The sequence below is a fragment of the Oncorhynchus mykiss genome, chromosome 6 (genome assembly GCF_057628025.1).
Source record: "Oncorhynchus mykiss isolate SJ-2025 chromosome 6, ASM5762802v1, whole genome shotgun sequence".
NCBI classification, from domain to species: Eukaryota; Metazoa; Chordata; class Actinopteri; order Salmoniformes; family Salmonidae; genus Oncorhynchus; species Oncorhynchus mykiss.
The window spans coordinates 7209081-7342500 of record NC_143027.1 but is presented as its reverse complement, the minus strand read 5'-3'; the positions used below and the strand labels follow the sequence as shown (position 1 = coordinate 7342500).

Sequence of the window (133420 nt, the reverse complement as noted above, 5' to 3'; positions counted from 1 at the left end):
ACAGAATAAGCCAAGGAAGAGTAGCTTTCTCCTCCTCAGAACTCTCCTTTACATCACCTGTCTCAGAGACATTCTCCCTTTGAGAAGGTCCGTTGGCCTGTGATTTCTGCTGGTTTCTCTGGCTACTTATTAAACAAACCAAGAAGGTTAATAGTCAGGGACTCAGTGGGGGAGGTTGGTTGGCAGACCAAAGAAGGAGCTTTTTTTTGCTGCGGCTGACCAGCTGCAGGATGAGCAGGCAAAGACCCAAAAAATGAGGTCTGTGGGGATGAGAAAAGCTGCCAGTAGATGTTGGTTTGCTTGGGACAGCAGAGGCACCAAACATGGACATGAAGCCACCAAATCCAGATGGCTCATGGGCCCTCTATTGTGGTCTTGGTCCACCCATTCTTGGGCCAGGACGTCTAGGACCTCCTTTACAGGGTCCTCACATTCTTGGACCTGCCATTCTTTGACCGGGTGGGCCAGGTGGTCTTGCCATGCCTGGTCTGGGCTGCTGTTGTTGATGCATCTGACCAGGAGGATACTGCTGTACCATTGGTGGTGGAGGACTAGGTCCTGTCACCTGAGGTTGCTCTGTTACTGAAGGATTCCAGAGTTACTTTCTCAGATTCTAGAGTTACTTTCTCAGATTCTATTACAGTCTTTTCTGATTCAACCTCTGCCAGAGCAGATTTTTCTGTGTGCATAGTTGTTTCCAAGGCATCGTTGTCTGACTCCACCGACTTCTCAGTTTCAACAGCAGAAATATCTGGTTCCAAAGAAATCCTTTCAGATTCCAAATACATTTTCTCTGTTCCCGCTGTTGTTTTTTTCCACTGAAACACATCAGATTCCAAGGAGTTCTGTGATTCTACTGGGTTATCGGCTTCTACTACTATTTCAGATTCGGGTCCTTTCTCAGATTCCACTTGATGTTCTGAATCATCCACTTTAAGTTCAGTTGATTCTATTGGCTGATCGGCTTCAAAGAGCCTACCAATGTCTATCAGTTACTCAGTGACAGTAGATTGAACTGCAAGTTGCTCCATTTCTGTAAGTTCATCTGCTTTTGGAAGATCTTTCACCTCTGGCTGAGAATATATTGATGGAGTTATGCCGTCTTGAGTTTCTCATCAGTTCTTGGCTCATCTGACACTGCCACGGCAGGTGTAGACTCAGGGGTTAGATCTTCCTGAACCTGTCTTCCATGAATAACATACAGAGGATTCCAAAACCACTAGTCTTAGGTTTGCTCTGGTCATCTCCTCCACCAAGTGAGAATATGGAGGAGACTTTAGATCTTACACACTCTGGCTCTGGTGGGTCAGAGGCTGCTGGTAGTGCATCTAATTTGATCTGATTGGGAGGTGTTTGTGGACTTGGTCCATCAAATGTAGATAACATTCATCCAGATGTCACTGCTGAGGCTAGAGGGCCACTGAACAGAGAGAACATTCCTCCAGATGCTGCTGCTTGGGGCTGGAGGGCCACCAAACATAGAGAACATTCCTCCAGATGCTCTGCTTGGGGCTGGAGGGCCACCAAACATAGAGAACATTCCTCCAGATGCTGCTACTTGGGGCTGGAGGGCCACCAAACATAGAGAACATTCCTCCAGATGCTGCTACTAGGGCTGGAGGGCCACCAAACATAGAGAACATTCCTCCAGATGCTGCTGCTGGGGCTAGAGGGCCACCAAAGTCCTAGTTGGGGGGCCTCTTTCGAGGAGCAGAACCGATAGTAGCACCCCTTGGACCCTTGGGACCTCTTGGGCCTGGATGGCCTTGACTTCTTGAACCTACAGAACCTTGACCTCTTAGACCCGAATAACCTTGACCTCTTAGACCCATAGAACCTTGACCTCTTGGACCCATAGAACCTTGACCTCTTAGACCCATAGGACCTTGACCTCTTAGACCCAAAAAACCTTGACCTCTTAGACCCATAGAACCTTGACCTCTTAGACCCATAGAACCTTGACCTCTTGGACGTATAGAACCTTGACCTCTTGGGCAAATAGGACATTGACCTCTTGGACCCATAGAACCTTGACCTCTTAGACCCATAGGACCTTGACGTCTTGGACCCATAGAAGACCTCTTAGACCCATAGGACCTTGACCTCTTAGACCCATAGAACCTTGACCTCTTAGACCCATAGAACCTTGACCTCTTGGGCAAATAGGACCTTGACCTCTTGGGCAAATAGGACCTTGACCTCTTGGACCCATAGAACCTTGACCTCTTAGACCCATAAGACCTTGGACCTTTTAGACTCATTGGAAACCTTGGACCAATTTGAGGACCTCTTGGCCTGGGACCAGGTGGACCTCTAGGCATGGGTGGTTGTTGAGGAGCAGATCCTCCCAAACATGGAAAATAGCCCTTTTTCTTGAGGTGGGGGACCCCTTGGGCCAGGTTGTGGCTGAGCAGTGGGTCACACCAAACATAGAAAACATTCTTCTAGATGGTGCTGGTGTTGGGCCTCTGATTCCAGCCGGAGGCATGACAGCATGACAACGACCCAAAACACACAGCCAGGGCAACGAGGAGTGGCTCCGTAAGAAGCATCTCAAGGTCCTGGAGTGGCCTAGCCAGTCTCCAGACCTGAACCCAATAGAAAATCTTTGGAGGGATCTGAAAGTCCGTATTGCCCAGCGACAGCCCCGAAACCTGAAGGATCTGGAGAAGGTCTGTATGGAGGAGTGGGCCTGGATTTGTGGCTGGCTTGCTGGCTTGTGGAGGGGACCTTGTGTGCGCTGCAGGATTTTAATCCATGACGGCGTAGTGTGTTACTAATGGTTTTCTTTGAGACTTTGGTCCCAGCTCTCTTCAGGTCATTGACCAGGTCCTGCCGTGTAGTTCTGGGCTGATCCCTCACCTTCCTCATGATCAGTGATGTGCCACGAGGTGAGATCTTGCATGGAGCCCCAGACCGAGGGTGATTGACCGTCATCTTGAACTTCTTCCATTTTCTAATAATTGCTTCAACAGTTGTTGCCTTCTCACCAAGCTGCTTGCCTATTGTCCTGTAGCCCATCCCAGCCTTGTGCAGGTCTATAATTATATCCCTGATGTCCTTACACCCTCTCTGGTCTTGGCCATTGTGGAGAGGTTGGAGTCTGTTTGATTGCATGTGTGGACAGGTGTCTTTTATACAGGTAACGAGTTCAAACAGGTGCAGTTAATGCAGGTAATGAGTGGAGAACAGGAGGGCTATTTAAAGAAAAACTAACAGGTCTGTGAGAGCCGGAATTCTTACTGGTTGGTAGGTGATCAAATACTTATGTCATGCAATAAAATGCAAATTAATTACTTAAAAATCATACAATGTGATTTTCTGGATGTTTGTTTTAGATTCCGTCTCTCACAGTTGAAGTGTACCTATGATAAAAATTACAGACCTCTACATGCTTTGTAAGTAGGAAACCCTGCAAAATCGTCAGTGCATCAAATACTTGTTCTCCCCACTGTATATATATATATATATATACTGTATATCACCACAGTTCAAAGGTTTTGGGTCACGTAGAAATGTCCTTGTTTTTGAAAGAAAAACCCATTTTATCTCCATCAAAATAACATCAAATTGATCATAAATGCAGTGTAGACATTATTAATGATGTAAATGTTTATTGTAGCTGGCAGATTTTTTATAGAATATCTACATAGGGATACAGAGACCCATTATCAGCAACCATCACTCCTGTGTTCCAATGGCACGTTGTGTTAGCTAATCCAAGTTTATCATTTTAATAGGCTAACTGATCATTAGAAAACCCTTTTGCAATTTTGTTAGCACAGCTGAAAACTGTTGTTCTGAATAAAGAAGCAATTAAACGGTCCTTCATTGGACTAGTTGAGTATCTGGAGCATCGGCATTTGTGGGTTCGATTACAGGCACAAAATGTCCAGAAACAAAGATCTTTCTGCTGAAACTCGTCAGTCTACTCTTGTTCTGAGAAATGAAGGCTATTCCATGCGAGAAATTGCTAAGACACTGAATATCTCGTACAACGCTGTGTACTACTCCCTTCACAGAAGAGAGTTAACTGTCTTTAACCAGAATAGAAAGTGTGAGGCCCTGGTGCACAAAAGAGCAAGAGGACAAGTACATTAGAGTGTCAGGTTTGAGAAACAGATGCCTCACAAATCCTCAGCTGGCAGCTTCATTAAATAGTACCCGCAAAACACCAGTCTCAACATCAACTGTGAAGAGATGACTCCGGGATGCTGGCCTTCTAGGCAGAGTTCCTCTGTCCAGTCTCAACGTCAACAGTGAAGAGGCGACTCCGGGATGCTGGCCTTCTAGGCAGAGTTCCTCTGTCCAGTCTCAACGTCAACAGTGAAGAGATGACTCCGGGATGCTGGCCTTCTAGGCAGAGTTCCTCTGTCCAGTCTCAACGTCAACAGTGAAGAGATGACTCCGGGATGCTGGCCTTCTAGGCAGAGTTCCTCTGTCCAGTCTCAACGTCAACAGTGAAGAGATGACTCCGGGATGCTGGCCTTCTAGGCAGAGTTCCTCTGTCCAGTCTCAACGTCAACAGTGAAGAGATGACTCCGGGATGCTGGCCTTCTAGGCAGAGTTTCTCTGTCCAGTGTCTGTGTTTTCTTGCCCATCTTAATCTTCTCTTTATTGGCCAGTCTGAGATATGGCTTTTTCCTTGCAACTCTGCATGCTACGTTGCACATATGGCTGTTCGGATATGGGGGGGGGGGGGGGGGGGTCTATAGAGAGCAATGGTTTCTGATCTAGAGAAACGGGGGCAGCTGGTCTGACCTCACTATGAGAGGCTGTAGGCGTAGACTGATTATCCAATGAGGAGATGGAAACCCTTAGAGAGGAAAGATATTTTACTCTCTGATCAATTCTGATTACAGGTCTGTCATCTTTAATCTCCACACTCAACAACCCCTCTCAAACAATTCTTTATTTACATTGGGCGAAATCCATAGGCTGCCCATCATCCAATACAGTGTAATGAGTGGTCACAGTTTTGGGGTAGATTATGATTGGCAGAGAAGTCAATAGGTGTATTACGGGGTTGGTAGTAATTGTTTGGTTTGCCTTGAAAGTGAGAGAACCCCATTTCTGTGGTGTCTATGGGGTGACATAGAGGTTATGTTGTGTGGACTCCATGCATGCCTGGTCTTTCCTTCTGCTGTGCTAGGTCTTGAGCTGTGGAGGTGGCAATATTTGCTGTTGGTGTTGTTGTTGCTGAGAAGGTGGTTCCATAATCAAATGAACACCAATAGATTATATCCTGGTGATGGTGGACCTGATTTTAACCAGTGGCATTAATCCAGTCCAAGAGGACTCATTGTTAACTTCTAACTTGTATCTGGATTGGCTTTGGGGACATATCCAAAGAGCCTTAGTGCTGTTTGCTGGTGCAGAGACCGTTTCATAGGCTGTAATATGAGCCAGCATATTACTCAGTAGACTGAGTAGACTGAGTAGACTGAGTAGACTGATGTAGATTTTATTGCGTTTGCTGGAGCTGAGGCCGTCTGGTAAGGCTGAGGAGAAGCTGAGGCTGTCTGGTAAGGCTGAGGTGTTGAGGATATCTGGTAAGGCTGAGGAGAGGAGCTGAGACTGTCTGGTAAGGCTGAGGAGGAGCTGAGGCTGTCTGGTAAGGCTGAGGAGTTGAGGATGTCTGGTAAGGCTGAGGAGGAGTTGAGGATATCTGGTAAGGCTGAGGAGGAGTTGAGGATATCTGGTAAGGCGAAGGAGGAGTTGAGGCTGTCTGGTAAGGCTGAGGAGTTGAGGATGTCTGGTAAGGCTGAGGAAGAGCTGAGGCTGTCTGTTAAGGCTGAGGAGGAGCTGAGGCTGTCTGGTAAGGCTGAGGAGGAGCTGAGGCAGTCTGGTAAGGCTGAGGAGTTGAGGATGTCTGGTAAGGTTGAGGAGCTGAGGGCTGCAATACTCTCATGGATTAATTTGGCAGGGAAGGTTCTCTGGACAAGCACTGAAGCAGAGACAGCAGGTGCCTGCCGTAAAACCGAACTGGAGGGTACCTGCTGTGTTTGCGCCTGTATTGTGGCTTGAGGCTGGTCCACTAACTGGAACACCAACAGAGTCTTTCCTGACAATATCTTGGTCTTCACCAGTGACATCACTCCAGTCTTGTTGATCTCAGTCTCTTCAGATTGCCCCTTCAATGACATTGATGGCCTGGGAGACATATCCAATGTTGCTTTTACAGAGTTTGTTGGTGCTGATGTGGCCTGATATGCTTGAACAGTGAGTGGTTGATTTGACAGCTGTTTCCTGTCAAGGACACCAGCCGCATTCTGTAGAGGGTTTTGTTGCTCTACACCCTGCTGTGGTTGAGCCTGAGTTACAGCTTGCCGTAACTGTGGTGGTTGTTGTCTCAGAATTTCTGATGACTCAACTTTAACGGTCAGGTTAACAGATTCATGTTGATGAGACATTTACTTCAAAAGATGAACAGTTGACGGTCTTCTGTCCAAGACATTGCCTCAGTTCTGTTAAAAAATACATTGCTCAGTTCTATTCAATAAACACATTGCTTCAGTTCAGTTCAATAAAGACATTGCCTCAGTACCTAGATTCTCGGATGGCACATCAGCTTTTATTGGGGGGATGGTTTTGGGTTCATATCCCGTGTGTCTTTCATTGCGTTGGCTGGTGCTGTGGCCTGATAACTTTGGCCAGTTGTTTATGTATATTCAATGGACTGGTTTGAAGGAGATGGTTCCTGAGCAAAGAATGCCCTTCTGTTTTCAACCAGCTGCCTTGGATCAGTACTCAGGTCAGGAGTTACAGTTGGACTTTCTAGGGACACAACTTTTAAAGACAGGTCAACAGATCCATGACGATTAGACATTTCCGGTAAAGGAGCTACAGCTGAGGATCTTCTCTTCAATAAGGACATTGCCTCATTATCAATATTCTCTGGTAGCACCTCAGCTCAATTACCATTTGGCTGAGGACATGGTTTTGGGGATATGTCCAATGTGGATTTGACAGGTGCTGTGTCCTGATTAGCTTGGGCAGTTCTGTACATGGATTTGATGGACTGGGTTGAATGCGATGGTACGTGGGCAAAGCTCACTCTCCTGTTGTCAATCGGCTGCCTCATAACAGAATGAGAATTGAGTACCAGTTGGACTTTGCTGAAGATGCTGCTCAACAAGGGTTGGAGAACATAACTGAGATGGTTGCTGTCCCTGAATTTCCGGGGACACAAATTTCAAGGACAGATCAACAGATCCATGGCAATTAGGCGTTTCTGGTAACAACTGAGGGTGTTCTCTTCGATAAGGACATTGCCTCATTCTCGGGTGGCATCTCCCTTAACCTCTCACATGGTTTTGAGGAGATGACAATTGTACCTTTGATAGAGTTTTCTAGTGCTGAGTCAAAGTGGTAAGTCTGAACTGATAGAGAGGCTCGTCTTTTAAGCTGAGCCTCCTGAGTTTGGCCTTTAGTGCCTTGTGCCTCTTGGGGAGTTGATGGACTCAGTGGACTAACCCTTCCTAGCATTGAGCCAAACATTGATGAAGGCTGGTTAGTGCTGGCCTCCTTAGTTTGGCCTTCACTGCCTTTTCAAGCCTCGAGGGGCTAAGACATCCTAGCATTGAGTCAACAAAAGAGGTAGACGGCGGCACCTGAGATGAAGGTGGAACGACTGCACTTTGGGGAGTAGAACCAGTAGGCTTGGGGATGAAGGATAGTTTGGCGATGCCAGACTCAGCATTTGGAGGAACTGGGGAGGTGGATGGAGCTGCAATATTAAATGCTTCAGTTGATTCGGCAGTTGCCTTGGAACCTGTGATGGAGCTTAACAATGAAGTCATTGAACTCATTGCATTCTTCACCCCAGTAATACTGTGCTCAACTGCTGTGTGCTCTTTAACTTTGGCTGGTTTGTCATCTTTGCTCTTAGCCTCTTTTGTCTTTGCTTCCTCAGTCTTAGCCTCCTCGGTCTGTGGTGGTTTCGCTCCGGGTTGGTAATACTGGGAGCTTCCTCCTGCTAGTCGATTTAGGCAGCGATCCATATTTGCTGATCTCCTCCGCCTTGTCAGCTACATTGAAGATACTCAGACACAGAGTGGACCAGGTTCTAAAGTTCCTCCACTGGAGACAACTTGGGATCTGGTCCATGTCCTGGATAGTAGCCTTGTCCTTGTCCTCCGTACGGGGACGTGTACCCCTCTGGGTAGTAGTAGTTTTCATAGTCGTAAGTGACATCACTATCCAGAAACGTCAGGGCATCCAGGTCTCCCTCAAACCCCAGGGAGAACAACACCTCATCAAGCCCCACCATGTCGCACTCACTCCTGCCTTCGAACCTGGTTGCCTCCGAACCTGGTTCCCTCCGAACCTGGTTGCCTCCGAACCTAGTTGCCTCCGAACCTGGTTGCCTCCGAACCTGGTTGCCTCCGAACCTGGTTGCCTCCTCTCTCTGCCTTCCTGGAAGGCTTCATAGTCCTCCAGTGTGTCCCCCAGAGAGGTCTTGGCCCACATCCTGGTCCTGTACAGGAGCCCCTCCTTGATGTTTAACTGCTGACAGAGCTGCTTGACGGTAGGGGTTGATATCAATCTCAGGAGAGGAGAGGTCCTCGTAGCTGTCGGCTTCTTTATAGACCAGACGCGCCTCTCTGCTGCCGAAGTCAAGCTTCCTCCAGTGGCATCTACCTCCTCAGAAGACATGGCATCACACTCCATCGTCCGGTAGAACCCGGAGCTTTTGGCCTCTCCTCCAGGCCCACTGCTGATATGGTAAATAATAGTCTTGTCCTCATCCTCTTACTCCTTCTGCACCGGCTCCAGGTAGTCATCCAGGACTACACTCTCTGACATCTTGTACTGGCTCTCCCAGTCCTCCACACCCATACCTGAGTCTACTGGGACTCTGTTCTTACTGTTGGACCGTCCATGAGAGATGAGAGATGATGAAGGGAGGAATGGAAAATCGTGAAAAAGAACAAAAAAGAAAACCAAGTTATTAAACACTGACAGTGATTATTGAAGCACTATATCTGACACCATTAACACTTGTAGCCAATGCATTTACCGAGTGTGCCAAACTGAATGCACAACTCTGCTTTACACTCAGTTTGCAATTTAATAACACACTTCTACCAAAACTGTAAACATTGGTCTTTACATTGCTACACTATTTTGCCAATTGCCTTTCCACATTGACACGTGAAAACACTTTCAGATAATGAGTTCACTTACAAATCAGAGCTTCAGCTAAATAGGTGACAGGTAAACATTCGGTTTGGACAACAATGGAGGCCAATATGGGACAGAGAGTAAAGAGGGGTGAGAACTAGAGGAGGACAAGGAGAAGGAAGAGGAAGAGGAGGAGGAGGAGGACGAAGAGGTGAAGTAGGACAGGAAAGAATGAGAGGATAAGGAAGAGGAAGGGGAGTCAGGAATACAATAACGGATGAAATCAGAATAACTGTGGTTAACCATGTTGTCATCCATGGGATGAGCATGAGGGAGGCTGGGCAATGGGTTCAACCAAACCTGAGCCGCTATACTGTTGCAGGTATCATCCAGACATTTCTAAATGAGAACCGGTAAGTAACTGTTAGTGCTGTAGTCTTAATGGCACAGTAATATGTACTGTACTTTCATAATGAGAAGGATCTATCACTAAAACCATTCAAATGTTTTTACAGAACTGCAAGAAAACCAGTATCTGGTGGAAGAGGTTGACTGTTCATCCCAGAGCAGGAGACCCACATTGTAAATATGGTCATTGCAATTAACTGCATCAGACTCAGAGAGCTGCAGGACCACATAATGGCAGATAGCACCCAGACTCAGAGAGCTGCAGGACCACATAATGGCAGATAGCACCCAGACTCAGAGAGCTGCAGGACCACATAATGGCAGATAGCACCCAGACTCAGAGAGCTGCAGGACCACATAATGGCAGATAGCACCCAGACTCAGAGAGCTGCAGGACCACATAATGACAGACAGCACCCAGACTCAGAGAACTGCAGGACCACATAATGACAGATAGCACCCAGACTCAGAGAGCTGCAGGACCACATAATGACAGATAACACCACAGACTCAGAGAGCTGCAGGACCACATAATGACAAATAGCACCCAGACTCAGAGAACTGCAGGACCACATAATGACAGATAGCACCAAGACTCAGAGAGCTGCAGGACCACATGATGACAGATAACACCCAGACTCAGAGAGCTGCAGGACCACATAATGACAGATAACACCCAGACTCAGAGAGCTGCAGGACCACATAATGACAGATAGCACCCAGACTCAGAGAGCTGCAGGACCACATAATGACAGATAACACCCAGACTCAGAGAGCTGCAGGACCACATAATGACAGATAGCACCCAGACTCAGAGAGCTGCAGGACCACATAATGACAGATAGCACCCAGACTCAGAGAGCTGCAGGACCACATAATGACAGATAGCACCCAGACTCAGAGAGCTGCAGGACCACATAATGACAGATAGCACCCAGACTCAGAGAGCTGCAGGACCACATAATGGCAGATAGCACCCAGACTCAGAGAGCTGCAGGACCACATAATGGCAGATAGCACCCAGACTCAGAGAGCTGCAGGACCACATAATGACAGATAGCTCCCAGACTCAGAGAGCTGCAGGACCACATAATGACAGATAGCACCAAGACTCAGAGAGCTGCAGGACCACATAATGACAGATAGCACCCAGACTCAGAGAGCTGCAGGACCACATAATGACAGATAACACCCAGACTCAGAGAACTGCAGGACCACATAATGACAGATAGCACCCAGACTCAGAGGAGTCAGATAGACATAATGGCAGATAGCACCATATTCCAAAACGTCTGCAGAGAGAGTCTCTCTGCACTGTCTCATCTACTGAAACAGAGTGAGTCTCTCTGCACTGTCTCATCTACTGAAACAGAGTGAGTCTCTCTGCACTGTCTCGTCTACTGAAACAGAGTGAGTCTCTCTGCACTGTCTCGTCTACTGAAACAGAGTGAGTCTCTCTGCACTGTCTCGTCTACTGAAACAGAGTGAGTCTCTCTGCACTGTCTCGTCTACTGAAACAGAGTGAGTCTCTCTGCACTGTCTCATCTACTGAAACAGAGTGAGTCTCTCTGCGGTGTCTCGTCTACTGAAACAGAGTGAGTCTCTCTGCGGTGTCTCGTCTACTGAAACAGAGTGAGTCTCTCTGCACTGTCTCGTCTACTGAAACAGAGTGAGTCTCTCTGCGGTGTCTCGTCTACTGAAACAGAGTGAGTCTCTCTGCACTGTCTCGTCTACTGAAACACAATAGAATTAGGATGAAGCAGCTGTACAGAGTCCCTTTCGAAAAGAAACTCAGACCGTCGTAAAACAACTGAGATATGAATATGTGCAGGTAAGCTATACTATCCTATCATTGGTACTGGATCTGGAGGTGTATGGTGCTACATCGTAGTGACTGATCCCTGTCTTTTCCTACTGCGTTACATTTGTTTGGTCTTGTCTCTTTCAGAGAGTCATGGAGCTAGAAGCAGCTGCAGTGCATCGTGAGCTAATATATGTGGACGAGGCAGGTTTCAACCTTGCAAAAAAACAAGGGGCAGCGGCAGAAATATCATCAGACACCGTGCCGTCATCAACGTACCGGGACAACGTAGTGGCAACATAAACAATGTGTGCGGCTATTAGTCAAAACGGTGTCCTTCACCATCATGCAATCCTAGGCCCGTACAACACTGCACACCTTATCACATTTCTGGACACCCCTCCACATACAGACTAAAGCCTAATGACCAGGGACCCAGAGCAGCCCAGGTACGTTATCATCTGGGACACTGTTAGTTTCCACCGGGCTGCTGTGTTCCGCAAATGGTTCACAGGTCATCCACTTTCCATCGCACTCAATCTCCCCCCCCCATACTCTCCGTTGTTGAATCCTATTCTCCTCTGCATGGCGTTGGATGGTGTATGATCGCCAGCCCCATCAAGACACACCCCTTACCCCATCTACAGGCAATGGAGGAGGCTTTTTAGTGATACCGTCCACGGTGCCTTCGTCGAGACACCACGTTTTATTTGTACTGATAGAGTGTTTTGTTCAGATTACACATTCATACTTCACACATGTGGATACCTGTGTGTGTGTGTGTGTGTGGGTGTGTGTGTGTGTGTGTGTGTGTGTGTGTGTGTGTGTGTGTGTGTGTGTGTGTGTGTGTGTGTGTGTGTGTGTGTGTGTGTGTGTGTGTGTATTACATGTCTGACAAAACCTGATTGCAAACTGCTATGCCCTGCACGCGGAACAAACAAAAGCCACAAGTGTTTTTCGTTTATACTATCAGTGAGTGGTTGGTGCTTCGTGGGTTTTACTCAAACAATGGTTTGTGTCTACTGTATTGACGTAACAAAACCAAAAAAAATTAAGAGTTTTGAAAGAATTGTTTGTTTTTGCAAGAGATGTATAACATTTTGCTGTTTTGGTGTAAGGTTTTGTGGTTAGAGTGTAGAGTTTTGCCAAAAGAGCCTATAGTTTCAAAGATGGTGCCTGAGCAATCAGAGAAAAACTGCAAATGTAAATAATGAAGGACACAGGCAGAAGAACGATGAAAAGTTTGAATGACAGTGAGTTGAACGCCTGGCAGGCAGAAGGTTGAAAAAGTGAGAGCCTAGAGCTCCATCTAGTGGCCAACTAACAGAGAACCAGTGCAGACGGTCTGTACTAAAACAACTCTTTAATTCTCTTCTATTTATTCGACCAGGCAAAAGAACAGCAGCACATGTATTATTGAAATGACACATTAGAGAGAGAGAGAGTGAGAGAGAGAGAGAGAGAGAGAGAGAGAGAGAGAGAGAAAAAAAAAAGAGGGAGACTAAGATAGACAAAGATGTCATGTCATGAAAGTGCATGAAAGTCCTCTTCCAGACCAGAACAAGTACTGGTAACAAGAGTAAAGAGAAGGACAGGCTGCCAAAGTAACAGATCAACTGAATGAAATAGGAGGAATACAAAACAGCAGATAAAGGCAGGTGAGGAACATACTCTGATGTTCAGTCTGATGTTCACTCTGATTGTCATGTTGTGTCTTGTCTCTGTCCTTTCCCTTCACCCTGTCTCCCTCTGCTGGTCGTTGTTAGGTTACCTTTTCTCCCCCGCTTTCTCCCAGCTGTTCCTTGTCTCCTCTAACTACCCATTCACCCCGTTTCCCACCTGTTCCCTTTTTCCCTCTGATTAGGTCCCTATATCTCTCTCTGTTTCTGTTCCTGTCCTTGTCGGATTCTTGTTTGTGTTTCATGCCTGAGCCAGACTATCGTCATGTTTGCTGTAACCTTGTCCTGTCCTGTCGGAATCTGCCGGTCTATCTGAGCCTACCTATGTTTGGTTATTAAAGAAGCTCTGTTTAAGTTAGTTCGCTTTTGGGTCCTCATTCACTCACCATAACAGAAGAATCCGACCAAGAATGGACCCAGCGACTTCGGATCCTCTCCACTCAGCCGTCGGGATCCAGGGAGCGATGCTAGGCAGACACGAGCAGGAAGTGTCTGCTGCTCGACATGCCGTTGAGACCCTGGCCACCCAAGTCTCCAACCTCACAGAACAGGTTCACCATCTCCGCCTCGATCCACCGGCCACTTCCAGGGCTTTCGAATCTCCGGAGCCCAGAATCAATAACCCGCCGTGTTACTCTGGGGAGCCCACTGAATGCCGCTCGTTCCTCACCCAGTGTGATATTGTGTTTTCTCTCCAGCCCAACACTTACTCCAGGAGCACTGCTCGTGTCGCCTACGTCATATCTCTCCTTATTGGACGGGCTCGTGAGTGGGGCACGGCAATCTGGGAGGCAAGGGCTGAGTGTACTAACCAGTATCAGGACTTTAAGGAGGAGATGATACGGGTTTTTGATCGATCTGTTTTTGGGGAGGAGGCTTCCAGGGCCCTGTCTTCCCTATGTCAAGGTAATCGATCCATAACAGACTACTCTATTGAGTTTCGCACTCTTGCTGCCTCCAGTGGCTGGAACGAGCCGGCTTTGCTCGCTCGTTTTCTGGAGGGTCTCCGCGCAGAGGTAAAGGATGAGATTCTCTCCCGGGAGGTTCCTTCCAGCGTGGATTCCCTGATTGAACTCGCTATTCGCATTGAGCGACGGGTTGATCTGCGTCACCGAGCTCATGGAAAGGAGCTCGCGTTCTCCGTTGCCCCCCTCTCCGCATCACTACCATCTTCCTCTGCCGGCTCGGGAGCTGAGCCTAGGCAGCTGGGAGGTATCCGCATCTCGACTAAGGAGAGGGAACGGAGAATCACCAACCGCCTCTGTCTCTATTGCGGTTCTGCTGGTCATTTTGTCACTTCATGTCCAGTAAAAGCCAGAGCTCATCAGTAAGCGGAGGGCTACTGGTGAGCGCTACTACTCCTGTCTCTCCTTCAAGATCCTGCACTACCTTGTCGGTCCATCTACGCTGGACCGGTTCGTCAGCTTCCTGCAGTGCCTTAATAGACTCTGGGGCGGAGGGCTGTTTTATGGACGAGACCTGGGCTCGGGAACATGACATTCCTCTCAGACAGTTAAGGGAGTCCACGGCCTTGTTCGCCCTGGATGGTAGTCCTCTCCCCAGGATTCAGCGTGAGACGCTACCTTTAACCCTCACTGTTTCTGGTAATCATAGCGAAACCATTTCTTTTTTGATTTTTCGTTCACCTTTTACACCTGTTGTTTTGGGCCATCCCTGGCTAGTTTGTCATAATCCTTCCATTAATTGGTCTAGTAATTCTATCCTCTCCTGGAACGTCTCTTGTCATGTGAAATGTTTAATGTCTGCTATCCCTCCTGTTTCCTCTGTCTCTTCTTCACAGGAGGAGCCTGGTGATTTGACAGGGGTGCCGGAGGAATATCACGATCTGCGCACGGTGTTCAGTCGGTCCAGGGCCACCTCTCTTCCTCCACACCGGTCGTATGATTGTAGTATTGATCTCCTTCCGGGAACCACTCCCCCCCGGGGTAGACTATACTCTCTGTCGGCTCCCGAACGTAAGGCTCTCGAGGATTATTTGTCTGTAGCTCTTGACGCCGGTACCATAGTCCCCTCCTCCTCTCCCGCCGGAGCGGGGTTTTTTTTTGTCAAGAAGAAGGACGGGTCTCTGCGCCCCTGCATAGATTATCGAGGGCTGAATGACATAACAGTTAAGAATCGTTATCCGCTTCCTCTTATGTCTTCAGCCTTCGAGATCCTGCAGGGAGCCAGGTTTTTCACTAAGTTGGACCTTCGTAACGCTTACCATCTCGTGCGCATCAGGGAGGGGGACGAGTGGAAGACGGCGTTTAACACTCCGTTAGGGCACTTTGAATACCGGGTTCTTCCTTTCGGCCTCGCTAACGCTCCAGCTGTCTTTCAGGCATTAGTCAATTATGTCCTGAGAGACATGCTGAACATCTTTGTTTTCGTTTACCTTGACGATATCCTGATTTTTTCACCGTCACTCCAGATTCATGTTCAGCACGTTCGACGTGTCCTCCAGCGCCTTTTAGAGAATTGTCTTTTTGTGAAGGCTGAGAAGTGCACTTTTCATGCCTCCTCCGTCACATTTCTCGGTTCTGTTATTTCCGCTGAAGGCATTAAGATGGATCCCGCTAAAGTCCAAGCTGTCATTGATTGGCCCGTCCCTAAGTCACGCGTCGAGCTGCAGCGCTTTCTCGGCTTCGCGAACTTCTATCGTCGTTTCATCCGTAATTTCGGTCAGGTGGCCGCTCCTCTCACAGCCCTTACTTCTGTCAAGACGTGCTTTAAGTGGTCCGTTTCCGCCCAGGGAGCTTTTGATCTCCTCAAGAATCGTTTTACATCCGCTCCTATCCTTGTTACACCTGACGTCTCTAGACAGTTCGTTGTCGAGGTTGACGCGTCAGAGGTGGGCGTGGGAGCCATTCTTTCTCAGCGCTCCCTCTCTGACGACAAGGTCCACCCATGCGCGTATTTTTCTCATCGCCTGTCGCCGTCGGAACGTAACTATGATGTGGGTAACCGCGAACTGCTCGCCATCCGGTTAGCCCTAGGCGAATGGCGACAGTGGTTGGAGGGGGCGACCGTTCCTTTTGTCGTTTGGACTGACCATAGGAACCTTGAGTACATCCGTTCTGCCAAACGACTTAATGCGCGTCAGGCGCGTTGGGCGCTGTTTTTCGCTCGTTTCGAGTTCGTGATTTCTTATCGTCCGGGCTCTAAGAACACCAAGCCTGATGCTTTGTCTCGTCTCTTCAGTTCTTCAGTAGCCTCCACTGACCCCGAGGGGATTCTCCCTGAGGGGCGTGTTGTCGGGTTGACTGTCTGGGGAATTGAGAGGCAGGTAAAACAAGCGCTCACTCACACTCCGTCGCCGCGCGCTTGTCCTAGGAACCTTCTTTTCGTTCCCGTTCCTACTCGTCTGGCCGTTCTTCAGTGGGCTCACTCTGCCAAGTTAGCCGGCCACCCTGGCGTTCGGGGTACGCTTGCTTCCATTCGCCAGCGTTTTTGGTGGCCCACCCGGGAGCATGACACGCGTCGTTTCGTGGCTGCTTGTTCGGTCTGCGCGCAGACTAAGTCCGGTAACTCTCCTCCTGCCGGCCGTCTCAGGCCGCTTCCTATTCCCTCTCGACCGTGGTCTCACATCGCCTTAGATTTTGTCACCGGACTGCCTTCGTCAGCGGGGAAGACTGTTATTCTTACGGTTGTCGATAGGTTCTCTAAGGCGGCTCATTTCATTCCCCTTGCTAAGCTTCCTTCTGCTAAAGAGACGGCACAAATCATCATCGAGAATGTTTTCAGAATTCATGGCCTTCCGTCAGACGTCGTTTCGGACAGAGGTCCGCAATTCACGTCTCAATTTTGGAGGGAGTTTTGCCGTTTGATTGGGGCTTCCGTCAGTCTCTCTTCCGGCTTTCACCCCCAGTCTAACGGTCAAGCAGAACGGGCCAATCAGACTATTGGTCGCATCTTACGCAGTCTTTCTTTTCGCAACCCTGCGTCTTGGTCAGAACAGCTCCCCTGGGCAGAATACGCCCACAACTCGCTTCCTTCATCTGCGACCGGGCTATCTCCTTTTCAGAGTAGCCTCGGGTACCAGCCTCCGCTGTTCTCATCTCAGTTCGCCGAGTCCAGCGTCCCCTCCGCTCAGGCTTTTGTCCAACGTTGCGAGCGCACCTGGAAGAGGGTCAGGTCTGCACTTTGCCGTTATAGGGCGCAGACTGTGAGGGCTGCTAATAAGCGTAGAACTAAGAGTCCTAGATATTGTCGCGGTCAGAGAGTTTGGCTCTCCACTCAGAACCTTCCCCTTAAGACGGCTTCTCGCAAGTTGACCCCGCGGTTCATTGGTCCGTTCCGTATTTCTCGGGTCATTAATCCTGTCGCAGTTCGACTTCTTCTTCCGCGATACCTTCGTCGCGTCCACCCGGTCTTCCATGTCTCCTGTATTAAGCCCGTTCTTCGCGCCCCCGCTCGTCTTCCCCCCCCCCCCCATCCTTGTCGAGGGCGCACCCATCTACAGGGTCCGCAGGATTTTGGACATGCGTCCTCGGGGCCGTGGTCACCAGTACCTTGTCGATTGGGAGGGGTACGGTCCTGAGGAGAGGAGTTGGGTTCCCTCTCGGGACGTGCTGGACCGTGCGCTGATCGAGGATTTCCTCCGTTGCCGCCAGGTTTCCTCCTCGAGTGCGCCAGGAGGCGCTCGGTGAGTGGGGGGGTACTGTCATGTTGTGTCTTGTCTCTGTCCTTTCCCTTCACCCTGTCTCCCTCTGCTGGTCGTTGTTAGGTTACCTTTTCTCCCCCGCTTTCTCCCAGCTGTTCCTTGTCTCCTCTAACTACCCATTCACCCCGTTTCCCACCTGTTCCCTTTTTCCCTCTGATTAGGTCCCTATATCTCTCTCTGTTTCTGTTCCTGTCCTTGTCGGATTCTTGTTTGTGTTTCATGCCTGAGCCAGACTATCGTCATGTTTGCTGTAACCTTGTCCTGTCCTGTCGGAATCTGCCGGTCTATCTGAGCCTACCTATGTTTGGTTATTAAAGAAGCTCTGTTTAAGTTAGTTCGCTTTTGGGTCCTCATTCACTCACCATAACACTGATGTTCACTCTGATGGTCACTCTGATGTTCACTCTGATGTTCACTCTGATGGTCACTCTGATGGTCACTCTGATGGTCACTCTGATGTTCACTCTGATGTTCACTCTGATGGTCACTCTGATGGTCACTCTGATGGTCACTCTGATGTTCACTCTGATGTTCACTCTGATGGTCACTCTGATGTTCAGTCTGATGTTCACTCTGATGTTCACTCTGATGGTCACTCTGATGGTCACTCTGATGGTCACTCTGATGTTCACTCTGATGTTCACTCTGATGGTCACTCTGATGTTCACTCTGATGTTCACTCTGATGGTCACTCTGATGTTCAGTCTGATGTTCACTCTGATGGTCACTCTGATGTTCAGTCTGATGTTCACTCTGATGTTCACTCTGATGGTCACTCTGATGGTCACTCTGATGGTCACTCTGATGGTCACTCTGATGTTCACTCTGATGTTCACTCTGATGGTCACTCTGATGGTCACTCTGATGTTCAGTCTGATGTTCACTCTGATGTTCACTCTGATGGTCACTCTGATGTTCACTCTGATGGTCACTCTGATGGTCACTCTGATGGTCACTCTGATGTTCAGTCTGATGTTCACTCTGATGTTCACTCTGATGGTCACTCTGATGTTCACTCTGATGGTCACTCTGATGGTCACTCTGATGGTCACTCTGCGGTTCACTCTGATGTTCAGTCTGCGGTTCACTGTGCGGTTCACTCTGCGGTTCACTCTGATGTTCAGTCTGCGGTTCACTGTGCGGTTCACTCTGATGGTCACTCAGCAGTTCACTCTGATGGTCACTCTGATGTTCACTCTGATGTTCAGTCTGATGTTCACTCTGCCGTTCAGCCTGCAGTTCACTCTGATGTTCACTCTGATGTTCACTCTGATGGTCACTCTGATGTTCACTCTGCCGTTCAGTCTGCAGTTCACTCAGATGTTCACTCTGATGTTCACTCTGCCGTTCAGCCTGCAGTTCACTCAGATGTTCACTCTGATGTTCACTCTGCCGTTCAGTCTGCAGTTCACTCAGATGTTCACTCTGATGTTCACTCTGCCGTTCAGCCTGCAGTTCACTCAGATGTTCACTCTGATGTTCACTCTGATTTTCACTGCGGTTCACTCTGCAGTTCACTCTGATGTTCACTCTGATGTTCACTCTGCGGTTCACTCTGATGGTCACTCTGCAGTTCACTCTGACGGTCACTCTGATGTTCACTCTGATGGTCACTCTGATGTTCACTCTGATGTTCACTCTGCGGTTCACTCTGATGGTCACTCTGAAGTTCACTCTGACGGTCACTCTGATGTTCACTCTGATGGTCACTCTGATGGTCACTCTGTGGTTCACTCTGATGGTCACTCTGATGTTCACTCTGATGGTCACTCTGATGTTCACTCTGATGTTCACTCTGATGGTCACTCTGATGTTCACTCTGATGTTCACTCTGATGGTCACTCTGATGTTCACTCTGATGGTCACTCTGATGTTCACTCTGATGGTCACTCTGATGTTCACTCTGATGGTCACTCTGATGTTCACTCTGATGGTCACTCTGATGTTCACTCTGATGGTCACTCTGATGTTCACTCTGCAGTTCACTCTGATGTTCACTCTGATTTTCACTCTGCGGTTCACTCTGCAGTTCACTCTGATGTTCACTCTGCGGTTCACTCTGATGGTCACTCTGATGTTCACTCTGCCATTCAGTCTGCAGTTCACTCTGATGTTCACTCTGATTTTCACTCTGCGGTTCACTCTGCAGTTCACTCTGATGTTCACTCTGCGGTTCACTGTGCGGTTCACTCTGATGGTCACTCTGCAGTTCACTCTGATGGTCACTCTGATGTTCACTCTGATGGTCACTCTGATGTTCACTCTGATGTTCAGTCTGCAGTTCACTCTGATGTTCACTCTGATTTTCACTCTGCGGTTCACTCTGCAGTTCACTCTGATGTTCATTCGCGGTTCACTGTGCGGTTCACTCTGATGGTCACTCTGATGTTCACTCTGCCGTTCAGTCTGCAGTTGACTCTGATGTTCACTCTGATGGCCACTCTGATGTTCACTCTGTGGTTCACTCCATCCAAAAAACAAGTCCAGTTGCCTGGTGGTGAGGGAGAAAGTGTTCCAGAAACCAAAACCAGAGTGGAGGAGGACATGAGGAAGGGTGAAGAATACTGCAGCTGTTTAAAAGAGCATTACATCTTCCAGTGACATGGCGTATTGTATTACAATCATTCTGTGGCATTACATTTCTCCAAAATATTGAAAGCAAAGCTGTGATCGAAAAATCCTAGATACGAAATGCCATGGTGTTTTTCACCAATCTGAAAAATAAACTTCTGCAAAGCACATGCTCTGAAACAGAGATGAAAAATGAGGACGAGAGATGAGAAACAGAGATGAAAAATGAGGACGAGAGATGAGAAACAGAGATGAAAAATGAGGACGAGAGATGAGAAACAGAGATGAAAAATGAGGACGAGAGATGAGAAACAGAGATGAAAAATGAGGACGAGAGATGAGAAACAGAGATGAAAAATGAGCACGAGAGATGAGAAACAGAGATGAAAAATGAGGACGAGAGATGAGAAACAGAGATGAAAAATGAGGACGAGAGATGAGAAACAGAGATGAAAAATGAGCACGAGAGATGAGAAACAGAGATGAAAAATGAGGACGAGAGATGAGAAACAGAGATGAAAAATGAGGACGAGAGATGAGAAACAGAGATGAAAAATGAGGACGAGAGATGAGAAACAGAGAAAGGGGAAAAGTAGAATACTTTCAAGTACTACTTAAGTACTTTTTTGTGGTATCTGTACTTTACTATTTATATTTCTGACAACTTTTACTTTTACTTCACTACATTCCTGAAGAAAATGATGTACTCATTACTCCATACATTTTCCCTAAACATCCAAAAAATACTTGTTATATTTTGAATGCTTAGTAGGACAGGAAAATATTCAAATTCACACACTTATCAAGAGAACATCCCTAATCAAGTAGGGTCATCCCTATTGCCTCTGATCTGGAGGACTCACTAAACAGAGAACATCCCTGGTCACCCCTACTGCCTCTGATCTTGGGGACTCACTAAACAGAGAACATCCCTGGTCATCCCTACTGCCTCTGATCTGGAGGACTCACTAAACAGAGAACATCCCTGGTCATCCCTACTGCCTCTGATCTGGAGGACTCACTAAACAGAGAACATCCCTGGTCATCCCTACTGCCTCTGAAATACTCGTTATATTTTGAATGCTTAGTAGGACAGTAAAATATTCAAATTCACACACTTATCAAGATAACATCCCTGGTCATCCCTACTGCCTCTGATCTGGTAGACTCACTAAACAGAGATGCTTCGTTAGTAAATGATGTCTGAGTGTGGCTATCTGTAAATGATGTCTGAGTGTGGCTATCTGTAAATGATGTCTGAGTGTGGCTATCTGTAAATGATGTCTGAGTGTGGCTATCTGTAAATGATGTCTGAGTGTGGCTATCTGTAAATGATGTCTGAGTGTGGCTATCTGTAAATGATGTCTGAGTGTGGCTATCTGTAAATACAATTTTAAAAAGTAGAAAATGTGTCCATCTGCTTTGCTTAATAAAAGGAATTTGAAATTATTTATACTTGTACATTTACGTTTGATACTTAAGTATATTTTAAACCAAACACTTTTAGACTTACTCAAGACTTACTCAAGTCATGCTCACTTACTGGCATTACTTTCACAGACAACAAAAACACTCTGCACTCCAAGACTATACTGGCATTACTTTCACAGACAACAAAAACACTCCGCACTCCAAGACTATACTGGCATTACTTTCACAGACAACAAAAACACTCAGCACTCCAAGACTATACTGGCATTACTTTCACAGACAACAAAAACACTCTGCACTCCAAGACTATACTGGCATTACTTTCACAGACAACAAAAACACTCCGCACTCCAATACTATACTGGCATTACTTTCACAGACAACAAAAACACTCCGCACTCCAAGACTATACTGGCATTACTTTCACAGACAACAAAAACACTCTGCACTCCAAGACTATACTGGCATTACTTTCACAGACAACAAAACAAAAGACAAAGTGATGTATTTAATCTTTTAAAAGTAAAAAAGTCAAAATAACACATTATTGGTCAGTGTTGGATTTCCCATTAAAGCTGCTGTGTAAAGAAAGGCAAGCAGTGATGTGGTACTCTACTCAGGTGTGGTGATGGCAGGTGTGGTGATGGTAGGTGTGGTAGGTGTGGTGTTGGCAGGTGTGGTGATGGTAGGGAGGGTACGTGTGGTGAAGTTAGGTATGGTAGGTGTGGGGATGGTAGGGATGGTAGGTGTGGTGATGGTAGGTTTGGTAGGTGTGGTGATGGTAGTTGTGGTAGGTTGGTGTAGTAGTTGTGGTAGGTAGGTATGGTAGTTTTGGTAGGTAGGTGGGGTAGTTGTGGTACATTGGGTGGTAGTTGTGGTAGGTAGGTGTGGTAGTTGGGGTAGGTAGGTGTGGTAGTTGTAGTAGGTAGGTGTGGTAGTTGTGGTTGGTAGGTGTGGTAGTTGTAGTAGGTAGGTTTGGTAGATGTGGTACATAGGCATGGTAGTTGTGGTAGGTAGGTTTGGTAGATGTGGTACGTAGGCGTGGAAGTTGTGGTAGGTAGATGTGGTAGTTGTGGTAGTTGTGCTAGGTAAGTGTGGTAGTTGTGCTAGGTAAGTGTGGTAGTTGTGGTAGGTAGTTGTGGTAGGTATATGTGGTAGTTGTGTTAGGTGGGTTTGTTGATGGTAGGTTTTTTAGTTGTGGTGATGGTCGATGTGGTAGGTTGGTGTAGTAGTTGTGGTAGGTAGGTGTGGTAGTAGTGGTAGGTAGGTGTGGTAGGTAGGTGTGGTAGTTGTGGTAGGCAATCGCAATCACACTGCACACTGCCCTAACCCATCTGGACAAGAGGAATACCTATGTAAGAATGCTGTTTATCGACTACAGCTCAGCATTTAACACCATAGTACATTTAACACAATAGTAGGTAGGTGTGGCAGTTGTGGTAGGTAGGCGTGATAGTTGTGGTAGGTAGGTTTGGTAGATGTGGTACGTAGGCGTGGTAGTTGTGGTAGGTAGATGTGGTAGTTGTGATAGATAGGTGTGGTAGTTGTAGTAGGTAGGTGTGGTAGTTGTGGTTGGTAGGTGTGGTAGTTGTAGTAGGTAGGCGTGGTAGGTAGATGTGGTAGTTGTGGTAGGTAGGTGTGTAGGTAGGAGTGGTAGTTATAGTAGTTGTGGTAGGTAGATGTGGTAGTTGTGATAGGTAGGTGTGGTAGTTGTGGTAGGTAGGTTTGGTAGATGAGGTATGTAGGCGTGGTAGTTGTGGTGATTAGGCTTGGGCGGTATCCAGATTTTCATATTGTCATACCATCCTTCTCTCATACCGGGATTTACAGTATTACCGGCATAGCCGGTATATATATCTATATATATCCCAATACCCCAGGGCAGTGATTGGGGACACTGCCCTGTGTAGGGTGTTGTCTTTTGGCTGGGATGTTAAACGGGTGTCCTGACTCTCTGAGGTCATTAAAGATCCCATGACACTGATCGTAAGAGTAAAGGTGTTAACCCCGGTGTCCTGGCTAAATTCCCAATCTGGCCCTCAAACCATTTCAGTCACTTAATAATCCCCAGTTTACAATTAGCTCATTCATCCCCTCCTCTCCCCTGTAACTATTCCCCAGGTCATTACTGCAAATGAGAACGTATTCTCAGTCAATTTACCTGGTAAAATAACGGATATGTTATTGACGTTTTAAGAAAGTATTTTTAACATAAAGTCAATTTAAGTTGGTAGAATATCACCAAAGTCAAAAAATACAAAAGTTATTGCTATTGATTGGAGGCATGAGGTCCCTGAACCAATAACAGTTGGTTGTATTCATGAAAGTTATATGGAGGGGAAGATATTGATGTTTTTATTGTAAAGTGATTTATTTTACATTTTGTAGATTTTAAGAAGTAAAAATAATGTAACTAATTGCATTCGAGAAAAGAGGTCTCTTTACAGTGTCAAATTTGTTTGAGATCTCTATGTCATGTCGTTGAGAAGGTATTGATATTTTTCATTTAGAGGCAATTGTATGCGATGCAGTTTTAAGACGGTCCCTTAACCCTCTGAACAGAGGATGGCACATTTTTAGCTACATTTCACCTCCAAAAAGTGATTATGACACCGAATGGTAAAAACAAGGGGTTTAACTTATTCACTATCATCAGCCAATTTAGAATATTACATTTATATATATTTTTTTTTTTATTTGAGGTATTATTGAAGAGCAAAGTCTGAATCTTTAATATAAAGCTAACTTCACCACTGTAAAACAATGTATGATTGAATCAACCAATTTTGATTTACCAATAAAAACGGTGAACTAATCTTTTAATAATAACACCACAACCCTGTTACCTATAGATAGACAGTCTAGACATGTTTAAACTATTTACATGTGTTTGGTAAGCTTGCATTCCATTCCCCCTGTCACATGGGGATCTATGGTTGATTCTAGATGAAATAGTCAACTCTGTTACAGTCAACCCTGTCACTTTATTTGGCACTTAATAGGCACTTACTATAGTATGTATTTGTTACTTTGAGATGGGAAAATATGTTTTATATTAAGTTGAACATGTGCTCTTTATGACAGAATGTTAGAATTAGGTGAAATATAAAGTTACACCCCCCAAAAGGTACTCAATTGGTGGAATGACCCGAGTACTGAACTGGAGGTGGGAGAGCTAACGATGCTTCTACTGTTGCTCTCTCCTCAGACTCTTAGAGAAGCTATTTCAATCTGATATTTCTCCTATGGTCTAAAATAGATGTGTATAGAGGACTCCTCTGTAATATAACATGTCACACATTGTATCAAACTGATGGAATGTTAGGTGTCTCATTGAAAGTCTAACATCTACCATGACTACTGGATGTTTCAATTCTAATAAATAACAAAACAATCCACACCGTAACAACAATATTGCTTTTTTAATAAATGCTTTTATTAAAGAATAAAACTTTGCAAACAAAAATGACATCATCAAACATCACTGGCCTGACTTGAGCAGCTCTGCCCGGGGATGGAGCCAGCAACTTAGCTGCTACCGGTCCGGTCCAGGCTACCTGCAGACCTCCTCCCAGACCTCCTTTTCAGCACCTCCCCTTAACAGGAGAGGACTTCTGTTGAAACCATTTCCATTTTTGGGATATTTTCTAGGACTGTAGAGGTGGTAAGCAGAGATGAATTTAACTAGGATACAGATGAGAGTCTCTGTTCTTGGGAGGAGGGTCACTGACCTTCGATGGTTTGTTGCCTGATAAAGAGGATACTTGCTGGCTTGAGGAGACTATAATGTTTTGAGGAAGAAATGTGGCTCGATGACTTAAAGAGGAGGAGGAATTATTGGGCGACACTTTTAATTACCAACGTAACCTCAGTGGAACTGTGGCTTCATCGAATTCCAGCTCTAGGCAGACAGCACGTCAGGAAGACTGTAAGACATCACAGAGACAGGTAAGTATCTATATATTTACATGTGTGATGCATGTACACTAAACCCTCACATTTGGATAATGTCACTTTTTAAAGTGATGACATGTATATTAACAGTGTAAAACATGAATAGATGTTTAAACATTCTTTACCTCATCCTAATTTTCTTCCAGATGCTTGGCTTTTTCTTTGTCTTGGAGATTGGCTCTGATGTTTCAGCCTCTTCTGGAGCTTCTAGCTGCTGGCTGTCTGGCCCCCCCTGATGGTTCTCTGGCCCCTCCTGCTGGTTCTCTGAACTCCCCTCCTGGTTCTCTGCCCATGCCTGTTGCCTCCTTGGCCTTTCCTGGTGGCCATCAGCAGATCCAGTGGGCTCTTGGCTTACTTGTTGGCCTGTGGCCCAGCAGGGCAACTCCTGACCGTGGTTGTAATCGTGGCTGTGTTGGGTGGTTAGACACCGGGTGTTGATTTGAGCATCAGCCTCCAGATTCATCTGCTCCAGGTAGTTTTCCTTCATCCTCTCCCTCTCCTCCTTCAGTTGTTGATGAGTCTGTTTTTTAAGCAGGGACCGCTCTCTCCACTGCTTATTGAAATCCTCCATCTTCTTCCTTCTCTCCTCAGCCTTCAGCAGCTCCTTCCTCTTCTCCCTCTCTCTCTCTGCCCGGGTCATGGTGGATGTTAGCCTTGTGTGTCCAGGGATGGCTGGGAGGGGAGAAGAAGTAGAGTTTACATTCAACTTAGTGGATCTGATATCAACTTAAATGTAATGGACACAGGGAATGAAGAATAGAAAACACAATTGGATCTCAATGATTCTTTACTCTTTTCAGTTGAGCAAGGCATGGAATTTGTCAATAAAGTGCAATAATTCCCATCCCGAATTGACCTGGCCCTAAGTTGAACATGAGTCCAGAATGGCACCTATTCTTTGTATAGTGCCAGGGCATATGTGATCGCTTAGCGCCCCATGGCCACTAGTAGCCCCCGGATCCCCCCAAAACACGTTTTTGTGTGTGTGTTTTTAGGAACTCTTTCTGGGTCTCTACTTAGTCTTGAGAGTTAGACTAGTAGATGACACAAGGTACCATTTAAAAACGTGGTTGTTATCAGCAGTATTTTTCTTGTTATGTCAGTCAGTCACTCAATGAGCCATGTCAGCTAACATATTCTTTGGACAGTAGTTTTATATTGAAACAATGATGCAACATGATGACTGGTGTGGAACGTATGTGTGTAGAGGAGACTAAAGAGGATAATGTCATAAGTAGAGGGAAAACAGGTCTTACCTATGTGGACGATCTTATGGCCCTCCTCAGCCTCTCTCTGATACGTTCTCTCTATCTTTCTGATGTTCCTCTTCTCCCACTTCTTGTTTACCCAGCCCACAGCTCTCCTTCGGATACTTTTATCAAGTGGGAGAATGTCCTCCTTGTCATCTTCCTTCTCCTCCTCCTCTAACTCACCCCTCTTGTACTCAAGGATCTCCCTTCTTTCCTCTTCCACCATCTCCTCTCTTTTTTTTGCCTGTATTATTTCTTCTCTCTCTCTGATTAAAGATAAAAGGCATTTGATGGCTTTCTTTCTCTCCTCCTCTCTCTCTTCCTCTCTCTGCCTCTCCTCCTCTCTTAGTCTCAACATTTCTTTCTGTCTAGCAATTTCAATCTCTCGTTTTTTATCCTGCTCCTCTTGTTGTCTTGCCCTCTCCTGTTTTCTTTCCATCTCCAGCCGTCTTTCCTCCTTCTCCCTCCTGATTTGTTGTCCTCTTTCTATGTGTTCTCGTTCCCCCTTCAACACTTCTAACCTCCTCTCTTTACGCCTATTGAAGACTTCCCGTGCTTTTGCTTTAACATTAACTACTACATGTTTCTTCATGCTTACTTCCTTTCCTCTCTCTTCTCTTTCCCTGTACTCTTCCTCTGCTTCCTTAATCACTTCCTGCTTTTCTTCCATCTCTCTCTCCTGTTCTATCTCCAGTTCATTCTGTCCCTCAATTTCCCCCAAAATATTTTTCTGCCCTTCCTTTCTTCTTCCTGCTTCCTCCCTTTCTCTCATAATCATCTTTTCTTTCTCCATCTCTTTCTGTTGCTGATCTTTTAATTCCATCTCTCTCTGATTGTCATTGTCTTTCTCCCTTTCTTTCTCCTTCTCCATTTGTTTCTGTCTCTCCTCTTGTTGTTGTCGTCTGTGTATCTCTTCTATCTCTCTCTGTCTCTTGTTCTCCCTCTCTCTTCCCTCCTTCTCCATGTCAATTTGCTTCTGTTTCCATATATTTTCTTATTCTTGATCTCTCTCAAACATTATCTTTCTCTCCACTTGTTGTTGTCGTCTTTCTTTCTCTCCAATCTCTCTCTGTCTCTCTTTCTCTTCGATCGCTCTCTGTCTCTCTTCTTCTCTTTCTTCCTCTTCCATCTCTATTTGCTTCTGTTGACATCTTTCTTCATCATTCTCTCTTTTGATCTCTCTCTGTCTCTCTTCTTCTCTTTCTTCCTCTTCCATCTCTATTTGCTTCTGTTTAAATAGTTGTTCTTCATTCTCTCTTTCAATCTCTTTCTGTCTCTCTTCTTCTCTTTCTTCCTCTTCCATCTCTATTTGCTTCTGTTTAAATAGTTCTTCTTCATTCTCTCTTTCAATCTCTCTCTGTCTCTCTTCTTCTCTTTCTTTCTCTTCCATCTCTATTTTCTTCTGTTTACATCTTTCTTCTTCGTTCTCTCTTTCAATCTCTTTCTGTCTCTCTTCTTCTCTTTCGATATGTTTTTGTCTCTTTTCCATTATCTTTCTTTTGATCTCTCTCTGTCTCTCTTTCTTCCTCTTCCATCTCTATTTTCTTCTGTTGACATCTTTCTTCATCATTCTCTCTTTTGATCGCTCTCTGTCTCTCTTCTTCTCTTTCTTCCTCTTCCATCTCTATTTGCTTCTGTTTAAATAGTTGTTCTTCATTCTCTCTTTCAATCTCTTTCTGTCTCACTTCTCTTTCCATGTTTTTCTGTCTCTTCTCCATTCTCTTTCTTTTGATCTCTCTCTGTCTCTCTTTCTCCCTCTCTCGTTCTTCCTCTTCCATCTCTATTTGCTTCTGTTTACATCTTTCTTCTTCGTGCTCTCTTTCAATCTCTTTCTGTCTCTCTTCTTCTCTTTCCATAATTTTCTGTCTCTTCTCCATTCTCTTCCTTTTGATCTCTCTCTGTCTCTCTTTCTCCCTTTCTCGTTCTTCCTCTTCCATCTCTATTTGCTTCTGTTTACATCTTTCTTCTTCAATCTCTCTTTCAATCTCTCTCTGTCTCTCTTCTTCTCTTTCCATAATTTTCTGTCTCTTCTCCATTCTCTTCCTTTTTATCTGTCTCTGTCTCTCTTTCTCCCTCTCTCTTTCTTCCTCTTCCATCTCTATGTGCTTCTGTTTGCGTCTCTCCTCTTCTTCTTCTCTCTCCATCTCCTTCTTCTTCTCATCTTCTTCTTGTCTCTGTTTTGGTATTTTCTCCATTCTCTTTCTTTCTACCTCTTTCTGTTTGTTGTGCTCACCCTCCATCTTCTCCTCCATGTCCATTTGGTTCTGTTTCCATTTATATTTGTCTGTTTCCATATTTTCTAATTCTATCTGCTGTTCCTTGATTTTCTTGAAGACTTCCTCCAATTCAGACGTCTTTTTGTCATTGATGAGGGCTGTCTCCATCTCCATCTCTCTCTCCACTCTATTTTTCAACTCCTCTTCACTTCGTCTCCAATCATTTTCTCTCTCTCTGTCTCTATCAAATGTTCTCTCTGGTTCAGTCTCGTCTTTCAATGTAATCTCTTCTTTCATTCTCACAACCTCTCTGTCTAACACTAGTACATTTTGGTTAACCTGTTTCACTCTCTCATTCTGTCTTCTAAACGCTTCTTTCGCTCTTTCAAATTTGATTTTGTAATGAATCTCTTTTGTTGTCATATCTTCTTTCAGTCTCTCAACCTCTCTCTCTAACTCTTTTACCTTTTCGTTGACCAGTTTGACTTTCTCATTCTCTGCAATACGCATGTCTCTTTCTCTTTCAAATATGATTTCCTTCTCAATCTCTTTCAATCTCTCAATCTCTCGTTCTAACGCTTTTATCGTTTCTTCTGCCTGTTCCACTTTCTTCTTCATTTCTTGTCTTTCCAATTCTGCTTTTCTCTCCCTTTCCATCTCCCTTTCTCTCTCTTTTTCCCTCTCTCTTTCCCTCTCTCTTCCTGTTTCAATAGGTTTGTTGTTCCAGGCCAGTCTTGGTCGCTGATCCTCCATGACTTTCTGCCATAGCCTCAATCTCTCAATCTCTTGCTTCATTTTAAAAGGTAAAATTAGTGATAATCTATTATCAAGACATACTTTCAAAGGATTTGCAGAGAACGATACACAGAAATACAACCTAGAGCTAGGTAATTGCATCAAACACTGGACAACATCAATAGCAGGGTCATGTTGATCAATTCATCTGGACAATTCATTGTCAATTAATGTATTGACATGGTTTGAAAAAATTATGAGACATTTTATGGAATCAATTATGTCCAAATGTGTACAAATACAAACACACAACCTTCTTACCCATTCAGTTAGGGGTTTGAGAAATTCCTGTTACAATTTGTGTGATGTTACAACAATGTTGCCTCTGATGTTTATGCTTGAAGAAATTACTCCTACAAATGATGTTTCACTAATGCAGTTATTTACAACCTGCACAGATACAGTTATCAACAACAACAACAGTAATGACGTTAATAAGGAAGTGGATATTCAACCGGCAGAAGAAAGGCATAGGGGTTGAGATAAATGAAGGTTAGGTTCAGGACCTAGGGTTGGGTTAAGGTAAAGGTTAGGTATAGTTTCAGTGAGGTTAAGGTAAGGGTTAAAGGAAAGGAATAAAAGTTAACATTAGGTTAGCGTACCGCTGTCTGCCACTATTAATTTTCAGCTGGGTAAATATACACTGCCTTTTAATAATAACAATGACATGTCTTACGTGGGCCAGTTGTAGGTCCACCATCAGTAAATCCAGCAGTTGTTTTAGTCTGTGGATCTCCTGCAGTTTTCTCTGGTGCTCCATTGCTTCTGTGGCTCTCTCTGCTTCCCTCTGTCTCTCTGCTTCCCTCTGTCTCTCTGCTTCTCTCTGTCTCTCTGCCTCCCTCTGTCTCTCTGCTTCCTTCTGTCTCTCTGCCTCCCTCTGTCTCTCTGCTTCTCTCTGTCTCTCTGCTTCTCTCTGTCTCTCTGCTTCTCTCTGTCTCTCTGCTTCTCTCTGTCTTTCTGAATCTCTCTGGCTCTCTGCCTCCCTCTGGCTCTCTGACTCCCTCTGACTCTCTGCCTCCCTCTGGCTCTCTGCCTCCCTCAGTCTCAGGATCTCAGCCTTCCACTCTTTCATGATACCCCTTTCTACTCTTCTTCTCCTCCTTTCATCTTTTAAAAGGGCTCGGAGATGGTCTGTCTCAGACTGTAATTGTTCAATGATCTTGTCCTTCTCCGTTTCACCATTCCTCTTCTTCTTTTCCTCCTCCCAGAGGCACACTTGGAGTCTGTCCATCTCCTTCTTCTGATTTCGGATTGTTCGATCCTTCCCCATCAACTCAAGCATGTGGGCTTCCTTCTCTGTACAGGTCTTCTTCTCTTCTCTCGGGAAGTAAACCTCCATCTCTGCCTGCTTGTAGCTGGGAGCAAAGGAATGTCAACACATTATTTAGGAAGTGAACTCAGACAATTTACTTCAATATTAAAATAATAATTCAACTTCTGCTCAATTTAACTGTCTTTAATAACACAAATCACACAACTGTGACTTACAGTACGTGAATGTGATGAGTTGACTGTCCATGATGGCCAGAGGTGGGTAATGTGTCACTCTGGTCCAGGGCGTTACGTACAGCTTGCAGACACTGAGCCTTCCTTCAGCAAGCCGCACATAATGCCCTGTACCAGAGCTAGGTTATGTGATGAATGACTTACAGACTGTTCCACATGATAGGAGGGGGTAAGAAGACAGTCCCAGTAGGAGACGGAGATCGTCCAGAAGAAGAAGAGGTGTCCATCTCCTCAGAGACTGCAGGAAAGGTCTACACGTTTTATTTCTGGAAAATAAAGAGATGCCTTCGTTCAGCAACAATGTGTGTTTCTATGTTTCTGTCACTAGATGGTGCCATTGTACACAACATTTACTCACCAGGTCAGTGAATTCAGAAACAGTCTTCAGAGTTGAGTCCTCAAGCTCTAGCCTACAACCCATCATGCATCAGCACAACTAATATAATAATACCTCATCACAGTACACCTGGATTGTGTTCACAAAGTGTTTCAGGGTAGGAGTGCTGATCTAGGATCAGGTCGCCTCCTGTCCATCAAAATGTATTCAGTTTAATTTAAAAGACCAAACTGATTATTGATCAGCACTCCTTCTATGAGACTTTGTGAATATGAGCCTATGTGAAAGAACCTTTCTGGCATATGGTGGCTAGACAGTACACAGACAATTCAGATAGTCCGACAGACAGACAGAAGAGTAGATACAGATGGAGTGATTGATAGCAACAGAAATAACGAAGCGGATGGTTAATGTATTGTAAACGTTTGTAAATATTTGACTCACCTCAAATCACACGTGTCAAACCTCAGTTTTAGTGTTGAACCGAATAATATCCTCGGCATTAACTTTCTCTGGTCTGGAGCTGTATTGTTGCGTCATTTGGAACGCTTGAGCGTCATAATCCGTTCACCGCGCCTGCTTGATTGACAGCTAGGGGTTCTCCTGCGCATCAGTGTCCAAAAGTCGATAATGTTTAGCTACTCATAATTGATAAAGTCATTTATAACTATTTTCACTTGACTTTTATTTCGTGTATTTTTGCCTAAGGTTATTTGGAATTATATGTTGTGTGATTTGTCTTTGTATGGGCCTAAAGTTCAATGAAATACAAACAGCAACCATAGCCTACAAACATTTCCCACACAAATACAAATGTGGGTGTTTAGTGAGAACACAAGATAATAACATTACAGCCATAACTGTACAAACAAACATACAATCACAACTCTCTCCCCACTATTTATTGCTTATTATACTGTACATATCGGTCACATTAATGACATTGCACTCAGGAAAGTTGTCTGTAGGCTATTGGGGAGATGCGCATAGCCCGTTGAGTTGTCACGTTCCAGTCCAAACATGACCTGGGATGTGAGAAGGGAGCTATTCTATAACACATGTAGATGACATGTTGTCTTTATATGTAGATTATATTTTGGTTTTATATTTCATATTTGATTGATGATTAGGCCTATAACTTTTGATTCCACTTTGGCTACCTTGCACCATATTGTCCTCTCTTGCTATATCTTAAACTTTATGCCCTTGTGCAGATCTTCTCTCTAAACAATAGTCATGATAGTTTGAATGAGTTGGGTAAACTACACTGTTGTTAGCTTCTCAGTCTGTACTGTACTGTCCCTGGAAGACTCTCCACATAGTTCACCTAGATCCAGTCCACTTTGTTCCACTGGTCAAATAATCATCCAAACCTCTGATTAGTGAATCAGGTGTGCTGGTTGTGGAATACCTCCCTGGTTAGGGGGAGGACAGGTTTGAGAAGGGAAAGACTAAATTGACTTTTCTGACCAACATACCATTGACAGCCCATCTGGCCAAAACTTAAAACGGACTCTAACCTTAACCCTAACATGAACCCTAACATGAACCCTAACATGAACCCTAACATTAACCCTAACATTAACCAAACCCTTAAGCCTTAAAGGTAGTCTCATCAGTCATCAGACTGTAGTTTCTCCCTGTGTGTCCAGTAAACCTCCTCTCATCATGGGTGTGATTCAGACTGTAGTTTCTCACTGTGTGTCCAGTAAACCTCCTCTCATCATGGGTGTGATTCAGACTGTAGTTTCTCCCTGTGTGTCCAGTAAACCTCCTCTCATCATGGGTGTGATTCAGCCTGTAGTTTCTCCCTGTGTGTCCAGTAAACCTCCTCTCATCATGGGTGTGATTCAGACTGTAGTTTCTCCCTGTGTGTCCAGGAAACCTCCTCTCATCATGGGTGGGATTCAGACTGTAGTTTCTCCCTGTGTGTCCAGTAAACCTCCTCTCATCATGGGTGTGATTCAGACTGTAGTTTCTCCCTGTGTGTCCAGGAAACCTCCTCTCATCATGGGTGTGATTCAGACTGTAGTTTCTCCCTGTGTGTCCAGTAAACCTCCTCTCATCATGGGTGTGATTCAGCCTGAAGCTGGAGAGGCCAGTAGCAACCAGCCCGACCACTTTATTACTAGTTGGGGATGGATAGTATCTCTAGAGGTACAGTACGGCATTTCCATGTAAAAGGATTGTCTATTAGGTATTTGTTGTGAAATTGTTAGATATTACTTGTTAGATATTACTGCACTGTCGGAACTAGAAGCACAAGCATTTCGCTAGACTCCCAATAACATCTACTAACCATGTGTTGTGACCAATACAATTTGATTTTGATTTGAGCACCAATTCTAATGTTCATAGGAGCATGTGTAATTGGGTGTGAAATGAAATCTAAGATGTAATTATAGATACATGTTTCAACCAGTGAAGGCTTTGATTTCTGGGTAAACAGATGGAAAAGGGATCTTAGAAAACATCACCAGAAAAAGTCTTAAAAGGTCCAATATCAGAACTACATAAAAACAGAATCATGTTGACATAAAGACCCCTGACTACTAATATCAACACTTACATTTGGGTTTGGAGAAATCGTTTTGGTAATATTGTCTTGTGCCTTGTAATTCCGTTACCAAAAACCCACATAACTTCAAGATATTTTCACATTTGTCTTTGTGAGGAGGGGGGATAATGAAAGTTATGTTGTAATGGTGGAGCTAACAATTAGTTCTAGTGATTTTTCTGATGTGTATTTTGTTTGTGAATTATTAAGTGATTACAACTCATAATTCCGTTGCCAAATTGGTCGCTGCATCAAAACCAATTATCCATTACAACTCTATTGTTGCATTACATCTCCACATTTCATATTCCAGTATCAACAAAATAAAAGGTCTGAGGTTAAAATACTATCACCACACATCTACACATTCACATTATATATAACTCACTGTACTATCAGTGTCAATTTGGAAAAAGCTATACATTACTGGAGGACTGTGCTAAACAGTGCTTCAACCATTATATTATAAACCACTAACATGTAAGCTATCAGACTGAGATAAACTAGCCTAGAGCTAGCTAGTGCTTAGCCAAGTTAAATTTGGTTAGCATCAAGCTAGCAAACTGTTAAATGCTATTTTTGTAGAAATATTAACACATTTTATCGAGACATCACATATTTACATATATTACCTGAACTAAACTGAGTCTTTGATAGAAAATAAAACAAATAGGACTTTTGCACATTACGTAACTTGATTAATAGGGTAAAATGATGAGACGGAGAAACGTTATTAGTTTTCAGTAGTAGGAATTCTCCAAGATTGAAGAAGAAACCTCTAAGACCTCACGATCTCACTAACGCTCCCCATTGACATCACAGCTCCCCCTAGCAGCAGTAATCATATACATTACTTTAAATGAAAATACCTGGGAGGCCTAGAAAATGATACAAGGGATGGATCCATCAGATAACAAATGAAGTAAAACATAAAGAATATGACCATACATATTTGTATGTTGCACATATACACATGGCATATGCTTGGGTGCCACCTTGACATCTCTGATCTGCTGCCTCAGTGGTGGAAAAAGTACTCAATAGTCATACTTGAGTAAAAGTAAAGATACCTTAATAGAAAATGACAAGTAAAAGTGAGAGTCACCCAGTAAAATACTACTTGAGTAAAAGTCTAAAAGTATTTGGTTTTAAATGTACTTAAGTATCAAAAGTAAAAGTACAAGTGTAAACCATTTCAAATTCCTTATATTAAGCAAACCAGATGGTACAATTTTATTTTATTTTAAAATATATTTGCGGATAGCCAGGGGAACACTCCAACACTCAGATATAATTTACAAACAAAGCATTTGTGTTTAGTGAGTCCTCAAGATCAGAGGCAGTAGGGATGACCAGGGATGTTCTCTGTTTAGTGAGTCCACCAGATCAGAGGCAGTAGGGGTGACCAGGGATGTTCTCTGTTTAGTGAGTCCGCCAGATCAGAGGCAGTAGGGATGACCAGGGATGTTCTCTGTTTAGTGAGTCCTCCAGATCAGAGGCAGTAGGGATGACCAGGGATGTTCTCTGTTTAGTGAGTCCTCCAGATCAGAGGCAGTAGGGATGACCAGGGATGTTCTCTGTTTAGTGAGTCCTCCAGATCAGAGGCAGTAGGGGTGACCAGGGATGTTCTCTGTTTAGTGAGTCCTCCAGATCAGAGGCAGTAGGGGTGACCAGGGATGTTCTCTGTTTAGTGAGTCCTCCAGATCAGAGGCAGTAGGGATGACCAGGAATGTTCTCTGTTTAGTGAGTCCACCAGATCAGAGGCAGTAGGGGTGACCAGGGATGTTCTCTGTTTAGTGAGTCCTCCAGATCAGAGGCAGTAGGGATGACCAGGGATGTTCTCTGTTTAGTGAGTCCTCCAGATCAGAGGCAGTAGGGATGACCAGGGATGTTCTCTGTTTAGTGAGTCCTCCAGATCAGAGGCAGTAGGGATGACCAGGGATGTTCTCTGTTTAGTGAGTCCTCCAGATCAGAGGCAGTAGGGATGACCAGGGATGTTCTCTGTTTAGTGAGTCCTCCAGATCAGAGGCAGTAGGGATGACCAGGGATGTTCTCTGTTTAGTGAGTCCTCCAGATCAGAGGCAGTAGGGGTGACCAGGGATGTTCTCTGTTTAGTGAGTCCTCCAGATCAGAGGCAGTAGGGATGACCAGGGATGTTCTCTGTTTAGTGAGTCCACCAGATCAGAGGCAGTAGGGGTGACCAGGGATGTTCTCTGTTTAGTGAGTCCTCCAGATCAGAGGCAGTAGGGATGACCAGGGATGTTCTCTGTTTAGTGAGTCCTCCAGATCAGAGGCAGTAGGGATGACCAGGGATGTTCTCTGTTTAGTGAGTCCTCCAGATCAGAGGCAGTAGGGATGACCAGGGATGTTCTCTGTTTAGTGAGTCCTCCAGATCAGAGGCAGTAGGGGTGACCAGGGATGTTCTCTGTTTAGTGAGTCCTCCAGATCAGAGGCAGTAGGGATGACCAGGGATGTTCTCTGTTTAGTGAGTCCTCCAGATCAGAGGCAGTAGGGATGACCAGGGATGTTCTCTGTTTAGTGAGTCCTCCAGATCAGAGGCAGTAGGGATGACCAGGGATGTTCTCTGTTTAGTGAGTCCTCCAGATCAGAGGCAGTAGGGGTGACCAGGGATGTTCTCTGTTTAGTGAGTCCTCCAGATCAGAGGCAGTAGGGGTGACCAGGGATGTTCTCTGTTTAGTGAGTCCTCCAGATCAGAGGCAGTAGGGGTGACCAGGGATGTTCTCTGTTTAGTGAGTCCTCCAGATCAGAGGCAGTAGGGGTGACCAGGGATGTTCTCTGTTTAGTGAGTCCTCCAGATCAGAGGCAGTAGGGGTGACCAGGGATGTTCTCTGTTTAGTGAGTCCGCCAGATCAGAGGCAGTAGGGGTGACCAGGGATGTTCTCTTGATAATTGTGTAAATTGGACCATTTTCCTGTCAAAATGTAACAAGTACTTTTTGATGTCAGGGAAAATGTATGGAGTAAAAAGTACATTATTTTCTTTAGGAATGTAGGGAAGTCAAAGTAAAAGATGGCAACAAGAGGGCCCCCACACTCATTTTAGATCCCAAGGGGTCTTTATTTTCATACTGGATGCTCTCACCCTCATCACTATCTCCTTTGTCATCTTCCATTCATGGCATTTCAACATTAAAACAGAGGGGCACATCACACTCATGTCTTTTTTTTGGAACTCAAACCACACACACACACACACACACACACACACACAATTATAGCATCTTGTTTACATTTCTCACATTGTAGGCGCCCAGCTGAGGCCCTGGATGGACCATATTGCAATGAGATGGGCACAGGGGTATGTACAGTTGATGACGGGAGTGTACATACACCTTAGCCAAATACATTTAAACAGAGTTTTTCACAATTCCTGACATTTAATCCAAGTAAAGATTCCCTGTCTTAGGTCAGTTAAGATCACCACTTTCTTTTAAGAATGTGAAATGTCAGAATAATAGGACAGAGAATGATTTATTTCAGCTTTTATTTCTTTCATCACATTCCTAGTGGGTCATAAGTTTACATACAGTCAATTAGTATTTGGTTGCATTCCCTTTAAATTGTTTAACTTGGGTCAAACGTTTCAGGTAGCCTTCCACAAGCTTCCCACAATAAATTTGGTGAATTTTAGAACAGTTCTCTTTATGTTTTATCAGACCAGAGGACATTTCTCCAAAAAGTACGATCTTTGTCTACATGTGCAGTTGCAAACCGTTGTCTGGCTTTTCTATGGTGGTTTTGGAGCAGTGGCTTCTTCCTTGCTGAGGGCCTTTCAGGTTATGTCGATATAGGACTCGTTTTACTGTGGATAAAGATATTGTTGTACCTGGTTCCTCCAGCTACTTCACAAGGTCCTTTGCTGTTGTTCTGGGATTGATTTGCACTTTTTGCACCAAAGTACGTTCATCTCTAGGAGACAGAGCACATCTCCTTCCTGAGCGGTATGACAGCTGCGTGGTCCCATGGTGTTTATACTTGCGTACTATTGTTTGTACAGATGAATGTGGTACCTTCAGGGGTTTGGAACTTGCTCCCAAGGATGAACCAGACTTGTGGAGGTCTACAATTTTTTTTCCTGAGGTCTTGGCTGATTTCTTTCGATTTTCCCATGACGTCAAGCAAAGAGGCACTGAGTTTTAAGGTAGGCCTTGAAATACATCCACAGGTACTGTTAGAGTTGCGTCAATTCGAATCTGGTATCAGGATAAATATGACATTGAGTCACCGATTGTATACTATGTATTTTTTATCAGCTAAGCAATAAGTGGTAAATGCAATTTTCGTATATACGGGCTCTCTGTCCCACCTCGCAGGGCAAACAGAGACCTGACTTGTTCCTGACAAAGATATTATAATATACTCTTGACAGAAGCTTCCGACCCGGCCTGTCAGAGTAGAGACTGGGCGTGGTTTAAACTCACCCAGCCTATTGTTGATTGTTGGTGCAAGAGCTGGTCCCAGCCTCCTTGGCGCTTCAGCGGTCAGTCGTTGTAGTTGTGTAGAATATCTATGCGCTCACACACTCAATACAGTTATCTAACACCTGGCTCCTGTTATCTAACAAAAGACTGTTTGTTCTCCCAATACTACGTTCTGAATGTGCCCCCACAACTCATTGCACAGTTCCTGTCTTCATGTTATCCTGTATTTTTGCATCACGAGAAAGGCCTTAACAATGTCTCAAGTCAGCTATGTTGCATAACACATATACCCAAACAAGCCAACAGCAAATAGTATTCCATCACATATGATATGGTAAGGGCTATAGTGTGTAACACAGAACCTCACAGTACACATCCAGTTGCCTCAAATGATGTCAATTAGCCTATCAGAAGCTTCTAAAGCCATGACATCATTTTCTGGAATTTTCCAAGCTGTTTAAATGCAATATTCAACTTAGTTTATGTAAACTTCTGACCCACTGAAATTGTGATACAGTTAATCATAAGTGAAATAATCTGTCGGTACATTTTTTGGGGAAAAATAACTTGTTTCATGCACAAAGTAGATGTCCTAAACAACTTACCAAAACTATAGTTTGTTAACAAGAAATGTATGGAGTGGTTGAAAAATGAGTTTTAATGACTCCAACCTAAGTGTATGTAAACTTCCGACTTCAACTGTATATACAGTCCTTTCTAGTGTGGCGGCAAATGAGTTGAACAGGAGAAGAGGATGAGGTTGGTGGTGGAGGAAGAGCAGTGGGGGTGGTGGGTAGAACAGCTGCAGTGACGTTGATTGGTTGCTCTGGCTCATCACTTGTTGACTAAAAGAAAGAAAGATTTAGACATTTGTTGGACATTGCCATAGTTCAACAGCTGAAAAGCCTTCATTAACATACTCCCAGAGATAGAAAGACATCCAGTATTCACTGAATGAAGGAGCCTATTTACAATTTCATTCATCAATTAAATAAATGATACTATAGTACATTCAATGACGTTATTATTGTAGACAATAGGCTACTCCTGTATCTACCTTCTACAATACCGTCATCATTGAATGAAGCAGAATATCCATCCACAATTACAATGGTAGGTGTGGTGATGGTAGGTGTAATGATGGTAGGTGTAATGATGGTAGGTGTGGTGATGGTAGGTGTGATAGGTGTGGTGATTGTAGGAATGGTAGGTGTAATGATGGTAGGTGTGGTGACGGTAGGTATGATGATGGTAGATACGGTGATGTTAGTTGTGGTAGGTAGGTGTGGTGGTTGTGGTGATTAGGCTTGGGCGGTATCCAGATTTTCATATTGTCATACCATCCTTCTCTCATACCGGGATTTACAGTATTACCGGCATAGCACATGAGGGGGTGCTAAAAACACAAGAAAAACCTATTGCCCTCTATTACCAGAATGCTAACAAATTAGCACAAACTGATAGCAAATTCACATAGACGCTGTTAGCTAAATGCTAACAACTGAAAACGAACAAACTAATTGCAAAGCAGTGGAGGCTGCTGAGGGGAAGACAGCTCATAATAATGTCTGGAATGAAGTCAATTGAGTGGTATCAAACACATGGAAACATCTTTGATGTGGTTGAACCCACTCCATTGACTCCATTCCAACTATTATTATGAGCCGTCGTCTCCTCAGCAGCTTCCACTGTTGCAAAGAAAGGCAAATCCAGCTCATAAAGTGATGTAAGGGATAATCAACGAGGGACTATGAGTTCTATGGTAAATAATGAACACTGTGGAACTGACCTTCCATGGACTTTATTTTCCAGAGAACCATAAAGCCCTGAGTTGATTATCCCTTTTATACCATGGCTATAATTTAACACATTTGCCGGTAGAAATGTCTTCAACATCCATTGAAGTAGCTAGCAAGTTTACTAGATAGCTACAGTAGTTGCCTTGGTAACAAACCAACATACTTGCTAGTTTAGATAACCAAACCATCAGTCCTAGCTTGCTATTATGAAAACCTAATTCAACAACACCAATAATGTTTTCAATTTGACTTGATTTGTAATGTCCAAAAGTCCAAACGTAATTACTGTGGATTGGAGGGAAGAGGTCTGTGAACCAATATCAGTTTGTTGTATTCATAAAAGTGGAAGCTACTGAAGTTTTAGAGAAGCATTTTTCAGGTAAAGTCCATTCAAATTCATTAAAAAAATATAAAGTTTAAAAAAATACAGAAAGTAATTGACGTTTATTAGTGGGATGAGGTTCCTGAACCAATGATAGTTGTTTGTATTCATTAAAGTAATATGGGGTGGAAGCTATTGACGTTTTAAGAAAGTATCTTTACTGTAAAGTCAATTTAAGTTGGTAGAATATCACCAAAGTCAAGAAATACAAAAGTAATAGCTATTGATTGGAGGGATGAGGTCCCTGAACCAATCACAGTTAGTTTAACTCATGAATGTCTCATGGGGTGGAATCTATTGACATTTTAAAGTAGTATTCATGTAAATGTAATGAATGTTTGTAAAAAAGTATCCAAAGCCAACAAATACAAACACAAATTGCTGTTGATTGGAGGCATGACGTCCCTGAACCAATGTGGTAGGTAAGTTTGGTTGGTTGTTTTCATGAAAGTCTAATGGGGTGGAAGATATTGATTTTTTAAAAGTATTTTTATGTAAAGTAACTTGTTTTACTTTTAGTAGATTTTATATAACTTTAAAATAATGTAACTAATTGCATTCGAGAAAAGAGGTCTCTTATCAGTGTCAAATTTGTTTGAGATCTCTGTCATGTCGTTGAGAAGGTATTGATATTTTTCATTTACAGGCAATTGTATGCGATGCAGTTTTAAGACGGTCCCTTAACCCTCTGAGCAGAGGATGGCACATTTTTAGCTACATTTCACCTCCAAAAAGTGAATATGACACCGAATTGGCAAAACAAGGGGTTTAACTTATTCACTATCATCAGCCAATTTAGAATATTACATTAATATATATATATTTTTCCGTTGAAGAGGTTTTGAAGAGCAAAGTCTGAATCTTTAATATAAAGCTAACTACACCACTGTAAAACAATGAATGATTGAATCATTCAATATTGATTGACCAATAAAAACGTTGAGCTCATCTTTTAATAATAATGTATTCATCATAGAATCATCTTTCATTATATTGTTGTCAGTGGCGAGCCGTCATTCAGGGCAGGTGGGGCGGAGCCACACCCGTTTTGAGCCCCACGTGTTTAACAACAATATATATATTTATATAGATGTTGCCTGCTTTGCATGTTATTTTGGCATTAATAAGTGTCACATATCGGTTTGTAAACAATATAAACTTTTTTTTAAAATCATACAAACACTGTCTTTTTTTGCTTTCTTGAGGAAGGCAGCTCATAAATGCAGGTGTTTCAGCCCAGCTTAGTGCTTTCTGTGGTGGTGGGGCAGCCAGTGAGAAATACGGAGCGTAGGGGTTGGTAATGTTCTCTGGTTGCGCCGTGATTGGTTCAACATCATATTTTCAAAATCATAGCTACCAAGCTAGCAGTCATCATCATGCATCCAGTCAACAATCTACTGGCAAATCCTTTTCAATCCTTGTGATATGAAGAGAAATTATAGATAAAAAGTATTGGTGGTCATCAACCTTTCCAAATAAACACAAAAAGTTGGAAATCGCAAATTCAACAATGAGTGGTTTGGAAGGAATCAGAGGCTAACTGCAAGCTAAGCTAAAGCTTAACAAAGCAATCACTAGCCTGCTATTCAGCATGACTCCTGAGTGGTTGGAAGCTTCTCTATAAATGATGTAATATGCCTGGGAGTGTCACGTTCTAACCTTAGTTCCTTTATTATGTCTTTGTGTTAGTTTGGTCAGGGCGTGAGTTGGGGTGGGGAGTCTATGTTATTTTTTCTATGTAGTATTTATGTGTTTGGCCTGGTATGGTTCTCAATCAGAGACAGATTTCGTTCGTTGTCTCTGATTGAGAATCATACTTGGGTAGCCTGTTTTCCCCATTTTAGAGGTGGGTGATTGTTTTCTGTCTCTGTGTCTTCACCAGACAGATCTGTTTTGTTTTCGTTCGTTGTCCTTGTTATTTTGTTTTTTGTGTTCAATGTTAATAAATGATCAACATGGACACGTATCACGCTGCATATTGGTCCGATCCTTCATACTCCTCGTCAGAGGAAGACGAATATCGTTACAGGGAGACATGTATACTGTATCTAAGAAAGTAATACTAAGTGTATGTTGTGTAGTAAGCTGTTAGTAGCCCATGTGCCTCACCCTAATAACTTTGTCCCTTTCCCCTCTCATAACTTAGCCTACTGCTCTGACTTGGTGGTGCACATGTAGACTATAGCCTGTTTTAGAGAAATGTAATCATTGAATATTGTACGAGCTTTCATTGTCTGCTTATATGCAGTTATGACTTGGTGTACAGGGAGAATACTGTAAGAATGGCCCATGTTCAAAATTCTGTCGCTGTACATTTCAAAAGTGCTGAACAAATGGTTATATTGACGACGTTCATCCTAGGTCTCTCATTGTCTTAATCTAAATTACAGATATCCTGTAGTCCACTCGTTGTCCCCTTATGCCATAGTTTGTACATCTCAATTGTCAGTAGAAACCACATTTGTTTAAGCAAGTCAGCCATATCAGCTATGTTTTTTAAAAATGATTCTCTCCATGGTGCTGAAAAGATAGCTCTGCTGTTGGGACAGCTTTATGTCGACCCTAACAGTTTGTGGGCACCGTTTGTTAAATTTATAGTGCAATTAATGTATTGTTTAGTGTTGTGTTGTGTAGTGGCTTTGCTGGCATTCATCTAAAACATTTTGGGGGAGTTTTCCCCACCAAGATGTACATGCTGCAATCACCACTGGGTGGGTGAATTATAACACATCAACCCTGTTACCTATAGATAGACAGTCTAGACATGTTTAAACTATTTACATGTGTTTGGTAAGCTTGCATTCCATTCCCCCTGTCACATGGGGATCTATGGTTGATTCTAGATGAAATAGTCAACTCTGTTACAGTCAACCCTGTCACTTTATTTGGCACTTAATAGGCACTTACTATAGTATGTATTTGTTACTTTGAGATGGAAAACATGTTTTATATTAAGTTGAACATGTGCTCTTTATGACAGAATGTTAGAATTAGGTGAAATATAAAGTTACATCCCCCAAAAGGTACTCAATTGGTGGAATGACCCGAGTACTGAACTGGAGGTGGGAGAGCTAACGATGCGTCTACTGTTGCTCTCTCCTCAGATTCTTAGAGAAGCTGATATTTCTCCTATGGTCTAAAATAGATGTGTATAGAGGACTCCTCTCTAATATAACATGTCACACATTGTATCAAACTGATGGAATGTTAGGTGTCTCATTGAAAGTCTAACATCTACCATGACTACTGGATGTTTCAATTCTAATAAATAACAAAACAATCCACACCGTAACAACAATATTGCTTTTTTACTAAATGTTTTTATTAAAGAGTAAAACTTTGCTAACAAAAATGACATCATCAAACATCACTGGCCTGACTTGAGCAGCTCTGCCCGGGGATGGAGCCAGCAACTTAGCTGCTACCGGTCTGGTCCAGGCTACCTGCAGACCTCCTCCCAGACCTCCTTTTCAGCACCTCCCCTTAACAGGAGAGGTGGTGGAAATGATCAGAGTTGCATTCAACTTGAATAAAGATGAGAAACTCTGGTCTGTGGAGCCACTGGTCTGAGGGGAGGACTTCTGTTGAAACCATTTCCATTTTTGGGATATTTTCTAGGACTGTAGAGGTGGTAAGCAGAGATGAATTTAACTAGGATACAGATGAGAGTCTCTGTTCTTGGGAGGAGGGTCACTGACCTTCGATGGTTTGTTGCCTGATAAAGAGGATACTTGCTGGCTTGAGGAGACTATAATGTTTTGAGGAAGAAATGTGGCTCGATGACTTAAAGAGGAGGAGGAATTATTGGGCGACACTTTTAATTACCAACGTAACCTCAGTGGAACTGTGGCTTCATCGAGTTCCAGCTCTAGGCAGAATGCTGTAAGACATCACAGAGACAGGTAAGTATCTATATATTTACATGTGTGTTGCATGTACACTAAACCCTCACATTTGGATAATGTCACTTTTTAAAGTGATGACATGTATATTAACAGTGTAAAACATTAATAGATGTTTAAACATTCTTTACCTCATCCTAATTTTCTTCCAGATGCTTGGCTTTTTCTTTGTCTTGGAGATTCGCTCTGATTTTTCAACCTCTTCTGGAGCTTCTAGCTGCTGGCTGTCTGGCCCCCCCTGATGGTTCTCTGGCCCCTCCTGCTGGTTCTCTGAACTCCCCTCCTGGTTCTCTGCCCATGCCTGTTGCCTCCTTGGCCTTTCCTGGTGGCCATCAGCAGATCCAGTTGGCTCTTGGCTTACTTGTTGGCCATTGGCCCACCCGGGCAACTCCTGACCGTGGTTGTAATCGTGGCTGTGTTGGGTGGTTAGACACCGGGTGTTGATTTGAGCATCAGCCTCCAGATTCATCTGCTCCAGGTAGTTTTCCTTCATCCTCTCCCTCTCCTCCTTCAGTTGTTGATGAGTCTGTTTTTTAAGCAGGGACCGCTCTCTCCACTGCTTATTGAAATCCTCCATCTTCTTCCTTCTCTCCTCAGCCTTCAGCAGCTCCTTCCTCTTCTCCCTCTCTCTCTCTGCCCGGGTCATGGTGGATGTTAGCCTTGTGTGTCCAGGGATGGCTGGGAGGGGAGAAGAAGTAGAGTTCACATTCATCTTAGTGGATCTGGTATCAACTTAAATGTAATGGACACAGGGAATGAAGAATAGAAAACACAATTGGATCTCAATGATTCTTTACTCTTTTCAGTTGAGCAAGGCATGGAATTTGTCAATAAAGTGCAATAATTCCCATCCTGAATTGACCTGGCCCTAAGTTGAACATGAGTCCAGAATGGCACCTATTCTTTGTATAGTGCCAGGGCATATGTGATCGCTTAGGGCCCCATGGCCACTAGTAGCCCCCGGATCCCCCCAAAACACGTTTTTGTGTGTGTGTTTTTAGGAACTCTTTCTGGGTCTCTACTTAGTCTTGAGAGTTAGACTAGTAGATGACACAAGGTACCATTTAAAAACGTGGTTGTTATCAGCAGTATTTTTCTTGTTATGTCAGTCAGTCACTCAATGAGCCATGTCAGCTAACATATTCTTTGGACAGTAGTTTTATATTGAAACAATGATGCAACATGATGACTGGTGTGGAACAAATGTGTGTAGAGGAGACTAAAGAGGATAATGTCATAAGTAGAGGGAAAACAGGTCTTACCTATGTGGACGATCTTATGGCCCTCCTCAGCCTCTCTCTGATACGTTCTCTCTATCTTTCTGATGTTCCTCTTCTCCCACTTCTTGTTTACCCAGCCCACGGCTCTCCTTCGGATACTTTTATCGGGTGAGAGAATGTCCTCCTTGTCATCTTCCTTCTCCTCCTCCTCTAAGTCACCCCTCTTGTACTCAAGGATCTCCCTTCTTTCCTCTTCCACCATCTCCTCTCTTTTTTTTGCCTGTATTATTTCTTCTCTCTCTCTGATTAAAGATAAAAGGCATTTAATGGCTTTCTTTCTCTCCTCCTCTCTCTCTTCCTCTCTCTGCCTCTCCTCCTCTCTTAGTCTCAACATTTCTTTCTGTCTAGCAATTTCAATCTCTCGTTTTTTATCCTGCTCCTCTTGTTGTCTTGCCCTCTCCTGTTTTCTTTCCATCTCCAGCCGTCTTTCCTCCTTCTCCCTCCTGATTTGTTGTCCTCTTTCTATGTGTTCTCGTTCCCCCTTCAACACTTCTAACCTCCTCTCTTTACGCCTATTGAAGACTTCCCGTGCTTTTGCTTTAACATTAACTACTACATGTTTCTTCATGCTTACTTCCTTTCCTCTCTCTTCTCTTTCCCTGTACTCTTCCTCTGCTTCCTTAATCACTTCCTGCTTTTCTTCCATCTCTCTCTCCTGTTCTATCTCCAGTTCATTCTGTCCCTCAATTTCCCCCAAAATATTTTTCTGCCCTTCCTTTCTTCTTCCTGCTTCCTCCCTTTCTCTCATAATCATCTTTTCTTTCTCCATCTCTTTCTGTTGCTGATCTTTTAATTCCATCTCTCTCTGATTGTCATTGTCTTTCTCCCTTTCTTTCTCCTTCTCCATTAGTTTCTGTCTCTCCTCTTGTTGTTGTCGTCTGTGTATCTCTTCTATCTCTCTCTGTCTCTTGTTCTCCCTCTCTCTTCCCTCCTTCTCCATGTCAATTTGCTTCTGTTTCCATATATTTTCTTCTTCTTGATCTCTCTCAAACATTATCTTTCTCTCCTCTTGTTGTTGTCGTCTTTCTTTCTCTCCAATCTCTCTCTGTCTCTCTTTCTCTTCGATCGCTCTCTGTCTCTCTTCTTCTCTTTCTTCCTCTTCCATCTCTATTTGCTTCTGTTTAAATAGTTGTTCTTCATTCTCTCTTTTGATCTCTCTCTGTCTCTCTTCTTCTCTTTCTTCCTCTTCCATCTCTATTTGCTTCTGTTTACATCTTTCTTCTTCATTCTCTCTTTCAATCTCTTTCTGTCTCACTTCTCTTTCCATGTTTTTCTGTCTCTTCTCCATTCTCTTTCTTTTGATCTCTCTCTGTCTCTCTTTCTCCCTCTCTCGTTCTTCCTCTTCCATCTCTATTTGCTTCTGTTTACATCTTTCTTCTTCGTGCTCTCTTTCAATCTCTTTCTGTCTCTCTTCTTCTCTTTCGATATGTTTTTGTCTCTTCTCCATTCTCTTTCTTTTGATCTCTCTCTGTCTCTTCTCCCTCTCTCGTTCTTCCATCTCTATTTGCTTCTGTTTACATCTTTCTTCTTCGTGCTCTCTTTCAATCTCTCTCTGTCTCTCTTCTCTTTCTTTCTCTTCCATCTCTATTTGCTTCTGTTTACATCTTTCTTCTTCGTGCTCTCTTTCAATCTCTCTCTGTCTCTCTTCTTCTCTTTCTTTCTCTTCCATCTCTATTTGCTTCTGTTTACATCTTTCTTCTTCGTGCTCTCTTTCAATCTCTCTCTGTCTCTCTTCTCTTTCTTTCTCTTCCATCTCTATTTGCTTCTGTTTACATCTTTCTTCTTCGTGCTCTCTTTCAATCTCTCTCTGTCTCTCTTCTCTTTCTTTCTCTTCCATCTCTATTTGCTTCTGTTTACATCTTTCTTCTTCAATCTCTCTTTGAATCTCTCTCTGTCTCTCTTCTTCTCTTTCCATAATTTTCTGTCTCTTCTCCATTCTCTTCCTTTTGATCTCTCTCTGTCTCTCTTTCTCCCTTTCTCGTTCTTCCTCTTCCATCTCTATTTGCTTCTGTTTACATCTTTCTTCTTCAATCTCTCTTTCAATCTCTCTCTGTCTCTCTTCTTCTCTTTCCATAATTTTCTGTCTCTTCTCCATTCTCTTCCTTTTGATCTCTCTCTGTCTCTCTTTCTCCCTCTCTCTTTCTTCCTCTTCCATCTCTATGTGCTTCTGTTTGCGTCTCTCCTCTTCTTCTCTCTCCATCTCCTTCTTCTTCTCATCTTCTTCTTGTCTCTGTTTTGGTATTTTCTCCATTCTCTTTCTTTCTACCTCTTTCTGTTTGTTGTGCTGACCCTCCATCTTCTCCTCCATGTCCATTTGGTTCTGTTTCCATTTATATTTGTCTGTTTCCATATTTTCTAATTCTATCTGCTGTTCCTTGATTTTCTTGAAGACTTCCTCCAATTCAGACGTCTTTTTGTCATTGATGAGGGCTGTCTCCATCTCCATCTCTCTCTCCACTCTATTTTTCAACTCCTCTTCACTTCGTCTCCAATCATTTTCTCTCTCTCTGTCTCTATCAAATGTTCTCTCTGGTTCAGTCTCGTCTTTCAATCTAATCTCTTCTTTCATTCTCACAACCTCTCTGTCTAACACTAGTACATTTTGGTTAACCTGTTTCACTCTCTCATTCTGTCTTCTAAACGCTTCTTTCACTCTTTCAAATTTGATTTTGTATTGAATCTCTTTTGTTGTCATATCTTCTTTCAGTCTCTCAACCTCTCTCTCTAACTCTTTTACCTTTTCGTTGACCAGTTTGACTTTCTCATTCTCTGCAATACGCATGTCTCTTTCTCTTTCAAATATGATTTCCTTCTCAATCTCTTTCAATCTCTCAATCTCTCGTTCTAACGCTTTTATCGTTTCTTCTGCCTGTTCCACTTTCTTCTTCATTTCTTGACTTTCCAATTCTGCTTTTCTCTTCCTTTCCATCTCCCTTTCTCTCTCTTTTTCCCTCTCTCTTTCCCTCTCTCTTCCTGTTTCAATAGGTTTGTTGTTCCAGGCCAGTCTTGGTCGCTGCTCCTCCATGACTTCCTGCCATAGCCTCAATCTCTCAATCTCTTGCTTCATTTTAAAAGGTTAAATTAGTGATAATCTATTACCAAGACATACTTTCAAAGGATTTGCAGAGAATGATACACAGAAATACAATCTAGAGCTAGGTAATTGAATCAAACACTGGACAACATCAATAGCAGGGTCATGTTGATCAATTCATCTGGACAATTCATTGTCAATTAATGTATTGACAGGGTTTGAAAAAATTCTGAGACATTTTATGGAATCAATTATGTCCAAATGTGTACAAATACAAACACACAACCTTCTTGCCCATTCAGTTAGGGGTTTGAGAAATTCCTGTTACAATTTGTGTAATGTTACAACAATGTTGCCTCTGATGTTTATGCTTGTAGAAATTACTCCTACAAATGATGTTTCACTAATGCAGTTATTTACAACCTGCACAGATACAGTTATCAACAACAACAACAGTAATGACGTTAATAAGGAAGTGGATATTCAACCGGCAGAAGAAAGGCATAGGGGTTGAGATAAATGAAGGTTAGGTTCAGGACCTAGGGTTGGGTTAAGGTAAAGGTTAGGTATAGTTTCAGTGAGGTTAAGGTAAGGGTTAAGGAAAGGAATAAAAGTTAACATTGGGTTAGCGTACCGCTGTCTGCCACTATTCATTTTCAGCTGGGTAAATATACACTGCCTTTTAATAATAACAATGACATGTCTTACGTGGGCCAGTTGTAGGTCCACCATCAGTAGATCCAGCAGTTGTTTGAGTCTGTGGATCTCCTGCAGTTTTCTCTGGTATTCCATTGCTTCTGTGGCTCTCTCTGCTTCCCTCTGTCTCTCTGCTTCTCTCTGTCTCTCTGCTTCTCTCTGTCTCTCTGCCTCTCTCTGTCTCTCTGCCTCCCTCTGTCTCTCTGCCTCCCTCTGTCTCTCTGCTTCTCTCTGTCTCTCTGCTTCTCTCTTTCTCTCTGCCTCTCTCTCTGCATCTCTCTCTCTCTCTGCCTCTCTCTGGCTCTCTTCCTCTCTCTGGCTCTCTGCCTCCCTCTGGCTCTCTGCCTCCCTCTGGCTCTCTGCCTCCCTCAGTCTCAGGATCTCAGCCTTCCACTCTTTCATGATACCCCTTTCTACTCTTCTTCTCCTCTTTTCGTCTTTTAAAAGGGCTCGGAGATGGTCTGTCTCAGACTCTAATTGTTCAATGATCTTGTCCTTCTCTGTTCCACCATTCCTCTTCTTCTTTTCCTCCTCCCAGAGGCACACTTGAAGTCTGCCCATCTCCTTCTTCTGATTTCGGATCGTTCGATCCTTCCCCATCAACTCAAGCATGTGGGCTTCCTTCTCTGTACAGGTCTTCTTCTCTTCTCTCGGGAAGTAAACCTCCATCTCTGCCTGCTTGTAGCTGGGAGCAAAGGAATGTCAACACATTATTTAGGAAGTGAACTCAGACAATTTACTACAACATTAAAATAATAATTTAACTTCTGCTCAATTAATAATACTTTAATACTTTAATAATAATCAATTAATACTTTAATAACACAAATCACACAACTGTGACTTACAGTACGTGAATGTGATGAGTTGACTGTCCATGATGGCCAGAGGTGGGTAATGTGTCACTCTGGTCCAGGGCGTTACGTACAGCTTGCAGACACTGAGCCTTCCTTCAGCAAGCCGCACATAATGCCCTGGACCAGAGCTAGGTTATGTGATGAATGACTTACAGACTGTTCCACATGATAGGAGGGGGTAAGAAGACAGTCCCAGTAGGAGACGGAGATCGTCCAGAAGAAGAAGAGGTGTCCATCTCGTCAGAGCCTGCAGGAAAGGTCTACACGTTTTATTTCTGGAAAATAAAGAGATGCCTTCGTTCAGCAACAATGTGTGTTTCTATGTTTCTGTCACTAGATGGTGCCATTGTACACAACATTTACTCACCAGGTCAGTGAATTCAGAAACAGTCTTCAGAGTTGAGTCCTCAAGCTCTAGCCTACAACCCATCATGCATCAGCACAACTAATATAATAATACCTCATCACAGTACACCTGGATTGTGTTCACAAAGTGTTTCAGGGTAGGAGTGCTGATCTAGGATCAGGTCGCCTCCTGTCCATCAAAATGTATTCAGTTTAATTTAAAAGACCAAACTGATTATTGATCAGCACTCCTTCTATGAGACTTTGTGAATATGAGCCTATGTGAAAGAACCTTTCTGGCATATGGTGGCTAGACAGTACACAGACAATTCAGATAGTCCGACAGACAGACAGAAGAGTAGATACAGATGGAGTGATTGATAGCAACAGAAATAACGAAGCGGATGGTTAATGTATTGTAAACTTTTGTAAATATTTGACTCACCTCAAATCACACGTGTCAAACCTCAGTTTTAGTGTTGAACCGAATAATATCCTCGGCATTAACTTTCTCTGGTCTGGAGCTGTATTGTTGCGTCATTTGGAACGCTTGAGCGTCATAATCCGTTCACCGCGCCTGCTTGATTGACAGCTAGGGGTTCTCCTGCGCATCAGTGTCCAAAAGTCGATAATGTTTAGCTACTAATAATTGATAAAGTCATTTATAACTATTTTCACTTGACTTTTATTTCGTGTATTTTTGCCTAGGGTTATTTTGAATTCTATGTTGTGTGATTTGTCTTTGTATGGGCCTAAAGTTCAATGAAATACAAACAGCAACCATAGCCTACAAACATTTCCCACACAAATACAAATGTGGGTGTTTAGTGAGAACACAAAATAATAACATTACAGCCATAACTGTACAAACAAACAGACAATCACAACTCTCTCCCCACTATTTATTATTTCTGCAGTGAGGATTCACCCCCTTTAGATAATGATGTTGTAATTTATCTACAGAAAAACGTTGTTCTGAGCTCAACAAGCAGTAGTAGCAGTTTGCAAATCATAGAGCCAGATGAATGGCTCTTTCACCGATGCAATTCGGTTCCCGAGGTTCAACAAAAAGATCCGTTCAAAAAGAGCCGTTCGTTCGTGAACGACACATCACCACACTGTAGTTCTCCACCATTTCGTATCGTGAGCTGGAGGAGCGTTCGTCCAACTTGTCATCCAAGTAAATGGCAGCGGCGCATCATCCATCCGATGAACTCCCAAGGGACTGGAAGGATAGTTCACGATGCAACAAGCGTTTGGGGAGGACATTCATTGTAACGCAATGACTGTTTTTAAATTCTTGAGGGACTCTTGCTCCAGGGGAAATCTCAGCAGTGATGTCTCTGCTGTGCGTCAGAGGTGGGATCTTTTCCTTCTTCACTATGCTTATTATACTGTACATATCGGTCACATTAATGACATTGCAGTCAGGAAAGTTTTCTGTAGGCTATTGGGGAGATGCGCATAGCCCGTTGAGTTGTCACGTTCCAGTCCAAACATGACCTGGGATGTGAGAAGGGAGCTATTCTATAACACATGTAGATGACATGTTGTCTTTATATGTAGATTATATTTTGGTTTTATATTTCATATTTGATTGATGATTAGGCCTATGACTTTTGATTCCACTCTGGCTACCTTGCACCATATTGTCCTTTCTTGCTATATCTTAAACTTTATGCCCTTGTGCAGATCTTCTCTCTAAACATGACGCAATGACTGTTTTTAAATGGACTTTTCTGACCAACATCCCATTGACAGCCCGTCTGGCCAAAACATAAAACGGACTCTAACCTTAACCCTAACCCTAACCTTAACCCTAACATTAACCCTAACAATAACCAAACCCTTATGCCTTAAAGGTAATCTCATCATGGGTGTGATTCAGACTGTAGTTTCTCCCTGTGTGTCCAGTAAACCTCCTCTCATCATGGGTGGGATTCAGACTGTAGTTTCTCCCTGTATGTCCAGTAAACCTCCTCTCATCATGGGTGGGATTCAGACTGTAGTTTCTCCCTGTATGTCCAGTAAACCTCCTCTCATCATGGGTGGGATTCAGACTGTAGTTTCTCCCTGTATGTCCAGTAAACCTCCTCTCATCATGGGTGGGATTCAGACTGTAGTTTCTCCCTGTGTGTCCAGTAAACCTCCTCTCATCATGGGTGTGATTCAGCCTGAAGCTGGAGAGGCCAGTAGCAACCAGCCCGACCACTTTATTACTAGTTGGGGATGGATAGTATCTCTAGAGGTACAGTAGGGCATTTCCATGTAAAAGGATTGTCTATTAGGTATTTGTTGTGAAATGGTTAGATATTACTTGTTAGATAATACTGCACTGTCGGAACTAGAAGCACAAGCATTTCGCTACAGTCACAATAACATCTACTAACCATGTGTTGTGACGAGTAAAATTAGATTTGATTTGAGCACCAATTATGACGTTCATAGGAGCATGTGTAATTGGGTGTGAAATGAAATCTAAGAGTGTATATTTTTGGTAAATGTAATTCTAGAAACATTTTTCAACCAGTGAAGGCTTTGATTTCTGGGTCAACAGATGGAAAAGGGATCTTAGAAAAGATTAGCAGAAAAAGTCTTAAGAGGTCCAATATCAGAACTACATAAAAACAGAATCATGTTGACATAAAGACCCCTGACTACTAATATCAACACTTACATTTGGGTTTGGAGAAATCGTTTTGGTAATATTGTCTTGTGCCTTGTAATTCTGTTACCAAAACCCCACATAACTTCAAGATATTTTCACATTTGTCTTTGTGAGGAGGGGGGATAATGAAAGTTCACAGAAGTAACAAGTAGTGGTGGAGCTAACAATTAGTTCTAGTGATTTTTCTGATGTGTATTTTGTTTGTGAATTATTAAGTGATTACAACTCATAATTCCGTTGCCAAATTGGTCGCTGCATCAAAACCAAGGATCCATTACAACTCTATTGTTGCATTACATCTCCACATTTCATATTCCAGTATCAAAAAAATAAAAGGTCTGAGGTTAAAATACTATCACCACACATCTACACATTCACATTATATATAACTCACTGTACTATCAGTGTCAATTTGGAAAAAGCTATACATTACTGGAGACCTGTGCTAAACGGTGATACAACCATTATATTATAAACCACTAACATGTAAGCTGATGTTGACTGAAATCAACTAGCCTAGAGCTAGCTAGCGCTTAGCCACGCTAAATATGGTTAGCATCAAGCTAGAGAACTGTTAAATGCTATTTTTGTAGAAATATCAACACATTTTATCGAGACATCACATATTTACATATATTACCTGAACTAAACTGAGTCTTTGATAGAAAATAAAACAAATAGGATCTAAAACTTTGTTGAAACAAAGTACAGAAAGTTCAGACGCCATCTTGTTCCCTTCTCTTACATGTAAACCATTAGCAACCTAGCCAACCTCCATTACTTACAATGGGGAAATACCAACCGGTTTATCACTCTGTTAAAACTCCCTTCAATTGCCTTCAAATGTGACCAAACTCATGGACTATGTAGTTAACCATGTTACCTCAATGTACTGATAGTCATATTGGACTTTTGCACATTTCGTAACTGAATTAATAGGGTAAAATGATGAGACGGAGAAATGTTATTAGTTTTCAGTAGTAGGCATTCTCCAAGATTGAAGAAGAAACCTCTAAGACCTCACGATCTCACTAACGCCCCCCATTGACGTCACAGCTCCCCCTAGCAGCAGTAATCATATACATTACTTTAAATGAAAATACCTGGGAGGCCTAGAAAATGATACAAGGGATGGATCCATCAGATAACAAATGAAGTAAAACATAAAGAATATGACCATACATATTTGTATGTTGCACATATACACATGGCATATGCTTGGGTGCCACCTTGACATCTCTGATCTGCTTGCCTCAGTGGTGGAAAAAGTACTCAATTGTCATACTTGAGTAAAAGTAAAGATACCTTAATAGAAAATGACCCAAGTAAAAGTGAGAGTCACCCAGTAAAATACTACTTGAGTAAAAGTAAAGATACCTTAATAGAAAATGACCCAAGTAAAAGTGAGAGTCCCCCAGTGAAATACTACTTGAGTAAAAGTCTAAAAGTATTTCATTTTAAATATACTGAAGTATCAAAAGTAAAAGTACATTTAAAAATCCTTATATTAATCAAACCAGATGGTACAATTTTCTTTTTTTTAAATGTATTTGCTGATAGCCAGAGGAACACTCCAACACTCAGATATTATTTACAAACGAAGCTTCTGTGTTTAGTGAGTCCGCCAGATCAGAGGCAGTAGGGATGACCAGGGATGTTCTCTGTTTAGTGAGTCCACCAGATCAGAGGCAGTAAGAGATGACCAGGGATGTTCTCTGTTTAGTGAGTCCTCCAGATCAGAGGCAGTAGGGATGACCAGGGATGTTCTCTGTTTAGTGAGTCCTCCAGATCAGAGGCAGTAGGGGTGACCAGGGATGTTCTCTGTTTAGTGAGTCCTCCAGATCAGAGGCAGTAGGGGTGACCAGGGATGTTCTCTGTTTAGTGAGTCCTCCAGATCAGAGGCAGTAGGGGTGACCAGGGATGTTCTCTGTTTAGTGAGTCCTCCAGATCAGAGGCAGTAGGGATGACCAGGGATGTTCTCTGTTTAGTGAGTCCTCCAGATCAGAGGCAGTAGGGATGACCAGGGATGTTCTCTGTTTAGTGAGTCCTCCAGATCAGAGGCAGTAGGGATGACCAGGGATGTTCTCTGTTTAGTGAGTCCTCCAGATCAGAGGCAGTAGGGGTGACCAGGGATGTTCTCTTGATAATTGTGTAAATTGGACCATTTTCCTGTCAAAATGTAACAAGTACTTTTTGATGTCATGGAAAATGTGTGGAGTAAAAAGTACATTATTTTCTTTAGGAATGTAGGGAAGTAAAAGTAAAAGTTGGCCACAATATAAATAGTAAAATACAGTACAGATACAAAAACGACTTAAGAAGTACTTTAAAGTAGTTGTACTTAAGTACTTTACACCACTGGCTATCTTCAATAAATGAATGCTAGAACATTGGTAGCCAGGATTAGCTGTTTGTATCTAGTCTCTTAATAATTGCATAACGGTGCAAGTTAGACACATGTTGTCTTTTGTTTACATGTGAGCATGTCTTTTTCTGTCAATGTTGAGTGATCACACATGCCTCAGCACACATAGGTTACTTTGCCTGCTTGTAAATGTGGGCTAAAAGTGTTTCATATTATTTCAGATCATCTTAACTCCCCACCACCAATGAACCATTTATTTTATTGCAGAAAACCACTGAACCACCACTGCAATATAGACCTACACTAAGAACAAGGTGCTTTCTACAACCTAAAAGGATTATTCCTCTGTCCCCACAGGAGAATCCTTTTTGGTTCCAGGTAGAACCCCTTCTGTGCCTAGGTAGAACACTTTTGGGCTCCATTCCACAGAGGGTTCTACCCTAGAACCCTGTTGGAACCCCTTTTTAGAAGAGTGTCCTCAACAAGTTCAACCTGTTAAGTTTACACCATTTCATTCTGTCCTCAAACTGCTGATTGGTATTCAAGATAACATGCAACATAGCACCACCACCGTTGAAGGTTTTCATCAACCTCTTAAATAGCAGTGTTCCAAGATCCTCCACCAGGGGTGACTGTAGTATCCTCAAACGGACAGAAAGGAGACACTAGAGGGCCCCCACACTCATTTTAGATCCCAAGAGGTCTTTATTTTCATACTGGATGTTCTCAACCTCATCACTATCTCCTTTGTCATCTTCCATTCATGGCATTTCAACATTAAAACAGAGGGGCACATCACACTCATGTCTTTTCTTGGAGCTCAAACCACACACACACTATTATAGCATCTTGTTTACATTTCTCACATTGTAGGCGCCCAGCTGAGGCCCTGGATGGACCATATTGCAATGAGATGGGCACAGGGGTATGTACAGTTGATGTCGGGAGTTTACATACACCTTAGCCAAATATATTTAAACAGAGTTTTTCACAATTCCTGACATTTAATCCAAGTAAAGATTCCCTGTCTTAGGTCAGTTAGGATCACCACTTTCTTTTAAGAATGTGAATTGTCAGAATAATAGGACAAAGAATGATTTATTTCAGCTTTTATTTCTTTCATCACATTCCTAGTGGGTCATAAGTTTAAATACACTCAATTAGTATTTGGTAGCATTCCCTTTAAATTGTTTAACTTGTGTCAAACGTTTCGGGTAGCCTTCCACAAGCTTCCCACAATAAATTTGGTGAATTTTAGAACAATTTTTGTTTCATCAGACCAGAGGACATTTCTCCAAAAAGTACGATCTTTGTCTACATGTGCAGTTGCAAACCGTTGTCTGGCTTTTCTATGGTGGTTTTGGAGCAGTGGCTTCTTCCTTGCTGAGGGCCTTTCAGGTTATGTCGACTCGTTTTACTGTGGATAAAGATATTTCTGTACCTGTTTCCTCCAGCTACGTCACAAAGTCCTTTGCTGTTGTTCTGGGATTGATTTTCACGTTTTGTTTTGCACCAACGTATGTTCATCTCTAGGAGACAGAACACGTCTCCTTCCTGAGCGGTATGACAGCTGAGTGGTCCCATGGTGTTTATACTTGCGTACTATTGTTTGTACAGATGAATGTGGTACCTTCAGGCGTTTGGAACTTGCTCCCAAGGATGAACCAGACTTGTGGAGGTCTACAATTTTTTTTCCTGAGGTCTTGGCTGATTTCTTTCGATTTTCCCATGATGTCAAGCAAAGAGGCACTGAGTTTTTAAGGTATGCCTTGAAATACATCCACAGGTACACCTCCAATTGCCTCAAATTATGTCAATTAGCCTATCAGAAGCTTCTAAAGCCATGACATCATTTTCTGGAATTTTCCAAGCTGTTTAAATGCACATTCAACTTAGTTTATGTAAACTTCTGACCCACTGAAATTGTGATACAGTTAATCATAAGTGAAATAATCTGTCGGCACATTTTTGGGGAAAAAATAACTTTAGATGTCCTAAACATCTTGCCAAAACTATAGTTTGTTAACAAGAAATTTGTGGAGTGGTTGAAAAATTTGTTTTAACGACTCCAACCTAAGTGTATTTAAACTTCCGACTTCAATTGTATGTACAGTCCTTTCTAGTGGGGCGGCAAATTAGTTGAACAGGAGAAGAGGATGAGGTTGGTGGTGGAGGAAGAGCAGTGGGGGTGGTGGGTAGAACAGCTGGAGTGACGTTGATTGGTTGCTCTGGCTCATCACTTGTTGACTAAAAGAAAGAAAGATTTAGACATTTGTTGGACATTGCCATAGTTCAACAGCTGAAAAGCCTTCATTAACATACTCCCAGAGATAGAAAGACATCCAGTATTCACTGAATGAAGGAGCCTATTTACAATTTCATTCATCAATTAAATAAATGATACTATAGTACATTCAATGACGTTATTATTGTAGACTATAGGCTACTCCTGTATCTACCTTCTACAATACCGTCATCATTGAATGAAGCAGCATACCTATCCACATTTATTATGGTAGGTGTGGTGATTGTTGGGATGGTAGGTGTAATGATTGTAGGGATGGTAGGTGTAATGATGGTAAGTGTGGTGATGGTAGGGATGGTAGGTGTGATAGGTGTGGTGATGGTAGGTGTGGTGATGGAGGATGTGATGATGGTAGGTGTGGTAGGTGGGTGATTGCAGGTGTGGTGATGGTAGGTGTGGTGAAGGTTTGTATGACGGTGGTGGTAGTTATCGTAGGTGTGGTGATAGTAGGTGTGTGGATGGTAGGTATGGTGGGTGTGGGGATGGTAGGTGTGGTGATAGTAGGTGAGATGGTAGGTGTGTTGATGGTAGGTGAGATGGTAGGTGTAATGGTAAGTGGAGTGGTTGTAGGTGTGGTGATGGTAGGTGTGGTGATGTTAGGTGTGACGGTAGGTATGGTAGGTGTGATTATGGTAGATGTGGTGATGGTAGGTGTGGTGATGGTAAGTGTAGTGATGGTAGGTGTGGTTACGGTAGGTGTGGTTATGGTAGATGTGATGATGGTAGGTGAGGTGACGGTAGGTGTTGTGATGGTAGGTGTGGTGATGGTAGGTGTGGTGATGTTAGGTGTGGTGACGGTAGGTGTTGTGACGGTAGGTGTGGTTATGGTAGATGTGATGATGGTAGGTGTGGTGACGGTAGGTGTTGTGACGGTAGGTGTGGTTATGGTAGATGTGATGATGGTAGGTGTAGTGATTGTAGGTGTGGTGATGGTAGGTGTATGGATGGTAGGTATGGTGGGTGTGGTGATGGTAGGTGTAATGGTAAGTATGGTGATGGTAGGTGTGATAGTTGTGGTAGGTAGTTGTGGTAGGTAGATAGGTAGGTAGGTTTGGTGGGTGTGGTGATGGTACATGAGGTAGCTGTGGTTATGGTAGGTGTGGTGATGGTAGGTGTGGTGATAGTAGGTGTGATAGGTGTGGTGATGGATGGTTTGGTGAAGGTAGGTATGGTAGGTGTGTTAGGTTTTGTGATGTAGGTGTGAGAGAAGTGGTGATGGTAGGTAAGTTTGGTAGGTTTGGTGATGATAGATATGGTAGGTATGGTGATTATAGGTGTGGTAGTTTGGGTAGGTAGTTGTGGTAAGTTTGGTAGGTGTGGTAAGTTTGATGATAGTAGATGTGATAGTTGTGTTGGTGGATTGTAGGTGTGTTGATGGTGGGTAGGATAGTTGTGGTAGGTCGATGTGGTAGTTGTGGTAGGTAGGTTTGGTGGTTGTGTTTGGTAGGTGGGGTAGTTGTGGTACATATGTGTGGTGGTTGTGCTAGGTACGTTTGGTGATGGTAGGTTTTGTAGTTGTGGTGATGATAGGTGTGGTGGTTGTGGTACATAGGCATGGTAGTTGTGGTAGTTGGGATAAGTAGGTGTGGTAGTTGTGATAGCTAGTTGTGGTAGGTAGTTGTGGTGATTAGGCTTGGGCAGTATCCAGATTTTCATATTGTCATACCATCCTTCTCTCATACCGGGGTTTACAGTATTACCGGCATAGCACATGAGGGGGTGCTAAAAACACAAGAAAAACCTATTGCCCTCTATTACTAGAATGCTAACAAATTAGCACAAACCGATAGCAAATTCACATAGACTTTGTTAGCTAAATGCTAACAACTGAAAACGAACAAACTAATTGCAAAGCAGTGGAGGCTGCTGAGGGGAAGACAGCTCATAATAATGTCTGGAATGAAGTCAATTGACATCTTTGATGTGGTTGATCCCACTCCATGGACTCCATTCCAACCATTATTATGAGCCGTCGTCTCCTCAGCAGCTTCCACTGTTGCAAAGAAAGGCAAATCCAGCTCATAAAGTGATGTAAGGGATAATCAACGAGGGACTATGAGTTCTATGGTAAATAATGAACACTGTGGAACTGACCTTCCATGGACTTGCATTATTTTCCATAAAGCCCTGAGTTGATTATCCCTTTTATACCATGGCTATAATTTAACACATTTGCCGGTAGAAATGTGTTCAACATCCATTGAAGTAGCTAGCAAGTTTACTAGATAGCTACAGTAGTTGCCTTGGTAACAAACCAACATACTTGCTAGTTTAGAGAACCAAACCATCAGTCCTAGATTGCTATTATGAAATGATCAAAAGTCCAAACGTGATTCATTAAAAAAATATAAAGTAAAAAAAAAATACAGAAAGTGATTGACGTTTATTAGTGGGATGAGGTTCCTGAACCAATGATAGCCAGCAGCATACCACCCTGCATACCACTGCTGGCTTGCTTCTGAAGTTAAGCAGGGTTGGTCTAGGTCAGTCCCTGGATGGGAGACCAGATGCTGTTGGAGGGCCAGTAGGAGGCACTCTTTCCTAAAAGAGTAAACAAATATCCCAATACCCCAGGGCAGTGATTGGGGACACTGCCCTGTGTAGGGTGTTGTCTTTTGGCTGGGATGTTAAACAGGTGTCCTGACTCTCTGAGGTCATTAAAGATCCCATGACACTGATCGTAAGAGTAAAGGTGTTAACCCCGGTGTCCTGGCTAAATTCCCAATCTGGCCCTCAAACCATCTCAGTCACTTAATAATCCCCAGTTTACAATTAGCTCATTCATCCCCTCCTCTCCCCTGTAACTATTCCCCAGGTCATTACTGCAAATGAGAACGTATTCTCAGTCAATTTACCTGGTAAAATAACGGATACGTTATTGACGTTTTAAGAAAGTATTTTTAATATGAAGTCAATTTAAGTTGGTAGAATATCACCAAAGTCAAAAAATACAAAAGTTATTGCTATTGATTGGAGGCATGAGGTCTCTGAACCAATATCAGTTGGTTGTATTCATGAAAGTTATATGGAGGGGAAGATATTGACGTTTTTATTGTAAAGTGATTTATTTTACATTTTGTAGATTTTACAGAAGTAAAAATAATGTAACTAATTGCATTCGAGAAAAGAGGTCTCTTTACAGTGTCAAATTTGTTTGAGATCTCTATGTCATGTCGTTGAGAAGGTTTTGATATTTTTCATTTAGAGGCAATTGTATGCGATGCAGTTTTAAGACGGTCCCTTAACCCTCTGAGCAGAGGATGGCACATTTTTAGCTACATTTCACCTCCAAAAAGTGAATATGACACCGAATGGTAAAAACAAGGGGTTTAACTTATTCACTATCATCAGACGAGTTAGAATATTACATTGATATATAAATATTTTTTATTTGAGGTATTATTGAAGAGCAAAGTCTGAATCTTTAATATGAAGCTAACTTCACCACTGTAAAACAATGTATGATTGAATCAACCAATTTTGATTCACCAATAAAAACGGTGAACTAATCTTTTAATAATAATGTATCAACCCTGTTACCTATAGATAGACAGTCTAGAAATGTTTAAACTATTTACATGTGTTTGGTAAGCTTGCATTCCATTCCCCCTGTCACATGGGGATCTATGGTTGATTCTAGATGAAATAGTCAACTCTGTTACAGTCAACCCTGTCACTTTATTTGGCACTTAATAGGCACTTACTATAGTATGTATTTGTTACTATTGAGATGGGAAACATGTTTTATATTAAGTTGAACATGTGCTCTTTATGACAGAATGTTAGAATTAGGTGAAATATAAAGTTACACTCCCCAAAAGGTACTCAATTGGTGGAATGACCTGAACTGGAGGTGGGAGAGCTAACGATGCGTCTACTGTTGCTCTCTCCTCAGATTCTTAGAGAAGCTATTTCAATCTGATATTTCTCCTATGGTCTAAAATAGATGTGTATAGAGGACTCCTCTCTAATATAACATGTCACACATTGTATCAAACTGATGGAATGTTAGGTGTCTCATTGAAAGTCTAACATCTACCATGACTACTGGATGTTTCAATTCTAATAAATAACAAAACAATCCACACCGTAACAACAATATTGCTTTTTTAATAAATGCTTTTATTAAAGAGTAAAACTTTGCAAACAAAAATGACATCATCAAACATCACTGGCCTGACTTGAGCAGCTCTGCCCGGGGATGGAGCCAGCAACTTAGCTGCTACCGGTCCGGTCCAGGCTACCTGCAGACCTCCTCCCAGACCTCCTTTTCAGAACCTCCCCTTAACAGGAGAGGTGGTGGAAATGATCAGAGTTGCATTCAACTTGAATAAAGATGAGAAACTCTGGTCTGTGGAGCCACTGGTCTGAGGGGAGGACTTCTGTTGAAACCATTTCCATTTTTGGGATATTTTCTAGGACTGTAGAGGTGGTAAGCAGAGATGAATTTAACTAGGATACAGATGAGAGTCTCTGTTCTTGGGAGGAGGGTCACTGACCTTTGATGGTTTGTTGCCTGATAAAGAGGATACTTGCTGGCTTGAGGAGACTATAATGTTTTGAGGAGGAAATGTGGCTCGATGACTTAAAGAGGAGGAGGAATTATTGGGCGACACTTTTAATTACCAACGTAACATTAGTGGAACTGTGGCTTCATCGAGTTCCAGCTCTAGGCAGACAGCACGTCAGGAAGGCTGTAAGACATCACAGAGACAGGTAAGTATCTATATATTTACATGTGTGATGCATGTACACTAAACCCTCACAGTTGGACAATGTCACTTTTTAAAGTGATGACATGTATATTAACAGTGTAAAACATGAATAGATGTTTAAACATTCTTTACCTCATCCTAATTTTCTTCCAGATGCTTGGCTTTTTCTTTGTCTTGGAGATTCGCTCTGATGTTTCAGCCTCTTCTGGAGCTTCTAGCTGCTGGCTGTCTGGCCCCCCCTGATGGTTCTCTGGCCCCTCCTGCTGGTTCTCTGAACTCCCCTCCTGGTTCTCTGCCCATGCCTGTTGCCTCCTTGGCCTTTCCTGGTGGCCATCAGCAGATCCAGTGGGCTCTTGGCTTACTTGTTGGCCATTGGCCCACCCGGGCAACTCCTGACCGTGGTTGTAATCGTGGCTGTGTTGGGTGGTTAGACACCGGGTGTTGATTTGAGCATCAGCCTCCAGATTCATCTGCTCCAGGTAGTTTTCCTTCATCCTCTCCCTCTCCTCCTTCAGTTGTTGATGAGTCTGTTTTTTAAGCAGGGACCGCTCTCTCCACTGCTTATTGAAATCCTCCATCTTCTTCCTTCTCTCCTCAGCCTTCAGCAGCTCCTTCCTCTTCTCCCTCTCTCTCTCTGCCCGGGTCATGGTGGATGTTAGCCTTGTGTGTCCAGGGATGGCTGGGAGGGGAGAAGAAGTAGAGTTCACATTCAACTTAGTGGATCTGGTATCAACTTAAATGTAATGGACACAGGGAATGAAGAATAGAAAACACAATTGGATCTCACTGATTATTTACTCTTTTCAGTTGAGCAAGGCATGGAATTTGTGAATTAAGTGCAATAATCCCCATCCCAAATTGACCTGGCCCTAAGTTGAACATGTGTCCAGAATGGCACCTATTCTTTGTATAGTGCCAGGGCTTATGTGATCGCTTAGGGCCCCATGGCCACTAGTAGCCCCCGGATCCCCCCAAAACACGTTTTTGTGTGTGTGTTTTTAGGAACTCTTTCTGGGTCTCTACTTAGTCTTGAGAGTTAGACTAGTAGATGACACAAGGTACCATTTAAAAACGTGGTTGTTATCAGCAGTATTTTTCTTGTTATGTCAGTCAGTCACTCAATGAGCCATGTCAGCTAACATATTCTTTGGACAGTAGTTTTATATTGAAACAATGATGCGACATGATGACTGGTGTGGAACAAATGTGTGTAGAGGAGACTAAAGAGGATGATGTCATAAGTAGAGGGAAAACAGGTCTTACCTATGTGGACGATCTTATGGCCCTCCTCAGCCTCTCTCTGATACGTTCTCTCTATCTTTCTGAGGTTCCTCTTCTCCCATTTTTTATTCACCCAGCCCACGGCTCTCCTTCGGATACTTTTATCGGGTGGGAGAATGTCCTCCTTGTCATCTTCTTTTTCCTCCTCTAACTCACCCCTCTTGTACTCAAGGATCTCCCTTCTTTCCTCTTCCACCATCTCCTCTCTTTTTTTTGCCTGTATTATTTATTCTCTCTCTCTGATTAAAGATAAAAGGCATTTAATGGCTTTCTTTCTCTCCTCCTCTCTCTCTTCCTCTCTCTGCCTCTCCTCCTCTTTCTGTCTAGCAATTTCAATCTCTCGTTTTTTATCCTGCTCCTCTTGTTGTCTTGCCCTCTCCTGTTTTCTTTCCATCTCCAGCCGTCTTTCCTCCTTCTCCCTCCTGATTTGTTGTCCTCTTTCTATGTGTTCTCGTTCCCCCTTCAACACTTCTAACCTCCTCTCTTTACGCCTATTGAAGACTTCCCGTGCTTTTGCTTTAACATTAACTACTACATGTTTCTTCATGCTTACTTCCTTTCCTCTCTCTTCTCTTTCCCTGTACTCTTCCTCTGCTTCCTTAACCACTTCCTGCTTTTCTTCCATCTCTCTCTCCTGTTCTATCTCCAGTTCATTCTGTCCCTCAATTTCCCCCAAAATATTTTTCTGCCCTTCCTTTCTTCTTCCTGCTTCCTCCCTTTCTCTCATAATCATCTTTTCTTTCTCCATCTCTTTCTGTTGCTGATCTTTTAATTCCATCTCTCTCTGATTGTCATTGTCTTTCTCCCTTTCTTTCTCCTTCTCCTTTTGTTTCTGTCTCTCCTCTTGTTGTTGTCGTCTGTGTATCTCTTCTATCTCTCTCTGTCTCTTGTTCTCCCTCTCTCTTCCCTCCTCCATGTCAATTTGCTTCTGTTTCCATATATTTTCTTCTTCTTGATCACTCTCAAACATGATCTTTCTCTCCTCTTGCTGTTGTCGTCTTTCTTTCTCTCCAATCTCTCTCTGTCTCTCTTTCTCTTCGATCGCTCTCTGTCTCTCTTCTTCTCTTTCTTCCTCTTCCATCTCTATTTGCTTCTGTTGACATCTTTCTTCTTCATTCTCTCTTTTGATCTCTCTCTGTCTCTCTTCTTCTCTTTCTTCCTCTTCCATCTCTATTTGCTTCTGTTTAAATAGTTGTTCTTCATTCTCTCTTTCAATCTCTTTCTGTCTCACTTCTCTTTCCATGTTTTTCTGTCTCTTCTCCATTCTCTTTCTTTTGATCTCTCTCTGTCTCTCTTTCTCCCTCTCTCGTTCTTCCTCTTCCATCTCTATTTGCTTATGTTTACATCTTTCTTCTTCGTGCTCTCTTTCAATCTCTTTCTGTCTCTCTTCTTTTCTTTCGATATGTTTTTGTCTCTTTTCCATTATCTTTCTTTTGATCTCTCTCTGTCTCTCTTTCTCCCTCTCTCTTTCTTCCTCTTCCATCTCTATTTGCTTCTGTTTACATCTTTCTTCTTCAATCTCTCTTTCAATCTCTCTCTGTCTCTCTTCTTCTCTTTCCATAATTTTCTGTCTCTTCTCCATTCTCTTCCTTTTGATCTCTCTCTGTCTCTCTTTCTCCCTTTCTCTTTCTTCCTCTTCCATCTCTATTTGCTTCTGTTTACATCTTTCTTCTTCGTGCTCTCTTTCAATCTCTTTCTGTCTATCTTCTTCTCTTTCCATAATTTTCTGTCTCTTCTCCATTCTCTGTCTTCTGATCTGTCTCTGTCTCTCTTTCTCCCTCTCTCGTTCTTCCTCTTCCATCTCTATGTGCTTCTGTTTGCGTCTCTCCTCTTCTTCTTCTCTCTCCATCTCCTTCTTCTTCTCATCTTCTTCTTGTCTCTGTTTTGGTATTTTCTCCATTCTCTTTCTTTCTACCTCTTTCTGTTTGTTGTGCTCACCCTCCATCTTCTCCTCCATGTCCATTTGGTTCTGTTTCCATTTATATTTGTCTGTTTCCATATTTTCTAATTCTATCTGCTGTTCCTTGATTTTCTTGAAGACTTCCTCCAATTCAGACGTATTTTTGTCATTGATGAGGGCTGTCTCCATCTCCATCTCTCTCTCCACTCTATTTTTCAACTCCTCTTCACTTCGTCTCCAATCATTTTCTCTCTCTCTGTCTCTATCAAATGTTCTCTCTGGTTCAGTCTCGTCTTTCAATCTAATCTCTTCTTTCATTCTCACAACCTCTCTGTCTAACACTAGTACATTTTGGTTAACCTGTTTCACTCTCTCATTCTGTCTTCTAAACGCTTCTTTCGCTCTTTCAAATTTGATTTTGTATTGAATCTCTTTTGTTGTCATATCTTCTTTCAGTCTCTCAACCTCTCTCTCTAACTCTTTTACCTTTTCGTTGACCAGTTTGACTTTCTCATTCTCTGCAATACGCATGTCTCTTTCTCTTTCAAATATGATTTCCTTCTCAATCTCTTTCAATCTCTCAATCTCTCGTTCTAACGCTTTTATCGTTTCTTCTGCCTGTTCCACTTTCTTCTTCATTTCTTGTTTTTCCAATTCTGCTTTTCTCTCACTTTCCATCTCCCTTGCTCTCTCTTTTTCCCTCTCTCTTCCTGTCTCAATAGGTTTGTTGTTCCAGGCCAGTCTTGGTCGCTGCTCCTCCATGACTTTCTGCCATAGCCTCAATCTCTCAATCTCTTGCTTCATTTTAAAAGGTTAAATTAGTGATAATCTATTACCAAGACATACTTTCAAAGGATTTGCAGAGAACGATACACAGAAATACAACCTAGAGCTAGGTAATTGCATCAAACACTGGACAACATCAATAGCAGGGTCATGTTGATCAATTCATCTGGACAATTCATTGTCAATTAATGTATTGACATGGTTTGAAAAAATTATGAGACATTTTATGGAATCAATTATGTCCACAATGTGTACAAATACAAACACACAACCTTCTTGCCCATTCAGTTAGGGGTTTGAGAAATTCCTGTAACAATTTGTGTGATGTTACAACAATGTTGCCTCTGATGTTTATGCTTGTAGAAATTACTCCTACAAATGATGTTTCACTAATGCAGCTATTTACAACCTGCACAGATACAGTCAACAACAACAACAGTAATGACGTTAATAAGGAAGTGGATATTCAACCGGCAGAAGAAAGGCATAGGGGTTGAGATAAATGATGGTTAGGTTCAGGACCTAGGGTTGGGTTAAGGTAAAGGTTAGGTATAGTTTCAGTGAGGTTAAGGTAAGGGTTAAGGAAAGGAATAAAAGTTAACATTGGGTTAGCGTACCGCTGTCTGCCACTATTCATTTTCAGCTGGGTAAATATACACTGCCTTTTAATAATAACAATGACATGTCTTACGTGGGCCAGTTGTAGGTCCACCATCAGTAAATCCAGCAGTTGTTTTAGTCTGTGGATCTCCTGCAGTTTTCTCTGGTGCTCCATTGCTTCTGTGGCTCTCTCTGCTTCCCTCTGTCTCTCTGCTTCCCTCTGTCTCTCTGCTTCTCTCTGTCTCTCTGCCTCCCTCTGTCTCTCTGCTTCCTTCTGTCTCTCTGCCTCCCTCTGTCTCTCTGCTTCTCTCTGTCTCTCTGCTTCTCTCTGTCTCTCTGCTTCTCTCTGTCTCTCTGCTTCTCTCTGTCTTTCTGAATCTCTCTGGCTCTCTGCCTCCCTCTGGCTCTCTGACTCCCTCTGACTCTCTGCCTCCCTCTGGCTCTCTGCCTCCCTCAGTCTCAGGATCTCAGCCTTCCACTCTTTCATGATACCCCTTTCTACTCTTCTTCTCCTCCTTTCATCTTTTAAAAGGGCTCGGAGATGGTCTGTCTCAGACTGTAATTGTTCAATGATCTTGTCCTTCTCCGTTTCACCATTCCTCTTCTTCTTTTCCTCCTCCCAGAGGCACACTTGGATTCTGCCCATCTCCTTCTTCTGATTTCGGATCGTTCGATCCTTCCCCATCAACTCAAGCATGTGGGCTTCCTTCTCTGTACAGGTCTTCTTCTCTTCTCTCGGGAAGTAAACCTCCATATCTGCCAGCTTGTAGCTGGGAGCAAAGGAATGTCAACACATTATTTAGGAAGTGAACTCAGACAATTTACTACAATATTAAAATAATAATTTAACTTCTGCTCAATTAATAATACTTTAATACTTTAATAATAATCAATTAATACTTTAATAACACAAATCACACAACTGTGACTTACAGTACGTGAATGTGATGAGTTGACTGTCCATGATGGCCAGAGGTGGGTAATGTGTCACTCTGGTCCAGGGCGTTACGTACAGCTTGCAGACACTGAGCCTTCCTTCAGCAAGCCGCACATAATGCCCTGTACCAGAGCTAGGTTATGTGATGAATGACTTACAGACTGTTCCACATGATAGGAGGGGGTAAGAAGACAGTCCCAGTAGGAGACGGAGATCGTCCAGAAGAAGAAGAGGTGTCCATCTCCTCAGAGACTGCAGGAAAGGTCTACACGTTTTATTTCTGGAAAATAAAGAGATGCCTTCGTTCAGCAACAATGTGTGTTTCTATGTTTCTGTCACTAGATGGTGCCATTGTACACAACATTTACTCACCAGGTCAGTGAATTCAGAAACAGTCTTCAGAGTTGAGTCCTCAAGCTCTAGCCTACAACCCATCATGCATCAGCACAACTAATATAATAATATCTCATCACAACTTCATAATCACAGTACACCTGGATTGTGTTCACAAAGTGTTTCAGGGTAGGAGTGCTGATCTAGGATCAGGTCGCCTCCTGTCCATAAAAATGTATTCAGTTTATTTTAAAAGACCAAACTGATTATTGATCAGCACTCCTTCTATGAGACTTTGTGAATATGAGCCTATGTGAAAGAACCTTTCTGGCATATGCTGGCTAGACAGTACACAGACAATTCAGATAGTCCGACAGACAGACAGAAGAGTAGATACAGATGGAGTGATTGATAGCAACAGAAATAACGAAGCGGATGGTTAATGTATTGTAAACTTTTGTAAATATTTGACTCACCTCAAATCACACGTGTCAAACCTCAGTTTTAGTGTTGAACCGAATAATATCCTCGGCATTAACTTTCTCTGGTCTGGAGCTGTATTGTTGCGTCATTTGGAACGCTTGAGCGTCATAATCCGTTCACCGCGCCTGCTTGATTGACAGCTAGGGGTTCTCCTGCGCATCAGTGTCCAAAAGTCGATAATGTTTAGCTACTCATAATTGATAAAGTCATTTATAACTATTTTCACTTGACTTTTATTTCGTGTATTTTTGCCTAGGGTTATTTTGAATTCTATGTTGTGTGATTTGTCTTTGTATGGGCCTAAAGTTCAATGAAATACAAACAGCAACCATAGCCTACAAACATTTCCCACACAAATACAAATGTGGGTGTTTAGTGAGAACACAAAATAATAACATTACAGCCATAACTGTACAAACAAACATACAATCACAACTCTCTCCCCACTATTTATTGTTTCTGCAGTGAGGATTCACCCCCTTTAGATAATGATGTTGTAATTTATCTACAGAAAAACGTTGTTCTGAGCTCAACAAGCAGTAGTAGCAGTTTGCAAATCATAGAGCCAGAGGAATGGCTCTTTCACCGATGCAATTCGGTTCCCGAGGTTCAACAAAAAGATCCGTTCAAAAAGAGCCGTTCGTTCGTGAACGACACATCACCACACTGTAGTTCTCCACCATTTCGTATCGTGAGCTGGAGGAGCGTTCGTCCAACTTCTCATCCAAGTAAATGGCAGAGGCGCATCATCCATCCGCTGAAATCCCAAGGGACTGGGAGGATAGTTCACGATGCAACAAGCGTTTGGGGAGGACATTCATTGTAACGCAATGCCTGTTTTTAAATTCTTGAGGGACTCTTGCTCCAGGGGAAATCTCAGCAGTGATGTCTCTGCTGTGCGTCAGAGGTGGGATCTTTTCCTTCTTCACTATGCTTATTATACTGTACATATCGGTCACATTAATGACATTGCACTCAGGAAAGTTTTCTGTAGGCTATTGGGGAGATGCGCATAGCCCGTTGAGTTGTCACGTTCCAGTCCAAACATGACCTGGGATGTGAGAAGGGAGCTATTCTATAACACATGTAGATGACATGTTGTCTTTATATGTAGATTATATTTTGGTTTTATATTTCATATTTGATTGATGATTAGGCCTATGACTTTTGATTCCACTTTGGCTACCTTGCACCATATTGTCCTCTCTTGCTATATCTTAAACTTTATGCCCTTGTGCAGATCTTCTCTCTAAACAATAGTCATGATAGTTTGAATGAGTTGAGTAAACTACACTGTTGTTAGCTTCTCAGTCTGTACTGTACTGTCCCTGGAAGACTCTCCACATAGTTCACCTAGATCCAGTCCACTTTGTACCACTGGTCAACTAATCATCCAAACATCTGATTAGTGAATCAGGTGTGCTGGTGGTGGAATACATGATATGAACTGGTTAGGTGGAGGACAGGTTTGAGAAGGGAAAGACTAAATGGACTTTTCTGACCAACATCCCATTGACAGCCCGTCTGACCAAAACCTAAAACGGACCCTAACCTTAACCCTAACCTTAACCCTAACATTAACCCTAACCTTAACCCTAACCTTAACCCTAACCTCAACCCTAACATTAACCAAACCCTTATGCCTTAAAGGTAGTCTCATCATGGGTGGGATTCAGACTGTAGTTTCTCCCTGTGTGTCCAGTAAACCTCCTCTCATCATGGGTGTGATTCAGACTGTAGTTTCTCCCTGTGTGTCCAGTAAACCTCCTCTCATCATGGGTGTGATTCAGACTGTAGGTTCTCCCTGTGTGTCCAGTAAACCTCCTCTCATCATGGGTGGGATTCAGGCTGAAGCTGGAGAGGCCAGTAGCAACCAGCCCGACCACTTTATTACTAGTTGGCGATGGATAGTATCTCTAGAGGTACAGTAGGGCATTTCCATGTAAAAGGATTGTCTATTAGGTATTTGTGAAATTGTTAGATATTACTTGTTAGATAATACTGCACTGTCGGAACTAGAAGCACAAGCATTTCGCTAGACTCCCAATAACATCTACTAACCATGTGTTGTGACCAATAAAATTAGATTTTGATTTAAGCACCAATTATGACGTTCATAGGAGCATGTGTAATTGGGTGTGAAATGAAATCTAAGAGTGTATATTTTTGGTAAATGTAATTCTAGATACATTTTTCAACCAGTGAAGGCTTTGATTTCTGGGTAAACAGATGGAAAAGGGATCTTAGAAAACATCACCAGAAAAAGTCTAAAGAGGTCCAATATCAGAACTACATAAAAACAGAATCATGTTGACATAAAGACCCCTGACTACTATTATCAACACTTACATTTGGGTTTGGAGAAATCGTTTTGGTAATATTGTCTTGTGCCTTGTAATTCCGTTACCAAAACCCCACATAACTTCAAGATATTTTCACATTTGTCTTTGTGAGGAGGGAGGATAATGAACGTTCACAGAAGTAACCAGTAATGGTGGAGCTAACAATTAGTTCTAGTGATTTTTCTGATGTATATTTTGTTTGTGAATTATTAAGTGATTAAAACTCATAATTCCGTTACCAAATTATACTATACTAGCGTATACGTCCAACTTAAATGGTTTGTCAAAGTTGGGAGCGGAAAGCACTGGGACTGGCAACCCTAAAGGGCCCCACTGGACTGAGGGGCAGCTCCGGACTGAGGGGCAGCTCCGGACTGAGGGGCAGCTCCGGACTGAGGGGCAGCTCCGGACTGAGGGGCAGCTCAGGACTGTCTGACGGTTCTGGCAGATGAAAAACACACGTAGAAAAACACACAGACTGCCCACCACAACTCACGCCCTGACCATACTAAATAAAGACAAAACAAAGGAAACAAAGGTCAGAACGTGAAGCATAGTTACATTCCTTGGACCACTTAAATGGTACTTTGGGACTAAGCAGAGATGTAAGGAGAGCTACTACCGTCGAAAAATTACAGAACGTACGATAGTACCCTCCCATCCCCAGGAATCTGCACAACTGGCGACAAGTCGTGAGAGCAGGAAAAGCAACAATTGCTTCCACTTTGCCAGTTATTTGGCACACTTGACCTCATCCCACCTGCGTCCCAAAGTAAGCCACAGTAGCCTTCCCAAACTCACACTTGACCTCGTCCCACCTGCGTCCCCAAGTAAGCCTCAGTAGCCTTCCCAAACTCACACTTGGCCAAATTGAGGGTTAAAGAAGCATTCTCCAACCACTGAAACACACTTTTCAAGGTGGCGAGATGATCAGACCAAGTAGACGAATTAATCCCCACATTGTCAAGGTAATACAATGCAGTAATAACCAACGAGTAATCTAGCTAACAAATCCAAAACTATTACCTTATACACACAAGTGTAAAGGGATAGAGAATATGTACATAAAGATATATGAATGAGTGATGGTACAGAGTGCCATAGGCAAGATACAGTAGATGGTATCGAGTACAGTATATACATATGAGATGAGTATGTAAACAAAGTGGCATAGTTTAAAGTGGCTAGTGATACATGTATTACATAAAGATGGCAAGATGCAGTAGATGATATAGAGTACAGTACATATGTATACATATGAGATAAATAATGTATGGTATGTAAACATTATATTAAGTAGCAATGTTTAAAGTGGCTAGTGATATATTTTACATCAATTCCCATTATTAAAGTGGCTGGAGTTGAGTCAGAGTGTTGGCAGCAGCCACTCAATGTCACCACACATCTACACATTCACATTATATATAACTCACTGTACTATCAGTGTCAATTTGGGAAAAGTTATAAATTACTGGAGGCCTGTGCTAAACGGTGCTACAACCATTATATTATAAACTACTAACATGTAAGCTATCAGACTGAGATACACTAGCCTAGAGCTAGCTAGCGCTTAGCCAAGCTAAATATGGATAGCATCAAGCTAGCAAACTGTTAAATGCTATTTTTGTAGAAATATTAACACATTTTATCGTGACATCACATATTTACAAATATTACCTGAACTAAACTGAGTCTTTGTTGATAGAAAATAAAACAAATAGGATCTAAAATATTGTTGAAAAAAAGTACAGAAAGTTCAGATGCCATCTTGATCCCTTCTCTTACATGTAAACCATTAGCAACCTAGCCAACCTCCATTACTTACAATGGGGAAATACCAACCAGTTTATCACTCTGTTAAAACTCCCTTCAATTGCCTTCAAACGTGACCAAACTCATGGACTATGTAGTTAACCATGTTACCTCAATATGCTGATAGTCATACTGCACTTTTGCACATTACGTAACTTGATTAATAGGGTAAAATGATGAGACGGAGAAACGTTATTAGTTTTCAGTAGTAGGCATTCTCCAAGATTGAAGAAGAAACCTCTAAGACCTCACGATCTCACTAACGCTCCCCATTGACATCACAGCTCCCCCTAGCAGCAGTAATCATATACATTACTTTAAATGAAAATACCTGGGAGGCCTAGAAAATGATACAAGGGATGGATCCATCAGATGACAAATGAAGTAAAACATAAAGAATATGACCATACATATATGTGTGTTGCACATATACACATGGCATATGCTTGGGTGCCACCTTGACATCTCTGATCTGATGCCTCAGTGGTGGAAAAAGTACTCAATAGTCATACTAAGGTAAAGATACCTTAATAGAAAATGACGAGTAAAAGTGAGAGTCACCCAGTGAAATACTACTTGAGTAAAAGTCTAAAAGTATTTGGTTTTAAATGTACTTAAGTATCAAAAGTAAATGGAATATCTCAAATGTACTTTAGTATCACAAGAGGGCCCCCACACTCATTTTAGATCCCAAGGGGTCTTTATTTTCATACTGGATGCTCTCACCCTCATCACTATCTCCTTTGTCATCTTCCATTCATGGCATTTCAACATTAAAACAGGGGCACATCACACATGTCTTTTTTTGGAACTCAAACCACACACACACAATTATAGCATCTTGTTTACATTTCTCACATTGTAGGCGTCCAGCTGAGGCCCTGGATGGACCATATTGCAATGAGATGGGCACAGGGGTATGTACAGTTGATGTCGGGAGTTTACACACACCTTAGCCAAATACATTTAAACAGAGTTTTTCCACAATTCCTGACATTTAATCCAAGTAAAGATTCCCTGTCTTAGGTCAGTTAGGATCACCACTTTCTTTTAAGAATGTGAATTGTCAGAATAATAGGACAGAGAATTATTTATTTCAGCTTTTATTTATTTCATCACATTCCTAGTGGGTCATAAGTTTACATACACTCAATTTGTCATGTTGTGTCTTGTCTCTGTCCTTTCCCTTCACCCTGTCTCCCTCTGCTGGTCGTTGTTAGGTTACCTTTTCTCCCCCGCTTTCCCCCAGCTGTTCCTTGTCTCCTCTTGACTACCTCGTCACCCCTTCTCCCACCTGTTCCCCTTTTCCCTCTGATTAGTCCCCTATATCTCTCTCTGTTTTTGTTCCTGTCCTTGTCGGATTCTTGTTTGTTGTGTTTCATGCCTGAACCAGACTGTCGTCATGTTTGCTGTAACCTTGTCTTGTCCTGTCGGAATCTGCCGGTCCGTCTGAGCCTACCTATGTTTGGTAATTAAAGAAGCTCTGTTTAAGTTAATTCGCTTTTGGGTCCTCATTCACGCACCGTAACAGAAGAATCCGACCAAGAATGGACCCAGCGACTTCGGATCCTCTCCACTCAGCCGTCGGGATCCAGGGAGCGATGCTAGGCAGACACGAGCAGGAAGTGTCTGCTGCTCGACATGCCGTTGAGACCCTGGCCACCCAAGTCTCCAACCTCACAGAACAGGTTCACCATCTCCGCCTCGATCCACCGGCCACTTCCAGGGCTTTCGAATCTCCGGAGCCCAGAATCAATAACCCGCCGTGTTACTCTGGGGAGCCCACTGAATGCCGCTCGTTCCTCACCCAGTGTGATATTGTGTTTTCTCTCCAGCCCAACACTTACTCCAGGAGCACTGCTCGTGTCGCCTACGTCATATCTCTCCTTATTGGACGGGCTCGTGAGTGGGGCACGGCAATCTGGGAGGCAAGGGCTGAGTGTACTAACCAGTATCAGGACTTTAAGGAGGAGATGATACGGGTTTTTGATCGATCTGTTTTTGGGGAGGAGGCTTCCAGGGCCCTGTCTTCCCTATGTCAAGGCAATCGATCCATAACAGACTACTCTATTGAGTTTCGCACTCTTGCTGTCTCCAGTGGCTGGAACGAGCCGGCCTTGCTCGCTCGTCTTCTGGAGGGTCTCCGCGCAGAGGTAAAGGATGAGATTCTCTCCCGGGAGGTTCCTTCCAGCGTGGATTCCTTGATTGAACTCGCTATTCGCATTGAGCGACGGGTTGATCTTCGTCACCGAGCTCGTGGAAAGGAGCTCGCGCTCTCCGTCGCTCCCCTCTCCGCATCACTACCATCTTCCTCTGCCGGCTCGGGTGCTGAGCCCATGCAGCTGGGAGGTATCCGCATCTCGACTAAGGAGAGGGAACGGAGAATCACCAACCGCCTCTGTCTCTATTGCGGTTCCGCTGGTCATTTTGTCACTTCATGTCCAGTAAAAGGCCAGAGCTCGTCAGTAAGCGGAGGGCTACTGGTGAGCGCTACTACTCCTGTCTCTCCTTCAAGATCCTGCACTACCTTGTCGGTCCATCTACGCTGGACCGGTTCGTCAGCTTCCTGCAGTGCCTTAATAGACTCTGGGGCGGAGGGCTGTTTTATGGACGAGACCTGGGCTCGGGAACATGACATTCCTCTCAGACAGTTAAAGGAGCCCACGGCCTTGTTCGCCCTGGATGGTAGTCCTCTCCCCAGGATTCAGCGTGAGACGCTACCTTTAACCCTCACTGTTTCTGGTAATCATAGTGAAACCATTTCTTTTTTAATTTTTCGTTCACCTTTTACACCTGTTGTTTTGGGCCATCCCTGGCTAGTTTGTCATAATCCTTCCATTAATTGGTCTAGTAATTCTATCCTCTCCTGGAACGTCTCTTGTCATGTGAAATGTTTAATGTCTGCTATCCCTCCTGTTTCCTCTGTCTCTTCTTCACAGGAGGAGCCTGGTGATTTGACAGGGGTGCCGGAGGAATATCACGATCTGCGCACGGTGTTCAGTCGGTCCAGGGCCACCTCTCTTCCTCCACACCGGTCGTATGATTGTAGTATTGATCTCCTTCCGGGAACCACCCCCCCCCCCGGGGTAGACTATACTCTCTGTCGGCTCCCGAACGTAAGGCTCTCGAAGATTATTTGTCTGTAGCTCTTGACGCCGGTACCATAGTCCCCTCCTCCTCTCCCGCCGGAGCGGGGTTTTTTTTTGTCAAGAAGAAGGACGGGTCTCTGCGCCCCTGCATAGATTATCGAGGGCTGAATGACATAACAGTGAAGAATCGTTATCCGCTTCCTCTTATGTCTTCAGCCTTCGAGATCCTGCAGGGAGCCAGGTTTTTCACTAAGTTGGACCTTCGTAACGCTTACCATCTCGTGCGCATCAGGGAGGGGGACGAGTGGAAGACGGCGTTTAACACTCCGTTAGGGCACTTTGAATACCGGGTCCTTCCTTTCGGCCTCGCTAACGCTCCAGCTGTCTTTCAGGCATTAGTCAATGATGTCCTGAGAGACATGCTGAACATCTTTGTTTTCGTTTACCTTGACGATATCCTGATTTTTTCACCGTCACTCCAGATTCATGTTCAGCACGTTCGACGTGTCCTCCAGCGCCTTTTAGATAATTGTCTTTTTGTGAAGGCTGAGAAGTGCACTTTTCATGCCTCCTCCGTCACATTTCTCGGTTCTGTTATTTCCGCTGAAGGCATTAAGATGGATCCCGCTAAGGTCCAAGCTGTCATTGATTGGCCCGTCCCTAAGTCACGCGTCGAGCTGCAGCGCTTTCTCGGCTTCGCAAACTTCTATCGTCGTTTCATCCGTAATTTCGGTCAGGTGGCAGCTCCTCTCACAGCCCTTACTTCTGTCAAGACGTGCTTTAAGTGGTCCGTTTCCGCCCAGGGAGCTTTTGATCTCCTCAAGAATCGTTTTACATCCGCTCCTATCCTTGTTACACCTGACGTCTCTAGACAGTTCGTTGTCGAGGTTGACGCGTCAGAGGTGGGCGTGGGAGCCATTCTTTCTCAGCGCTCCCTCTCTGACGACAAGGTCCACCCATGCGCGTATTTTTCTCATCGCCTGTCGCCGTCGGAACGTAACTATGATGTGGGTAACCGCGAACTGCTCGCCATCCGGTTAGCCCTAGGCGAATGGCGACAGTGGTTGGAGGGGGCGACCGTTCCTTTTGTCGTTTGGACTGACCATAGGAACCTTGAGTACATCCGTTCTGCCAAACGACTTAATGCGCGTCAGGCGCGTTGGGCGCTGTTTTTCGCTCGTTTCGAGTTCGTGATTTCTTATCGTCCGGGCTCTAAGAACACCAAGCCTGATGCTTTGTCTCGTCTCTTCAGTTCTTCAGTAGCCTCCACTGACCCCGAGGGGATTCTCCCTGAGGGGCGTGTTGTCGGGTTGACTGTCTGGGGAATTGAGAGGCAGGTAAAACAAGCGCTCACTCACACTCCGTCGCCGCGCGCTTGTCCTAGGAACCTTCTTTTCGTTCCCGTTCCTACTCGTCTGGCCGTTCTTCAGTGGGCTCACTCTGCCAAGTTAGCCGGCCACCCTGGCGTTCGGGGTACGCTTGCTTCCATTCGCCAGCGTTTTTGGTGGCCCACCCGGGAGCATGACACGCGTCGTTTCGTGGCTGCTTGTTCGGTCTGCGCGCAGACTAAGTCCGGTAACTCTCCTCCTGCCGGCCGTCTCAGGCCGCTTCCTATTCCCTCTCGACCGTGGTCTCACATCGCCTTAGATTTTGTCACCGGACTGCCTTCGTCAGCGGGGAAGACTGTTATTCTTACGGTTGTCGATAGGTTCTCTAAAGGCGGCTCATTTCATTCCCCTTGCTAAGCTTCCTTCTGCTAAAGAGACGGCACAAATCATCATCGAGAATGTTTTCAGAATTCATGGCCTTCCGTCAGACGTCGTTTCGGACAGAGGTCCGCAATTCACGTCTCAATTTTGGAGGGAGTTTTGCCGTTTGATTGGGGCTTCCGTCAGTCTCTCTTCCGGCTTTCACCCCCAGTCTAACGGTCAAGCAGAACGGGCCAATCAGACTATTGGTCGCATCTTACGCAGTCTTTCTTTTCGCAACCCTGCGTCTTGGTCAGAACAGCTCCCCTGGGCAGAATACGCCCACAACTCGCTTCCTTCGTCTGCGACCGGGCTATCTCCTTTTCAGAGTAGCCTCGGGTACCAGCCTCCGCTGTTCTCATCTCAGTTCGCCGAGTCCAGCGTCCCCTCCGCTCAGGCTTTTGTCCAACGTTGCGAGCGCACCTGGAAGAGGGTCAGGTCTGCACTTTGCCGTTATAGGACGCAGACTGTGAGGGCTGCTAATAAGCGTAGAACTAAGAGTCCTAGATATTGTCGCGGTCAGAGAGTTTGGCTCTCCACTCAGAACCTTCCCCTTAAGACGGCTTCTCGCAAGTTGACCCCGCGGTTCATTGGTCCGTTCCGTATTTCTCGGGTCATTAATCCTGTCGCAGTTCGACTTCTTCTTCCGCGATACCTTCGTCGCGTCCACCCGGTCTTCCATGTCTCCTGCATCAAGCCCGTCCTTCGCGCCCCCGCTCGTCTTCCCCCCCCCCCCCCATCCTTGTCGAGGGCGCACCCATCTACAGGGTCCGTAGAATTTTGGACATGCGTCCTCGGGGCCGTGGTCACCAGTACCTCGTAGATTGGGAGGGGTACGGTCCTGAGGAGAGGAGTTGGGTTCCCTCTCGGGACGTGCTGGACCGTGCGCTGATCGAGGATTTCCTCCGTTGCCGCCAGGTTTCCTCCTCGAGTGCGCCAGGAGGCGCTCGGTGAGTGGGGGGGTACTGTCATGTTGTGTCTTGTCTCTGTCCTTTCCCTTCACCCTGTCTCCCTCTGCTGGTCGTTGTTAGGTTACCTTTTCTCCCCCGCTTTCCCCCAGCTGTTCCTTGTCTCCTCTTGACTACCTCGTCACCCCTTCTCCCACCTGTTCCCCTTTTCCCTCTGATTAGTCCCCTATATCTCTCTCTGTTTTTGTTCCTGTCCTTGTCGGATTCTTGTTTGTTGTGTTTCATGCCTGAACCAGACTGTCGTCATGTTTGCTGTAACCTTGTCTTGTCCTGTCGGAATCTGCCGGTCCGTCTGAGCCTACCTATGTTTGGTAATTAAAGAAGCTCTGTTTAAGTTAATTCGCTTTTGGGTCCTCATTCACGCACCGTAACACAATTAGTATTTTGTTGCATTCCCTTTAAATTGTTTAACTTGGGTCAAACGTTTCGGGTAGCCTTCCACAAGCTTCCCACAATAAATTTGGTGAATTTTAGAATAGTTATATTTTTGTTTCATCAGACCAGAGGACATTTCTCCAAAAAGTACGATCTTTGTCTACATGTGCAGTTGCAAACCGTTGTCTGGCTTTTCTATGGTGGTTTTGGAGCAGTGGCTTCTTCCTTGCTGAGGGCCTTTCAGGTTATGTTGATATAGGACTCGTTTTACTGTGGATAAAGATATTTTTGTACCTGTTTCCTCCAGCATCTTCACAAGGTCCTTTGTTGTTGTTCTGGGATTGATTTGCACTTTTTGCACCACGTTCATCTCTAGGAGACAGAGCACATCTCCTTCCTGAGCGGTATGACAGCTGCGTGGTCCCATGGTGTTTATACTTGTGTACTATTGTTTGTACAGATGAATGTGGTACCTTCAGGCATTTTGAACTTGCTCCTAAGGATGAACCAGACCTGTGGAGGTCTACAATTTTTTTTTCCTGAGGTCTTGGCTGATTTCTTTCAATTTTCCCATGATGTCAAGCAAAGAGGCACTGAGTTTTAAGGTAGGCCTTGAAATACATCCACAGGTACACATCCAATTGCCTCAAATTATGTCAATTAGCCTATCGGAAGCTTCTAAAGCCATGACATCATTTTCTGGAATTTTCCAAGCTGTTTAAATGCACATTCAACTTAGTTTATGTAAACTTCTGACCCACTGAAATTGTGATACAGTTAATCATAAGTGAAATAATCAGTTTTAACGACTCCAACCTAAGTGTATTTAAACTTCCGACTTCAATTGTATGTACAGTCCTTTCTAGTGTGGCGACAAATGAGTTGAACAGGAGAAGAGGATGAGGTTGGTGGTGGAGGAAGAGCAGTGGGGGTGGTGGGTAGAACAGCTGCAGTGACGTTGATTGGTTGATCTGGCTCATCACTTGTTGACTAAAAGAAAGAAAGATTTAGACATTTGTTGGACATTGCCATAGTTCAACTGCTGAAAAGCCTTCATTAACATACTCCCAGAGATAGAAAGACATCCAGTATTCACTGAATGAAGGAGCCTATTTACAATTTCATTCATCAATTAAATAAATGATACTATAGTACATTCAATGACGTTATTATTGTAGACTATAGGCTACTCCTGTATCTACCTTCTACAATACCGTAATCATTGAATGAAGCAGCATGCCCATCCACATTTATAATGGTAGGTGTGGTGGTGGTAGGGATGGTAAGTGTGATAGATCTGGTGATGGTAGGGATACTAGGTATGATGATGGTAGGTATGGTAGGTGTAATGATGGTAGGTGTGGTGATGGTAAGTGTAGTGATGGTAGGTGTTGTGATGGTAGGTGTGGTGACAGTAGGTGCTGTGATGGTAGGTGTGGTTATGGTAGATATGATGATGGTATTTGTGGTGATGGTATGTATGATGGTAGGTGTGATAGGTGTGGTGATGGTAGGTGTGATGGTAGTTGTGGTGATGGTAGGTGTGATGTAGGTGTGACAGTTGTGGTAGGTAGGTGTGATAGTTGTGGTAGGTAGGTGTGATAGTTGTGGTAGGTAGATAGGTAGGTGTGGTGATGGTAGGTGAGGTAGCTGTGGTGATGGTAGGTGTGGTGATGGATGGTTTGGTGAAGGTAGGTATGGTAGGTGTGGTAGGTGTGGTGATGGTAGGTGTGAGAGAAGTGGTGACGGTAGGTATGTTACTTGTGGTGATGGTAGGTGTGGTTGGTGTGGTGGTAGTTGTAGTAGGTACATTTGGTAAGTGTGGTGATGATAGATATGGTAGGTATGGTGATGATAGGTGTGGTAGTTTGGGTAGGTAGTTGTGGTAGGTAGGTTTGGTAGGTGAGGTGATGGTAGGTGTGGTGATGGTAGGTGGGGTAGGTTTGATGATAGTAGAAGTGATAGTTGTGGTAGGTGTGGTATTTGTGGATTGTAGGTGTGTTGATAGTAGGTGTGATAGTTGTGGTAGGTCGATGTGGTAGTTGTGGTAGGTAGGTGTGGTAGTTGTGTTAGGTAGGTGTGGCAGTTTTGGTAGGTAGGTGTGGTCGTTGTGGTACATATGTGTGGTGGTTGTGTTAGGTAGGTTTGGTAGTTGTGTTTGGTAGGTGTGGCAGTTTTGGTAGTTGTGATACATATGTGTGGTGGTTGTGTTAGGTAGGTTTGGTGATGGTAGGTTTTGTAGTTGTGGTGATGATAGGTGTGGTAGTTGTGTTAGTTTTGGTAGGTTGGTGTGGTGGTTGTGGTACATAGGCATGGTAGTTGTGGTAGTTGTGATAAGTAGGTGTGGTAGGTAGTTGTGGTGATTAGACTTGGGCGGTATCCAGATGTTCATATTGTCATACCATCCTTCTCTCATACCGGGATTTACAGTATTACCGGCATAGCACATGAGGGGGTGCTAAAAACACAAAAACCTATTGCCCTCTATTACCGGAATGCTAACATATTAGCACAAACTGATAGCAAATTCACATAGACGCTGTTAGCTAAATGCTAACAACGGAAAACAAACACACTAATTGCAGAGCAGTGGAGGCTGCTGAGGGGAAGACAGCTCATAATAATGTCTGGAATGAAGTCAATTACAGTTGTATCAAACACATGGAAACATCTTTAATGTGGTTGATACCACTCCATGGACTCCATTCCAACCATTATTATGAGCCGTCGTCTCCTCAGCAGCTTCCACTGTTGCAAAGAAAGGCAAATCCAGCTCATAAAGTGATGTAAGGGATAATCAACGAGGGACTATGAGTTCTATGGTAAATAATGAACACTGTGGAACTGACCTTCCATGGACTTGCATTATTTTCCAGAGAACCATAAAGCCCTGAGTTGATTATCCCTTTTATACCATGGCTATAATTTAACACATTTGCCGGTAGAAATGTGTTCAACATCCATTGAAGTAGCTAGCAAGTTTACTAGATAGCTACAGTAGTTGCCTTGGTAACAAACAAACATACTTGCTAGTTTAGAGAACCAAACCATCAGTCCTAGCTTGCTATTATGAAAAACTAATTCAACAACACCAATAATGTTTTCAATTTGACTTAATTTGTAATGTCCAAAAGTCCAAACGTAATTACCGTGGATTGGAGGGAACCAGTATCAGTTTGTTGTATTCATAAAAGTGGAAGCTACTGGAGTTTTAGGGAAGCATTTTTCAGGTAAAGTCCATTCAAATTCATTAAAAAATATAAAAAGTTTTTTTTAAAATACAAAAAGTTATTTATATTTATTAGTGGGATGAGGTTCCTGAACCAATGACAGTTGTTTGTATTCATTAAAGTAATATGGGGTGGAAGCTATTGACGTTTTAAGAAAGTATCTTTAATGTAAAGTCAATTTAAGTTGATAGAATATCACCAAAGTCAAGAAATACAAAAGTAATAGCTATTGATTGGAGGGATGAGGTCCCTGAACCAATCACAGTTAGTTTAACTCATGAATGTCACATGGGGTGGAATCTATTGACATATTAAAGTATTATTCATGCAAATTTAATGAATGTTTGTAAAAAAGTATCCAAAGTCAACAAATACAAACACAAATTGCTGTTGATTGGAGGGATGACGTCCCTGAACCAATAACAGTGTGTTGTTTTCATGAAAGTCTAATGGGGTGGAAGATATTGATTTAGTATTTTTATGTAAAGTAACTTGTTTTACTTTTAGTAGATTTTATAGAAGTTAAAAAAAATGTAACTAATTGCATTCGAGAAAAGAGGTCTCTTATCAGTGTCAAATTTGTTTGAGATCTCTGTCATGTGGTTGAGAAGGTATTGATATTTTTCATTTACAGGCAATTGTATGCGATGCAGTTTTAAGACGGTTCCTTAACCCTCTGAGCAGAGGATGGCACATTTTTAGCTACATTTCACCTCCAAAAAGTGACTATGACACCGAATGGTAAAAACAAGGGGTTTAACTTATTCACTATCATCAGACGATTTAGAATATTACATTTATATATGTTTTTTTATTTATTTAACTAGTTCAGTCAGTTACATCCCTGAACCAATAACAGTGTGTTGTTTTCATGAAAGTCTAATGGGGTGGAAGATATTGATTTTTTAAAGTATTTTTATGTGAAGTGAAAAAGTAAAAAATCATTGAGTTAATAAAGCTGCACAATGTTCTCTGGTTGCGCCGTGATTGGTTCAACATCATATTTTCAAAATCATAGCTACCAAGCTAGCAGTCATCATCATGCATCCAGTCAACAATCTACTGGCAAATCCTTTTCAATCCTTGTCATATGAAGAGAAATTATAGATAAAAAGTATCAGTGGTCATCAACCTTTCCAAATAAACACAAAAAGTTGGAAATCGCAAATTCAACAATGAGTGGTTGGAAGGAATCAGTGGCTAACTTCAAGCTTAACAAAGCAGTCACTAGCCTGCTATTCAGCATGACTCCTGAGTGGTTGGAAGCTTCTCTATAAATGATGTAATATGCCTGGGAGTGTCACGTTCTGACCTTAGTTCCTTTATTATGTCTTTGTGTTAGTTTGGTCAGGGCGTGAGTTGGGGTGGGGAGTCTATGTTATTTTTTCTATGTAGTATTTATGTGTTTGGCCTGGTATGGTTCTCAATCAGAGGCAGATGTCGTTCGTTGTCTCTGATTGAGAATCATACTGTTTTCCCCATTTTAGAGGTGGGTGATTGTTTTCTGTCTCTGTGTCTTCACCAGACAGATCTGTTTTGTTTTCGTTCGTTGTCCTTGTTATTTTGTTTTTTGTGTTCAATGTTAATAAATGATCAACATGGACACGTATCACGCTGCATATTGGTCCGATCCTTCATACTCCTCGTCAGAGGAAGACGAATATCGTTACAGGGAGATAGGTATACTGTAGATAAGAAGGTAATACTAAGTGTATGTTGTGTAGTAAGCTGTTCGTAGCCCATGTGCCTCACCCTAATAATTTTGTCCCTTTCCCCTCTCATAACTTAGCCTACTGCTCTGACTTGATGGTGCACATGTAGACTATAGCCTGTTTTAGAGAAATGTAATCATCGAATATTGTACGAGCTTTCATTGTCTGCTTATATGCAGTTATGACTTGGTGTACAGGGAGAATACTGTAAGAATGGCCCATGTTCAAAATTCTGTCGCTGCACATTTCAAAAGTGCTGAACAAATAGTTATATTGACGACGTTCATCCTAGCTCTCTCATTGTCTTAATCTAAATTACAGATATCCTATAGTCCACTCGTTGTCCCCTTGTGCCATAGTTTGTACATCTCAAGTGTCAGCAGAATCCACATTTGTTTAAGCAAGTCAGCCATATCAGCTATGTTTTTTAAAAAGGATTCTCTCCATGGTGCTGAAAAGAAAGCTCTGCTGTTGGGACAGCTTTATGTCGACCCTAACAGTTTGTGGGCACCGTTTGTTAAAGTTATAGTGCAATTAATGTATTGTTTAGTGTTGTGTTGTGTAATGGCTTTGCTGGTATTCATCTAAAACATTTTGGGGGAGTTTTCCCCACCAAGATGTACATGCTGCAATCACCACTGGGTGGGTGAATTATAACACACCAACCCTGTTATCTATAGATAGACAGTCTAGACATGTTTAAACTATTTACATGTGTTTGGTAAGCTTGCATTCCATTCCCCCTGTCACATGGGGATCTATGGTTGATTCTAGATGAAATAGTCAACTCTGTTACAGTCAACCCTGTCACTTTATTTGGCACTTAATAGGCACTTACTATAGTATGTATTTGTTACTTTGAGATGGAAAACATGTTTTATATTAAGTTGAACATGTGCTCTTTATGACAGAATGTTAGAATTAGGTGAAATATAAAGTTACACCCCCCAAAAGGTACTCAATTGGTGGAATGACCCGAGTACTGAACTGGAGGTGGGAGAGCTAACGATGCTTCTACTGTTGCTCTCTCCTCAGATTCTTAGAGAAGCTATTTCAATCTGATATTTCTCCTATGGTCTACAATAGATGTGTATAGAGGACTCCTCTCTAATATAACATGTCACACATTGTATCAAACTGATGGAATGTTAGGTGTCTCATTGAAAGTCTAACATCTACCATGACTACTGGATGTTTCAATTCTAATAAATAACAAAACAATCCACACCGTAACAACAATATTGCTTTTTTACTAAATGCTTTTATTAAAGAGTAAAACTTTGCAATCAAAAATGACATCATCAAACATCACTGGCCTGACTTGAGCAGCTCTGCCCGGGGATGGAGCCAGCAACTTAGCTGCTACCGGTCCGGTCCAGGCTACCTGCAGACCTCCTCCCAGACCTCCTTTTCAGCACCTCCCCTTAACAGGAGAGGTGGTGGAAATGATCAGAGTTGCATTCAACTTGAATAAAGATGAGAAACTCTGGTCTGTGGAGCCACTGGTCTGAGGGGAGGACTTCTGTTGAAACCATTTCCATTTTTGGGATATTTTCTAGGACTGTAGAGGTGGTAAGCAGAGATTAATTTAACTAGGATACAGATGAGAGTCTCTGTTCTTGGGAGGAGGGTCACTGACCTTCGATGGTTTGTTGCCTGATAAAGAGGATACTTGCTGGCTTGAGGAGACTATAATGTTTTGAGGAGGAAATGTGGCTCGATGACTTAAAGAGGAGGAGGAATTATTGGGCGACACTTTTAATTACCAACGTAACCTCAGTGGAACTGTGGCTTCATCGAGTTCCAGCTCTAGGCAGACAGCACGTCAGGAAGGCTGTAAGACATCACAGAGACAGGTAAGTATCTATATATTTACATGTGTGTTGCATGTACACTAAACCCTCACATTTGGATAATGTCACTTTTTAAAGTGATGACATGTATATTAACAGTGTAAAACATGAATAGATGTTTAAACATTCTTTACCTCATCCTAATTTTCTTCCAGATGCTTGGCTTTTTCTTTGTCTTGGATATTCGCTCTGATGTTTCAACCTCTTCTGGAGCTTCTAGCTTCTGGCTGTCTGGCCCCCCCTGATGGTTCTCTGGCCCCTCCTGCTGGTTCTCTGAACTCCCCTCCTGGTTCTCTGCCCATGCCTGTTGCCTCCTTGGCGTTTCCTGGTGGCCATCAGCAGATCCAGTGGGCTCTTGGCTTACTTGTTGGCCTGTGGCCCAGCAGGGCAACTCCTGACCGTGGTTGTAATCGTGGCTGTGTTGGGTGGTTAGACACCGGTTGTTGATTTGAGCATCAGCCTCCAGATTCATCTGCTCCAGGTAGTTTTCCTTCATCCTCTCCCTCTCCTCCTTCAGTTGTTGATGAGTCTGTTTTTTAAGCAGGGACCGCTCTCTCCACTGCTTATTGAAATCCTCCATCTTCTTCCTTCTCTCCTCAGCCTTCAGCAGCTCCTTCCTCTTCTCCCTCTCTCTCTCTGCCCGGGTCATGGTGGATGTTAGCCTTGTGTGTCCAGGGATGGCTGGGAGGGGAGAAGAAGTAGAGTTTACATTCAACTTAGTCGATCTGATATCAACTTAAATGTAATGGACACAGGGAATGAAGAATAGAAAACACAATTTGATCTCAATTATTCTTTACTCTTTTCAGTTGAGCAAGGCATGGAATTTGTCAATAAAGTGCAATAATTCCCATCCCGAATTGACCTGGCCCTAAGTTGAACATGAGTCCAGAATGGCACCTATTCTTTGTATAGTGCCAGGGCATATGTGATCGCTTAGCGCCCCATGGCCACTAGTAGCCCCCGGATCCCCCCAAAACACGTTTTTGTGTGTGTTTTTTACGAACTCTTTCTGGGTCTCTACTTAGTCTTGAGAGTTAGACTAGTAGATGACACAAGGTACCATTTAAAAACGTGGTTGTTATCAGCAGTATTTTTCTTGTTATGTCAGTCAGTCACTCAATGAGCCATGTCAGCTAACATATTCTTTGGACAGTAGTTTTATATTGAAACAATGATGCAACATGATGACTGGTGTGGAACAAATGTGTGTAGAGGAGACTAAAGAGGATAATGTCATAAGTAGAGGGAAAACAGGTCTTACCTATGTGGACGATCTTATGGCCCTCCTCAGCTTCTCTCTGATACGTTCTCTCTATCTTTCTGAGGTTCCTCTTCTCCCATTTTTTATTCACCCAGCCCACGGCTCTCCTTCGGATACTTTTATCGGGTGAGAGAATGTCCTCCTTGTCATCTTCTTTTTCCTCCTCCTCTAAGTCACCCCTCTTGTACTCAAGGATCTCCCTTCTTTCCTCTTCCACCATCTCCTCTCTTTTTTTTGCCTGTATTATTTCTTCTCTCTCTCTGATTAAAGATAAATGGCATTTGATGGCTTTCTTTCTCTCCTCCTCTCTCTCTTCCTCTCTCTGCCTCTCCTCCTCTCTTAGTCTCAACATTTCTTTCTGTCTAGGAATTTCAATCTCTCGTTTTTTATCCTGCTCCTCTTGTTGTCTTGCCCTCTCCTGTTTTCTTTCCATCTCCAGCCGTCTTTCCTCCTTCTCCCTCCTGATTTGTTGTCCTCTTTCTATGTGTTCTCGCTCCCCCTTCAACACTTCTAACCTCCTCTCTTTACGCCTATTGAAGACTTCCCGTGCTTTTGCTTTAACATTAACTACTACATGTTTCTTCATGCTTACTTCCTTTCCTCTCTCTTCTCTTTCCCTGTACTCTTCCTCTGCTTCCTTAATCACTTCCTGCTTTTCTTCCATCTCTCTCTCCTGTTCTATCTCCAGTTCATTCTGTCCCTCAATTTCCCCCAAAATATTTTTCTGCCCTTCCTTTCTTCTTCCTGCTTCCTCCCTTTCTCTCATAATCATCTTTTCTTTCTCCATCTCTTTCTGTTGCTGATCTTTTAATTCCATCTCTCTCTGATTGTCATTGTCTTTCTCCCTTTCTTTCTCCTTCTCCATTTGTTTCTGTCTCTCCTCTTGTTGTTGTCGTCTGTGTATCTCTTCTATCTCTCTCTGTCTCTTGTTCTCCCTCTCTCTTCCCTCCTTCTCCATGTCAATTTGCTTCTGTTTCCATATATTTTCTTCTTCTTGATCTCTCTCAAACATTATCTTTCTCTCCTCTTGTTGTTGTCGTCTTTCTTTCTCTCCAATCTCTCTCTGTCTCTCTTTCTCTTCGATCGCTCTCTGTCTCTCTTCTTCTCTTTCTTCCTCTTCCATCTCTATTTGCTTCTGTTTACATATTTCTTCATCATTCTCTCTTTTGATCTCTCTCTGTCTCTCTTCTTCTCTTCCTTCCTCTTCCATCTCTATTTGCTTCTGTTTAAATAGTTGTTCTTCATTCTCTCTTTCAATCTCTTTCTGTCTCACTTCTCTTTCCATGTTTTTCTGTCTCTTCTCCATTCTCTTTCTTTTGATCTCTCTCTGTCTCTTCTCCCTCTCTCGTTCTTCCTCTTCCATCTCTATTTGCTTCTGTTTACATCTTTCTTCTTCGTGCTCTCTTTCAATCTCTTTCTGTCTCTCTTCTTCTCTTTCGATATGTTTTTGTCTCTTTTCCATTATCTTTCTTTTGATCTCTCTCTGTCTCTCTTTCTCCCTCTCTCTTTCTTCCTCTTCCATCTCTATTTGCTTCTGTTTACATCTTTCTTCTTCAATCTCTCTTTCAATCTCTCTCTGTCTCTCTTCTTCTCTTTCCATCATTTTCTGTCTCTTCTCCATTCTCTTTCTTTTGATCTGTCTCTGTCTCTCTTTCTCCCTCTCTCTTTCTTCCTCTTCCATCTCTATGTGCTTCTGTTTGCGTCTCTCCTCTTCTTCTTCTCTCTCCATCTCCTTCTTCTTCTCATCTTCTTCTTGTCTCTGTTTTGGTATTTTCTCCATTCTCTTTCTTTCTACCTCTTTCTGTTTGTTGTGCTCACCCTCCATCTTCTCCTCCATGTCCATTTGGTTCTGTTTCCATTTATATTTGTCTGTTTCCATATTTTCTAATTCTATCTGCTGTTCCTTGATTTTCTTGAAGACTTCCTCCAATTCAGACGTATTTTTGTCATTGATGAGGGCTGTCTCCATCTCCATCTCTCTCTCCACTCTATTTTTCAACTCCTCTTCACTTCGTCTCCAATCATTTTCTCTCTCTCTGTCTCTATCAAATGTTCTCTCTGGTTCAGTCTCGTCTTTCAATCTAATCTCTTCTTTCATTCTCACAACCTCTCTGTCTAACACTAGTACATTTTGGTTAACCTGTTTCACTCTCTCATTCTGTCTTCTAAACGCTTCTTTCGCTCTTTCAAATTTGATTTTGTATTGAATCTCTTTTGTTGTCATATCTTCTTTCAGTCTCTCAACCTCTCTCTCTAACTCTTTTACCTTTTCGTTGACCAGTTTGACTTTCTCATTCTCTGCAATACGCATGTCTCTTTCTCTTTCAAATATGATTTCCTTCTCAATCTCTTTCAATCTCTCAATCTCTCGTTCTAACGATTTTATCGTTTCTTCTGCCTGTTCCACTTTCTTCTTCATTTCTTGTCTTTCCAATTCTGCTTTTCTCTTCCTTTCCATCTCCCTTTCTCTCTCTTTTTCCCTCTCTCTTCCTGTCTCAATAGGTTTGTTGTTCCAGGCCAGTCTTGGTCGCTGCTCCTCCATGACTTTCTGCCATAGCCTCAATCTCTCAATCTCTTGCTTCATTTTAAAAGGTAAAATTAGTGATAATCTATTACCAAGACATACTTTCAAAGGATTTGCAGAGAACGATACACAGAAATATAACCTAGAGCTAGGTAATTGAATCAAACACTGGACAACATCAATAGCAGGGTCATGTTGATCAATTCATCTGGACAATTCATTGTCAATTAATGTATTATCATGGTTTGAAAAAATTATGAGACATTTTATGGAATCAATTCTGTCCAAATGTGTACAAATACAACCACACAACCTTCTTGCCCATTCAGTTAGGGGTTTGAGAAATTCCTGTTACAATTTGTGTGATGTTACAACAATGTTGCCTCTGATGTTTATGCTTGTAGAAATTACTCCTACAAATGATGTTTCACTAATGCAGCTATTTACAACCTGCACAGATACAGTCAACAACAACAACAGTAATGACGTTAATAAGGAAGTGGATATTCAACCGGCAGAAGAAAGGCATAGGGGTTGAGATAAATGATGGTTAGGTTCAGGACCTAGGGTTGGGTTAAGGTAAAGGTTAGGTATAGTTTCAGTGAGGTTAAGGTAAGGGTTAAGGAAAGGAATGAAAGTTAACATTGGGTTAGCGTACCGCTGTCTGCCACTATTCATTTTCAGCTGGGTAAATATACACTGCCTTTTAATAATAACAATGACATGTCTTACGTGGGCCAGTTGTAGGTCCACCATCAGTATATCCAGCAGTTGGTTGAGTCTGTGGATCTCCTGCAGTTTTCTCTGGTGCTCCATTGCTTCTGTGGCTCTCTCTGCTTCCCTCTGTCTCTCTGCTTCCCTCTGTCTCTCTGCTTCTCTCTGTCTCTCTGCCTCCCTCTGTCTCTCTGCTTCCCTCTCTCTCTCTGCCTCCCTCTGTCTCTCTGCTTCTCTCTGTCTCTTTGCTTCTCTCTGTCTCTCTGCTTCTCTCTGTCTCTCTGCTTCTCTCTGTCTTTCTGCATCTCTCTGGCTCTCTGCCTCCCTCTGGCTCTCTGACTCCCTCTGGCTCTCTGCCTCCCTCTGGCTCTCTGCCTCCCTCAGTCTCAGGATCTCAGCCTTCCACTCTTTCATGATACCCCTTTCTACTCTTCTTCTCCTCCTTTCATCTTTTAAAAGGGCTCTGAGGTGGTCTGTCTCAGACTGTAATTGTTCAATGATCTTGTCCTTCTCCGTTCCACCATTCCTCTTCTTCTTTTCCTCCTCCCAGAGGCACACTTGAAGTCTGCCCATCTCCTTCTTCTGATTTCGGATCGTTTGATCCTTCCCCATCAACTCAAGCATGTGGGCTTCCTTCTCTGTACAGGTCTTCTTCTCTTCTCTCGGGAAGTAAACCTCCATCTCTGCCTGCTTGTAGCTGGGAGCAAAGGAATGTCAACACATTATTTAGGAAGTGAGCTCAGACAATTTACTACAATATTAAAATAATAATTTAACTTCTGCTCAATTTAACTGTCTTTAATAACACAAATCACACAACTGTGGCTTACAGTATGTGAATGTGATGAGTTGACTGTCCATGATGGCCAGAGGTGGGTAATGTGTCACTCTGGTCCAGGGCGTTACGTACAGCTTGCAGACACTGAGCCTTCCTTCAGCAAGCCGTACATAATGCCCTGGACCAGAGCTAGGTTATGTGATGAATGACTTACAGACTGTTCCACATGATAGGAGGGGGTAAGAAGACAGTCCCAGTAGGAGACGGAGATCGTCCAGAAGAAGAAGAGGTGTCCATCTCCTCAGAGACTGCAGGAAAGGTCTACACGTTTTATTTCTGGAAAATAAAGAGATGCCTTCGTTCAGCAACAATGTGTGTTTCTATGTTTCTGTCACTAGATGGTGCCATTGTACACAACATTTACTCACCAGGTCAGTGAATTCAGAAACAGTCTTCAGAGTTGAGTCCTCAAGCTCTAGCCTACAACCCATCATGCATCAGCACAACTAATATAATAATACCTCATCACAACTTCATAATCACAGTACACCTGGATTGTGTTCACAAAGTGTTTCAGGGTAGGAGTGCTGATCTAGGATCAGGTCGCCTCCTGTCCATCAAAACGTATTCAGTTTAATTTAAAAGACCAAACTGATTATTGATCAGCACTCCTTCTATGAGACTTTGTGAATATGGGCCTATGTGAAAGAACCTTTCTGGCATATGCTGGCTAGACAGTACACAGACAATTCAGATAGTCCGACAGACAGACAGAAGAGTAGATACAGATGGAGTGATTGATAGCAACAGAAATAACGAAGCGGATGGTTAATGCATTGTAAACTTTTGTAAATATTTGACTCACCTCAAATCACACGTGTCAAACCTCAGTTTTAGTGTTGAACCGAATAATATCCTCGGCATTAACTTTCTCTGGTCTGGAGCTGTATTGTTGCGTCATTTGGAACGCTTGAGCGTCATAATCCGTTCACCGCGCCTGCTTGATTGACAGCTAGGGGTTCTCCTGCGCATCAGTGTCCAAAGGTCGATAATGTTTAGCTACTAATAATTGATAAAGTCATTTATAACTATTTTCACTTGACTTTTATTTCGTGTATTTTTGCCTAAGGTTATTTGGTAGTCTATGTTGTGTGATTTGTCTTTGTATGGGCCTAAAGTTCAATGAAATACAAACAGCAAACACCATAGCCTACAAACATTTCCCACACAAATACAAATGTGGGTGTTTAGTGAGAACACAAAATAATAACATTACAGCCATAACTGTACAAACAAACATTCAATCACAACTCTCTCCCCACTATTTATTATTTCTGCAGTGAGGATTCACCCCCTTTAGATAATGATGTTGTAATTTATCTACAGAAAAACGTTGTTCTGATCTCAACAAGCAGTAGTAGCAGTTTGCAAATCATAGAGCCAGAGGAATGGCTCTTTCACCGATGCAATTCGGTTCCCGAGGTTCAACAAAAAGATCCGTTCAAAAAGAGCCGTTCGTTCGTGAACGACACATCATTACACTGTTGTTCTCCACCATTTCGTATCGTGAGCTGAAGGAGCGTTCGTCCAACTTCTCATCCAAGTAAATGGCAGCGGCGCATCATCCATTCGCTGAAATCCCAAGGGACTGGGAGGATAGTTCACGATGCAACAAGCGTTTGGGGAGGACATTCATTGTAACGCAATGACTGTTTTTAAATTCTTGAGGGACTCTTGTTCCAGGGGAAATCTCAGCAGTGATGTCTCTGCTGTGCGTCAGAGGTGGGATCTTTTCCTTCTTCACTCTGCTTATTATTCTATACATATCGGTCACAATAATGACATTGCACTCAGGAAAGTTGTCTGTAGGCTATTGGGGAGATGCGCATAGCCCGTTGAGTTGTCACGTTCCAGTCCAAACATGACCTGGGATGTGAGAAGGGAGCTATTCTATAACACATGTAGATGACATGTTGTCTTTATATGTAGATTATATTTTGGTTTTATATTTCATATTTGATTGATGATTAGGCCTATGACTTTTGATTCCACTTTGGCTACCTTGCACCATATTGTCCTTTCTTGCTATATCTTAAACGTTATGCCCTTGTGCAGATCTTCTCTCTAAATAGTTTGAATGAGTTGAGTAAACTACACTGTTGTTAGCTTCTCAGTCTGTACTGTACTGTCCCTGGAAGACTCTCCACATAGTTCACCTAGATCCAGTCCACTTTGTTCCACTGGTCAACTAATCATCCAAACCTCTGATTAGTGAATCAGGTGTGCTGGTGGTGGAATACATGACATGAACTGGTTAGGGGGAGGACAGGTTTGAGAAGGGAAAGACTAAATGGACTTTTCTGACCAGCATCCCATTGACAGCCCATCTGGCCAAAACTTAAAACGGACTCTAACCTTAACCCTAACATTAACCAAACCCTTAAGCCTTAAAGGTAGTCTCATCAGTCATCAGACTGTAGTTTCTCCCTGTGTGTCCAGTAAACCTCCTCTCATCATGGGTGTGATTCAGACTGTAGTTTCTCCCTGTGTTTCTCCCTGTGTTTCCAGTAAACCTCCTCTCATCATGGGTGTGATTCAGACTGTAGTTTCTCCCTGTATGTCCAGTAAACCTCCTCTTATCATGGGTGTGATTCAGCCTGTAGTTTCTCTCTGTGTGTCCAGTAAACCTCCTCTTATCATGGGTGGGATTCAGCCTGAAGCTGGAGAGGCCAGTAGCAACCAGCCCGACCACTTTATTACTAGTTGGGGATGGATAGTATCTCTAGAATTACAGTAGGGCATTTCCATGTGAAAGGATTGTCTATTAGGTATTTGTTGTGAAATGGTTAGATATTACTTGTTAGATAATACTGCACTGTCGGAACTAGAAGCACAAGCATTTCGCTACAGTCGCAATAACATTTGCTAACCATGTGTTGTGACGAGTAAAATTTGATTTGAGCACCAACTCATAGGAGCATGTGTAATTGGGTGTCAAATGAAATCTAAGAGTGTATATTTTTGGTAAATGTAATTCTAGATACATGTTTCAACCAGTGAAGGCTTTGATTTCTGGGTCAACAGATGTAAAAGGGATCTTAGATAACATCACCAGAAAAAAGTCTTAAGAGGTCCAATATCAGAACTACATAAAAACAGAATCATGTTGACATAAAGACCCCTGACTACTAATATCAACACTTACATTTGGGTTTGGAGAAAACATTAACCTTCTTTAAGTTTCAGAAATATTACCTTGTGCCTTGTAATTCCGTTACCAAAAACCCACATAACTTCAAGATATTTTCACATTTGTCTTTGTGAGGAGGGGGGATAATGAAAGTTCACAGAAGTAACCAGTAATGGTGGAGCTAACAATTAGTTCTAGTGATTTTTCTGATGTATATTTTTTGGGTGAATTATTAAGTGATTAAAACTCGTAATTCCGTTACCAAAATGCTCTTGTTGATCGTATGGTTGAGCATGGTGTACTTCTTAAAGAAGAGAGTCTTGTAGATTGTATGGTTGAGCATGGTGTACTTCTTAAAGAAGAGAGTCTTGTAGATTGTATGGTTGAGCATGGCGTACTTCTTAAAGAAGAGTGTCTTGTAGATCGTATGGTTGAGCATGGCGTACTTCTTAAAGGAATGTTTATTCAAGTTACGCCGCTTTTCTCTCCGTCAACAAGGGTAACGATTTCGAATGTACCGCCGTTTATACCCAATGAGCTGTTGGAGCGCGAGTTATTGCTGTTTGGGAAGTTCTCAAGTTCAATTAAGATTGTCCAGTTGGGTTTCAAACACCCGGCATTGAAACAGGTTAGGTCGTTTCAAACACCCGCCGTTGAAACAGGTTAGGTCGTTTCAAACACCCGGCGTTGAAACAGGTTAGGTCGTTTCAAACACCCGGCGTTGAAACAGGTTAGGTCGTTTCAAACACCTGGCGTTGAAACAGGTTAGGTCGTTTCAAACACCTGGCGTTGAAACAGGTTAGGTCGTTTCAAACACCCGGCGTTGAAACAGGTTAGGTCGTTTCAAACACCCGGCGTTGAAACAGGTTAGGTCGTTTCAAACACCCGGCGTTGAAACAGGTTAGGTCGTTTCAAACACCCGGCGTTGAAACAGGTTAGGTCGTTTCAAACACCTGGCGTTGAAACAGGTTAGGTCGTTTCGGCGACAGGTGTTTATGTTTTTGGACTCACCGGAGCAGACTTTGGAGTTATCGTTTAAGTCAAGTATGACAATAGACTGTAAATGGCTTATGCTAGTACGGGTAGTCAACGGTGTTTTGAGTGTGGTGATGTTGGCCATAAGCGACATGCTTGCCCGAAAAGGGAGAAGGCAGAGGGAGGGGCGCAGGTGGTCCTCGTAAGGACTGGGCCTAAATGTAATTCTAGATACATTTTTCAACCAGTGAAGGCTTTGATTTCTGGGTCAACAGATGGAAAAGGGATCTTAGAAAACATCACCAGAAAAAGTCTTAAAAGGTCCAATATCAGAACTACATAAAACCAGAATCATGTTGACATAAAGACCCCTGACTACTATTATCAACACTTACATTTGGGTTTGTAGAAATCATTTTGGTAATATTGTCTTGTTCCTTGTAATTCTGTTACCAAAAACCCACATAACTTCAAGATATTTTCACATTTGTCTTTGTGAGGAGGGGGGATAATGAAAGTTCACAGAAGTAACCAGTAATGGTGGAGCTAACAATTAGTTCTAGTGATTTTTCTGATGTGTATTTTTTTGGGTGAATTATCAAGTGATTAAAACTCATAATTCCGTTACCAAATTATACTAGCGTATACGTCCAACTTAAATGGTTTGTCAAAGTTGGGAGCGGCAAGCACTGGGGCACTACCAAGTAGTGCTTTGGCTGAATCAAAATGTCATGGCAGATTTCCTCCTCTTCGTCAGAGGTGTTGCAGGGATCGGGCCAAAACGCAGTGTGGTAAGTGTCCATGTTTTAATAGAATAAACTGAACATGACACAATATAAAATAACAACGTGAATATTAACGAAACAGTCCCGTGTGGCACAAAGACTGACACAGGAAACAAACACCCACAAAACAACAGTGAAACCCAGGCTACCTAAATATGGTTCTCAATCAGGGACAACGATAAACAGCTGCCTCTGATTGAGAACCATATCAGGCCAAACATAGAAATAGAAAACCATAGAAAAACACACAGACTGCCCACCCCAACTCACGCCCTGACCATACTAAATAAAGGTCAGAACGTGACAGTAACCCCCCCCCCCCCCCCCCCCAAAGGTGCAGACTCCGGCCGCAAAACCTGAACCTATAGGGGAGGGTCTGGGTGGGCATCTGTCTGCGGTGGCGGTTCTGGTGCGTGACGTGGACCCCACTTCACCAAAGTTCTGGTGCGCCTCTTCACCCACCTCTGTGGCCTCTTTAAAGCGGCGACCCTCGCCACCGACCTAGGACTGGCAACCCTAAAGGGCCCCACTGGACTGAGGGGCAGCTCCGGACTGAGGGGCAGCTCAGGACTGTCTGACGGTTCTGGCAGATGAAAAACACACGTAGAAAAACACACAGACTGCCCACCACAACTCACGCCCTGACCATACTAAATAAAGACAAAACAAAGGAAACAAAGGTCAGAACGTGAAGCATAGTTACATTCCTTGGACCACTTAAATGGTACTTTGGGACTAAGCAGAGATGTAAGGAGAGCTACTACCGTCAAAAAATTCTTACAGAACGTACGATAGTACCCTACCATCCCCAGGAATCTGCACAACTGGCGACAAGTCGTGAGAGCAGGAAAAGCAACAATTGCTTCCACTTTGCCAGTTATTTGGCACACTTGACCTCATCCCACCTGCGTCCCCAAGTAAGCCACAGTAGCCTTCCCAAACTCACACTTGACCTCATCCCACCTGCGTCCCCAAGTAAGCCACAGTAGCCTTCCCAAACTCACACTTGGCCAAATTGAGGTTTAAAGAAGCATTCTCCAACCACTGAAACACACTTTTCAAGGTGGCAAGATGATCAGACCAAGTTGACGAATTAATCCCCACATTGTCAAGGTAATACAATGCAGTAATAACCAACGAGTAATCTAGCTAACAAATCCAAAACTATTACCTTATACACACAAGTGTAAAGGGATAGAGAATATGTACATAAAGATATATGAATGAGTGATGGTACATAGGCAAGATGCAGTAGATGGTATCGAGTACAGTATATACATATGAGATGAGTATGTAAACAAAGTGGCATAGTTTAAAGTGGCTAGTGATACATGTATTCCATAAAGATGGCAAGATGCAGTAGATGATATAGAGTACAGTACATATGTATACATATGAGATAAATAATGTATGGTATGTAAACATTATATTAAGTAGCAATGTTTAAAGTGGCTAGTGATATATTTTACATCAATTCCCATTATTAAAGTGGCTGGAGTTGAGTCAGAGTGTTGGCAGCAGCCACTCAATGTCACCACACATCTACACATTCACATTATATATAACTCACTGTACTATCCGTGTCAATTTGGGAAAAGTTATAAATTACTGGAGACCTGTGCTAAACGGTGCTACAACCATTATATTATAAACTACTAACATGTAAGCTATCAGACTGAGATAAACTAGCCTAGAGCTAGCTAGCGCTTAGCCAAGCTAAATATGGATAGCATCAAGCTAGCGAACTGTTAAATGCTATTTTTGTAGAAATATTAACACATTTTATCGTGACATCACATATTTACAAATATTACCTGAACTAAACTGAGTCTTTGTTGATAGAAAATAAAACAAATAGGATCTAAAATATTGTTGAAAAAAAGTACAGAAAGTTCAGATGCCATCTTGATCCCTTCTCTTACATGTAAACCATTAGCAACCTAGCCAACCTCCATTACTTACAATGGGGAAATACCAACCAGTTTATCACTCTGTTAAAACTCCCTTCAATTGCCTTCAAACGTGACCAAACTCATGGACTATGTAGATAACCATGTTACCTCAATATGCTGATAGTCATACTGCACTTTTGCACATTACGTAACTTGATTAATAGGGTAAAATGATGAGACGGAGAAACGTTATTAGTTTTCAGTAGTAGGCATTCTCCAAGATTGAAGAAGAAACCTCTAAGACCTCACGATCTCACTAACGCTCCCCATTGACATCACAGCTCCCCCTAGCAGCAGTAATCATATACATTACTTTAAATGAAAATACCTGGGAGGCCTAGAAAATGATACAAGGGATGGATCCATCAGATGACAAATGAAGTAAAACATAAAGAATATGACCATACATATATGTGTGTTGCACATATACACATGGCATATGCTTGGGTGCCACCTTGACATCTCTGATCTGATGCCTCAGTGGTGGAAAAAGTACTCAATAGTCATACTAAGGTAAAGATACCTTAATAGAAAATGACGAGTAAAAGTGAGAGTCACCCAGTGAAATACTACTTGAGTAAAAGTCTAAAAGTATTTGGTTTTAAATGTACTTAAGTATCAAAAGTAAATGGAATATCTCAAATGTACTTTAGTATCACAAGAGGGCCCCCACACTCATTTTAGATCCCAAGGGGTCTTTATTTTCATACTGGATGCTCTCACCCTCATCACTATCTCCTTTGTCATCTTCCATTCATGGCATTTCAACATTAAAACAGGGGCACATCACACATGTCTTTTTTTGGAACTCAAACCACACACACACAATTATAGCATCTTGTTTACATTTCTCACATTGTAGGCGTCCAGCTGAGGCCCTGGATGGACCATATTGCAATGAGATGGGCACAGGGGTATGTACAGTTGATGTCGGGAGTTTACACACACCTTAGCCAAATACATTTAAACAGAGTTTTTCCACAATTCCTGACATTTAATCCAAGTAAAGATTCCCTGTCTTAGGTCAGTTAGGATCACCACTTTCTTTTAAGAATGTGAATTGTCAGAATAATAGGACAGAGAATTATTTATTTCAGCTTTTATTTATTTCATCACATTCCTAGTGGGTCATAAGTTTACATACACTCAATTTGTCATGTTGTGTCTTGTCTCTGTCCTTTCCCTTCACCCTGTCTCCCTCTGCTGGTCGTTGTTAGGTTACCTTTTCTCCCCCGCTTTCCCCCAGCTGTTCCTTGTCTCCTCTTGACTACCTCGTCACCCCTTCTCCCACCTGTTCCCCTTTTCCCTCTGATTAGTCCCCTATATCTCTCTCTGTTTTTGTTCCTGTCCTTGTCGTATTCTTGTTTGTTGTGTTTCATGCCTGAACCAGACTGTCGTCATGTTTGCTGTAACCTTGTCTTGTCCTGTCGGAATCTGCCGGTCCGTCTGAGCGTACCTATGTTTGGTAATTAAAGAAGCTCTGTTTAAGTTAATTCGCTTTTGGGTCCTCATTCACGCACCGTAACAGAAGAATCCGACCAAGAATGGACCCAGCGACTTCGGATCCTCTCCACTCAGCCGTCGGGATCCAGGGAGCGATGCTAGGCAGACACGAGCAGGAAGTGTCTGCTGCTCGACATGCCGTTGAGACCCTGGCCACCCAAGTCTCCAACCTCACAGAACAGGTTCACCATCTCCGCCTCGATCCACCGGCCACTTCCAGGGCTTTCGAATCTCCGGAGCCCAGAATCAATAACCCGCCGTGTTACTCTGGGGAGCCCACTGAATGCCGCTCGTTCCTCACCCAGTGTGATATTGTGTTTTCTCTCCAGCCCAACACTTACTCCAGGAGCACTGCTCGTGTCGCCTACGTCATATCTCTCCTTATTGGACGGGCTCGTGAGTGGGGCACGGCAATCTGGGAGGCAAGGGCTGAGTGTACTAACCAGTATCAGGACTTTAAGGAGGAGATGATACGGGTTTTTGATCGATCTGTTTTTGGGGAGGAGGCTTCCAGGGCCCTGTCTTCCCTATGTCAAGGCAATCGATCCATAACAGACTACTCTATTGAGTTTCGCACTCTTGCTGTCTCCAGTGGCTGGAACGAGCCGGCCTTGCTCGCTCGTCTTCTGGAGGGTCTCCGCGCAGAGGTAAAGGATGAGATTCTCTCCCGGGAGGTTCCTTCCAGCGTGGATTCCTTGATTGAACTCGCTATTCGCATTGAGCGACGGGTTGATCTTCGTCACCGAGCTCGTGGAAAGGAGCTCGCGCTCTCCGTCGCTCCCCTCTCCGCATCACTACCATCTTCCTCTGCCGGCTCGGGTGCTGAGCCCATGCAGCTGGGAGGTATCCGCATCTCGACTAAGGAGAGGGAACGGAGAATCACCAACCGCCTCTGTCTCTATTGCGGTTCCGCTGGTCATTTTGTCACTTCATGTCCAGTAAAAGGCCAGAGCTCGTCAGTAAGCGGAGGGCTACTGGTGAGCGCTACTACTCCTGTCTCTCCTTCAAGATCCTGCACTACCTTGTCGGTCCATCTACGCTGGACCGGTTCGTCAGCTTCCTGCAGTGCCTTAATAGACTCTGGGGCGGAGGGCTGTTTTATGGACGAGACCTGGGCTCGGGAACATGACATTCCTCTCAGACAGTTAAAGGAGCCCACGGCCTTGTTCGCCCTGGATGGTAGTCCTCTCCCCAGGATTCAGCGTGAGACGCTACCTTTAACCCTCACTGTTTCTGGTAATCATAGTGAAACCATTTCTTTTTTAATTTTTCGTTCACCTTTTACACCTGTTGTTTTGGGCCATCCCTGGCTAGTTTGTCATAATCCTTCCATTAATTGGTCTAGTAATTCTATCCTCTCCTGGAACGTCTCTTGTCATGTGAAATGTTTAATGTCTGCTATCCCTCCTGTTTCCTCTGTCTCTTCTTCACAGGAGGAGCCTGGTGATTTGACAGGGGTGCCGGAGGAATATCACGATCTGCGCACGGTGTTCAGTCGGTCCAGGGCCACCTCTCTTCCTCCACACCGGTCGTATGATTGTAGTATTGATCTCCTTCCGGGAACCACCCCCCCCCCCGGGGTAGACTATACTCTCTGTCGGCTCCCGAACGTAAGGCTCTCGAAGATTATTTGTCTGTAGCTCTTGACGCCGGTACCATAGTCCCCTCCTCCTCTCCCGCCGGAGCGGGGTTTTTTTTTGTCAAGAAGAAGGACGGGTCACTGCGCCCCTGCATAGATTATCGAGGGCTGAATGACATAACAGTGAAGAATCGTTATCCGCTTCCTCTTATGTCTTCAGCCTTCGAGATCCTGCAGGGAGCCAGGTTTTTCACTAAGTTGGACCTTCGTAACGCTTACCATCTCGTGCGCATCAGGGAGGGGGACGAGTGGAAGACGGCGTTTAACACTCCGTTAGGGCACTTTGAATACCGGGTCCTTCCTTTCGGCCTCGCTAACGCTCCAGCTGTCTTTCAGGCATTAGTCAATGATGTCCTGAGAGACATGCTGAACATCTTTGTTTTCGTTTACCTTGACGATATCCTGATTTTTTCACCGTCACTCCAGATTCATGTTCAGCACGTTCGACGTGTCCTCCAGCGCCTTTTAGAGAATTGTCTTTTTGTGAAGGCTGAGAAGTGCACTTTTCATGCCTCCTCCGTCACATTTCTCGGTTCTGTTATTTCCGCTGAAGGCATTAAGATGGATCCCGCTAAGGTCCAAGCTGTCATTGATTGGCCCGTCCCTAAGTCACGCGTCGAGCTGCAGCGCTTTCTCGGCTTCGCGAACTTCTATCGTCGTTTCATCCGTAATTTCGGTCAGGTGGCAGCTCCTCTCACAGCCCTTACTTCTGTCAAGACGTGCTTTAAGTGGTCCGTTTCCGCCCAGGGAGCTTTTGATCTCCTCAAGAATCGTTTTACATCCGCTCCTATCCTTGTTACACCTGACGTCTCTAGACAGTTCGTTGTCGAGGTTGACGCGTCAGAGGTGGGCGTGGGAGCCATTCTTTCTCAGCGCTCCCTCTCTGACGACAAGGTCCACCCATGCGCGTATTTTTCTCATCGCCTGTCGCCGTCGGAACGTAACTATGATGTGGGTAACCGCGAACTGCTCGCCATCCGGTTAGCCCTAGGCGAATGGCGACAGTGGTTGGAGGGGGCGACCGTTCCTTTTGTCGTTTGGACTGACCATAGGAACCTTGAGTACATCCGTTCTGCCAAACGACTTAATGCGCGTCAGGCGCGTTGGGCGCTGTTTTTCGCTCGTTTCGAGTTCGTGATTTCTTATCGTCCGGGCTCTAAGAACACCAAGCCTGATGCTTTGTCTCGTCTCTTCAGTTCTTCAGTAGCCTCCACTGACCCCGAGGGGATTCTCCCTGAGGGGCGTGTTGTCGGGTTGACTGTCTGGGGAATTGAGAGGCAGGTAAAACAAGCGCTCACTCACACTCCGTCGCCGCGCGCTTGTCCTAGGAACCTTCTTTTCGTTCCCGTTCCTACTCGTCTGGCCGTTCTTCAGTGGGCTCACTCTGCCAAGTTAGCCGGCCACCCTGGCGTTCGGGGTACGCTTGCTTCCATTCGCCAGCGTTTTTGGTGGCCCACCCGGGAGCATGACACGCGTCGTTTCGTGGCTGCTTGTTCGGTCTGCGCGCAGACTAAGTCCGGTAACTCTCCTCCTGCCGGCCGTCTCAGGCCGCTTCCTATTCCCTCTCGACCGTGGTCTCACATCGCCTTAGATTTTGTCACCGGACTGCCTTCGTCAGCGGGGAAGACTGTTATTCTTACGGTTGTCGATAGGTTCTCTAAGGCGGCTCATTTCATTCCCCTTGCTAAGCTTCCTTCTGCTAAAGAGACGGCACAAATCATCATCGAGAATGTTTTCAGAATTCATGGCCTTCCGTCAGACGTCGTTTCGGACAGAGGTCCGCAATTCACGTCTCAATTTTGGAGGGAGTTTTGCCGTTTGATTGGGGCTTCCGTCAGTCTCTCTTCCGGCTTTCACCCCCAGTCTAACGGTCAAGCAGAACGGGCCAATCAGACTATTGGTCGCATCTTACGCAGTCTTTCTTTTCGCAACCCTGCGTCTTGGTCAGAACAGCTCCCCTGGGCAGAATACGCCCACAACTCGCTTCCTTCGTCTGCGACCGGGCTATCTCCTTTTCAGAGTAGCCTCGGGTACCAGCCTCCGCTGTTCTCATCTCAGTTCGCCGAGTCCAGCGTCCCCTCCGCTCAGGCTTTTGTCCAACGTTGCGAGCGCACCTGGAAGAGGGTCAGGTCTGCACTTTGCCGTTATAGGACGCAGACTGTGAGGGCTGCTAATAAGCGTAGAACTAAGAGTCCTAGATATTGTCGCGGTCAGAGAGTTTGGCTCTCCACTCAGAACCTTCCCCTTAAGACGGCTTCTCGCAAGTTGACCCCGCGGTTCATTGGTCCGTTCCGTATTTCTCGGGTCATTAATCCTGTCGCAGTTCGACTTCTTCTTCCGCGATACCTTCGTCGCGTCCACCCGGTCTTCCATGTCTCCTGCATCAAGCCCGTCCTTCGCGCCCCCGCTCGTCTTCCCCCCCCCCCCCATCCTTGTCGAGGGCGCACCCATCTACAGGGTCCGTAGAATTTTGGACATGCGTCCTCGGGGCCGTGGTCACCAGTACCTCGTAGATTGGGAGGGGTACGGTCCTGAGGAGAGGAGTTGGGTTCCCTCTCGGGACGTGCTGGACCGTGCGCTGATCGAGGATTTCCTCCGTTGCCGCCAGGTTTCCTCCTCGAGTGCGCCAGGAGGCGCTCGGTGAGTGGGGGGGTACTGTCATGTTGTGTCTTGTCTCTGTCCTTTCCCTTCACCCTGTCTCCCTCTGCTGGTCGTTGTTAGGTTACCTTTTCTCCCCCGCTTTCCCCCAGCTGTTCCTTGTCTCCTCTTGACTACCTCGTCACCCCTTCTCCCACCTGTTCCCCTTTTCCCTCTGATTAGTCCCCTATATCTCTCTCTGTTTTTGTTCCTGTCCTTGTCGGATTCTTGTTTGTTGTGTTTCATGCCTGAACCAGACTGTCGTCATGTTTGCTGTAACCTTGTCTTGTCCTGTCGGAATCTGCCGGTCCGTCTGAGCCTACCTATGTTTGGTAATTAAAGAAGCTCTGTTTAAGTTAATTCGCTTTTGGGTCCTCATTCACGCACCGTAACACAATTAGTATTTTGTTGCATTCCCTTTAAATTGTTTAACTTGGGTCAAACGTTTCGGGTAGCCTTCCACAAGCTTCCCACAATAAATTTGGTGAATTTTAGAATAGTTATATTTTTGTTTCATCAGACCAGAGGACATTTCTCCAAAAAGTACGATCTTTGTCTACATGTGCAGTTGCAAACCGTTGTCTGGCTTTTCTATGGTGGTTTTGGAGCAGTGGCTTCTTCCTTGCTGAGGGCCTTTCAGGTTATGTTGATATAGGACTCGTTTTACTGTGGATAAAGATATTTTTGTACCTGTTTCCTCCAGCATCTTCACAAGGTCCTTTGTTGTTGTTCTGGGATTGATTTGCACTTTTTGCACCACGTTCATCTCTAGGAGACAGAGCACATCTCCTTCCTGAGCGGTATGACAGCTGCGTGGTCCCATGGTGTTTATACTTGTGTACTATTGTTTGTACAGATGAATGTGGTACCTTCAGGCATTTTGAACTTGCTCCTAAGGATGAACCAGACCTGTGGAGGTCTACAATTTTTTTTTCCTGAGGTCTTGGCTGATTTCTTTCAATTTTCCCATGATGTCAAGCAAAGAGGCACTGAGTTTTAAGGTAGGCCTTGAAATACATCCACAGGTACACATCCAATTGCCTCAAATTATGTCAATTAGCCTATCGGAAGCTTCTAAAGCCATGACATCATTTTCTGGAATTTTCCAAGCTGTTTAAATGCACATTCAACTTAGTTTATGTAAACTTCTGACCCACTGAAATTGTGATACAGTTAATCATAAGTGAAATAATCAGTTTTAACGACTCCAACCTAAGTGTATTTAAACTTCCGACTTCAATTGTATGTACAGTCCTTTCTAGTGTGGCGACAAATGAGTTGAACAGGAGAAGAGGATGAGGTTGGTGGTGGAGGAAGAGCAGTGGGGGTGGTGGGTAGAACAGCTGCAGTGACGTTGATTGGTTGATCTGGCTCATCACTTGTTGACTAAAAGAAAGAAAGATTTAGACATTTGTTGGACATTGCCATAGTTCAACTGCTGAAAAGCCTTCATTAACATACTCCCAGAGATAGAAAGACATCCAGTATTCACTGAATGAAGGAGCCTATTTACAATTTCATTCATCAATTAAATAAATGATACTATAGTACATTCAATGACGTTATTATTGTAGACTATAGGCTACTCCTGTATCTACCTTCTACAATACCGTAATCATTGAATGAAGCAGCATGCCCATCCACATTTATAATGGTAGGTGTGGTGGTGGTAGGGATGGTAAGTGTGATAGATCTGGTGATGGTAGGGATACTAGGTATGATGATGGTAGGTATGGTAGGTGTAATGATGGTAGGTGTGGTGATGGTAAGTGTAGTGATGGTAGGTGTTGTGATGGTAGGTGTGGTGACAGTAGGTGCTGTGATGGTAGGTGTGGTTATGGTAGATATGATGATGGTATTTGTGGTGATGGTATGTATGATGGTAGGTGTGATAGGTGTGGTGATGGTAGGTGTGATGGTAGTTGTGGTGATGGTAGGTGTGATGTAGGTGTGACAGTTGTGGTAGGTAGGTGTGATAGTTGTGGTAGGTAGGTGTGATAGTTGTGGTAGGTAGATAGGTAGGTGTGGTGATGGTAGGTGAGGTAGCTGTGGTGATGGTAGGTGTGGTGATGGATGGTTTGGTGAAGGTAGGTATGGTAGGTGTGGTAGGTGTGGTGATGGTAGGTGTGAGAGAAGTGGTGACGGTAGGTATGTTACTTGTGGTGATGGTAGGTGTGGTTGGTGTGGTGGTAGTTGTAGTAGGTACATTTGGTAAGTGTGGTGATGATAGATATGGTAGGTATGGTGATGATAGGTGTGGTAGTTTGGGTAGGTAGTTGTGGTAGGTAGGTTTGGTAGGTGAGGTGATGGTAGGTGTGGTGATGGTAGGTGGGGTAGGTTTGATGATAGTAGAAGTGATAGTTGTGGTAGGTGTGGTATTTGTGGATTGTAGGTGTGTTGATAGTAGGTGTGATAGTTGTGGTAGGTCGATGTGGTAGTTGTGGTAGGTAGGTGTGGTAGTTGTGTTAGGTAGGTGTGGCAGTTTTGGTAGGTAGGTGTGGTCGTTGTGGTACATATGTGTGGTGGTTGTGTTAGGTAGGTTAGGTGATGGTAGGTTTTGTAGTTGTGGTGATGATAGGTGTGGTAGTTGTGTTAGTTTTGGTAGGTTGGTGTGGTGGTTGTGGTACATAGGCATGGTAGTTGTGGTAGTTGTGATAAGTAGGTGTGGTAGGTAGTTGTGGTGATTAGACTTGGGCGGTATCCAGATGTTCATATTGTCATACCATCCTTCTCTCATACCGGGATTTACAGTATTACCGGCATAGCACATGAGGGGGTGCTAAAAACACAAAAACCTATTGCCCTCTATTACCGGAATGCTAACATATTAGCACAAACTGATAGCAAATTCACATAGACGCTGTTAGCTAAATGCTAACAACGGAAAACAAACACACTAATTGCAGAGCAGTGGAGGCTGCTGAGGGGAAGACAGCTCATAATAATGTCTGGAATGAAGTCAATTACAGTTGTATCAAACACATGGAAACATCTTTAATGTGGTTGATACCACTCCATGGACTCCATTCCAACCATTATTATGAGCCGTCGTCTCCTCAGCAGCTTCCACTGTTGCAAAGAAAGGCAAATCCAGCTCATAAAGTGATGTAAGGGATAATCAACGAGGGACTATGAGTTCTATGGTAAATAATGAACACTGTGGAACTGACCTTCCATGGACTTGCATTATTTTCCAGAGAACCATAAAGCCCTGAGTTGATTATCCCTTTTATACCATGGCTATAATTTAACACATTTGCCGGTAGAAATGTGTTCAACATCCATTGAAGTAGCTAGCAAGTTTACTAGATAGCAACAGTAGTTGCCTTGGTAACAAACAGACATACTTGCTAGTTTAGATAACCAAACCATCAGTCCTAGCTTGCTATTATGAAAACCTAATTCAACAACACCAATAATGTTTTCAATTTGACTTCATTTGTAATGTCCAAAAGTCCAAACGTAATTACCGTGGATTGGAGGGAAGAGGTCTGTGAACCAGTATCAGTTTGTTGTATTCATAAAAGGGGAAGCTACTGAAGTTTTAGGGAAGCATTTTTCAGGTAAAGTCCATTCAAATTCATTAAAAAATATAAAACGTTTTTAAAAAATACAAAAAGTAGTTGACGTTTATTAGTGGGATGAGGTTCCTGAACCAATGACAGTTGTTTGTATTCATTAAAGTAATATGGGTTGGAAGCTATTGACGTTTTAAGAAAGTATCTTTAATGTAAAGTCAATTTAATTTGGTAGAATATCACCAAAGTCAAGAAATACAAAAGTAATTGCTATTGATTGGAGGGATGAGGTCCCTGAACCAATCACAGTTGGTTGTATTCATGAAAGTTATATGGAGGGGAAGATATTGATGTTTTTTTGAAGTACTTTTATGTAAAGTGATTTATTTTACATTTTGTAGATTTTAGAGAAGTAAAACAAAATGTAACTAATTGCATTCAAGAGGTCTCTTTAAAGTTTCAAATTTGTTTGAGATCTCTATGTCATGTCGTTGAGAAGGTTTTGATATTTTTCATTTAGAGGCAATTGTATGTGATGCAGTTTTAAGACGGTTCCTTAACCCTCTGAGCAGAGGATGGCACATTTTTAGCTACATTTCACCTCCAAAAAGTGATTATGACACCGAATGGTAAAAACAAGGGGTTTAACTTATTCACTATCATCAGCTGATTTAGAATATTACATTTATATAAGTTTTTTTATTTATTTAACTAGTTCAGTCAGTTAAGAACAAATTATTATTTACAACAACTACCTAGGAACAGTAGGTTAACTGCCTTATCCAGTTGTCTTGAAAGCAGCATAAATCCAGAGAATGACAGACTTTGATGCCAAACCGCCGCTACACCTTCCTGTTCAAGTGAGCACAACAAGGTGAGTCCAAAAATGTATTGAATGCTGCTCTATAAATGATGTAATATGCCAGGGAGATATGTATACTGTAGATAAGAAAGTAATACTAAGTGTATGTTGTGTAGTAAGCTGTTAGGAGCCCATGTGCCTCACCCTAATAATGTTGTCCCTTTCCCCTCTCATAACTTAGCCTACTGCTCTGACTTGGTGGTGCACATGTAGACTATAGCCTGTTTTAGAGAAATGTAATCATCAAATATTGTAAGAGCTTTCATTGTCTGCTTATATGCAGTTATGACTTGGTGTACAGGGAGAATACTGTAAGAATGGCCCATGTTCATTTCAAAAGTGCTGAACAAATGGTTATATTGACGACGTCCATCCTAGCTCTCTCATTGTCTTAATCTAAATTACAGATATCCTGTAGTCCACTCGTTGTCCCCTTGTGCCATAGTACATCTCAATTGTCAGTAGAAACCACATTTGTTTAAGCAAGTCAGCCATATCAGCTATGTTTTTTAAAAAGGATTCTCTCCATGGTGCTGAAAAGAAAGCTCTGCTGTTGGGACAGCTTTATGTCGACCCTAACAGTTTGTGGGCACCGTTTGTTAAAGTTATAGTGCAATTAATGTATTGTTTAGTGTTGTGTTGTGTAGTGGCTTTGCTGGTATTCATCTAAAACATTTTGGGGGAGTTTTCCCCACCAAGATGTACATGCTGCAATCACCACTGGGTGGGTGAATTATAACACATCAACCCTGTTACCTATAGATAGACAGTCTAGACATGTTTAAACTATTTACATGTGTTTGGTAAGCTTGCATTCCATTCCCCCTGTCACATGGGGATCTATGGTTGATTCTAGATGAAATAGTCAACTCTGTTACAGTCAACCCTGTCACTTTATTTGGCACTTAATAGGCACTTACTATAGTATGTATTTGTTACTTTGAGATGGGAAAATATGTTTTATATTAAGTTGAACATGTGCTCTTTATGACAGAATGTTAGAATTAGGTGAAATATAAAGTTACACCCCCCAAAAGGTACTCAATTGGTGGAATGACCCGAGTACTGAACTGGAGGTGGGAGAGCTAACGATGCGTCTACTGTTGCTCTCTCCTCAGATTCTTAGAGAAGCTATTTCAATCTGATATTTCTCCTATGGTCTAAAATAGATGTGTATAGAGGACTCCTCTCTAATATAACATGTCACACATTGTATCAAACTGATGGAATGTTAGGTGTCTCATTGAAAGTCTAACATCTACCATGACTACTGGATGTTTCAATTCTAATAAATAACAAAACAATCCACACCGTAACAACAATATTGCTTTTTTAATAAATGCTTTTATTAAAGAAAACTTTGCTAACAAAAATGACATCATCAAACATCACTGGCCTGACTTGAGCAGCTCTGCCCGGGGATGGAGCCAGCAACTTAGCTGCTACCGGTCCGGTCCAGGCTACCTGCAGACCTCCTCCCAGACCTCCTTTTCAGCACCTCACCTTAACAGGAGAGGTGGTGGAAATGATCAGAGTTGCATTCAACTTGAATAAAGATGAGAAACTCTGGTCTGTGGAGCCACTGGTCTGAGGGGAGGACTTCTGTTGAAACCATTTCCATTTTTGGGATATTTTCTAAGACTGTAGAGGTGGTAAGCAGAGATGAATTTAACTAGGATACAGATGAGAGTCTCTGTTCTTGGGAGGAGGGTCACTGACCTTCGATGGTTTGTTGCCTGATAAAGAGGATACTTGCTGGCTTGAGGAGACTATAATGTTTTGAGGAGGAAATGTGGCTCGATGACTTAAAGAGGAGAAGGAATTATTGGGCGACACTTTTAATTACCAACGTAACCTCAGTGGAACTGTGGCTTCATCGAGTTCCAGCTCTAGGCAGACAGCACGTCAGGAAGGCTGTAAGACATCACAGAGACAGGTAAGTATCTATATATTTACATGTGTGTTGCATGTACACTAAACCCTCACATTTGGATAATGTCACTTTTTAAAGTGATGACATGTATATTAACAGTGTAAAACATGAATAGATGTTTAAACATTCTTTACCTCATCCTAATTTTCTTCCAGATGCTTGGCTTTTTCTTTGTCTTGGATATTCGCTCTGATGTTTCAGCCTCTTCTGGAGCTTCTAGCTGCTGGCTGTCTGGCCCCCCCTGATGGTTCTCTGGCCCCTCCTGCTGGTTCTCTGAACTCCCCTCCTGGTTCTCTGCCCATGCCTGTTGCCTCCTTGGCCTTTCCTGGTGGCCATCAGCAGATCCAGTGGGCTCTTGGCTTACTTGTTGGCCATTGGCCCACCCGGGCAACTCCTGACCGTGGTTGTAATCGTGGCTGTGTTGGGTGGTTAGACACCGGTTGTTGATTTGAGCATCAGCCTCCAGATTCATCTGCTCCAGGTAGTTTTCCTTCATCCTCTCCCTCTCCTCCTTCAGTTGTTGATGAGTCTGTTTTTTAAGCAGGGACCGCTCTCTCCACTGCTTATTGAAATCCTCCATCTTCTTCCTTCTCTCCTCAGCCTTCAGCAGCTCCTTCCTCTTCTCCCTCTCTCTCTCTGCCCGGGTCATGGTGGATGTTAGCCTCGTGTGTCCAGGGATGGCTGGGAGGGGAGAAGAAGTAGAGTTTACATTCAACTTAGTGGATCTGATATCAACTTAAATGTAATGGACACAGGGAATGAAGAATAGAAAACACAATTGGATCTCAATGATTCTTTACTCTTTTCAGTTGAGCAAGGCATGGAATTTGTCAATAAAGTGCAATAATTCCCATCCCGAATTGACCTGGCCCTAAGTTGAACATGAGTCCAGAATGGCACCTATTCTTTGTATAGTGCCAGGGCATATGTGATCGCTTAGGGCCCCATGGCCACTAGTAGCCCCCGGATCCCCCCAAAACACGTTTTTGTGTGTGTTTTTTACGAACTCTTTCTGGGTCTCTACTTAGTCTTGAGAGTTAGACTAGTAGATGACACAAGGTACCATTTAAAAACGTGGTTGTTATCAGCAGTATTTTTCTTGTTATGTCAGTCAGTCACTCAATGAGCCATGTCAGCTAACATATTCTTTGGACAGTAGTTTTATATTGAAACAATGATGCAACATGATGACTGGTGTGGAACAAATGTGTGTAGAGGAGACTAAAGAGGATAATGTCATAAGTAGAGGGAAAACAGGTCTTACCTATGTGGACGATCTTATGGCCCTCCTCAGCCTCTCTCTGATACGTTCTCTCTATCTTTCTGATGTTCCTCTTCTCCCACTTCTTGTTCACCCAGCCCACAGCTCTCCTTCGGATACTTTTATCGGGTGGGAGAATGTCCTCCTTGTCATCTTCCTTCTCCTCCTCCTCTAAGTCACCCCTCTTGTACTCAAGGATCTCCCTTCTTTCCTCTTCCACCATCTCCTCTCTTTTTTTTGCCTGTATTATTTTTTCTCTCTCTCTGATTAAAGATAAATGGGATTTAATGGCTTTCTTTCTCTCCTCCTCTCTCTCTTCCTCTCTCTGCCTCTCCTCCTCTCTTAGTCTCAACATTTCTTTCTGTCTAGCAATTTCAATCTCTCGTTTTTTATCCTGCTCCTCTTGTTGTCTTGCCCTCTCCTGTTTTCTTTCCATCTCCAGCCGTCTTTCCTCCTTCTCCCTCCTGATTTGTTGTCCTCTTTCTATGTGTTCTCGTTCCCCCTTCAACACTTCTAACCTCCTCTCTTTACGCCTATTGAAGACTTCCCGTGCTTTTGCTTTAACATTAACTACTACATGTTTCTTCATGCTTACTTCCTTTCCTCTCTCTTCTCTTTCCCTGTACTCTTCCTCTGCTTCCTTAATCACTTCCTGCTTTTCTTCCATCTCTCTCTCCTGTTCTATCTCCAGTTCATTCTGTCCCTCAATTTCCCCCAAAATATTTTTCTGCCCTTCCTTTCTTCTTCCTGCTTCCTCCCTTTCTCTCATAATCATCTTTTCTTTCTCCATCCTTTTCTGTTGCTGATCTTTTAATTCCATCTCTCTCTGATTGTCATTGTCTTTCTCCCTTTCTTTCTCCTTCTCCTTTTGTTTCTGTCTCTCCTCTTGTTGTTGTCGTCTGTGTATCTCTTCTATCTCTCTCTGTCTCTTGTTCTCCCTCTCTCTTCCCTCCTCCATGTCAATTTGCTTCTGTTTCCATATATTTTCTTCTTCTTGATCTCTCTCAAACATTATCTTTCTCTCCACTTGTTGTTGTCGTCTTTCTTTCTCTCCAATCTCTCTCTGTCTCTCTTTCTCTTCGATCGCTCTCTGTCTCTCTTCTTCTCTTTCTTCCATCTCTATTTGCTTCTGTTGACATCTTTCTTCATCATTCTCTCTTTTGATCTCTCTCTGTCTCTCTTCTTCTCTTTCTTCCTCTTCCATCTCTATTTGCTTCTGTTTAAATAGTTGTTCTTCATTCTCTCTTTCAATCTCTTTCTGTCTCTCTTCTTCTCTTTCTTTCTCTTCCATCTCTATTTTCTTCTGTTTACATCTTTCTTCTTCGTGCTCTCTTTCAATCTCTCTCTGTCTCTCTTCTCTTTCTTTCTCTTCCATCTCTATTTGCTTCTGTTTACATCTTTCTTCTTCGTGCTCTCTTTCAATCTCTTTCTGTCTCTCTTCTTCTCTTTCGATATGTTTTTGTCTCTTTTCCATTATCTTTCTTTTGATCTCTCTCTGTCTCTCTTTCTCCCTCTCTCTTTCTTCCTCTTCCATCTCTATTTGCTTCTGTTTACATCTTTCTTCTTCAATCTCTCTTTCAATCTCTCTCTGTCTCTCTTCTTCTCTTTCCATAATTTTCTGTCTCTTCTCCATTCTCTTCCTTTTGATCTCTCTCTGTCTCTCTTTCTCCCTTTCTCGTTCTTCCTCTTCCATCTTTATTTGCTTCTGTTTACATCTTTCTTCTTCAATCTCTCTTTCAATCTCTCTCTGTCTCTCTTCTTCTCTTTCTTCCTCTTCCATCTCTATTTGCTTCTGTTTAAATAGTTGTTCTTCATTCTCTCTTTCAATCTCTTTCTGTCTCACTTCTCTTTCCATGTTTTTCTGTCTCTTCTCCATTCTCTTTCTTTTGATCTCTCTCTGTCTCTCTTTCTCCCTCTCTCGTTGTTCCTCTTCCATCTCTATTTGCTTCTGTTTACATCTTTCTTCTTCGTGCTCTCTTTCAATCTCTCTCTGTCTCTCTTCTTCTCTTTCTTTCTCTTCCATCTCTATTTTCTTCTGTTTACATCTTTCTTCTTCGTGCTCTCTTTCAATCTCTTTCTGTCTCTCTTCTTCTCTTTCGATATGTTTTTGTCTCTTTTCCATTATCTTTCTTTTGATCTCTCTCTGTCTCTCTTTCTCCCTCTCTCTTTCTTCCTCTTCCATCTCTATTTGCTTCTGTTTACATCTTTCTTCTTCAATCTCTCTTTCAATCTCTCTCTGTCTCTCTTCTTCTCTTTCCATAATTTTCTGTCTCTTCTCCATTCTCTTCCTTTTGATCTCTCTCTGTCTCTCTTTCTCCCTCTCTCGTTCTTCCTCTTCCATCTCTATTTGCTTCTGTTTACATCTTTCTTCTTCATTCTCTCTTTCAATCTCTCTCTGTCTCTCTTCTTCTCTTCCGATATGTTTTTGTCTCTTTTCCATGATCTTTCTTTTGATCTCTCTCTGTCTCTCTTTCTCCTTCTCTTGTACTTCCTCTTCCATCTCTATTTGCTTCTGTTTACATCTTTCTTCTTCAATCTCTCTTTCAATCTCTCTCTGTCTCTCTTCTTCTCTTTCCATAATTTTCTGTCTCTTCTCCATTCTCTTCCTTTTGATCTCTCTCTGTCTCTCTTTCTCCCTCTCTCGTTCTTCCTCTTCCATCTCTTTTTGCTTCTGTTTACACATTTCTTCATCATTCTCTCTTTTGATCTCTCTCTGTCTCTCTTCTTCTCTTTCTTCCTCTTCCATCTCTATTTGCTTCTGTTTAAATAGTTGTTCTTCATTCTCTCTTTCAATCTCTTTCTGTCTCACTTCTCTTTCCATGTTTTTCTGTCTCTTCTCCATTCTCTTTCTTTTGATCTCTCTCTGTCTCTCTTTCTCCCTCTCTCGTTCTTCCTCTTCCATCTCTATTTGCTTCTGTTTACATCTTTCTTCTTCGTGCTCTCTTTCAATCTCTTTCTGTCTCTCTTCTTTTCTTTCAATATGTTTTTGTCTCTTTTCCATTATCTTTCTTTTGATCTCTCTCTGTCTCTTCTCCCTCTCTCGTTCTTCCTCTTCCATCTCTATTTGCTTCTGTTTACATCTTTCTTCTTCGTGCTCTCTTTCAATCTCTCTCTGTCTCTCTTCTTCTCTTTCTTTCTCTTCCATCTCTATTTTCTTCTGTTTACATCTTTCTTCTTCGTGCTCTCTTTCAATCTCTTTCTGTCTCTCTTCTTCTCTTTCGATATGTTTTTGTCTCTTTTCCATTCTCTTTCTTTTGATCTCTCTCTGTCTCTCTTTCTCCCTCTCTCTTTCTTCCTCTTCCATCTCTATTTGCTTCTGTTTACATCTTTCTTCTTCAATCTCTCTTTCAATCTCTCTCTGTCTCTCTTCTTCTCTTTCCATAATTTTCTGTCTCTTCTCCATTCTCTTCCTTTTGATCTCTCTCTGTCTCTCTTTCTCCCTTTCTCGTTCTTCCTCTTCCATCTCTATTTGCTTCTGTTTACATCTTTCTTCTTCAATCTCTCTTTCAATCTCTCTCTGTCTCTCTTCTTCTCTTTCCATAATTTTCTGTCTCTTCTCCATTCTCTTCCTTTTGATCTGTCTCTGTCTCTCTTTCTCCCTCTCTCTTTCTTCCTCTTCCATCTCTATGTGCTTCTGTTTGCGTCTCTCCTCTTCTTCTCTCTCCATCTCCTTCTTCTTCTCATCTTCTTCTTGTCTCTGTTTTGGTATTTTCTCCATTCTCTTTCTTTCTACCTCTTTCTGTTTGTTGTGCTCACCCTCCATCTTCTCCTCCATGTCCATTTGGTTCTGTTTCCATTTATATTTGTCTGTTTCCATATTTTCTAATTCTATCTGCTGTTCCTTGATTTTCTTGAAGACTTCCTCCAATTCAGACGTATTTTTGTCATTGATGAGGGCTGTCTCCATCTCCATCTCTCTCTCCACTCTATTTTTCAACTCCTCTTCACTTCGTCTCCAATCATTTTCTCTCTCTCTGTCTCTATCAAATGTTCTCTCTGGTTCAGTCTCGTCTTTCAATCTAATCTCTTCTTTCATTCTCACAACCTCTCTGTCTAACACTAGTACATTTTGGTTAACCTGTTTCACTCTCTCATTCTGTCTTCTAAACGCTTCTTTCGCTCTTTCAAATTTGATTTTGTATTGAATCTCTTTTGTTGTCATATCTTCTTTCAGTCTCTCAACCTCTCTCTCTAACTCTTTTACCTTTTCGTTAACCAGTTTGACTTTCTCATTCTCTGCAATACGCATGTCTCTTTCTCTTTCAAATATGATTTCCTTCTCAATCTCTTTCAATCTCTCAATCTCTCGTTCTAACGCTTTTATCGTTTCTTCTGCCTGTTCCACTTTCTTCTTCATTTCTTGTCTTTCCAATTCTGCTTTTCTCTTCCTTTCCATCTCCCTTTCTCTCTCTTTTTCTCTCTCTCTTTCCCTCTCTCTTCCTGTCTCAATAGGTTTGTTGTTCCAGGCCAGTCTTGGTCGCTGATCCTCCATGACTTTCTGCCATAGCCTCAATCTCTCAATCTCTTGCTTCATTTTAAAAGGTTAAATTAGTGATAATCTATTACCAAGACATACTTTCAAAAGATTTGCAGAGAACGATACACAGAAATATAACCTAGAGCTAGGTAATTGAATCAAACACTGGACAACATCAATAGCAGGGTCATTTTGATCAATTCATCTGGACAATTCATTGTCAATTAATGTATTATCATGGTTTGAAAAAATTATGAGACATTTTATGGAATCAATTATGTCCAAAATGTGTTCAAATACAAACACACAACCTTCTTGCTCATTCAGTTAGGGGTTTGAGAAATTCCTGTTACAATTTGTGTGATGTTACAACAATGTTGCCTCTGATGTTTATGCTTGTAGAAATTACTTCTACAAATGATGCTTCACTAATGCAACTGTTTACAACCTTCACAGATACAGTTATCAACAACAACAACAGTAATGACGTTAATAAGGAAGTGGATATTCAACCGGCAGAAGAAAGGCATAGGGGTTGAGATAAATGAAGGTTAGGTTCAGGACCTAGGGTTGGGTTAAGGTAAAGGTTAGGTATAGTTTCAGTGAGGTTAAGGTAAGGGTTAAGGAAAGGAATAAAAGTTAACATTGGGTTAGCGTAACGCTGTCTGCCACTATTCATTTTCAGCTGGGTAAATATACACTGCCTTTTAATAATAACAATGACATGTCTTACGTGGGCCAGTTGTAGGTCCACCATCAGTAGATCCAGCAGTCGTTTGAGTCTGTGGATCTCCTGCAGTTTTCTCTGGTGCTCCATTGCTTCTGTGGCTCTCTCTGCTTCCCTCTGTCTCGCTGCTTCCCTCTCTCTCTCTGCCTCCCTCTGTCTCTCTGCTTCTCTCTGTCTCTCTGCTTCTCTCTGTCTCTCTGCTTCTCTCTGTCTCTCTGCTTCTCTCTGTCTTTCTGCATCTCTCTGGCTCTCTGCCTCCCTCTGACTCTCTGCCTCCCTCTGGCTCTCTGCCTCCCTCTGGCTCTCTGCCTCCCTCAGTCTCAGGATCTCAGTCTTCCACTCTTCCATGATACCCCTTTCTACTCTTCTTCTCCTCCTTTCATCTTTTAAAAGGGCTCGGAGATGGTCTGTCTCAAACTGTAATTGTTCAATGATCTTGTCCTTCTCCGTTCCACCATTCCTCTTCTTCTTTTCCTCCTCCCAGAGGCACACTTGGAGTCTGTCCATCTCCTTCTTCTGATTTCGGATTGTTCGATTCTTCCCCCTCAACTCAAGCATGTGGGCTTCCTTCTCTGTATAGGTCTTCTTCTCTTCTCTCAGGAAGTGAACCTCCATCTCTGCCTGCTTGTAGCTGGGAGCAAAGGAATGTCAACACATTATTTAGGAAGTGAACTCAGACAATTTACTACAATATTAAAATAATAATTCAACTTCTGCTCAATTTAACTGTCTTTAATAACACAAATCACACAACTGTGACTTACAGTATGTGAATGTGATGAGTTGACTATCCATGATGGCCAGAGGTGGGTAATGTGTCACTCTGGTCCAGGGCGTTACGTACAGCTTGCAGACACTGAGCCTTCCTTCAGCAAGCCGCACATAATGCCCTGTACCAGAGCTAGGTTATGTGATGAATGACTTACAGACTGTTCCACATGATAGGAGGGGGTAAGAAGACAGTCCCAGTAGGAGACGGAGATCGTCCAGAAGAAGAAGAGGTGTCCATCTCCTCAGAGCCTGCAGGAAAGGTCTACAAGTTGTATTTCTGGAAAATAAAGAGATGCCTTCGTTTAGCAACAATGTGTGTTTCTATGTTTCTGTCACTAGATGGTGCCATTGTACACAACATTTACTCACCAGGTCAGTGAATTCAGAAACAGTCTTCAGAGTTGAGTCCTCAAGCTCTAGCCTACAACCCATCATGCATCAGCACAACTAATATAATAATACCTCATCACAACTTCATAATCACAGTACACCTGGATTGTGTTCACAAAGTGTTTCAGGGTAGGAGTGCTGATCTAGGATCAGGTCGCCTCCTGTCCATCAAAACGTATTCAGTTTAATTTAAAACACCAAACTGATTATTGATCAGAACTCCTTCTATGAGACTTTGTGAATATGAGCCTATGTGAAAGAACCTTTCTGGCATATGCTGCCTAGACAGTACACAGACAATTCAGATAGTCCGACAGACAGACAGAAGAGTAGATACAGATGGAGTGATTGATAGCAACAGAAATAACGAAGCGGATGGTTAATGTATTGTAAACTTTTGTAAATATTTGACTCACCTCAAATCACACGTGTCAAACCTCAGTTTTAGTGTTGAACCGAATAATATCCTCGGATTTAACTTTCTCTGGTCTGGAGCTGTATTGTTGCGTCATTTGGAACGCTTGAGCGTCATAATCCGTTCACCGCGCCTGCTTGATTGACAGCTAGGGGTTCTCCTGCGCATCAGTGTCCAAAAGTCGATAATGTTTAGCTACTCATAATTGATAAAGTCATTTATAACTATTTTCACTTGACTTTTATTTCGTGTATTTTTGCCTAAGGTTATTTGGAATTCTATGTTGTGTGATTTGTCTTTGTATGGGCCTAAAGTTCAATGAAATACAAACAGCAACTATAGCCTACAAACATTTCCCACACAAATACAAATGTGGGTGTTTAGTGAGAACACAAAATAATAACATTACAGCCATAACTGTACAAACAAACATACAATCACAACTCTGGTGCACCTGTCCAGGTCGAACTGTTCAGTATGTCACCATCACCAACTGCTGGACTACACCTGTTCTCCGGGGTACAAGAATCCAGTTGATCCGTTTTCAATTGACCACCGTTACCTCAAGAACCACCTATTCCAATGAAGTATAACCTCTTATTAGTTTGTCCCTGTGACAGTCAAATCCCAACGCCCTTACCGCCTATCTGTTGAGTGTGTCTGTTGATTGTGGTGCTCTCTTTGGATCTCATCTCTCCGCTGTCGTAGTGATGGGCTTTCTGAGTCTTTTCGGTGACCGGCACATTCGGCTCCGTTCAAGTAAAAGAGCGGGTTCATTTGGCTCATAAACGGATCTTCCTTCAAAACGCTTAAAATCAATCTAAAACAATGAAAAAATTGCTAATATTAAATGTAAAGAACAAAAGGTAGGCTTCCATTAAGTCAGATCGTGAAATGCGCGTAAAAAAAGAAGAATTCGTTTTTAATTATGAAATAAATCCTCGTGGACCAGATTGACCCGCTCTCCACATTATTTATTGTTTCTGCAGTGAGGATTCACCCCCTTTAGATAATGATGTTGTAATTTATCTACAGAAAAACGTTGTTCTGATCTCAACAAGCAGTAGTAGCAGTATGCAAATCATAGAGCCAGATGAATGGCTCTTTCACCGATGCAATTCGGTTCCCGAGGTTCAACAAAAAGATCCGTTCAAAAAGAGCCGTTCGTTCGTGAACGACACATCACCACACTGTAGTTCTCCACCATTTCGTATCGTGAGCTGGAGGAGCGTTCGTCCAACTTCTCATCCAAGTAAATGGCAGCGGCGCATCATCCATCCGATGAACTCCCAAGGGACTGGGAGGATAGTTCACGATGCAACAAGCGTTTGGGGAGGACATTCATTGTAACGCAATGACCGTTTTTAAATTCTTGAGGGACTCTTGCTCCAGGGGAAATCTCAGCAGCGATGTCTCTCTCTGCTGTGCGTCAGAGGTGGGATATTTTCCTTCTTCACTATGCTTATTATACTGTACATATCGGTCACATTAATGACATTGCACTCAGGAAAGTTGTCTGTAGGCTATTGGGGAGATGCGCATAGCCCGTTGAGTTGTCACGTTCCAGTCCAAACATGACCTGGGATGTGAGAAGGGAGCTATTCTATAACACATGTAGATGACATGTTGTCTTTATATGTAGATTATATTTTGGTTTTATATTTCATATTTGATTGATGATTAGGCCTATGACTTTTGATTCCACTTTGGCTACCTTGCTGTCATGTACTGTCATGTTGTCTTGTCTCTGTCCTTTCCCTTCACCCTGTCTCCCTCTGCTGGTCGTGTTAGGTTACCTTTTCTCCCCCGCTTTCCCCCAGCTGTCCCTTGTCTCCTCTAACTACCCATTCACCCCGTTCCCCACCTGTTCCCTTTTTCCCTCTGATTAGGTCCCTATATCTCTCTCTGTTTCTGCTCCTGTCCTTGTCGGATTCTTGTTTGTTTGTGTCATTCATGCCTGAACCAGACTGCCGTCATGTTTGCTGTAACCTTGTCCTGTCCTGTCGGAATCTGCCGGTCCATCTGAGCCTACCTATGTTTGGTAATTAAAGAAGCTCTGTTTAAGTTGATTCGCTTTTGGGTCCTCATTCACGCACCGTAACAGAAGAATCCGACCAAGAATGGACCCAGCGACTTCGGATCCTCTCCACTCAGCCGTCGAGATCCAGGGAGCGATGCTAGGCAGACACAAGCAGGAATTGTCTGCTGCTCGACATGCCGTTGAGACCCTGGCCACCCAAGTCTCCAACCTCACAGAACAGGTTCACCATCTCCGCCTCGATCCACCGGCCACTTCCAGGGCTTTCGAATCTCCGGAGCCCAGAATCAATAACCCGCCGTGTTACTCTGGGGAGCCCACTGAATGCCGCTCGTTCCTCACCCAGTGTGATATTGTGTTTTCTCTCCAGCCCAACACTTACTCCAGGAGCACTGCTCGTGTCGCCTACGTCATATCTCTCCTTATTGGACGGGCTCGTGAGTGGGGCACGGCAATCTGGGAGGCAAGGGCTGAGTGTACTAACCAGTATCAAGACTTTAAGGAGGAGATGATACGGGTTTTTGATCGATCTGTTTTTGGGGAGGAGGCTTCCAGGGCCCTGTCTTCCCTATGTCAAGGCAATCGATCCATAACAGACTACTCTATTGAGTTTCGCACTCTTGCTGTCTCCAGTGGCTGGAACGAGCCGGCCTTGCTCGCTCGTCTTCTGGAGGGTTTCCGCGCAGAGGTAAAGGATGAGATTCTCTCCCGGGAGGTTCCTTCCAGCGTGGATTCCTTGATTGAACTCGCTATTCGCATTGAGCGACGGGTTGATCTTCGTCACCGAGCTCGTGGAAAGGAGCTCGCGCTCTCCGTCGCCTCCCTCTCCGCATCACTACCATCTTCCTCTGCCGGCTCGGGTGCTGAGCCCATGCAGCTGGGAGGTATCCGCATCTCGACTAAGGAGAGGGAACGGAGAATCACCAACCGCCTCTGTCTCTATTGCGGTGCCGCTGGTCATTTTGTCACTTCATGTCCAGTAAAAGGCCAGAGCTCGTCAGTAAGCGGAGGGCTACTGGTGAGCGCTACTACTCCTGTCTCTCCTTCAAGATCCTGCACTACCTTGTCGGTCCATCTACGCTGGACCGGTTCGTCAGCTTCCTGCAGTGCCTTAATAGACTCTGGGGCGGAGGGCTGTTTTATGGACGAGACCTGGGCTCGGGAACATGACATTCCTCTCAGACAGTTAAAGGAGCCCACGGCCTTGTTCGCCCTGGATGGTAGTCCTCTCCCCAGGATTCAGCGTGAGACGCTACCTTTAACCCTCACTGTTTCTGGTAATCATAGTGAAACCATTTCTTTTTTAATTTTTCGTTCACCTTTTACACCTGTTGTTTTGGGCCATCCCTGGCTAGTTTGTCATAATCCTTCCATTAATTGGTCTAGTAATTCTATCCTCTCCTGGAACGTCTCTTGTCATGTGAAATGTTTAATGTCTGCTATCCCTCCTGTTTCCTCTGTCTCTTCTTCACAGGAGGAGCCTGGTGATTTGACAGGGGTGCCGGAGGAATATCACGATCTGCGCACGGTGTTCAGTCGGTCCAGGGCCACCTCTCTTCCTCCACACCGGTCGTATGATTGTAGTATTGATCTCCTTCCGGGAACCACCCCCCCCCGGGGTAGACTATACTCTCTGTCGGCTCCCGAACGTAAGGCTCTCGAGGATTATTTGTCTGTAGCTCTTGACGCCGGTACCATAGTCCCCTCCTCCTCTCCCGCCGGAGCGGGGTTTTTTTTTGTCAAGAAGAAGGACGGGTCTCTGCGCCCCTGCATAGATTATCGAGGGCTGAATGACATAACAGTGAAGAATCGTTATCCGCTTCCTCTTATGTCTTCAGCCTTCGAGATCCTGCAGGGAGCCAGGTTTTTCACTAAGTTGGACCTTCGTAACGCTTACCATCTCGTGCGCATCAGGGAGGGGGACGAGTGGAAGACGGCGTTTAACACTCCGTTAGGGCACTTTGAATACCGGGTTCTTCCTTTCGGCCTCGCTAACGCTCCAGCTGTCTTTCAGGCATTAGTCAATGATGTCCTGAGAGACATGCTGAACATCTTTGTTTTCGTTTACCTTGACGATATCCTGATTTTTTCACCGTCACTCCAGATTCATGTTCAGCACGTTCGACGTGTCCTCCAGCGCCTTTTAGAGAATTGTCTTTTTGTGAAGGCTGAGAAGTGCACTTTTCATGCCTCCTCCGTCACATTTCTCGGTTCTGTTATTTCCGCTGAAGGCATTAAGATGGATCCCGCTAAGGTCCAAGCTGTCATTGATTGGCCCGTCCCTAAGTCACGCGTCGAGCTGCAGCGCTTTCTCGGCTTCGCGAACTTCTATCGTCGTTTCATCCGTAATTTCGGTCAGGTGGCAGCTCCTCTCACAGCCCTTACTTCTGTCAAGACGTGCTTTAAGTGGTCCGTTTCCGCCCAGGGAGCTTTTGATCTCCTCAAGAATCGTTTTACATCCGCTCCTATCCTTGTTACACCTGACGTCTCTAGACAGTTCGTTGTCGAGGTTGACGCGTCAGAGGTGGGAGTGGGAGCCATCCTTTCTCAGCGCTCCCTCTCTGACGACAAGGTCCACCCATGCGCGTATTTTTCTCATCGCCTGTCGCCGTCGGAACGTAACTATGATGTGGGTAACCGCGAACTGCTCGCCATCCGGTTAGCCCTAGGCGAATGGCGACAGTGGTTGGAGGGGGCGACCGTTCCTTTTGTCGTTTGGACTGACCATAGGAACCTTGAGTACATCCGTTCTGCCAAACGACTTAATGCGCGTCAGGCGCGTTGGGCGCTGTTTTTCGCTCGTTTCGAGTTCGTGATTTCTTATCGTCCGGGCTCTAAGAACACCAAGCCTGATGCTTTGTCTCGTCTCTTCAGTTCTTCAGTAGCCTCCACTGACCCCGAGGGGATTCTCCCTGAGGGGCGTGTTGTCGGGTTGACTGTCTGGGGAATTGAGAGGCAGGTAAAGCAAGCACTCACTCAAACTCCGTCGCCGCGCGCTTGTCCTAGGAACCTTCTTTTCGTTCCCGTTCCTACTCGTCTGGCCGTTCTTCAGTGGGCTCACTCTGCCAAGTTAGCCGGCCACCCTGGCGTTCGGGGTACGCTTGCTTCCATTCGCCAGCGTTTCTGGTGGCCCACCCGGGAGCATGACACGCGTCGTTTCGTGGCTGCTTGTTCGGTCTGCGCGCAGACTAAGTCCGGTAACTCTCCTCCTGCCGGCCGTCTCAGGCCGCTTCCTATTCCCTCTCGACCGTGGTCTCACATCGCCTTAGATTTTGTCACCGGACTGCCTTCGTCAGCGGGGAAGACTGTTATTCTTACGGTTGTCGATAGGTTCTCTAAGGCGGCTCATTTCATTCCCCTTGCTAAGCTTCCTTCTGCTAAAGAGACGGCACAAATCATCATCGAGAATGTTTTCAGAATTCATGGCCTTCCGTCAGACGTCGTTTCGGACAGAGGTCCGCAATTCACGTCTCAATTTTGGAGGGAGTTTTGCCGTTTGATTGGGGCTTCCGTCAGTCTCTCTTCCGGCTTTCACCCCCAGTCTAACGGTCAAGCAGAACGGGCCAATCAGACTATTGGTCGCATCTTACGCAGTCTTTCTTTTCGCAACCCTGCGTCTTGGTCAGAACAGCTCCCCTGGGCAGAATACGCCCACAACTCGCTTCCTTCGTCTGCGACCGGGCTATCTCCTTTTCAGAGTAGCCTCGGGTACCAGCCTCCGTTGTTCTCATCTCAGTTCGCCGAGTCCAGCGTCCCCTCCGCTCAGGCTTTTGTCCAACGTTGCGAGCGCACCTGGAAGAGGGTCAGGTCTGCACTTTGCCGTTATAGGGCGCAGACTGTGAGAGCTGCTAATAAGCGTAGAACGAAGAGCCCTAGATATTGTCGCGGTCAGAGAGTTTGGCTCTCCACTCAGAACCTTCCCCTTAAGACGGCTTCTCGCAAGTTGACCCCGCGGTTCATTGGTCCATTCCGTATCTCTCAGGTCATTAATCCTGTCGCAGTGCGACTTCTTCTTCCGCGATATCTTCGTCGCGTCCACCCGGTCTTCCATGTCTCCTGTGTTAAGCCCGTTCTTCGCGCCCCCGCTCGTCTTCCCCCCCCCCCCCCCATCCTTGTCGAGGGCGCACCTATCTACAGGGTCCGTAAAATCTTGGACATGCGTCCTCGGGGCCGTGGTCATCAGTACCTAGTTGACTGGGAGGGGTACGGTCCTGAGGAGAGGAGTTGGGTTCCCTCTCGGGACGTGCTGGACCGTGCGCTGATTGATGATTTCCTCCGTTGCCGCCAGGTTTCCTCCTCGAGTGCGCCAGGAGGCGCTCGGTGAGTGGGGGGGTACTGTCATGTACTGTCATGTTGTCTTGTCTCTGTCCTTTCCCTTCACCCTGTCTCCCTCTGCTGGTCGTGTTAGGTTACCTTTTCTCCCCCGCTTTCCCCCAGCTGTCCCTTGTCTCCTCTAACTACCCATTCACCCCGTTCCCCACCTGTTCCCTTTTTCCCTCTGATTAGGTCCCTATATCTCTCTCTGTTTCTGCTCCTGTCCTTGTCGGATTCTTGTTTGTTTGTGTCATTCATGCCTGAACCAGACTGCCGTCATGTTTGCTGTAACCTTGTCCTGTCCTGTCGGAATCTGCCGGTCCATCTGAGCCTACCTATGTTTGGTAATTAAAGAAGCTCTGTTTAAGTTGATTCGCTTTTGGGTCCTCATTCACGCACCGTAACACTTGCACCATATTGTCCTCTCTTGCTATATCTTAAACTTTATGCCCTTGTGCAGATCTTCTCTCTAAACAATATTCATGATAGTTTGAATGAGTTGAGTAAACTACACTGTTGTTAGCTTCTCAGTCTGTAATGTACTGTCCCTGGAAGACTCTCCACATAGTTCACCTAGATCCAGTCCACTTTGTTCCACTGGTCAACTAATCATCCAAACCTCTGATTAGTGAATCAGGTGTGCTGGTGTTGGAATACATGATATGAACTGGTTAGGGGGAGGACAGGTTTGAGAAGGGAAAGACTAAATGGACTTTTCTGACCAACATCCCATTGACATCCTGTCTGACCAAAACCTAAAACGGACCCTAACCTTAACACTAACCTTAATCCTTACATTAACCCTAACATTAACCCTAACCTTAACCCTAACATTAACCAAACCCTTATGCCTTAAAGGTAGTCTCATCATGGGTGGGATTCAGACTGTAGGTTCTCCCTGTGTGTCCAGTAAACCTCCTCTTATCATGGGTGTGATTCAGTCTGTAGTTTCTCCCTGTGTGTCCAGTAAACCTCGTCTCATCATGGGTGTGATTCAGACTGTAGGTTCTCCCTGTGTGTCCAGTAAACCTCCTCTCATCATGGGTGTGATTCAGACTGTAGGTTCTCCCTGTGTGTCCAGTAAACCTCCTCTCATCATGTGTATGATTCAGCCATGAGCACCAATGTGATGTTAATAGGAGCATGTGTAATTGGGTGTCAAATGAAATCTAAGTGTGTATATTTTTGGTAAATGTAATTCTAGATACATTTTTCAACCAGTGAAGGCTTTGATTTCTGTATCAACAGATGTAAAAGAGATCTTAGAAAACATCACCAGAAAAAGTCTTAAAACGTAAGATATTAAGATATTTTCACATTTGTCTTTTTGAGGAGGGTGGATAATGAAAGTTCACAGAAGTAACAAGTAATGGTGGAGCTTTCTGATGTATATTTTGTTTGTGAATTATTAAGTGATTAAAACTCATAATTCCGTAACCAAAAAATCTGTAACCGAATGTTATGTTCGCCTCATGGAGGAGGGAACGCAGCACCCTGCTACATCTCAACTCCCCGTGGAGTGAAAAAGGTCTGTGATCGTAGGTGCTGGGAAGGACGACAGAGTTTACCAGGAATGTATTATTCCTAAACACGGTAAATTGGGGAAAAGGAGTTGGACTGAACCAAAGAAAAGGTAAAGAGTCCCCTCTCCTACCTTACCTGCCTTCCCACTTTTCAGAATGTGAAATGTCAGAATAATAGGACAGAGAATGATTTATTTCAGCTTTTATTTCTTTCATCACATTCCCAGTGCGTCAGAAATGTACATTCAAATCAAATTTTATTTGTCACATACACATGGTTAGCAGATGTTAGCGTGAGTGTAGAGAAATGCTTGTGCTTCTAGTTCCGACCATGCAGTAATAACCAACAAGTAATCTAGCTAACAATTCCAAAACTACTACCTTATACACACAAGTATAAAGGGATGAAGAATATGTACATAAAGATATATGAATGAGTGATGGTACAGAACAGCATAGGCAATATGCAGTAGATGGTATCGAGTACAGTATAAACATATGAGATGAGTAATGTAAGGTATGTAAACATATAAAAGTGGCATTGTTTAAAGTGGCTAACGATACATGTATTACATAAGATGGCAAGATGCAGTAGATAGTATAGAGTATAGTATATACACATATGAGATGAGTAATGTAGAGTATGTAAACAATATATTAATTGGCATTGTTAATTGGCATTGGCATTTTTTCCATAATTTTTTCCATTACTAAGTGGCTGGAGTTGAGTCAGTATTTTGGCAGCAGCCACTCAATGTTAGTGGTGGCTGTTTAACAGTCTGATGGCCTTGAGATAGAAGCTGTTTTTCAGTCTCTCGGTCCCAGCTTTGATGCACCTGTACTGACCTCGCCTTCTGGATGATAGCGGGGTGAACAGGCAGTGGCTCGGGTGGTTGTTGTGCTTGATGATCTTTATGGCCTTCCTGTGACATCGGGTGGTGTAGGTGTCCTGGAGGGCAGGTGGTTTCAAATCAAATCAAATCAAATGTATTTATATAGCCCTTTGTACATCAGCTGATATCTCAAAGTGCTGTACAGAAACCCAGCCTAAAATCCCAAACAGCAAGCAATGCAGGTGTAGAAGCACGGTGGCTAGGAAAAACTCCCTAGAAAGGCCAAAACCTAGGAAGAAACCTAGAGAGGAACCAGGCTATGTGGGGTGGCCAGTTCTCTTCTGGCTGTGCCGGGTGGAGATTATAACAGAACATGGCCAAGATGTTCAAGTGTTCATAAATGACCAGCATGGTCGAATAATAATAAGGCAGAACAGTTTAAACTGGAGCAGCAGCACGGTCAGGTGGACTGGGGACAGCAAGGAGTCATCATGTCATCACCGAGTTTGGAGTCATCACCGAGTTTTCCCCCGGTGATGCGTTGTGCAGACCTCACAACCCTCTAGAGAGCCTTACGGTTGTGGGCGGAGCAGTTGCCGTACCAGCTGGTGATATAGCCCGACGGGATGCTCTCGATTGTGCATCTGTAAAAGTTTGTGAGTGCTTTTGGTGACAAGCCGAATTTCTTCACCCTTCTGAGATTGAAGAGGCGCTGCTGCGCCTTCTTCACCACGCTGTCTGTGTGGGTGGACCAATTCAGTTTGTCCGTGATGTGTACGCCGAGGAACTTAAAACTTACCTCCCTCTCCACTACTGTCCCGTCGATGTGGATAGGGGGGTGCTCCGTCTGCTGTTTCCTGAAGTCCACAATAATCTCCTTTGTTTTGTTGATGTTGAGTGTGAGGTTATTTGCCTGACACCACACTCTTAGGGCCCTCACCAACTCCCTGTAGGCCATCTCGTCGTTGTTGGTAATCAAGCCTACCACTGTAGTGTTGTCTGCAAACTTGATGATTGAGTTGGAGGCGTGCATGGCCACGCAGTCGTGGGTGAACAGGGAGTACAGGAGAGGGCTCAGAGCGCACCCTTGTGGGGCCCCAGTGTTGATGATCAGCAGGGTGGAGATGTTGTTACCTACCCTCACCACCTGGGGGTGGCCCGTCAGGAAGTCCAGTACCCAGTTGCACATGGCGGGGTCGAGACCGAGGGACAAGTTTGGAGGGTACTATGGTGATAAATGCTGAGCCGTAGTCGATGAACAGCATTCTCAGATAGGTATTCCTCTTGTCCAGATGGGATAGGGAAGTGTGCAGTGTGGTTGCGATTGCTTTGTCAGTGGACCTATTGGGGCCGTAGGCAAATTTGAGTGGGTCTAGGGTGTCAGGTAGGGTGGAGGTGATATGGTCCTTGACTAGTCTCTCAAAGCACTTCATGAAAAATGAAATGAGTACTATGGGGCGTTAGTCGTTTAGCTCAGTTATCTTAGCTTTCTTGGGAATAGGAACAATGGTGGCCCTCTTGAAGCATGTGGGAACAGCAGACTGGGATAAGGATTGATTGAATATGCCCGTAAACACACCAGCCAGCTGGTCTGTGCATGCTCCGAGGACGCGGCTCAGGATGCCGTCTGGGCCTGCAGCCTTGCGAGGGTTAACACGTTTAAATGTTTTACGTCGGCTGCAGTGAAGGAGAGTCCGCAGGTTTTGGTAGCGGGCCATGTCAGTGGCACTGTATTGTCCTCAAAGCGAGCAAAGAAGTTGTTTAGTCTGTCTGGGAGCAAGACATCCTGGTCCGCGACGGGGCTGGTTTTCTTTTTGTAATCCATGATTAACTGTAGACCCTGCCACATACCTCGTGTCTGAGCCGTTAAATTGTGACTCTACTTTGTCTCTATACTGACGCTTAGCTTGTTTGATTGACTTGTGGAGGGAATAGCTACACTGTTTGTATTCGGTCATGTTTCTGGTCACATTGCCCTGGTTAAAAGCAGTGGTTCGCACTTTCAGTTTCGCACGAATGCTGCCGTCAATCCACGGTTTCTGGTTGGGGAATGTTTTAATAGTTGCTGAGGGTACGACATCGCCGATGCACTTGCTAATAAACTCGCTCACCGAATCAGCGTATTCGTCAATGTTGTTGTTTGACGCAATGCGGAACATATCCCAATCCACTTGATTGAAGCAATCTTGAAGCATGGAATCAGATTGGTCGGACCAGCGTTGAACAGACCTGAGCGCGGGAGCTTCCTATTTTAGTCTCTGTCTATAGGCTGGAAGCAACAAAATAGAGTCCTGGTCAGCTTTTCTGAAAGGAGGGCGTGGGAGAGTCGGAAGTTAGAATAACAATGATCCAGGGTTTTACCAGCCATGGTTGCACAATCAATATGATGATAGAATTTATGGAGTCTTTTTTTCAGATTAGCCTTGTTAAAATCCCCAGCTTCAATGAATGCAGCCTCAGGATATGTGGTTTCCATTTTACATAGAGTCAAATAAAGTTTGTTCATGGCCGTCGATGTGTCTGCTTGGGGGGGAATATATGAGGCTGTGATTATAATCGAAGAGAATTCTCTTGGTAGATAATGCGGTCGACATTTGTGGAATTCTAATTCAGGTTAACAGAAGGACTTGAGTTCCTGAATGTTCTTATGATCACACCATGTCTCGTTAATCATAAGGCATACCCTGCCCCTCTTCTTACCAGAAATATGATTGTTTCTGTTGGCACGATGCGTGAAGAAACCAGCTGGCAGTACCGCCTCCAATAGCGTGTCTCGAGTGAGCCATGTTTCCGTGAAGCAAAGAACGTTACAGTCTCTGATGTCTCTCTGGAATGCTACCCTTGCTCGGATTTCATCAACCTTGTTGTCAAGAGACTGGACCTTGGCGAGTAGTATACTCGGGAGCGGTGTGCGATGTGCCCGTCTCCGGAGCCTGACCAGAAGACCACTTCGTCTGCCCCTTTTAGGGCGTCATTGTTTTGGTTCGCCGGCTGGGATCCGATCCATTGTCCTGGGTGGTGGGCAAAAGACAGGATCCGCTTCGGGAAAGTCATTTTCCTGGTCGTAATGATGGTGAGTTGACGTTGCTCTTATATCCGGAAGTTCCTCCCAAATGTATGTAATAAAACCTAGGATAACCTGGGGTACCAATGTAAGAAATAACACTTAAAAAACGAAATTCTGCTTAGTTTCTTAGGAACGCGAAGCGAGGCGGCCATCTCTGTCGGCGCCGGAAGAAGTACTACACTCAATTAGTATATGGTAGCATTGCCTTTAAATTGTTTAACTTGGGTCAAATGTTTTGGGTAGCCTTCCACAAGCTTACCACAATAAGTTGGTTGAATTTTGTCCCATTCCCCCTGACAGAGCTGGTGTAACTGAGTCAGGTTTATAGGCCTCCTTGCTCGCACACGCTTTTTCAGTTCTGCCCACAAATGTTCTAAAGGATTGAGGTCATGGCTTTGTGATGGCCACTCCAATACCTTGACTTTGTTATCCTTAAGCCATTTAGCCACAACTTTGGAAGTATGCTTGGTGTCATTGTCCAATTGGAAGACCCATTTGTGACTAAGCTTTAACTTCCTGACTGATGCCTTGAGATGTTGCTTCAATATATCCATATACATTTCCCTGCCTCATGATTCCATCTATTTTGTGAAATGCACCAGTCCCTTCTGCAGCAAAGCACCCCCACAACATGATGCTGCCACCCCTGTGCTTCGCGGTTGGGATGGTGTTCTTCAGCTTGCACGCCTCTCCCTTTTTTCCTCCAAACATAACGATGGTCATTATGGCCAAAGAGTTCTATTTTTGTTTCATTAGACCAGAGGACATTTCTTCAAAAAGTACAATCTTTGTCCCCATGTGCAGTTGCAAACTGTAGTCTGGCTTTTCTATGGTGGTTTTGGAGCAGTGGCTTCTTCCTTGCCGAGCGGCCTTTCAGGTTATGTCGATATAGGACTCGTTTACTGTGGATAAAGATATTTTTGTACCTGTTTCCTCCAGCTACTTCACAGGGTCCTTTGCTGTTGTTCTGGGATTGATTTGCACTTTTTGCACCAAAGTACGTTCATCTCTAGGAGACAGAGCACATCTCCTTCCTGAGTGGTATGACAGCTGCGTGGTCCCATGGTGTTTATACAGTGCCTTGCGAAAGTATTCGGCCCCCTTGAACTTTGCGACCTTTTGCCACATTTCAGGCTTCAAACATAAATATATAAAACTGTATTTTTTTGTGAAGAATCAACAACAAGTGGGACACAATCATGAAGTGGAACGACATTTATTGGATATTTCAAACTTTTTTAACAAATCAAAAACTGAAAAATTGAGCGTGCAAAATTTTTCAGCCCCTTTACTTTCAGTGCAGCAAACTCTCTCCAGAAGTTCAGTGAGGATCTCTGAATGATCCAATGTTGACCTAAATGACTAATGATGATAAATACAATCCACCTGTGTGTAATCAAGTCTCCGTATAAATGCACCTGCACTAGTCTCAGAGGTCCGTTAAAAGCGCAGAGAGCATCATGAAGAACAAGGAACACACCAGGCAGGTCCGAGATACTGTTGTGAAGAAGTTTAAAGCCGGATTTGGATACAAAAAGATTTCCCAAGCTTTAAACATCCCAAGGAGCACTGTGCAAGCGATAATATTGAAATGGAAGGAGTATCAGACCACTGCAAATCTACCAAGACCTGGCCGTCCCTCTAAACTTTCAGCTCATACAAGGAGAAGACTGATCAGAGATGCAGCCAAGAGGCCCATGATCACTCTGGATGAACTGCAGAGATCTACAGCTGAGGTGGGAGACTCTGTCCATAGGACAACAATCAGTCGTATATTGCACAAATCTGGCCTTTATGGAAGAGTGGCAAGAATAAAGCCATTTCTTAAAGATATCCATAAAAAGTGTTGTTTAAAGTTTGCCACAAGCCACCTGGGAGACACACCAAACATGTGGAAGAAGGTGCTCTGGTCAGATGAAACCAAAATTGAATTTTTTGGCAACAATGCAAAACGTTATGTTTGGGGTAAAAGCAACACAGCTGAACACACCATCCCCACTGTCAAACATGGTGGTGGCAGCATCATGGTTTGGGCCTGCTTTTCTTCAGCAGGGACAGGGAAGATTGATGGGAAGATGGATGGAGCCAAATACAGGACCATTCTGGAAGAAAACCTGATGGAGTCTGCAAAAGACCTGAGACTGGGACGGAGATTTGTCTTCCAACAAGACAATGATCCAAAACATAAAGCAAAATCTACAATGGAATGGTTCAAAAATAAACATATCCAGGTGTTAGAATGGCCAAGTCAAAGTCCAGACCTGAATTCTATCGAGAATCTGTGGAAAGAACTGAAAACTGCTGTTCACAAATGCTCTCCATCCAACCTCACTGAGCTCGAGCTGTTTTGCAAGGAGGAATGGGAAAAAATTTCAGTCTCTCGATGTGCAAAACTGATAGAGACATACCCCAAGCGACTTACAGCTGTAATCGCAGCAAAAGGTGGCGCTACAAAGTATTAACTTAAGGGGGCTGAATAATTTTGCACGCCCAATTTTTCAGTTTTTGATTTGTTAAAAAAGTTTGAAATATCCAATAAATGTCGTTCCACTTCATGATTGTGTCCCACTTGTTGTTGATTCTTCACAAAAAAATACAGTTTTATATCTTTATGTTTGAAGCCTGAAATGTGGCAAAAGGTCGCAAAGTTCAAGGGGGCCGAATACTTTCGCAAGGCACTGTACTTACATACTATTGTTTGTACAGATGAATGTGGTACCTTCAGGGTTTGGAACTTGCTCCCAACGATGAACCAGACTTGTGGGGGTCTACAATTTTTTTTCCTGAGGTCTTGGCTG

General features: G+C 43.5%; 15 protein-coding genes and 2 pseudogenes across 15 annotated transcripts; all 17 read right to left on the bottom strand.

Moving 5' to 3' along the window:
• Positions 1 to 25754: 25754 nt before the first annotated feature.
• LOC149982763 (uncharacterized) lies at positions 25755 to 26508 on the bottom strand. Its single transcript, XM_090239256.1, has 2 exons — positions 26490 to 26508; positions 25755 to 26359 (listed from the first exon to the last, which is right to left on the bottom strand). Exons 1-2 carry the CDS (start codon positions 26506 to 26508, stop codon positions 25755 to 25757), a joined length of 624 nt encoding a protein of 207 aa, XP_090095382.1.
• Positions 26327 to 28173, bottom strand: LOC149982762 (uncharacterized). The gene has a single exon (XM_090236929.1). It carries the CDS (start codon positions 27845 to 27847, stop codon positions 26762 to 26764), a length of 1086 nt encoding a protein of 361 aa, XP_090093055.1. The 5' UTR covers positions 27848 to 28173; the 3' UTR covers positions 26327 to 26761.
• On the bottom strand, positions 27750 to 29717 carry LOC149982761 (uncharacterized; annotated as a pseudogene).
• A 556-nt stretch (positions 29718 to 30273) lies between these two features.
• On the bottom strand, positions 30274 to 45530 carry LOC149982760 (uncharacterized). The gene is made up of 3 exons (XM_090239254.1): positions 44950 to 45530; positions 31074 to 31249; positions 30274 to 30284 (listed from the first exon to the last, which is right to left on the bottom strand). The coding sequence occupies exons 1-3, from the start codon at positions 45528 to 45530 to the stop codon at positions 30274 to 30276; spliced, it is 768 nt and encodes a 255-aa protein (XP_090095380.1).
• A 422-nt stretch (positions 45531 to 45952) lies between these two features.
• On the bottom strand, positions 45953 to 47563 carry LOC149982759 (uncharacterized). Its single transcript, XM_090236927.1, has one exon. The coding sequence runs from the start codon at positions 47543 to 47545 to the stop codon at positions 45953 to 45955; it is 1593 nt and encodes a 530-aa protein (XP_090093053.1). The 5' UTR covers positions 47546 to 47563.
• A 177-nt stretch (positions 47564 to 47740) lies between these two features.
• Positions 47741 to 49165, bottom strand: LOC149982758 (uncharacterized; the record flags this gene model as incomplete). Its single annotated transcript, XM_090239253.1, has 1 exon — positions 47741 to 49165. A coding segment is annotated over exon 1 (1425 nt), but the record flags the coding sequence as incomplete, so codon positions are not given.
• LOC149982757 (uncharacterized) lies at positions 48256 to 50921 on the bottom strand. The gene is made up of 2 exons (XM_090236928.1): positions 50839 to 50921; positions 48256 to 50513 (listed from the first exon to the last, which is right to left on the bottom strand). Exons 1-2 carry the CDS (start codon positions 50919 to 50921, stop codon positions 49616 to 49618), a joined length of 981 nt encoding a protein of 326 aa, XP_090093054.1. The 3' UTR covers positions 48256 to 49615.
• Positions 50922 to 62469: 11548 nt separating this feature from the next.
• LOC118964793 (uncharacterized) lies at positions 62470 to 63858 on the bottom strand. The gene is made up of 2 exons (XM_090236924.1): positions 63216 to 63858; positions 62470 to 63062 (listed from the first exon to the last, which is right to left on the bottom strand). Exons 1-2 carry the CDS (start codon positions 63728 to 63730, stop codon positions 63038 to 63040), a joined length of 540 nt encoding a protein of 179 aa, XP_090093050.1. The 5' UTR covers positions 63731 to 63858; the 3' UTR covers positions 62470 to 63037.
• Positions 63859 to 64155: 297 nt separating this feature from the next.
• On the bottom strand, positions 64156 to 66610 carry LOC149982756 (uncharacterized; annotated as a pseudogene).
• A 347-nt stretch (positions 66611 to 66957) lies between these two features.
• Positions 66958 to 68828, bottom strand: LOC149982755 (uncharacterized). The gene is made up of 2 exons (XM_090236925.1): positions 68746 to 68828; positions 66958 to 68420 (listed from the first exon to the last, which is right to left on the bottom strand). Exons 1-2 carry the CDS (start codon positions 68826 to 68828, stop codon positions 67517 to 67519), a joined length of 987 nt encoding a protein of 328 aa, XP_090093051.1. The 3' UTR covers positions 66958 to 67516.
• Positions 68829 to 80477: 11649 nt separating this feature from the next.
• On the bottom strand, positions 80478 to 87354 carry LOC118964818 (uncharacterized). The gene is made up of 3 exons (XM_090239252.1): positions 87333 to 87354; positions 86667 to 87213; positions 80478 to 80727 (listed from the first exon to the last, which is right to left on the bottom strand). The coding sequence occupies exons 1-3, from the start codon at positions 87352 to 87354 to the stop codon at positions 80478 to 80480; spliced, it is 819 nt and encodes a 272-aa protein (XP_090095378.1).
• Positions 87355 to 87500: 146 nt separating this feature from the next.
• LOC149982754 (uncharacterized) lies at positions 87501 to 90338 on the bottom strand. The gene has a single exon (XM_090236923.1). It carries the CDS (start codon positions 90336 to 90338, stop codon positions 87669 to 87671), a length of 2670 nt encoding a protein of 889 aa, XP_090093049.1. The 3' UTR covers positions 87501 to 87668.
• A 489-nt stretch (positions 90339 to 90827) lies between these two features.
• Positions 90828 to 92109, bottom strand: LOC149982753 (uncharacterized). The gene is made up of 2 exons (XM_090236922.1): positions 92027 to 92109; positions 90828 to 91731 (listed from the first exon to the last, which is right to left on the bottom strand). The coding sequence occupies exons 1-2, from the start codon at positions 92107 to 92109 to the stop codon at positions 90828 to 90830; spliced, it is 987 nt and encodes a 328-aa protein (XP_090093048.1).
• Positions 92110 to 105629: 13520 nt separating this feature from the next.
• On the bottom strand, positions 105630 to 111628 carry LOC118964819 (uncharacterized). The gene is made up of 3 exons (XM_090239251.1): positions 111607 to 111628; positions 110941 to 111487; positions 105630 to 105879 (listed from the first exon to the last, which is right to left on the bottom strand). Exons 1-3 carry the CDS (start codon positions 111626 to 111628, stop codon positions 105630 to 105632), a joined length of 819 nt encoding a protein of 272 aa, XP_090095377.1.
• Positions 111548 to 113159, bottom strand: LOC149982752 (uncharacterized). Its single transcript, XM_090236920.1, has one exon. The coding sequence runs from the start codon at positions 113077 to 113079 to the stop codon at positions 111943 to 111945; it is 1137 nt and encodes a 378-aa protein (XP_090093046.1). The 5' UTR covers positions 113080 to 113159; the 3' UTR covers positions 111548 to 111942.
• A 1534-nt stretch (positions 113160 to 114693) lies between these two features.
• LOC149982751 (uncharacterized) lies at positions 114694 to 117025 on the bottom strand (the record flags this gene model as incomplete). The annotated part of the gene is made up of 1 exon (XM_090239250.1): positions 114694 to 117025. A coding segment is annotated over exon 1 (1908 nt), but the record flags the coding sequence as incomplete, so codon positions are not given.
• On the bottom strand, positions 115739 to 118280 carry LOC149982750 (uncharacterized). The gene is made up of 2 exons (XM_090236921.1): positions 118198 to 118280; positions 115739 to 117902 (listed from the first exon to the last, which is right to left on the bottom strand). Exons 1-2 carry the CDS (start codon positions 118278 to 118280, stop codon positions 117053 to 117055), a joined length of 933 nt encoding a protein of 310 aa, XP_090093047.1. The 3' UTR covers positions 115739 to 117052.
• Between the last annotated feature and the right edge of the window lie 15140 nt (positions 118281 to 133420).

Bases quoted from the DNA above. Each gene is read 5' to 3' on its own strand.
- LOC149982752 (XM_090236920.1), bottom strand. From the start codon at position 113,079: ATGTTTGAGAGAGATCAAGAAGAAGAAAATATATGGAAACAGAAGCAA.
- LOC118964793 (XM_090236924.1), bottom strand. From the start codon at position 63,730: ATGACCCGGGCAGAGAGAGAGAGGGAGAAGAGGAAGGAGCTGCTGAAG. The intron at 63,063-63,215 runs GTAAAGAATGTT...GATGTCTTACAG, and splicing joins TGGAAGAAAATTAGGATGAG to CCTTCCTGACGTGCTGTCTG.
- LOC149982750 (XM_090236921.1), bottom strand. From the start codon at position 118,280: ATGGACACCTCTTCTTCTTCTGGACGATCTCCGTCTCCTACTGGGACT. The intron at 117,903-118,197 runs GTAAGTCATTCA...CTTTGCTCCCAG, and splicing joins CCTATCATGTGGAACAGTCT to CTACAAGCAGGCAGAGATGG.
- LOC149982755 (XM_090236925.1), bottom strand. From the start codon at position 68,828: ATGGACACCTCTTCTTCTTCTGGACGATCTCCGTCTCCTACTGGGACT. The intron at 68,421-68,745 runs GTAAGTCATTCA...CTTTGCTCCCAG, and splicing joins CCTATCATGTGGAACAGTCT to CTACAAGCTGGCAGATATGG.
- LOC149982754 (XM_090236923.1), bottom strand. From the start codon at position 90,338: ATGGAGGAGCAGCGACCAAGACTGGCCTGGAACAACAAACCTATTGAG.
- LOC149982757 (XM_090236928.1), bottom strand. From the start codon at position 50,921: ATGGACACCTCTTCTTCTTCTGGACGATCTCCGTCTCCTACTGGGACT. The intron at 50,514-50,838 runs GTAAGTCATTCA...CTTTGCTCCCAG, and splicing joins CCTATCATGTGGAACAGTCT to CTACAAGCAGGCAGAGATGG.
- LOC118964819 (XM_090239251.1), bottom strand. From the start codon at position 111,628: ATGCCTTGCTCAACTGAAAAGA. The intron at 111,488-111,606 runs GTAAAGAATCAT...CTCCCCTCCCAG, and splicing joins GCCTTGCTCAACTGAAAAGA to CCATCCCTGGACACACGAGG. The intron at 105,880-110,940 runs GTAAAGAATGTT...TCTTTCTTTTAG, and splicing joins TGGAAGAAAATTAGGATGAG to TCAACAAGTGATGAGCCAGA.
- LOC149982760 (XM_090239254.1), bottom strand. From the start codon at position 45,530: ATGAATGTGAACTCTACTTCTTCTCCCCTCCCAGCCATCCCTGGACAC. The intron at 31,250-44,949 runs GTAAAGAATGTT...CTTTGCTCCCAG, and splicing joins TGGAAGAAAATTAGGATGAG to CTACAAGCAGGCAGAGATGG.
- LOC149982762 (XM_090236929.1), bottom strand. From the start codon at position 27,847: ATGGAGAAGGAGGGAAGAGAGAGGGAGAACAAGAGACAGAGAGAGATA.
- LOC149982759 (XM_090236927.1), bottom strand. From the start codon at position 47,545: ATGGAGAAGAGACAAAAACATATCGAAAGAGAAGAAGAGAGACAGAAA.
- LOC118964818 (XM_090239252.1), bottom strand. From the start codon at position 87,354: ATGCCTTGCTCAACTGAAAAGA. The intron at 87,214-87,332 runs GTAAAGAATAAT...CTCCCCTCCCAG, and splicing joins GCCTTGCTCAACTGAAAAGA to CCATCCCTGGACACACAAGG. The intron at 80,728-86,666 runs GTAAAGAATGTT...TCTTTCTTTTAG, and splicing joins TGGAAGAAAATTAGGATGAG to TCAACAAGTGATGAGCCAGA.
- LOC149982753 (XM_090236922.1), bottom strand. From the start codon at position 92,109: ATGGACACCTCTTCTTCTTCTGGACGATCTCCGTCTCCTACTGGGACT. The intron at 91,732-92,026 runs GTAAGTCATTCA...CTTTGCTCCCAG, and splicing joins CCTATCATGTGGAACAGTCT to CTACAAGCAGGCAGAGATGG.